Here is a 141542-nt window from a genome sequence, read left to right on the forward strand (position 1 = left end):
GAGGCTGAGCTCCAGGGACCTGTGTCATCTTGTCCCTGCATTATCCCCAGCACCTGGTCTAGTGCTGGGTGCACGTTGTGTCTAGTCTCTCGGTCACGTCCAGCTCCTTGCAACCCCTTGTAGCCTGCTGGGCTCCTCTGTCCATGGGATTCTCCAGGCCAAGAGTCCTGGAGTGGGTTACCATTTCCTCCTCCAGGGCATCTTCCCGACACAGGGATCGAACCTGCGTCTCCTGTATTGCAGGCGGGTTTCTCTACCGCTGAGCCTCCGGTGAAGCCCGCCTGGAGGTGCACAGTGGGTGTGTAATAAATGCCCCCTGAAAGGACAAACAAGTTGGAGTGAGCACAGAGTCTGGTGGAGTGGAGCCCCGTGCCATGAGGGAGACTGGCAGGAAAGGCAGGGGGCAGGCGGGCGGCCCCTGGGGCCCTAAGGACCCAGGCTGAGAGAGGGGGGCTGGCTGTCCCTTGTAAAGGCCTTGAGATGCTCTTGAGCTCAGAGCTGCTGCTCCCAGTCTCCTCTCTTGGAGTCGCACTGAGGTGAGCCCATGAAAGGCTCTGACAAGGCCTGCAGAGAGGAGACAGACCTCTCAGACTTGGTTTACCTCACCGTTTCCCAGACAGGCCTGACCACAGCGCCTCACTGGTCGAGCCACACCAGCGGCTGTCCCACGGGACAGGAGCGTGGCCTGGTAGCTCTGCATTTGCCAGAGGTCCCTCGCTGAGGGGAGAGGACCCCCTGGAGGCAGAGCTCTGAGCGGTGGTGGCCCCTGGGCTCAGGCTGGAGCAGCTGTGCCCGGCCTGTGGTGGTGACTAGGAGAGCACTGGGGTGGCAGCTGTGAGACACATCGGGAGGTGACACCAAAGGGACCAGCGGCTTGACCAGGGCAGAGACGGCGGGCGGGAGGGGGGCCCAGGCCTCTCCAGCTTGACGGGCGAACAGCTACTCAAACAGAAGAGCCAGGCCCAACCCGAACCGGAAGCCTGTTAGGACCCGGAGCATGAGGTTTTGGACATGCTCCAGGGACTGACCTTGGGGGCCACATGGGCTGGAGGTCTGCCCTGCAGGAAGTCAGGCCTGTGTGGCCAGCCCAGCCCCTGTGCCCCACCGGCTCTACACACCCTGCCCAAGGGCACCTGAGAGAGACTCCTGGGCTTCCTGGGCCCTCAGGGTCAGGGAGCGCTCCTCATACTCTGCTCCCGCGGAAACAGTGAGGGGCGGGGTGGGGTCAGAGGAGGGTCCCCAAGGACCCCAGGCCCGCGGGGTCCCAGAACAGGATTGAGCTGGGCAGTGAGCCCTGAGAAGGGTCGCCAAGTCAGGACAGGAACTGATGATCGTAGTGCTCTGTTCTCAGGGAAGGACCTGGTCCTGATGGAGTCCAGGCAGCCACTGAGGAGCTAGGCAGGCAGGGGACCACGCCTGGTGAGCCTCAGGATCTGGCCAAGCCAGTCCCATCCACCCACAGCCACGAGCTAGGGGGTGTGGCACCGAGCTATGGGTGTGGCCACGAGCTAGGGGGTGTGGCTACGAGCTAGGGGTGTGGCACCGAGCTATGGGTGTGGCCACGAGCTAGGGGGTGTGGCCACGAGCTAGGGGTGTTGCCACGAGCTAGAGGGTGTGGCCACGAGCTAGGGGATGTTCCCCCAAGATCTCAGCCAGCAATGGGGCCTGAGAAGGGTGATAACCACAGCAGGGAGGGTTCTCACTTGACCAGGGCAGACAGACTTGACCCCTGGCAGGGGTTGCACAAGCCCAACCGTGACTTAAGTCTCTGCCATCATGGGCCTGGGTCCCCACGTGTATAAAGCCACTTTAGCCCTGAGCACAACCAGGGCTTCCCCGGTGGCTCAGTTGGTAAAGAATCTGCCTGCAATGTAGGTTTGATCCCTGGGTTGCAAAGATCCCCCAGAGAAGGGAATGGTTACGCATTCCAGTACTCTGGCCCGGAGAATCCCATGGACAGAGAAGCCTGGCGGGTTACAGTCCATGGAGTCACAAAGAGACATGACTGAGCGACTTTCGTACATACATAGCCCTGAGCGCAACCGGAGAGCCGTGACCACTGGACCTGTGTCCGGAGCCCTGCCTCCCTGAGGGGCCCACAGAGCTCCTGGCCCCCGTGAGCCCCTGTTCCCCCACGTGCATGAGGTCTGTCGTTCAGTCAGTCGTGTCCGACCCTTTCAGCCCTGTGGACTGCAGCACACCAGGCTTCCTTGTCCATAAGCATCTCCTGGAGTTAACTCAAACGCATGTCCACTGAGTCGGTGATGCCATCCACTATGTCATCCTTTGTCGCCCCCTTCTCCTCCTGCCCTCAGTCTTTGCTAGCATCAGGGTGTTTTCCAGCAAGTCAGTTCTTGCATGAGGAAGCATGAGCTTGAAGGTCCCCGCTGTTTTTTCAGCTATGTGGAATGGGTTTCCCTCCTAGCTCAGTCAAGAATCCGCCTGCAGCGCAGGAGCTTGGTTCGATCCCTGGGTCAGGAAGATCCCCTGGAGGAGGACATGGCAACCTACTCCAGTACTGCCTGGAGAATCCTACCGACAGAGGAGCTTGGGGGCTTCCCGGGTGGCTCAGAATCTGGTGGTAAAGAATCTGCCTGCAATGCGGGAGACCTGGGTTCGATCCCCGGGTTGGGAAGATCCCCTGGAGAAGGGAATGGCTACCCGCTCTAGTATTCTGTCCTGGAGAATCCTATGGACAGAGGAGCCTGGCGGGCCACAGTCTACGGGGTCCCAAAGATTCAGACACGACTTAGTGACTAGATGACGACGTGGGATGGGCGAGGCCTGAGGTGTCCACCAGGTGGCGTCCCGAATCCAACAAATAGCGCAGGTCTGGCTGGGGAAGGGGGGTGGTCCTGCAGACGCTTGCCCCCCAAGCCCCCAACACCCGCTTCCTATCCCGGGCAGCCTGCAGGGTCCAGACCAAGGGAGGAGAAAGGCAGATGGGTTCTGCCTCAGGTCAACCGCCCCCGCAGAAGGCCAGGCCTCTTCTCCCCTCACACCTCCCGGGTGAATGTCTTGCTCCATTGGCCGTGGGGAGGTGGGGGACAGCCCCCCTTCCCGCCACCGGGAGGACAGCTGTGCCTGTGTCCAAGCCCTGGGCTGGGGTCCGACCCGGCGTCTGTCTGCCCTTGCCCCCAGCTCTGTCACGGGAGCCCACACTTCTGCTTCTCTGAGCCTCAGTTTCCCCATCTGCAAAACAGAGAAGAACCACGGCACCCCTTCCCCTCTGCCCCGGCCACCTGCTATGGGCCAGCATCTGCAAGTGGGGGGTCCCCAGCAGGGCAGCCCTCTAAAGTGGAGGGTGCCGCCTGTGCCAGGCCGCAGAAGGCTGCGTGGCCGAGGCCACGCGGTCACATGTAGCAGGGGTTAGGCTACAGAAGGCCCAAGATGAACGCCTTGCTGCCCACCACTTGCTTGGTGGGGTGGGGAGTGGTGGTCTCGTCTGATCCCACTACAGGAGCTGAGTCAGGTGTCCCATCCCTGTGCGTCACACGTGTTCGGGGTCACATGGCATGTCCCCTAAGGACAGGGGCCTTCCTCAACCCCCTCTGCACCCTGTGAGCCCAGTCACAGGGGTGGTGGACCGTCAACACTGTTTTATCAGCATGGTCCCTGCTCAGTGGCCCTGGGGCAGTCACCACCCTCCTGGATCCTCAGGGAGTCCCACCCCCAAGAGAGACCTGGGGGCGTCACTCAGCCACAGGGAGTTTCCCCGCCTAAAGCTCTGGGCTCACAGGACAGACTCCTGGCCAGGTGGGCAGGGAGCATGGAAACAGCGCTGACAAGTGGGCAGTTACCACCCCTGGGCTGTGGGCAGGCGCCACCCCTGGCAGCTGATAGGAGCCAGGTACACGTGGGCCTGGAAGCCACAGGCTCTTTAGTCTGGCTGACCCACAACCCAGTGAGAGACAGGCGGCCCAGCGAGTGAGATTGCCCCTTTGGCAGAGGACATGGGCAGCTGCTGGCCTGGCCCCAAGGGAGCAGGCTGGGAGTCGGGCCAGGCCCAGTGGGCTTGGCCATTTCAGTCAAGATTGGTGCTTAATGGGCAGCCTTGTCTGGGAGGCTATAGGCTGTGCAGCCTCACTGGCCTGAACAAGTTGGTCTTGAACAGGCGAAGGTCAGGCCACTGTCAAACCCAGCATAGGACCAGCCGCCCAGAGAGAGCAAACTGCTGGGGCCAGACATTGCCCAGTCCTTCCCTGCCTGGTTCACAGCCTTGTCTTGATCTCCCCCTGCTCTGGAAGGCTCACTCCCGGCAGGAGCAACCCTCCCCTGCCAGCCTGCCTCCAGCCACATGAGGCCACTGCCCCCCAGAGTGCACGGCACAGCCCTTCTCACGGTGGGCCTCGGCCTGGGATGCCCCTCCTGCTGCCGCTTGGCCCCATCACCTCCCTTGGGCCTCTGTCATGGCCCCCACCCCAGCTTCTGTTAATCACCAGCCGTGGATGCCTGGCACCGTCTTGTCATTTGACCCTCCTGTAGGTGTTACTTTTTTCCATCCATCTCAGTGAGAAGCCTGCCCGAGCCCCCCAGGGCCTGGAACACACCCATTCAGGAGCACCCCAGGCCCAGGCAGGCTTGCACAAACCCCGGCATGCCCAGCCTTGCCTCCACCAGCCAGTCCTGGAGGCAGGAGTCCAGCCTCTTTCCCCTCCAGGGAACCTTCCTGGCAGCCTCCACACCTGAACCAGGCATCCTCGAGCAGCTGTGGATAGCTGACGGTGGAGGGGGAGAGGTTCGGGGTCCAGGGCAGCTCCAGCTGCAGATCAGCCAGAACGGAGTGTGTGTCACCTTGAGGGACCCACCTGGGGGTACAGCCCTCCAAATTATCCTTCATTCAGTCCTTTCCAGCTGGGAGACAGGCTCGGAACAGGCACTGGCTGTGCTTGAGGATTAAAGGGACAATGCGGAGGGCCTTGGAGGCACAGGGAAGGAGGGAGGGCCACAGAGCAGAGGTGGGTCAGCGGGGGGACAGTTCACAGAGAGCTTCCTGGTTCAGATAATTCCTGAGTGGGGTTTTGTAGGATGAATAGGAGTTTGCCAGCTACAAAGTAGGGACAGGAATGAGAAGCCCCCTCGTTCACACTCTGACTGTGCAGTAATCTCCCATATGCAAACAAGTTCCGTTCTGAGTCCAGCTGGCTTGAAAGTCCAACAAAGTTAGCTTAGCTACCCCACTAACACAAGCAGGTGTACAGGACTGTGCCGTGTGTGAGCATGCTCAGTCACTCAGTCGTGTCCGACTCTTTGAGATCCCATGAGCTGTAGCCCGCCAGGCTCCTCCGTCCATGGGGTCATCCTGGCAAGAACACTGGAGTGAGCTGCCCTTTCATACTCCAGAATACTCTACTCAGAATACTCTACTGTAATAGGTTTATAATACTTTTCACACAAATTAGACAGAAAAACAAAATTTAAAAAGCTTTTAATCTCATAGTACAGTGCCCTGAAAAGTACAGTAGTCCAGCACAACAGCTGGCGTACAGGGACTGGCATCAAGTGAGCAGGCGAAAGGAGCTCCTGACCAGAGCAGGGAGAGGAGGTGGGAGACGGTGGAGCTGAAGGGCTGTTAGCAACAGGAGATGGAGGGTGAGCTGCCGTTTCCCTCACGCAGGACGGAAGTGTGTGCACAGACACATGTTCACAGTCGGAAGGTCCACGTGTAGGGGACTTGCTGTATATGTGTGCTGTGTGCTGTGGGGGCCTGTGGGAGTTGCCGTGTGATATACTGCTGGGGTGGAAGGGCCACAGACTCCCTGTGGGAGCCGGGGCCCCTCATGTCCAAAAGGGCAGGTCCTTTCTAGAGTCAGTCTCATAATTGATCTGGAAGATTTAGTTGCAGGTGACAGAAACCCACGCCAAACCAGCTTAGGCCTAGAGACGGACTTACTGCCTTATGTAAGGAAAAATCCAAGAACTGGACCAGCGCCAGGCAGGGCTGGTTCAAAGAGCATCCCCGGGGCTCGGCCCCCGTTTCTGCGGACTGCTTTCCTCCACGTGCCCCGCTCCTCCAGCTGGCTCCACCGCAAAGGCGGAGAAGGCCAGGCTTGCCCGCCCCACCCCTGCGCCATGGGAAGCTGCCCCCCCTTCCCCAGCAGTGAGTCACGGCTCAGCGAGCCCGGCTGTGTGTGCTCCCTGGCCGGGGTGGAGCCGGCCCTGTGGGGGTCGGGGGCGGCAGTGGCTTGGCGGGCAGAGCCGAGCTGCTGCTCCTGGGACCGACACTGAGATCAGTGCCGGGAGGACACGGGCTTCGTGAGGGCCCTTTCAGTGAGTGACCTTGACCTGCAGAGGATATGGGAACTTCCCGTCTGTGCCCCTGAGCCTGTCAGAGCGCTCAGCCCAGCGCGGTGGCCAGGGGCCAGGGAGCAGCGCCCTGGAGGCCAGGCCAGCGTGGTCCTGTCCATAACCTCCGGGAGGGCAGGGGAGGCACAGTGCTGGTTGTCCTGCTTCTCTCTGGCCACTTGGGGCTCCACAGGACCCCCAGGGCACCTCTGGCAGCCACCAGGTGGGCACTGCTCATGTCCACCCATTCTTCAGGCCAGGAACCGAGAGTCCTGCGGCCCATGGGGGCCTGGGGGCCTGGCGGCCTGTCTCACCCACAGCCTGAGCTGCCCTGCGTGACCTGGGCCCTGGGCCCGCCCCCCAGCCTGCTCCCAGCCAGGGCGAGCAGTTCACTGCAGATGGGCACCTTCACCAGGGTCCCCCAGGGACCCAGGGGCAGTGTGGCACAGCCACCCTCCAGGCCACGACTGAGTGAGTGCCCTGTCTGGTGAGGGGGGCAGGGTGGGCAGCAGAAGGTTCAGCCTTGATACACAAACCAGGCTGGGCAGAGGCCCAGGGGCGCCCACCTGCTCACCCCCCACGGGGTCCTCCCTGCAGCACGGCCTCCAGTCTCCCACAGAGCCACTCACTCACTCGGTGCTGAGGACTGGGAGCGAAGTAGCCAGTCCAGGCCGGCTGCCCCCAGCCACCCACGTATCCCTGACGGCTGTTTTTTCACCCCGAGCTGGCGCCATCCCCAAGACTCCTGACCGGGGCTTCCCTGGTGGCTCAGTGGTAACGAATCTGCCAGCCGATGCCGGAGACACGGGTTCGATTTGTAATCTGGGAAGGTCCCACGTGCTGCAGAGCGACTAGGCCCCACGACTTCCGAGCCCGGGAGCCGCAGCCGCTGAAGCCCACTCGCCCCAGCGCCTGTGATCCCCAGCTAGAGGAGCCCCTGCAACTAGAGAAAGGGCTGCCCAGCAATGAAGACCCAGCACAGCCAGCAATGAATAAAGAAAAATCATATTAAAAAATGAGAAGACTCCTGCCAGAGCCTGTCAGAGCTGGAAGGGCTCTTGGCCAGGCCGGGGGCTGGTGGTCAGCAACCGGAGGGGCCCTGGTGGTGGAGAGGTGCCCCCCGGCTCCTCCATCAGTGCAGGCAGAGGACAGGAGGTGCCCGCTCTCACACCCCGCTTTGTACGACTCGGCTCCGGTGCTAAATGCACAGACACGGCTCGGCTGAGAGCCAGTCAGCCCAGGTCAGCTCCCAAGGCAGTTGGGCAGCCCGGCCATGACCCAGGGCCTGGGAGCACGGGCAGGACCCAGGCGATCCGTGGGGCCTCTGAAGGGCGGTCTGCTAGGGAGGCTGGCGACCTTCCCAAGGGCAGACCGCCAGGCGGCCGCCGTATCGCCTGACTCCACATTCCCGCTGTCCCTGGAACCCCTCCTTGGGCTGGGCTTCTGACCGCCCAGCTGAGCTCCATGGGTGCTCAGGCCCCAGGCCTCCCTGTAGTTCTGGCTCTAATCTCAGACCCTTCTGTGGTCCCCAGTTTGCAGGCAGGAGACAGAAGCAGGGCAAGGTCAACCCAAGGTCACAGAGCTGGGGCTGGAAGCGTCTGCTGGCCCTGCCGACACTCCCATCACTCACACACCCCTGCTCCTACTGGGGGCACGGGGCCCTGTCTCACAGACCATCCCTGAGGTCTCGCCTTGATCAGGGAGGTCGGGTACAGGTCTGTGGGTGCAAAGGCGACATCCCCCACCTACACAGCCTCTCACTCAGGCTGCATATCCCATATCTGTCTCCATATCCCAGCCCACTCCCCTCACGAAGGGGGCTCCACCATCAAGGGTGAATCAAGGGCAAGGGCTGTGGGAGGCATGCGCTCCCCAGCGTGGGGGTCAGGAAGGCTTCCTGGGGGAGATGACGTGACCGCTAACCCAAGTCTTCGGGATGAGGAGGCAGGGACACCCCAACAAGGGAAGGGGTGGGCGCGGGGCTGGGGAGGGAAGTGTGCTGTTCACAGGGGAGGGAGCCCCTAGAGGGAGCAGAACCTGCAGGCAAGAAGTGGGTGGGTGGGCTGCAAAGGGCCTGGGGCATCCTTGGGTCCTCAAAGGCCACAGGGAGGCTTCGATGGTTTTAGTGGGTGAGTGGGTGAGGAAAGTGGGGGATGAAGGGGGAGATAGGAGAGAGCTCTCAGGAGCCTTGGCTGGAGAGAGTGATGGGTTGGAGGGGCGGTGGACCATGTGGTGTGCAGCCCAGCCCCGACAGCTGGCTTAGGCAGACTGGCTGTCCGGTAGCCCCATCGGTAAAGACGGGGACCATGGAGGGGGTCAGACTTCAAGGCAATTCGGGGGTTCCTGCAAGGCATCTGGGGGGCAGACCAGTTGGAGACAGACCGGGAGTCATTGCCTCCTGTGGGGTCCGTGGAGCCAGACAGCGGGATGGGATGAGGGTGGGATGGGGATGGGGTGGGAGGTGATCCACTGGGAGGAGGAGGGGGAGGACTGCCTGGGCAGAGCCGGGAGCAGCGGGGGACACATTTCGGGTGTGAGCCAGGCTGAGGAGGGCTGGAGGGGCTGCGGCATCGGAGAGGAGCAGGAGAGCCCAAGTGTGTCCCCAGCACACCGGTGGGCCATGGGCGGGGCTCCAGGGGCAGAATAGACGTCCTGGAGGCACTGGGGGGCCAGCAGGCACCCTGAGTGGCCGGCCACCCACATCGCCTGCCCAGCCTTCTCCCAGAAGCTGCTTCCGAATTCCCAGGCAGCCTGTGGGCCCCTGATAGGGCTCAGATCAGGGAAAGAAAAAATAAATTCTTTGTGCCGCAAAACTGCTGCCCTTTCCCACAGCTGTCACAATTCCGCCTTTGTTCCCCATGAAGCCAATGACTGAGAGACCAACCCTGTTCCTACGACGGTGGGGGTCTTAAACAGCAGCCCCCCAGAGCCTGGGGAGGGGTCCCCAGAGGCCAGCCTGGAGCAGGTGGGCACGTGCCAAGGAAGACGATGTTCCCCCAGGACGGGCGGCAGCTGGCCCTCGGATCGTGCTTGAAACCAAAATACATGGCAAGATGCCCTCAAGTGGGAGAGGTTGAGAAATAAGCAACGCAGCTGGTCAAAGGTGCTGGCAGTTCGGTCCTGGATCCTGGAAGCATCCTGCCCACGCCCCTGGCTTTGCTGAGCCCACGGCATGTAGGTGTCGGGCGGGGCCGGGCCTGCACCTTCCCCTGGACCTGTCTTGGTGTCCACCTTCATCGCTATGTCCAATCTCCACAGCCGTCTGAATCGCCCAAGGGAGAAAATGCAACACTCACATGTGTGTGCACACAGAGACACGAACACACAAAAACAGGCCCCACACGCAGAAGTGGATGCACACTCGTACACAGATGTGAGCACACAGACATGCCCATGCTCACCCGTGCAGGCACACACGCTCATAGGCAAGCATGCACACAGAGACCTGTGCGCCCAGATGCACACACGTACACGCACGAGCATGTACTCACGTTTGTACACAGGCGTGCATGCACACGTTCATTCATGTACCCTCTCAGGTGGCACGCAAAAGTGCACAGTTACACGTGTACACACACACAGACATGATTGCAAACCTGCTGGTGCGCACACCCATACACAAGCACATACACACACGTGCGCTTGGTCTTGCACATGTGTGTGAGCTCAAGATGGCAGGCGGGTGACTCCACGCCTCCAGTGACTCAGCTGTGCAGAGCCTGGGGGTGGGCACAGCCTCGCCTTTCTCCTTTGCTGGGTGGTGAGGAGGAGGTGTCCTGGGCTCGGGGCGGGGGCTGCCGGCGCTCCCCTGTGGGCAGAACATGCTCAGCTCAAGGTCGGATTCCCTCGCTCTGTGCAGCTCCGTGCTGTTCCCGACTTCCAAGGGTGGGTCCCGGGAGGGGTTCGGGGGAGGGGCTGAGGGGGAGGACTCTCACCCCGGGCTGGGAGCTGGCTGTGCTCCCCCCGGGCCAAGGGGAGGGATTCGCTGTCAAGGTCATGACCCCTTTATTGTTCTGAAATAAGTACCCTCTGCACTATATGTTCACAGAAAAATGGAGGCTTTGAGGGGGCCAGGGCCGAAATTCTGATTCCATCTCTTCTCCACCCCTCGGCCAATGGGTGATTCACGATCCAACAAGTGTAGGCTCAGCGCCCGCATCTTCCCAGGGGCTTGGGAGGACCTAACACGGAAGGAAGCTCAAGTCCTGTAATCCGGTTAAATGCAGGAAAAAGCCGTGTGTGGCCGTGGCGGCTGCCACCACCACCTCCCTGCCCTCCTGGCCCCTCCCAGGGCATGTCTGGGGGGCTTTAGAGTGTGTTTGGGGGGTTGCCACCGGAACTGCCCTTGGAGGGGGGCGATGGACAGATGGATGGTGAACTCAGTGAGCAGCCCCTCCTCAGTTACCTGGGCCGTGGCCAAGGAAGGTTCTGGAAACATGGCCACTGCCCACAGCCCTCTGCATTGCCAGAAGGGCTTGTGGAAACAGCGGTGGGACTGATGGTAGGACCATCACTGTCTTCTCTCTGCAGTTGTGGAAACTGAAGCGTGCAGAGGGGAAATGGCTTGTCCGAGGCCCCGGAGCCTGTCTGCTCCAGTGGCCACGCTGTCGAGCCCTGTGGGGACACAGTAACGCCCCTCTAGGATGGTCACGTCCTGATACCCGGAACCTGTGAACGTCTTCCTCTGTTTTCTTAAATTTTTTTTTTTTTTGTTCACGTATCCGGCTGCTCCGTGTCTTAGTCGCCGCACTAGGGAGCTTCAGTGGCAGCATGCGAACCGTCAGTTGAGGCGTGTGGGCTCTGCTTCCCTGACCAGGGGCTCGAATCTGGGCCCCCTGCACCAAGAGTGCAGAGTCTTAGTCACTGGACCACCAGGGAAATCCCGATATGCTGCCTTCTACAGCAAAAGGGACTGTGCGGACGGGATTAGTTAAGAATCTTGAGATGGGGAGATGGTCCTCGATTTCCCCCGAAGGTCCAACGTCATCACAAGGGTCAGGAGAGGAAGGAGGAGGTCGGAGTCAGAGGGAGACCAGGAGACGCGGAGCTGCTGGCTCGGACGTGGGAAAAGGGTCCATGGGCCAAGGCACGTGGGCGCCTCTGGAAGCCGGCAAAGGCCAGGAGATGGATTCTCTCTTGGAGCCTCCAGGGGAAGCTGAGCCCTGCCCACACCTGTCCTGAGCACCATGAGACCCACATGAGACGCTGACTTCAGGACCTGCAAGAAAAGAGACTTGAGTTGCTTTACTCATTTATTTCGATTTATTTGGCTGTGCCAGACCTTCGTGGCAGCGTGTGGGCTCCAGCTCCCTGACCAGGGATCGAACCCAGGCCCCCTGCACTGGGAGCATGGAACCTTAACCACTAGGCCTCCTGGAAGTCCCACTGGTGGTTTTTCAGCCATTACTCCTGTGGTCACTTGTTTCAGCGGCCACAGGACGCTTGTACGATGGCTGGGCTCTTGACCTCCACGGGCTTCTCTCGTCTCACTTAACGGTAGTTCATGAATTCTTCCCCACTTTCTTAGAGGCTTTGTCTATCCCCCTCCCAGTAGACCCAAAATCAGCCCTACCATGCCAGGAATGGGGAGGCTTTCTCTTCCATGGTCAGGGTCAAAGCTGCTGAAACTCCTTGTCCCGTGTGGCCTCCGGCAGGAGGGGAGAAAGGCTCAGAGACAGCCTGCCTGCGGGCCTGGAGGAGGCTCCCAGATGCCCCTGTCTTCCTGGCAGCGCCCCTTAGTGTTGTCTTCCTTCAGGTGTGTGTGCGGTGGAGAGGGCCTGATTTCCCCCGGGCTGAGCACACTCCTTCAAATGCCCTCTTGTCCCGGAAGAGCCGGGAGCCAAGCGGCACTAAAACCATGAGCCTTTAGGAGCGTTAATTTTATGGCATGTGAATTATACTGAGAAAAGCATTACATCAAAAAGAGAGAAAGGGAAGTGTACGTTTGTTGAATTCTGGGGGCAGTGGCAAAGAGTATCCACAAGGACTATTAAATTACACTCCTTCTTCCACCTGCTAGAGTTTCTTCACCGAGGGCGACGAAAATGACATTGCAAGAGACCGCTTGCAGAAGCAGACACGGTCCTGCTGTAGAGCGCAGGGCACTATATCCAATACCTTGTGATGAACCGTAATGGAAAAGAATGAACGGAATATGCATGTATATACATATAGCTGAATCATCTTGCTGTACAACAGAAACTAACACAGCATTATAAGTCAGCTATACTTAAATTTTTCGAAACTAGGAATCATCCCAAGAGACAAAGAAGACGACTTAAGAATCTAGCTACACCTTCTATTAAACCAGACATTAAGAAGATTTGAAAAAATGGTCTTCAAAATTTGGGGTTAAGGCTTTCAAAATTATAATCATTTTCACAAAAGTATTCTGTATGTTAAGATACGAAGGGCTTATTATCATTTTATATGAATTAATAAATACTTAAAAGTTTTTTTCAGTTGTATTTTCTAACACCAGAAATATTGACAAATATAGCCCTCAGAGACAAAATGTTTAGGGGGTTCTCAATAGCTTTTAAGAGGATGAAGGAATCATAAACCAAAATGTTTAAGAATCACTATCTTACACAACCACCGTACACTGATTAGAATCAGGAAGTCAGCACTATCTGTGGGACAGACCTCATTCTGATTTCACTATGCTCCCCAAATCTCCTCCACAGCAGCTAAAAATCCGGAATGAGAAGTGGGGAGCCGTCGGTGCATGGGATGACCAAAGTCTCAGTTTTGAAAGATGAGAAAGTTCTGGATGCTGGTGATGCGAGCCTACAGGGTGAACGTCCTTAGTGCCCGTGAACCATGCGCCTAAAAATGGAACACTGTGTGTCACGCGTGTATTTTTTAATATTAATTTCTTCGGCTGTGTGGGTCTTCGGTGCGGCATGTGGGATCTAATTTTCTGACCAGGGATTGAGCCCGGGCCCCCTGCGTTGGGAGCTCTGAGTCTTAGCCCCTGGACCACCGGGGAAATCCCTATGATATGCATTTTGTTGTTCAGTTGCTAAGTCATGTCTGACTCTTTTGCAACCCCATGCACTGCCAAGCTCCTCTGTCCATGGGATTTCCCAGGTAAGAATACTGGAGTGGGCTGTGCCACCTGGGAAGCCCATGCGATGTATATTTTATCACAATTAAAAACTACTATGTTAACAGGAAGTCATTTATTTAAACATAAGGAATATCATATGTGTTATAATAAAAACAAGCAAAATGATAAGACACGTGATAAACTTCACTGTAAAATAACTGCGGTATGAAAAAAAGCAATCACTAGTGAAATTTTTCTGCACAAAGTAGCTGGGCGTTGTTAAATCTGAACATGCACGATGTAAAATCTTTTTTAAAAGGAACTTTTTAAAAAAGTTAATCATTTCTGTCATGATGATTATTAGTAATCTCAGGTAAAATCCTAATCCTCAAGAAGCAAAGAGACTAGTATAACACAGAGAGATCGGCAGAGGTGGTGGGGCTAAGAGAGCTCAGCAGAGGAACACAGCCCAGAGAGGGGAGATCTGGGAGGTCTTCCTGGAAGAGGTGGTGCCAGGACAAACAGAAGGAAAAGGAGATGCCCTGCAGAAGCAGAAGCACATGGGACGTGGTGGATTGCAAGCAGAGAGGCTAGAGAAAGAGGTGGGAGTGTGACCTTGGCTGACCCCAAGTATCAGGCCTAAGGGCTCTGCCCAGGCCTGTCCGGCTGCAGCAGAGCAGGAATATGGGCTGGGGAGCAACTGTGCAGGCAGGGCGGAGCCTGGTGCTGGAGGGTAAGGGGAGTGAGACTTGAGGGCCAGGAGGAAAGGACGGGGCCAGCAGAGTTGGGGGCGGGGTCAGGGGCCGCCCTTCATTAGTCCGACCTTGACAGTGACCCTCCAAGGGCAGCCTTAAATCCCCCCCACAAGGAAACTGAGGAGCTGAGAGGTGAGGCAACTGGCCAAGTTCACCCAGCAGAGCTGGGATTAGCGCTCAGACTCTCTGCTTGGCTTTGCTCCCTGAACGAAATGGGTGGTGGAGACAGGGAGAGTCCCCTCGGGGGCCAGCCCCACGTCACCACCATGGCTGCCTGGGCCTCCCTCTCTGGGCCTGGCCCCGGCCCCAGGAGACTCAGCAAGGATTCCATGGGATCCTGCCCTGAAGGGACCCCCCGGTCCAGAAACTTCCAGGTGGACCTCTGGTCCCGCTGAGCGGCCCTGCCCCAGCCGGCTTCTGGGGCTCCCTTCCAAAGTGGGGCAGGAGCGATGGGGTGGGGAGCCCTGGGTCCTTCTGGGCAGCGGCCTCCTGTCTCCCTAGTGTGAGTGGAGGATGCACGGGGCAGCCAGCCCAGGTTCCTGCCGTCCTGAGAATTTCCCAAAGTGTGCCCCATCCCATAGCTTCTTCCTCTCGTTGACAGGATCTATCACTCCTACTGGGTTTTAACAAGAAGGCAGAGCGTATTTTTAGACTGAAGCAGCAGGCAGCAGAGGAGAAGTCCCTGGAAGAGGAAGCAGAAGCCCGGAGCGCGTCCCCTCCCTGGTGCGGCCTTGGGACGGGACTCGGCAAAGTCTGCCTGCTGGACATCTGCAGGAGCAGGGCTGCAGGACTTTCAGTGGCCCAGCCTTGGCCTGGAAGGTTCCAGCCTGGAGAAGCAGCTGATATCCCCCAGGCCGCAGACCAGGGAGGCTGGTCCCAAACGCCTTTCCAAAGCCCAGAGCACGAGTCACTGATCTCAATTCACGCAAGAGATCAGCTGGAAGAGTCATGTGTCTGCCTTTCCCCCAGTGAGGCAGGAAAAAACTCCTCCCTCGTGGGCCCTGGCAGCTGGCTCCTGGGGTATGTCGCGGTCACACCCCCTGAGCACGACGCAGAGTTTCAAGCTGGCAGGGGACGTCTGAGATCAGCCAGCCCGGCCTCTCAGTTTACGGTCGGGGAACAGACGCAGGGCGGTCGCGGCTGCCCAAGGTCACAGAGCCCGGGAGGGGAGGGGTAGGCACAGTGGAAACAGTGAGTACACGTGAGCCCGGCTGACAGGCACCATGCCCAGGCCTGCGGTTCCCAGGTATGAGGCTCAGAGAGGTGGGTGACCTCGCCAACGCCCTCTCCAGGCAATGGAGCCAGGAGGGAACTCCAGGCACCTGAAGTTACCCAACAGCTTTCCTTTGGACCAACAGCACCCTTCAGGGACATGCTCAAAAATTCCCGAATAGTTACCGCCTCCCCTGTGCCAGGTGAGCTGGGAACACGAGTGGCCCAAGGCCCAGTCTTCAAGCTGTTTAACAGATGAACCAGAAGATAAGCAAATTTCATCAAGGATTGAAACAGTGCTTTAAGCTTCTGTGTCTAGTAATGGCGGACCAGATTCTTTGCACTGACTCTCTCCGGAAGCAAGTAAACATTTTGGATAAAGGAGTTATTTTAAAATTATGTTACAGGCCCCTAAGTGTGGCCGAGGTAGCGGAGAACCACCAGAGGCTAAGTCTGGGGGCGCAGGGAGCAGGAACGGGGCGATGGCGCTGCAGCTGTTTTGCCCTGAGGGCCTTTGCCAATCTGGAAAGGCCAGGCCTTGACCTTGGGGTCGGGGGAGACACATGTAAGGACAGAAGTCAAGATCAGAGGTGTCTAACCGAGGGATTCTTCTCCGTTATAAGCTGGAGGCGGGGAGTCAGGAACAAGGGGGTACAGCCCGCCTTGCTTTCCTGGAGGAAGTCAGGGCTGGGATCCCTGGGTGGTGAAACTGGCATCACTCCTGGAAGGGGCCATCTCAGTCCTTAGCATGTACTTAGCGATCCCTGCAGGGAGGGACCATTTTGAAATTAAACTCAGCACTAACACTTGCCCGGAAAGTTGGTTTAATCTAATGTGCTTCAACTTAGAGAAAAGAAACGATGGGTCTACAGTCCCGTGTCTCTCCCGCCAGCCACCGAAGGGCCCCGTCTGCCAGGATGCTGGTCCCACGTTATCTGCGGCAGGCCCTCGGCACCTTCTAGAGTGTTCCAGAGTGTAGATTTCAGTTTCCCTGCTGCCTCCCATGAAAGTCGGGCCCTGCACACCTCAGGCTCCCAGGCAGAGGAAGCCCTCTTCCCCAGGTCTGTCCCCCACCAGAGGGTAGCAGGTGACAGGCCAGCTGGGGCCCGGAGTGGGTGTGACGCCGGCAGGCTCCTGAGGACACCGCCCACACTTCGCCAGAGATCAAAATCAGGCCCTCGTGTAGGATTTTATATTCCCGGCTGCAAGTCTCAACACAAGCCGAAGTGTTGACGGGAAAATAAGCAACAGAAGGCAGTCTGCAGGAGAGAGCCGGGCCAGAGGACGGGGCCAGGAGGCCTGCGCGGCGTGCTGCACGTTTATCGGCAAACAGAATGCGCTGGGCCCAGCCGGCGCGGACCTGGGGCTCACAGACCCACATTTTACCCGGTTTGGGGGACAGCCGTGGGGCCGTGGGGTCAAAACACAGCTATTATCAGTTATTATCAGCATCTTTTTAGTAAGAAAAGGCATTTTTGACAAAAAAAAAAAAACAAAAAACAAAAAACAGGGAAGTGTCAAGGATACACCCAGGGACAAAGAGGACTCTTCTTTAGATCAACTAGCTTTACAGAAAACTTGCCAAAAGCTCTTTTGTCCATTTTGCCACAGACTGGGAACATTTTGTTAAACATGGGCTGTCCCCTCAGGGGACTGGGGCCCAAGAGCTACTTGGTCATGTTAGTGAACACCGAGGCCTGGAGATGCTGGCTGCTCCTTGGCATGTTATGGGGGCTGGTGGGGGTGGGTTCCAGGCCCTGTGCACTCAGGGATGAAGACCTGGGTGAGGGCAGCTGGCAGCCGGGCTGGGAACCTGCAGGCCATTCAGGCTGGAGGTCACGCTGCCTTGACCGGCTGGCAGAACTCTTCTGTGAAAGGTGGGTGCGTGTTCAGCCACATCCAGGTTTTCACGACCCCAGGGACTGTAGCCCGCCAGGCTCCTCTGTCCATGGGACTTTCCAGGCAAGGATACTGGAATGGGTTACCATTTCCTTCTCCAGGGGGTCTTCCCAACCTAGGGATCGAACTAGAATCTCTTGCGTCTCTTGCATGGCAGGAGGATTCTTTACGACTGAGGCCCCCAGAAAGCCCTAAAGGTGGGCACCAGCATAGATCTGAGGGTCATGAGAGGGAACAAGGAACAGGTGCTTTGCCTGGTGTCAGGAAGTTTTAAGGACTCGATCGTGTCGGCCGTTCTGAGTGGCAAGGCAGGAAGGGGAGAGGCGCAGTAAAGACAGTGCTGAACTAGGCAAGCGCCGTGGGGGGGTGGTGCCAACACGGGGAAGAGGGTGGCTTTGCAGGTGGGATGGGCGCCAAGCAGGCTTCCTGAAGGAGGCGGCCCGTGGCAGAGCCCTCAGGCAGGTGGTTGCCAGGTCCCAAATGTGACCCACCTATCAGGCCCTGTCCCTGCACTTCCTCTACCCTGCTTCCTAATTCTCACCCCAGGACCCCTGGAGCTTGGCATTGCCACCCCATTTTCTCGAGGAAAAAGTTCAGATAGGAGTTCAAGCCATTTGTCTAGGATTATGCTATGAGTAAAAGGCAGAGCAAGGTTTTGAATCCAGGTCTGTTTGACTCCAAATCCCAGGTTCTGTCTATTAACTTCATGAGGGAACTGGGGGTGCCCCAGAGAGAGGCGATGATCCCCACATATATGTGAATCTATTTTGCATTTGTGGGTCAACTCACCTGTTTTATCTCTGCATCCCCTCCCCCCAGACCTTACCCACCTACAACAGTGCGTTTCACACTCAGGACCCCCCTCCCCAGGTCAGATAACTGAGAACTCCAGCAGGGCAGAATGTCCTTTACTGACCAATTCATCCATACATTGGGCCTCCCAGGTGGCTCAGTGGTAAAGAATCTGCCTGCCAATGCAGGAGCTGTGAGTTTGATCCCTGCATCAGGAAGATCCCCTGGAGAAGGAAATGGTATCCCACTCCAGTATTCTTGCCTGGAAATCCCATGGATAGAGGAGTCTGGCGAGCTACAGTCCTTAGGGTTGCAAAGAGTTTGACACGACTGAGCACAGGCTCATGGCATAGCATCTATCAGTTCAGTTCACTCCTCAGTTGTGTCCGACTCTCTGCGACCCCGTGGACTGCAGCACACCAGGCCTCCCTGTCCATCACCAGCTCCCGGAGTTGACTCAAACTTATGTCCATTGAGTTGGTGAGGCCATCCAACCATCTCATCCTCTGTCGTCCCCTTCTCCTCCCGCCTTCAATTTTTCCCAGCATCAGGGTCTTTTCCAGCGAGTTAGTTCTTCACATCAGGTGGCCAAAGTATTGGAGCTTCAGCTTCAGCATCAGTCCTTCCAATGAATATTCAGAACTGACTTCCTTTAGGTTGGACTGGTTGGATCTCCTTGCAGTCCAAGGGACTCTCAAGGGTCTTCTCCAACACCACAATGCAGAAGCATCAATTCTTCGGCGCTCAGCTTTCTGAGTACATCATACTTGACTGTGCTTTACATGTATGATGAGGTACACGATGTACTGTGCTCTATATAGGTGATGCTTTATACATCCTACAGCATCTATCCATCATACTTCACTGTGAGATTCTCCCCTTCCGGATCACTTAGGTTCTGAAGCTCCAAGCCCAAGCTCAGAACCCAGCAAACGACATCTGTGAGCCAGCCCGTCCCAAGGAGCTTAAGCCACCTGGGGCAGAGTCGTTCGTGATGATGAGGAGGGAATCTGACCCTAGGGAGGGATGGTGGGGGCTGGGGGAGCACGGCTGTGAGTGGGCTGCCTTGGGGTTCTCAGGAACAACAGAGACACAGATTGGAGACAGAGACCCACGCCCCGGTGGAGACTACGGGAAAGCCAGTCTGGGGACTTCGGCTGGGGACAGGTGAATAATCAAAGGGCCTGGCGTTTATGATGGACGCTGTTGTTGGACCTGCAGAAGGTTCCAGACCCTGCCGACCTCAAGCGGGTGCGGCGCTGTACCCACCCCACCGCCACTTCCATGATAACAACTGGTTAACATGTATCATTTGCAACTTGTTACTGGTGTGATAGAGTCAAGCTGACCTCCCACTCCCCACCAGGTCACAGGTCACTGCCCACCTCCGCCTGTCTGGTGCCCTGTCCACTCTCCCCTTGAACACGGCCTCTTTCTCCAGCCACAAGCTTGTGTGTGTGCTGTGGCCCCGCTGAAGCACTGGGACCAGACTGGTCCTTCACAGTCGGCTCCTGGGCCCGCCAGAGACAGCCAGGGGGTCGGGCCAGGAGAGCACAGACTTGGGGGCCAAGCAGCTGCACCCTGGGGTTACTCGAGGCTGGTGCCCTCTTCTGCACCCATAGTAGAGTGGGTTTGGACTTGGAGAGCCAGGTTCTCGGTCATTCTCGTAGCCCTCGGCCAAGGGCTGTCCACTCCCTTTGTCTCCACCTCTGCAGAATGAGATGAACCCAGCTGTTCTTTGGGACCTTTGTGAGTTCCAGCCTTCGGGTGACAAGACTTGGTTACCTGGACCCCTGAGGTTTCGCCATCACTACTAGGATAGCAGCCATGCACACGCTCAGCGTTGGTCCCCGCTGAGGTCCAGTCTGGACCACAGGGCGCCTCCGAACCGGCCAACAGTGAACTCGCCCTTTCTCAGCCAGTGTCCCTTGCCCCTGCTGACTTCCACCATCTCACCAGAGGTCACGCATCCAGGAGATCAGAGGCCACTGTCCTGGTTGATGACACCCCAGAAGCACAAACTCCGTCTCACTGGGAGGCTTTGCACATCAGCAACGGGCAAGCAAGTGACCCGCAGAGGCTTGGACAGTTCCCGGAAAAGGGCTTAGCTCGACTGCACAGCAAAGAGATAGACTGCTGTCTGGGGCCTGGACCCAACCCACGGTAGACGCCTCACCCCTGCAGGGGTCAGGGCCAGTTTCTGAACACAGGTGGTGACCTCACCTGCTTACACATCCAGGGTCTAACGTGCCACCTAGTATCTGGTGATGGGAGCCTCTGCCAGCTACTCCCTTCCTGTCCTCTGAACGTCCCCAGCTTCCTGATTTCTCCCCTGAGGCCATGGGAAACCCTTGTCTGCCCTTGTGGGATTAGGTCCATTCAGGTGTGGGCACCACAGACAGGCTTCCTATCCTGGGCTCTGCAACTGGTCAGTATGACCTGGTGGGGGATGTGTGTGTGCCTCAGTCCCCCTATTGTAAAGTGGGCACAAGAATACTTATTTCTCCAAACGTCTCCAAGATTAGAAAATGTGAAACAGGATCTGAAAGAGCATCAGCACCAATTAAATGGAAGCAATGAACGAAGACACACACAACCCCTACTGCTCCTGGTATTCACCAAGGCTGCAAAGAGGAGCTGAGGCAATGCTCAGAGGCGTATTTAGGAGAACTAAAGTGTCCCTCAAGCTGTAAGGTGCTGCTCTGTCCCAGTGTAGAAGGCTGTCTGTGTTGTGCTGCCCAAGCTTTGTCATCAACATAGAAGTTGGGGGGTGGAGGCAGGAGGGAGAGACTTCCAGGAGCTGGGGGCTGGGAGAGGGATGTCCTTTGTGACGGTATCTCCTATTCTGGCTGTGACGGGCTTTTCATGGCTAACAGAAGTCTGTTCAAGGTAAACAGGAACCTATGGTCCCCTGGGGGCTGCGTGTATGGAAACTCGCATGGCTACTCCCATGAGAAAAATCCTGAGCATCCTTATACTTTTTCCTGAGGAAGGGGAGGCAAGGGACTGGCTGAGAGCATTTGTTCAAATGTGATAGCTTTGATTACATTACATGCGTGGAAAACAAGCTTTCTCTCCCTAAAATCTTGGAAGCCCCAAGAAGATCATTTCTGTATGTCTGTGGGTGTACATACGACTCTGTTGACCCCTAGGCAGCTTCCTTCGCCCTTATTCAAAACAGTTTTTACCAGGTCTCTCCAGCTGCCTGGTTTAACTGGGTCTACAGTAGACAATCACGGGTGTGTCTGGGGAGAGGAGCAGACACCCTGCCATTCCAACTCTTCGGTTCTTGATCTGTGGTGTGTCAGGTGACATCTCCGAGCTTGGATGCCCTCATAAGGACAGGAGCCCAGTTATGGGCCCTCTAGCTCGGTACATAAACAATACTGTTGCCTGCTCAGCCTGTGAGATATCCAGGATGTAATGTACACGGATCACTTGGTAAACTCTGAAACGTAATACAAAAACTGCCTATCGCTATATAGCATGCGCAATAAAAGCTGGGCTTGTCCAGTGTGTGTTCGTGCGAAGGTATTGAGGGTGTCTGCTGGGTGGGGCAAAGGTCGCCACAGGTATGCAGCCAATCCACAAGGGTGAGCCTAAGACATCCGTATAAGGGGCCACGTTCGCCGGGTCTCCAGCGTCTGTGTGTCATGCGGGAATTTGCTTGGAGCTGTTTCCCGCCCCAGTAGGTCCTTCTGGGCGCTCGCCGCCACAAATAGAACAGTGGACGGAGTCGCGGGAGGGCAAGGAGCAGGGCCGACATAGCATACATTTCGTTCCCAAAGGAGGGGCGTCCCGATACGCTGGCACCTGGGGCTTTGTGCCTTCGGGCGCGGGGAGCTCGGGCGTCACCGCGCAAACAAAGCCGCTTTGCAGCTCTTGCTGCTCGCCATTGGCTCCCGGGCCGCGACCTCCCCTCCTGCGCTGGCAGAAGCCCAGCTCCTTGGCTAGGCACAGAGTCAGCCCCTCTCCCCCCATTCACTGGGGGAGGGTAGGCTCATCGGACAGCCGGGGGCCGGGGCCGGGGCCGGGGGCGGTGAGGGGCGGCTGGTCAGAGTCGATAGCGCCTCCGGGCACCTGGGCCCGGTGCCCTTCGCTAGTCTTCGTCCCCCGCCCGCCGCCCCCGGCAACTCCGCCACCTGTTGACGCGCCCTCCCAGCCAGCGTTCCCGTTCCCCCGCCTCTGCAATCCGGGGTCCCCGGGACAAGGTCTTTTCCCGCCTGTCCTTGGCCCTGCGCTCTCCCCAGACTCGAGGGCACCCCGCGCCTCGGTCCCGGGTCTAGACCAAGCTCCTCGAGCGGCCCGGGCAGAGCTGGGCTCCCGGAGGGAAGGCGGGGCCTCGCCAGCGTGGCCCGGGCCGCGGGCGGGAACCCCCACCCGGCCGGCAGTCTCGCGCCGCCCCTCCTAGACTTCGGCCCTCCCCCAGTGAGCGGGGCCGGACGCGCGCCCAGGTCCAGCCACACGCGGCGTGCTCTCACGCGCGCTGCGCCCACGCGGGTGACCTTGAACCTCCGCGCACCCCCGCCCCAGCCTCAGTTTCCCCGCTAACGCCGCTGCCGCGGGACAGGAGGTGGGCGCCCCCCCGCCGAGAGCGGTCCCACCCCCGCCCCCGCGGGCAGCCAATCGGGCCCCGCCGTCCGGGGGCTGTGTCCCCGCGCGGGGTGGGGCCGGGGGCGGGGCTTCCTGGAGGGGCCCCCTGCGGGAGCGGCCCGGCCTGGGGCGGGGGGCAGAGGGGCGGCGCGTGCCGCGGGGGCGCGGCTGGCACGGGAGTCGGGAGGCGGCGCCGGGCAGGGGCAGGGGACGCGACGGCCCCACGGTGGGGCAGCGGGCGGCACGGGCGGAGGCGGCCGCTAGCGCCCTGCCCGGCGCCGCCTCCCTCGGCGTGCTCGCCCGGCGGACCGGCAGGCGGCGGACCGCGCGGCCCCAGGTGCCAGGCGGCGGGCGGGCGGGCGCGCGCGGGGGTCCGGGGGCCGGGCTCTCCCCCGAGAGCGGCGGCGGACGGGGAGGGGCCGGGTGGCGCATGCGCGGGGCTCCGGGGCACGGGGTGAGGGCGCTCGCTGCTGGCTAGTACTGGGGATCCCGGGGCCCAGGGGGCCTCCCCTTGGTCGGCCTCCCTCCGAGCGCCCGGGGCCTGCCTGGAGCCCCGGCGTCCGCAGCTGTCGGTTGGGACTGGGGCCTGGGCAGGGGTCGAGGTCCGGTACCTCAGAGACACTAGGTGCTCAGGTTGTCCCCCACACCGGAGAGAAGGCCCGGCAGGCGGGGGCATCAGGCTCGCCCTTCTTTCTGCATGGTCGAGTTTGGTTGTCCCCGACTGGGGGCGTTTCCCGGACCTCCGAGGATCCCCTAGGCCAGGTGGCCCGAGGTCCGGCAGACTGACCCTCGTGTGCCGGGCGGCTGAGCTCGGATGGGAGAGACAAGCGCGGGTTAGTTCACCTTTGAGGAACTGCCCCCACTTTGCGCCTAAGCGCCATCGGGAGACCCGGACGGGCCGAGCCCAGGGCAGCCTCCGCGGGACTCCCCGGGTCCCCGGCTGCGCGCGGCCGTCCTGGCGGAAGTCCGGAGGGCTGGTTCTGCCCCTACGCGCTCCGCAGTCTAACCGGGAACAACGGCACACCCGTGCTCTCCTGCCTTTTGAAGTTTAAAGGCTGGTGGCTGCTTCGCAAACGTCAAGATTCTTTCTAAGAAAAGTCCGGGCTTGGATACTGCCTTGGATTTCGCGGAGCGCCCTGGGCCGTTCGCGGCCGCCGGCCCACCCCTAGTCCCTGCCGCCCCTCCCCAGACTCCGGAGTCCCCTCCTCCCCCAGGCTGCTTGGGAAGGGGTGCGTGGGGCGGGGAGGCGGGGCTGGGCTTTCCTGGGACGACCCTGCCACACCGTAGCGGTTGAAGACGCGGGGTCACGGTGACTTTCCTCTTTCAAGGTGGTGGAGAGTTGGGGAGAACCAGAGCACAGATCGTTTCCTCCTTTACCTTCTTGCCGCCAAGGCCGGAGGAGGAGGGCCCTGCCTCCTCTGGGAAGTAACAGTCTGTGGCCGGAGCAGCCCAGAACGAAGACGTTGTCATCACAGGTAAATAGAAGGTTTGATTTACTCATTTTTTTCCAGACTGAAATATTGAAGTCTTTACTTCCATTGCCCTACAGACTAGCGATTTGAGGGTTAATTACTACCTTGCAGATGCCATAGTTAGGTCTATTTTCATTTCTTTGAAAGTAAGATAAATGTGGGTAAGTTCTTTTAAGTTCTAAAAACTTGATCGTGTCAGTGTTCTTTAGGAACTTTCTTTCTTTATGGCAGGCTGGTTCCACGTAATTTAAAACTAGATAATATGACTGTGAGAAATGTTTTCACTTAACAGACACTTGAGTTACAGACGCTGACAAGTCAGGAGTCCTGCCACCTCTTAGCTGTTTTAATTCCAATTTGAATATCAAACAGATGCTTGCCAAGCTGGTAGGCCAGGTCTAGAACTGCCATCAGCCAGGACGGTGATACCCTGGAGGAGGTGGTTCAGGTTGAGTGGTTCACTGGTTACTGAGGGACCAGGCAGGGAGCCTGACAAACTTCTACACAACTTGGAAATAACAGCAAATTAATTGACCACAGAAAGCAATGTTTTCCCTCTTCTCACATCTTGGACGTGTGAAAGTTATTTCATAGTCATAAAGTAATTGTTGTTACTAGCTCATGTTTGTCCAACTTGTACCCAGATTTTTAAACATAGTGTGTGTATGTGGGAGAGAGCATGAGAGAGGGAAGAAAAAAAAATGTGTTTCTTCTATAGAAACTATTTTATAAGCTGCTTTATTAAGCGTTGGGTTATGGAAAATCTTTTCATGTGAATAAATGTGTTTGTGTCTATATCATATATTTCATCATGCTTAGAATAATTATTAAGCTGATTCTTTAATAGATGTACATTTTAAAATTCATATATTCTATAAATGTTTACTGAGTTTTTAGCTGCCCTGGGATATTGTGTTTAGTATTGGGGAAGGCAGCTGTGAATCTACTCATAAGCTGATTTTTATACCAGAATATAAAAAAGGAGCTGAAAGAAGATGAAACTGGGGTGCAGAAAGGGAATCTATTTTTGCCATATACCTTGTGGTTATGATTATATATGATATAATAAATCAAATCATATGTTATATGATATGTTATAAATGATTGTTAACCAGTGCTTTTTTTTTTGATGTGTTGTCTGTGAGCGTCTGTTTTTATAAGGATTAAGTAATCATCTTTAAAAACTTCTATTAAAGCATTTCTTTGCTCACTGTAAACATATTTTAAACATGCCACATTTCTCTATTTCCTCTTTTAGTCTTGTGTGAATGAATATATCCTTAACGGCAGAATGTCTTAACTTCCAAGGGACTGGCGTTGGGGGTGAATGTCTGTACTAATTTTGTTCCATTGCAGTTAGAGGATGTGGCTTGTTGGGAATTTGAGGGCCTCTGTTTTTGTTCCTGGTTTTCGTGGCTTGGTATAGACTTCATAGACACTTCAAGTAGCGCCACAGTTTCTGTTTGTAGGATAGACGTGGGCTGTCTGTCACTTCTGCCTTAGTAGTTTCATAGAACAGGCCAGCTCGCTTCTAAGGCCATGTGGTTGGGGAAAATTAGGCAAAGAATTTTCATTTCCGACTCGGTGGGAAGATAGTGTTAAGGTTAAGAACCAAACAGGGAAAGCCCTTGATGTCCCGGTGGGCCAGATTTGACAGAACTTGTTTTTTCTTCCCCGTGTTTCTCCCACTCACATGCAGTGACCTGTCCGGTGGGGAAGAGACCTCACCCAGTCTGATTGGCTTGCTGTTTGGAGCGGTGTTCATTCTTTGCTTCTGGAACATTTAACTGGCATCTTCTTGTCGCAGTATTGGGGAGGGGTTTATGCACCTCGGAAGATGGAGCATTTACTCCTTACGAGGTCCGACCTCGTATATAGTTATTTTGGTAGCTGAGCCGTGTTTGTTTTGCGGTCGCATCAGAGAAGCAGTCTGACAGAGCGGAGGAGGTGTTAGGTCATTGCGAGGTTTGATTTTTGTCCCTTCGGGGCTGCCCGCTGGGCCAGGGGACCTCTGCCCCCCTCTCTAGATGCTGATTTTTCATCACAAAATGGCTTTCCGCTCCGCTCCACCTCTTTGAAGGGTTTAGGAGGCTCAAACTTGGTGGCAGAGAGGTGCGGGTAAAGATTCTCGGGGGCACGTAAGAAGCCGGTCTCGCCCAGTTGGGGTCTGAGGGAGCACGCCTGTGCCACCTGCCCGGATCTGGTGCCTGTGTTATTTTGGCTCTGACCGTTGGATGATTTTTCAAAGGCTTTTGGAAAGAAGCACATCCCCCACCCTGCATATACACTTTTATTAAAACAATTTTTCCTTTACTTTTCTTATTCTTTTTTAAAATGTTTGTCTTTTATATATTCATCCCTGGCTGAGCTGGGTCTTAGTTGCTGTGAAGGCTTTTCTCTAGCTGCAGAGCGCGGGGGCTTCTCCTTCCGGGGGCTTTGGCGAAGCACACTCTTAAGTGTGTTGGCTTCAGCAGTTACGGCACGTGGGCTCAGTAGTTGCCCAACCAGGGGTCAAACCTGGGCCCCCTGCACTGGGGGCATGGAGTCTTAACCACTGGGTCACCAGGGACGTCCACATGCTCAGGTTTTGATGGTGATGTATTCTCCATTTGTCTTTCCTCTGGTATCCCCAGACCCTGAAAACAGTTGGTCCTCATCCTTGGAGGGTCTCTGGAAATGAAAGCTGAATGATGTCTTCTTCCACTGAGTCTAACTCGGTGAGACAGACAGTGTGTCAGGCAGTTTTGCCCGGCTCGCCCTGTATCCCGAGTAGGACCTCGACATCCACAGATTCTGTATCCCCAGATTCAACCAACCATGGATGGAAAATATTCGAGGGGAAAAAAGTTCCAGAAAGTTCCAAAAACCAAGACTTGAATTTGCCACCTGCCAATAGCTATACATTGTATCTGCAACTATTTACATTGCATGCAGGTGGTATTAAGTATTGCACGTAATCTCCAGGTGGTTTAAAGTCTATGAAGGATGTGTGTAGGTTGTATGCAAATACTAAACCATTTAAGGGACCTGAGCATGGTGGGCAGGTTTTGGTGCCCCCGAGGGGCCTGGGACCATCCTTGAGGATGCCGACGGGCGACTGTGCCTGGGCCCTGAACCACTAAAACATGAACAGAATTGAATTCAGCGAGTATTTGCCGATTTCTTTTACAGTGCTCAGATGTGGGTGGGAACTAGTCGGGGGGACTTAGAAGTCCAGCAGGGGCCTACCCACCCCTGCTGGAGGACTTCCCCTTGGCATTTTGCAGCTCCCCTCACACCCAGATGGCCAGAACCCCTCCTTCCGTCTGCACTAGATGGGTGTGCGGGACACATGGCTCCCACGCATAGGTGTTTAAAGGCGGCAGCCGCCGTTCAGATCACTCTGCTTATAATCCTCACTAGATCTGGAGTGTGTGTGCCAAGTTGCTTCAGCCGTGTCTGGCTCTTTGCGACTCTGTGGGCTGCAGCTCTCCAGGCTCCTCTGTCCTTGGGACTCTCCAGGCAAGAATACTGGAGTGGGGTGCCATTTCCTCCTCCAGGGGATCCTCCCGACCCAGGGATGGAACCCCCGTCTCTTGCATCCCCTGCATTGGCAGAAGGGCTCTTTACCACTAGTGCTACCTGGGAAGCCCAGATTTGGGGAATGTTAAGCATGAGATAGAGTTTCTACAAGGTGGCCTAAGCAGATGATTAAATAAATTGCTCTTTCTGCAAGATCATGTGTTCTAATTCCAAACAATTGACTCAGAAGGAAAGAGTTGTGTTCTAAATCTTCGTGAGTTGGAACGTGTGCTGTTATTTAACAGGGCAAGGGTCCTGTTGGCTCTCCAACTGTGAAGATAAGATACACACAGGAGAAATTAGAGAAAGCGTTGCAGAGGTTTGTCTTCTGTATTCAGATGCCACACTCATCGCTTGGCTTTTAATTTTTTAAAAATTTTTGTTGTAGTAGAGTTCATTTACAGGGTTGTGTTAATTTCTGCTGCACAGCAGAGCGACTCAGTCATAGATACATATATATGTTCTTTCTCGTATTCTTTTCCATCATAGTTTATCACAGGAGATTGAATATAGTTGACATCTGACTGCTTTTACTTTGCTTTATTTAAAGAGATTTGTGGAGCTTCCCAGGTGGCACAGTGGTTAAGAATCCACCTGCTAGTGCAGGAGACACAAGAGATGGGGGTTTGATCCCTAGATGGAGAAGATCTCTTGGGGGAGGCAATGGCAACCCACTCCAGTATTCTTGCCTGGAAAATTCCATGGGCAGTGGAGGCTGGGAGTGTGTAGTCCATGGAGCCACAAGGAGGAGTTTGAAAATCAAAGGCAGAATGAATTGTCTCAAAGGTTATGAAGCTTCACAGGAAAGGTTGGAGATATTAATACAGTTAAGTAAACAGTATACCGTGGTTCCTTACCCCCTCCCCCAAGTTTTAAGAGCAAGTGGGGCACCAAGTTCCCTGAGGCCATTTGCAGCTGCATACATCTGTGGTTATGTGATAACCACACCGAGGTGACAAGTTGCCAAGTTCTAGTAAAACAGACCAAGTCATCTAGAGGTTGACACGTGGCCATGTCTCTTTCGGAAATGTTCTAAGAAATTGTTAGCCTGACATGTATTTAAGGGCATATTTACAGTGCAGCAATGTGGCTAGTAAAACAGAGGACTCAAGTGACAATCAGATCTTGATGATCTGAAATCAAGTTTTCTTCTATTACCTGTATGTTAATGGGATTTTTTTTAACCAAAAAAATTTTTCAGAAGCATTTTCAGGCAGTGTTCCTCCTTGGAGAAGTTGACATCTATTAGGCTGCCAGCATGAAGAACGTATGTCCCCTCTGTCAAGGACTGTGAATCAATTTGATAAATTCTAATTGGTAATCTCATTTTGGCTCATTTTATGGGTCAGTTTGATAAGTGGGTTATTGTCTTATTTTATTCTCTATCCACTCACTTTATTTCCGATTTTCTATCTGTGTATTGGGGACGGGATTAACAGGAGTGATGTACAAAAGGAAAATGGTTCCGAGCAATTTGAAATTTGGTTTAAATAGAAGCATCTCTTGCTGTACTGAAGTTATTTATAGTCCAAACAAAAAGGCAGTATTGGATGTGTTAACAATATCCTTGGACTTTAGGACTTTTGGGGGTATATCTTGCTTGAATATTATGATCACCTGTTCTTCTCCACCTTGAAACCTGTTGCAGAATCTATCCCCACCTCTAGGCAAAGGGACTCCAGCCCCATCCCAGCAAGGTCCCCCTGACTGTTCACAGCAATCGGTCCAGAGCACACGCAGGTTCAGGAAAGAGCCTCTTTCTTCCTCTCTCCTTTCCTTCAAATTCTCACTTCTCAAGAGCTGTTTCCAGGAAGAAAGGCATTCCAGTGCGGTGCTTCTCAAGCCATGAAAGTGAAGCTCATCCGCCACCTTCAGGCGGGGGTCCCAACAGAGAGGAGCGGTTGAAAAAAACTCACAAAGTTCAGCTGTGCAAAAAGCCACGGCAGGAGCTTGTGGGGGGAGACACTCGACCACGAAGGCTTCAAAAAAGAAGAGGCGTGCGGAGAGAGGCATCAGAGTGTCCGCACGCAGACGTTGCTTGAGAGAAGAAAACAAACAGCCCAAACAGGGTTCCAAGAATGTGTTGGACAAGCCATGCCAGAAGGTCGAGGGGGTAGAAATACTGATGTCTGAGCCAGAGACGGAAGGTTCTGGACCTGGAGAAGGAGGAAAGGGCAGGGTGCCCGCATCCCTGGGGAGGGGAGAGGGAGGGCGGGTCTAGATGCTGGCTCTCCAGTGGTGGGGGGCTCTGCCAGCATCCACCCAAGCAGCCTGGAAACAGCGCAGGGGCAGGAAGACCCCTCCAGGGCTGGTGTGTTGGATGGAAAGAGGAAGGCCCCCATCCTGGCCGACGGTGACAGTGGCCGGTGGCGAGAGGAAGGGCTCCGGGAAGAGCGGGACTAAGTCTTTCCAAGTCTAGCTTTGTGTGTGTATGTCGGTATCTAGCAGAACACAGCACTGTCAGTCCATATTTCAGGAAAATAAATCTTTTAAACAAGCCTACTTAGCAGGTTATCAATATAAAAAAAAAATAGGGTATTTTCTTTCACTCTGGAAACCAAAAATTATCGACTTTTTTCCTACTGCTTTCTCTTTACTTAGAGGAAGGCAGCAAAGTTAGCTTTCAGTGTCTAGGTCAGAAGTCTAAGTGAAAGTGAATATTTAACCACATTCAAGGACGGCTGATGATCTTTAGTACTAAGGGAGGCACAGGACTTAAGAGAAAGAAAATTCTAGAAGGGAAAAAAAAAGTAGCCAGGAAAGCAGATAAACCCATGACTGGTTCACGGACTGGTGAAAGGGCACAAACCGAAGAAGGGCTCAGCAACTCTGTGCGGAACAGATGAGTTCAAACGTGGGCTTTCATAGCGGGAGAGGGCGTTTTCTAGAAGACATTTCAGAAAGCCCCATGGCCACTTGCGATGTCAGATCTGGTGTGGCCTCTTTGAGAATGAGACCTCCGAGAGACAAAAACTAGTAAATAAAATTTAGGAAAGGGACCACTTTAAGAGATGAGAAGATGGTATTCCAGCCGAAGAAGGTATCAGCACCTCCATCCAGCTGACGTCTTCATCTTTGTATTGTGTGTGTGTGTGTGTGTGTGTGCGCCCAGTCATGTCCTGCTCTTTTCAGACCCCAGGCCACACTCTTTGTAGCCCGCCAGGCTCCGCTGTCCATGGGATTTCCCGCCAAGAATACTGGAGCGGGTTGCCGTGCCCTCCGCCAGGGGATCTCCCCGACCCAGGGACTGAGCCCACAGCTCCTGCGCTGGCAGGCGGGTTCTTCAGCGCTCAGCCACCCGGGAAGCCCTCGTCTTCGCAGACATGAAGTTAGACTGAACTACGGCAGCGGAGGCTCAGCAGAGCAGCACTTTGCCATCGCTGTTGTGATGGGGCCCCCACGCTCCCCAGCCTGCCTCCCTGAGACTCAGACTCAGAGTGTTGGTTCTGAGCCCCCCGTGTTTCCCCTCCCTGACCCTGGTCTTCCTCTAGTCCAGTAAGTGGCCTCCCACTGCGGCCCTGGAGGCGGAGCAGCACCGAGAGCCAAGGGGCTCTTGGCCGGCCGCCGGCATCGCCTGTCCCCCGTTCCCCTAGTCTTCAGGTGGGGGATGCTAGTGCTCCGAGTGCAAGCCTCTCGCCTGGCGCGGAGGAAGAATGTCTTTTATTTTCATTATCGTTACTTTTGGCCACTCCTTGAAGCTTGTGGGGTCCAAGATCGTAGTTCCCTGTCCAGGGATCAAACCTGGACCCCCTGCAGCGAAAGTGGAGTCCTAACCCCTGGGCCACCAGGGAATTCCCAAGAAGGCTTTCCAAAAAATTTTACTTTATTCAAGAATTTGTTGTTGTTCAGTCTCCAAAGTCACGTCCAACTCTCTGTGACCCCATGGACTGCAGCACGCCAGGCTTCCCCGTCCTTCACCGACTCCTAGAGTTTGTTCACGCCCAAGTCCACTGAGTCGGTGATGCCATCCAGCCCACCCATCCTCTGCCTGCCTCTCCTCCTGCCCTCAGCCTTTCCCAGCATCAGGGCCTTTCCAGTGAGTCTGCTCTTCACATCGGGCGTCCAGAGTATTGGAGCTGTAGCATCAGCCCTTCCAATGAATTCATTCAGGGTTAGCTATGACAGACCTAAGGAGCGTATTAAAAAGCAGAGACATCTCTGTTCCAACGAAGGTCCATACACTCAAAGCTATGACTTTTCCAAGTGTAGTTATTTAGAGTGTTGTGTTAATTTCTGCTGTATAGGACGTAAGATTGTTACACACGCATACACATGTGTATTCATTTTCCTGTTCTTTCCCATTATGGTTTATCACGGGGCTACACAACAGGACCTTGTTGTTGGGGCTTCATTGTTTCCTGGCTTGTTATGAACTCTCTAGCTGTGACATGGACTTACTCGTCCTTGTTTGTCGGCTCCAGTGGTGACTGGAGGGCAGGGCCTTGACGCCCAGAGGCCCACGTGCTTCCTCTGTGGCCAGCTCCTCGTCTGTGCCAGAGAAGCTCGCTCACCCTGCTGCTCACCCTTCCTTTTTCCCTACCCCTACCCCAGAGATCTCAGTGAAAATCACTCTTGCGGAAGCCTACCAGGCCTGCCTGCCCGGGGCAGGTCTGTCTGGCGCAGCGTCCGGCGTGTTTGCCTGCGTGCTCGCCCGTCACGTGTTCATCGTGGCCTTTTGGTGCAAGCCGCCCTCCCCAGCTGAGTCGCAGACCCTCTGGGGCAGGAAACCACAGATGCCTCGCGCTCTAATCACCGGCACGTGCGCCAGCAGGGGCTGTAGGACAATCTGCGCGAGCTCCGGCTCGGCTGCCCCTCCGTTTGAGATTCCTTCCAGGCCTAATCAAATACCGCCTCCTTCCAGAAGCCTTCCTTGATTCCTACCCGAGAGAGAGGCAGGAATTTTGCCGCTCAGACACCCCACTGCGGTTTGCATCTCTCTGGTTGGACATGTTCTACCTTCACGTCTGCAGCTGTTTGTCGAGTACTTCAGTCGTTCATTCCTGAGCTCATTTGTTTATTCAACACACCTTTCCTGAGCCCCTGCTACGGGCCAGGCAGTGTTCCCAGCACTGGGGGCAGCAGCGGAAAAGGGCAGGCCGTGTTCCCTGCCGTCAGGAAGCGCTGCGTCCCATGGCAAGCGGGACCCCTGGGCTCAGGATTCAGGCAGGTACCCAAGCAAGGCGGTGCTGTGTGGGGACAGCCAGCCCAGGAGACCTGACGGGCGAGGCTGGACTTCTCCGAGCCTCCGGGGGGCCAGGGGGACAGCAACAATTTAATAGGGGTCTGCACACGTGCCTCGAGTAATATTTGTCTTTAACACGTCCTTTCAACTGGAGCAGCGGCCCCCAGCCTTTCTGACGCAGGGCAAGTTAGAAGACAGTTTCTGGGTTCGTGGAAGACAACTTTTCCACGGACCAGGGTGGGGCCGGGGGATGGTTTGGGGACGATTCGAGCACATTCAGTTTATTGTGTACTTCATTTCTGTCTTTATTACACTGTGATGTGTCCTGAGATAATTACAGAACTCACCGTAGTGCAAAGTCAGCGGGAGCCCTGGGCTTGTTCTCCTGCAGCTAGACGGCGGCGGGGTCCAGGGGGCGGGGGGTGCGTGGGAAGCAGCTGTAAATACAGATGAAGGCTTCACTTGCTTGCCCACTGCTCGCCTCCTCCTGTGGGGCTCACTCTCTAACAAGCCACAGGGCGGCGCGTGGCCGTGGCCAGGGCTCGGGGACTCCTGAACTACAGGAGCTGAGTTGGGAGAAAGGAAACGAGTGAACGCGAGAGACCCGAGCCCTTGTTGCACTCGTCTCAGTTCTTCTGATGGTTACCTTCTTATTTCTCTTGGCATCACGTGTTCAGCTGAAATCCTTCTGCCCCGCTCAGGTCAGCCAGATTTAAACCTTAGAGGCATAGAGACTCCCACCCCACACCTAGTGACCTGTCTCCAGGAAGCGCCGCACTTGACTTGCGGGGTCTGCTGCCTCTGTCGCCAATGGCTAGGCATGAGGCATGGAGAACCCTGCCGAGCAGTGATTCGGTCCTCATCGTGTGAGCGGGGTAGTTGCTTCCTGGAGGAGCCAGGTGTGAGGGATCGGGCGTGTCATCAGCCCGCCGTTGTTTGCTGCCACCGAAGCAAATGAGGCGAACTGTTCCTTAGACACACGCATGCCCCTTTCCTAGGACCATAGATGGGTGAGGTCTGTGCCTCCTGGCTGCTTGCTCTGTGGCTGAGGTGGTGGGGAGAGAGGCTGTACCCTGCCCAGGAGGTCAGGAGCTCGGTCACGGCAGGTGGGAGCAGGGCTGGCCCCTGGAGATGCTGGAGAGCCTCCGTGGTTGCCCTGCTCCAAGGGCGGGATGTGTGTCGGGTCAGCTTCTAACACCAGACTCACCTCTTTGTATTGCTGAGTCGCTCAGTTGTATCCGACTCTTCGAGACCCCATGGACTGTAGCCCACCAGGCTCCTCTGTCCATGGGATTTCCCAGGCAAGAACACTGGAGTGGGCTGCCATTTCCTCTTCCAGAGGATCTCCCTGGCCCAGGGATTGAACCTCTGTCTCATGTGTCTTCTGAAGTGGCAGGCAGATTCTTTACCACTGAGCCACCTGTCCCTAAAATCCAGACAGTGGAGGTGGGTTTCAGGTCTTTTTAAAGTCTAGTTTACTGAGGTATAATTTACATGTAATAAAATCCATCCTTTTTGGATGGACAGTTCGGTGCGTTCTGAACATCCTCCTTGCCTGTTTTCTCCCTGGTTGCCAACCAGAGGTGCCCACATTCCTTGGCTCATGGCCCCGTGTGGTTTCCCAAACCTGCTGTGTGGGTGTAGTCCTTATGCCCTGAACCTCTCCCACCTCCCCTCCTGCCTCATTTCAGCCAGAGAAGGTTCTCTGCTTTTTACAGGCTCAAAAGTGGGAATGTGGACACTGCTGCTATTTAGCACTCTAGAGGGGCAGGCAGAGGAGCTTAGTAAAAGTGACTTATCCACATGCTTGCGGAAAATGGTTGAAAGTACCACACAGGAAGTGAGCCTAGCCCTTTCCCCCATCACGTTAATAGAACTCTCTAAGATAGTTCACGACATTGAAAGTACAAAGGATAAAATGTTGGACCCAGATTCAAAGTTAGAAGGGAGGATTTTTCTGGGCTCCAAAATCACTGCAGGCTGTGACTGCAGCCTTGAAATTTGAAGACACTTGCTCCTTGGAAGGAGAGCTGTGACAAACCTAGACAGCGCATTAAAATGAGACATCACTTTGCTGACAAAGGTCTGTCTAGTCAAAGCTATGGTTTTTCCAGTAGTCGTGTATGGATGTGAGAGTTGGACCATAAAGAAGGCTGAGCACTGAAGAACTGATGCTTTCAAACTGTGGTGCTAGAGAAGACCCTTGAGAGTCCCTTGGACAGCAAGGAGATCAAACCAGTCCATCCTAAAGGAAATCAACCAACCTTCCTGAATAGTCACTGGAAGGACTGGTACTGAAGCTGAGGCTCCGACACTTTGGAGCAACTAGAGAAAGCCCTTGCAGCAATGAAGACCCAGCACAACCAAAAATTAATTAATTTTTTAAAATAACCTGGACATTTCTTTTAAAGTAATCGAACATCAACAAGCATGAAATGCTTCTGGATAAAATGCCTAAGATCTGAACAATGAAATCTACCAAACGTGGCTGAGAGGAATTTTGAAAAACCTGAATAAATGGCGAGTCACAGCATGCTCTCGCATTATCAGGCTCAGTATCATTAAGACGGCAGTTCTTCCCAAATGATCTACAGATTCAGTGATCAAAGTCAGATCTCAGCATGCCTGTTTGTGGAAGCTGACAAACTGATTCTAACATTATATGGAAATGCAATGGACCTGGAGTGGCTAAAACAACGTTGGAAAAGAAGAATGCAGAGGAAGCACTTGGACTATCTGGTTTCAAGAATGATAGAGCCACAGTCTCAAGACAATATAGTATCGATGTGAAAACAGAAAAACAGAGGAACGGCACAGAACAGCAAGTTCAGAAATAGACCCGACTGCGTGGCCAGCTGATTGTGAACAGGGTGACAGACCGTTTCCATGGGAGAAGACGCTTTTTTTCAACAATTCGTGCTGGAACGATTGGCTAGCCACATGCAAGAGAACAAATCCCAGCCCCCATATCACGTCATATTAAAAAGGAAGAACTTGAAGTGGGCCATAGACCTAAGCTAAAGAGCGGGAACTGCAGAAGCTTCTAGAAGAAACAGAGTCCATCTCAGTGATTCAGGGTTGGTGAAGATCATGATGAAAAAATACAAGCTGTATTGAAGAAATCTAATAAATTAGACTTCATCAAAATTATAAACTTTTGGGTTTCATTTGTGGCTCAGTGGTAAAGAGTCCACTTGCCAATCCAGGAGACACAAGTTCAATCCCTGGTCTGGGAAGATCCCACAGGCTGTGGAACAAGTAAGCCCGTGTGCCACAACTACTGAGGCTGTGCTCCACAACAAGAGAAGCCGCTGCAGTGAGAAACCCACCCACCATAATAAGAAGCACCCACAGCTTGCTACAACGAGAGAAAAGAACGCAGCAATGGAGACCCACCACAGCCATAAATAAATAAATAAAATTTTAAAAAGTATAATCTTTTTCTCATCAAAAGGCATTTAAGAAAGTAAAAGACAAGCCCCAGACTTGGAGAAAATATTTGCAAAACATGTGTCTGACAAAGAGCTTGTATCTGTAAAGAACTCTCACAATTCAGTAAGAAGACAACAAGCAACCCAGTTAAGAATGAAAGCGAAAATGGGCAAAATATTTGAACAGATTCTTCAGCAAAAGGTATTAGATGGCAAGTAAGCACATGAAAAGGTGTTCAACATCATTAGTCATTAGGAAAATGTAAATTAATAGCAGCAGATATTGCTGTTAGTAGTGAAGTGTTAGTCTCTCAGTTGTGACTGACTCTTTGTGATCCCGTGGACTGTAGCCCACCAGGCTCCTCTGTCCATGGAATTCTCTGGACAAGATTACTGGAGTGAGTTGCCATTCTCTTTTCCAGAGGTTCTTCCCAACCCAGGGATCAAACCCGGGTCTCCTGCTTTGCAGGCAGATTCTTTACTGTCCAAGCCAGCAGGGAAGCCTGTTAGTAGTAGAGAGATATTAAACTCCAGCCAGAATGGCTACATTAAGAAGACTGGCCAAGTGTCAAATCTGAGGACGTGGTCTGGCAGGAACTCATGCTGCTGATGGGACTGTAAACTGGTACTGCCTCTTTGTAAAACATTTTGGCAAGTGATATCACTGATGCTATTACCGAAAATATCATATACCTGAAGGACCCAAACTGAAGTCTACAGACTACATGATTCCAACTCTGTGACATTCTGGAAAAGGCAAACCTATGGAGACAGTTAGAAGATCAGTGGTTGCCCAGGGTTGGGTGGAGGAAAGGATGCGTCAGAGCGCAGAGGCCTTTTAGGTCAGTGAAGCTACCCTGTGTGACACTGTAATAGGCACTTGCTGTTGTTCAGTTGCTCAGTTGTATCCAACCCCTCCCCATGGACTGCAGCACGCCAGGCTTCCCTGTCCTTCACTATCTCCCAGAGTTTGCTCAGACTTATGTCCACTGAGTCAGTGATTCCACCATCCCTCTCATCCTCTGTCGTCCCCTTCTCCTCCCGCCCTCAATCTTTCCCAGCATCAGGGTCTTTTCAACTGAGTCAGTTCTTCACACCAAGTGGCCAAAATATTGGAGCTTCAGCCTCAGCATCAGCCCTTCCAATGAATGTTCTGGGTTGATTTCCTTTAGGATTGGCTGGTTGGATCTCCTTGCAGTCCAAGGGACTCTCAAGTGTCTTCGTTCAAAAGCATTAATGCTTTGACACTCAGCCTTCTTTATTGTCTCACATCTGTACGTGACCACTGGAAAAACCATAGCTTATTTACATCCTTATATGTTTGCACCACAGAGCGTGCAACAGCAAGAGCGCACCCGGTGTAAACTGTGGACTTTAATCAGCGCACTGACGTTGGCTCATCGGTGGTAATGACGCTACCAAGATGTTACTAATGGGAGAACAGGGAACTTTCTGTACTTTCTTCTAAGTTTTCCGGTAAACTTTGAACTACGCTAAATAGAACACACTGGTGGTGGCCAAGAAGGGAGGGGCTTGGGGGAGAGGTGGCGTGGAACATTGGGGTTAACAGATCTAAGCGTTTATATATCAGATAGATAAACAAGGAGGTCCTACTATACAGCACAGAGACCTATATTCAATGTTTTATGATAACCAGAATGGAAAAGAATGTTAAAAACAGGATGTATGTATGTGCATAACGGAATCTTGTGCTGTGCAGCAGAAATGAAGTCAGCATTATAAATCAACTGTACTTCAGTTCAAAGAATTGGAAAAAAGCTCTCTAATAAAATCCAGTCTATTAAGAATTAAATTAGACTGCATATGTCATGTACCTAAGAATAAACCTATTAAGGAAACAGGTATACAAGACCTCTACTCAGATAATTGACCCCACTGCTGACATTAACATGGATGCGTGCTTAGTCACTCTGTTGTGTCCGACTCTTTGGGAACCCAAGGACTGTAGCCCGCCAGGCTCCTCTGTCCATGGGACTCTCCAGGCAAGAACACTGGAGCGGGTCGCCATTTCCCTCTCCAGGGGATCTTCCCGACCCAGGCATCGAACCCGAGTGTTGGCACTAAATGTAGCCCAAATAAACAGATGGCTGTACAGTGTTTTGGGAAGGGGTCAGTTCTCTCTGGAAAGGCCTCATGTACCAAAATCAGGGCTGATTTCCTTTAGTGACCTGTAAGTTCACCACCAAGTTCACGTGGGCATCCCGACTGCGCTCAGCTGAATGGTGTGGACTCTGGAAACTGGTTACAGACCGTAATTGGCCCTGACACCCCCCATGCAGTGTTCCCCAGAACGTCTTCGAAGGTGCTTCAGGAACTTTGCCATCTTTTTTTCCCCTTAAATGGATCGCTCTGTTCTCTTACCTTTCTTGTCACTTGAAGTTGCATAAACCCCTGTTTCTTCAGAAGAGCACCTGCTCCATGCCCGGCCTCAGCCCTTTGACCCTTGGTTGTGTTCCCCACGTAAACTCCTTTCGCTGGTTCGTTGCTTGAAATGATATGAGGTGTTTTTGTAAGAAAGGGATCAATGTCCAGAGTGTAGCACTGATGTTAGGTTGAATCAGTCTGTATTTATTGAACACCTGCCTTTTGGGCTGTGAACACTGCCTTAAGGAGTCCCAGATCAGCTGGGCATTTAGACATCAATCACTTCAGTCGCTCAGTTATGTCTGACTCTTCAACCCCATGGACTGCAGCATGCCAGGACTCCTTGTCCATCACCAACTCTCAGGGCTTACTCAAACTCATATCCATCGAGTCGGTGATGTCATCCAACCATCTCATCTTCTGTCTTCCCCTTCTCCTGCCTTCAGTCTTTCCCAGCATCAGGGTCTTTTCCAATGAGTCAGTTCTGCACATCAGGTGGCCAAACTACAGACATCAATCTATTTCAATCAATTCCTGTGATGTGAAGGTTGGGGTCCTTCCATCTGATGAATCCAGGAAAGTTTCAGGGAGAAATTGTATTTGAGCTTCCCCTGACATGTATGGGAATGGGAGGCATTCCAGGCAGAGGAATAGGGTAAAGTATAGAGGCTAGAAATTAGGAGGTGGGTCTGGCAAGGCCCTGAATAGTTTATTTTGGAACACAGGGTTGCAAAGGGGAATGAAGAGACATTGGATCAGTTCAGGGTAAAACTCCTGCAAATGTTTATTAAGCTCCTTCTCTGTGCTAGGCATCATTCTTAAGCACTGGTTGAGGGATACATAAGGGAGCAAAAATCCACAAATCTCTTTTCTTGGAGAGCTGGCTCTCTGGTGGGGAGAGATGTACAATCAGCGCAGTGGACACATCCGAGCTTGGCTTGGTGTGTTCAGAGATGCTGTGTGTGGGCAGGTGGGCAAGCGTGCATGCAGGGAAGGGCCAGGGCGCTGGAAGGACGGCCAAGTGGCCTCACTGAGAAAATGATGTCTGAGAAAGGACTGGAAGGTGAGAGGCTCCACAGATTGCAGGGGTGGGTAGTGTCCCGGGGCCAAGGGCAGCCGGGGCCAGGCTCGCCAGGGGAGCACGCGGAGGGGGGACACGTGGCGCCGGACACGTGGCGCCGGCAGGGAGCTGGCAGCAGGTCCCCTGGAGGGCCCTGGGGCCACTGTGAGGCCTCTGGCTGTGTGCTCTGTGAACGCAGCGCCCCCGGGGCAGGGTCTGAGTCAGGGGCTGCCACACACCGCTCTTCAGCTGGTCCAGGCTCCCTCTGGCTGTCGTCTGGGTCTGGGGACAGAAGCAACAGGCCAGCCGTGAGGCTCTTGGGGCTCACTGAGGACCCGGCAGAGAGCAGCTCGGGCTGCCGGGCGGTGTGGACGCGGTCCCACTTGGAGCAGAGACGCTGACGGTTGAGCGGCCGTGTGGCCCTGGGTGATGCTTTCCCTGGGTCTGCTCATGCTCAGATGCTCAGTTGTGTCCAACTCTTTGCAGCCCCACGAACTGTAGCCCGGAGGCTCCTCTGTGTGTGGGGCTTTCCAGGCAAGAATACTGGAGTGGGCTGTCATTTCCTTCCTTACCTGTAAGTCCAGGTATTTGGAACCCATGCACCTCAGAGGGATGCGTAAAGCAGGGGTGGGGCCATCAGGGCGGGACTTCAGGATGCAACTGGCAGCGTCGCTGGTGACCCTCGGAGAGGGGAGCAGCTGGCTAGCTGGCCAGTTAGGAGGATGTTGCGGAAGTCCAAGTAGGGGAGGGGAGTGCTGCTGTGGGCTGGGCGGAGGCAGGATAGAGGCAAGGAACAATCTATCAAAACAAATAAGAAACAAGCAAACCAGACCCCAAAAGACGCTAGGCTGGAGCTCTGTCAGCCCTCAAAGACCAAGGTCACGTCAGGACATGCTGCTTAAGAGGCATGTGGACAGCTGTTCCCGCCCCCAGACCTCCTCTCCCCGGCAGCGTGGCCGAGCAGAGCCTCCTGCGTGTCAGTCCCCGCTCCCCTCCCAGATTTGGTGCAGTGGATGCGAATCGCCAGTTACCGCAGATACAGGACCATCTCCTTCTCATAAGCCCCGGCGCTGGCTGTTGTGAATGAACCCTTCATAGAGTTCCTGGTTCTCTCATTTTCATGCAGAGTCTGACTTGATAGCAGTAGACTCACTTTTCCCCCTTACACAGGTTGCTTCTGTTCCTTTCGGCTCCTTGTCGCTTTAAGTTGCATTCACCCTGGTTTCTTTAGAAAAGCAATTGATCTACAGCCTGCTCCGGAAGAGGGCCCTTGGTTGCTTGTTACCAACATTCGATAAATGTTGGAATTACAGAGCTGCTGAAAATCAGCGTTAGGTCAACCTCTTCTTGTTTGGGAATTTACAGAATAATTGTTTTCAGTTTTCTTTTATTTGTCGTGATGAATAAGAATGGAAGCTATGTGGCTCTGGGAACCTCTAGTTCCAAATAGGAAGGCCTGGGAAACATTGTCCAGCTGGCAAACGGACAAAAGTCGCTAGAGAGGCTGCGAGGCAGCTGAAGCACCCAGCTCTGGAAGGGCACCTGCGGCATCTCAAGGCAGAGGCTCTCCAGAAGCGCTGGCTCTTCTCCCCAGGTACCTACCGAAACGCAAGCTACTGTGTGCCTGTTACTCACTCAGAAGCGCCTGACTCTCTGCAACCCCATGGATGGTAGTCCACCAGGCTCCTCTGTCCATGAAATTCTTCAGGCAAGAATACTGGAGTGGGTTGCCATTCCCTTAAAGCAATGTCTACGTTCTATTTAAAAACAGTAGTAGAAATGGTGAGCCTTTAAAAAGTCACTTTCATGAAAAGACAAAAGCAGTGGAAGTATTTCACATTAAAAGAGAAATGACAACGAAATGCCGTAGGTCACCCCCACGCTAGACCCTGTACTGGAGGCAATAATGTCAAGGACATTATTGGGTCAACTGATAAAAATTTGACCTTGAATCATAAAGCCTTGTATCTCTATTCAGTTGGCTGAAATTGATGTGTCCTGTAGATAAACGTACTCTAGTGTATAAGAGAATATCCTGATTCTTAGAAAATAGGTACTTTGTTATTGAGGGAGATAGAGTCATGCTTCAGATACACACACACGCACATGCACACACACGCTGTATGGCTACCTACCTACAAAGACAGAGCAAGTGGGTAGAATGTTAATCACTAGTAAATATGATAAAGGGCACAGAGTTCACAATGTTCTTAATACTAGTCTGCGTGCGTGCGCAATTTTTCTGTAAGTGAAATTACTTCCAAGTGAAAAAACCAAAAAAGCAAGCAAACAAAAAAGGACAGGTTCTACCATCTATTACGTTTATTACCATGTTTACTTACCAAGCTGCAGATCAGAACTGTGAGTCTGAGCTCACCTGTTCTGAAAATATCACTCCTAATTTATCTCCCTTTTAGTACTTTTTTAAAATGAAAAAAATCTTTGAAATTTGACATAATTGTAGATTCACATGCAGTTGTAGGAAATAATTCAGAGATCTCCGTACTGTTTACACTGTTTCCCCCGTGGAAACACCTTATAAGACCACAGTGCCGCTTCACAGCCAGGATATAGTCATGTGTCCAGAACATTCTCAGTCATCTTCAGACCCACACCGATCTCTCAAACCCCAGCCTCTTCCTTACCCTGGTGGTCTGTTCTCCATTTCTGTCAATGTATCATTTTGAGAGTGGTGCATAATGAGTCCAATAGAAGGTTGAGCGCCGAAGAACTGATGCTTTCGAAATGTGGTGCTGGAGAAGACTCTTGAGAATCCCTTGGATAGCAAGATCCAGCCAGTCCATCCGAAAGGAGATCAACCCTGAATATTCATTGGAAGGACTGATGCTGAAGCTGAAGCTCCAATATTTTGACCACCTAAGGCAAAGAGCCTATTCATTGGAAAAGACCCTGATGCTGGGAAAGATTGAGGGCAGGAGGAGAGGAGGGGTGACAGAGGACGAGATGGTTGGATGGCATCACCGGCTCAATGGACATGAGTTTGAGCAAGCCCTGGGAGGTCTGCAATCCATGGGGTCACAGAAAGTCAGACAGGACTTAACGACTGAACAACGAACAGAAGTGGCATGTAACCTTTTGGTGCTAGCTTTTTCACACAGCGTAACTCTCAGGAGATTCATACAGGTTATTGGATATATTAATAGTTCATTCCTTTTTTTGCTGAGTTGTATTCTGTGGAACAGATATACCAAGTTTTTGGAACCATTCACCATCAGAAGACATATGGATTCTTTTCAGTTATGAGCTATCATGAATAAAGTTGCTCCGCAGGTTTTAAATAGCTCCATTGAGATGTCGTTTACATACCATACACTAGTATGTAACTGGTATGTTTAAACAATGGTTTAAAGTATACAATTCCATGGTTTCCATTATACTTATGGGGTTGTGCAACCATTGCCACAATCTAATTTTAGAACATCTTCATCACCCCCGGAAGAAACCACATACCCACTAACAATCGTGCCTCATTCCCTGCACACCCCACCCCGAGCCCTCAACAACCGCTCATCTGCTTTGTCTCTACAATTGGCCTGTCGTGGACAGTTGCATATCAATGGATTTACCCAGTACACGGTCTCTTGTGCCTGGCTTCTTTCACTCAGTACAGTGTTTTCAAGGGTCCTCCATGTCGTGTCACAAATCAATACTTCATTTCTTTTTGTCACCAAGAATATTGTATAGATAGATGCATTTTGGGGCTTCCCAGGTGGCGGTAGTGGTAAAGAACCGACCTGCCAGTGCAGCAGATGGGAGTTTGACCCCTGGGTCTGGAAGGTCCCCCTGGAGGAGGGCGTGGCAGCCCACGCCAGTGTTCTTGCCTGGAGAATCCCACGGACAGAGGAGCCTGGCGGGCTGCAGTCCGTGGGTTCGCAAGGAGCTGGGCGCACCTGAAGAAGCAGCGCACCCACGTGCCGGCCCGGTGCACTTTCTTTACCCAGTAATCAGTCCGTGGACGTGTGAGTGGCTCCACTTTCTGGCTGTGATGAACAATGCTGCTGTGAGCGCTGCGTGAACCAGTGTTTGTGGAGATGTATCTCTCCATTTCTCTAGAAGCGGAATTGCTGTGCCATGTGGTGACTCTATGTCTGACCCCTCTGAGGAACTGATAAGCTGTTTTCCAAAGGGCTCCATCATGTTATAGTCTCAGTGGCAATGTGCGAGGGTTCCAGGTCCCCCACATCTTCCCCAATACTTGCTGTTGTCTGTTTTTTGTGTTATAGTCATTCTAGTGGATGTGAAGTGGTATCTCACTGTGGCTTTGATTTGCTTTTCCCTAGCCAAAGACATCGAGCATCTTTTCATGCACCTGTTGGCCATTTGTATATCTCCTTTGGAGAAATGTCTACTTAAATCCTTTGCCCTTTTTTTAATTGGGTATCTTCCTTTTCGTTGTTGAGCTGTAAGAGTGCTTTGTATCTTCTGGATAGAAGTCTTGAGTCAGATATTTGATTTTCACACTTTTGTCCCATTTTGTGAGTTGTCTTCACTTTCTTGATGATAATGTTTATAGCGCACTTTTTTAAAAGAATTCAACGTCCGATTTGTTTTCCCTTTTGACGCTTGTGCCCTTGGTGTGCCTTCAGGTTTCTTTGTGAACCTGAGTTTTCGTGTCGCTGGCACACCCAAGAGTGCAATTGATGGGCCATATAACTTTATGTTACCGTTTCACATTTCACATTTAAAAGATTGAGAGAAAGTGGTTGTGACCTTGTGACCAACTTATTCTGTGTGTGTAAAAATGATTGGCTCCATTGTCTAAGATGGAACGGAGCTGATTTACTCTCCTGCCAGAGACAACCAGAAATCCAGACAAATGTATGAAACAATGTTTTCCATACATTGGACGTCAGGCAGTGAATGGCGCTGAAAACAAACAGGGTGAGAGGTGTGATGCGAGTGAGTTTCCAGGCTGCGGTGCCAGAAGGAGGCGCCGGGCAGAGCTCGGCAGGGTCTTTAAGCAGAGGAGATGGAGCTGAGAGTCTGCAGAGACCAAAGGGCCTAGTTTCCCAGGGCAGAGCACCAGAGGAGAAAGCTCCGAGCCTGCTACGTGCAGCCTGGTGCAGGCGTGTGAGTGAAGCTGCTTGAGGCCAGTGAAGGCGCCATCTGGGAGGACTGGAAGGGTCAGTGCCCAGCAGTCAAGCTGGGCCAGGAACAGTGCCTGGCACGCTAATGGGTCTGGGAACAGTGCCTGTTTCCACTTGCCAGTCTGGAAAACCTCACACTTCAAGAGGAATTGGACAGAGCACTCAGAAAGATCTTGCCCCAGTAGGGGGATATTTGCACTGGATTACATGCTGCTATGGTCCTGCCTGGCGATTCTCAAAATTAATATACAAAAGGATCTTTTCCAAGTAATTTAACTACATCCCAGAAGAAAGCTCAAGGATCTTTATAGGAATACAGAATTACTCAGTACTGAGTAAGGTAAAAAGTAAATTACAGTGTCTGACATCTAATCAAGGATTACTAGATAAGCTGAAAAACCAGAAAAGAGGATCCATAATGGGGGGAGGGGTGGGGATCAATGAGTTAAACTTACCCAGAACTGATATATACTGACGTGTATGTATGTTAGATTAAGCAGTAAAATAGTTATTGTGATTTTAAAAAATGAAAAGAGCCATCGCTATGTTGGTGAACAACAGCAGCCAATGTATGCATAATTGGAGACCCTAGGGAAAAAGTAGGGGGCAGAAAAAAAAAACATTTGAAGAAATAATGGGATCAGTTCTTTGGGAAGATTTACAGTTCTTTAAGTTTATGTATCTAATAACAGAGCTTTAAAATACATGAAGCAAAAACTGAGAGAACTGCAAGGAGAAACAGACAAATATAAAATTATAGTCAGATAATTTATTAGATATAGGTAATATCAACAAGGATATGGAAGACTTGAACAATATTGTCAGTTTGATCTGACATTTCTATATAGAACAACCTACCAAACAACAGCAGGCTGTGCATCACTGTCAGGTGCACACAGAACATGTACCAGACACAGTGTATTCTGGGCCATAAAACACATCACAGTAAACTTTAAAAGGTTTAAGTCATATGAAGCAGATTCTCTGACATAACGGAATTAAATTAGAAGTCACTAACAAAAACGTGAGTGAAAACTCACCAGATATTTGGAAATTACATAGCATGCTTCCAAATAAGCCATGTATCAAAAAAGAAATCAAAGAAGAAATTAGAAAGTATTTTGAAATGAATGAAAATTAAAAACAACATGTTGAAATTTGTGGACTCTGCTATAGCAGTACTTAGATGCAAATTTATAACACTGAGCACCTTACTGAAAAAGAAGAAAGATCTCCTTAAGAACAGAAAAAAGAAGAGCAAATTAAACCCGATATAAGTACAAAAAAGGACATAATAAAGATCAGGGAGAAATCAATGAATAGAAAGCCAAACATAACTGAGAAGACCAATGAAATAGTAATACAAAGCTGGTTCTTGTGAAAAGATAAATAATATTGATAAACTTCTAGCCTGTTTTATTCAGAAAAAGAAGAAAAGATGCAAGCTACTAATATCTGCAATGAGAGGGGTGACACCGCTACAGGCCCTACAGCTATCAAAGGATAGAAAGAACCATTATGAACTTTATGCCAATGAATCTGGCAACTCAGACAAAACGGCAAGTTACTTGACATGCGCATATTTCCAAAACTAAACTCGAGAATAAATCAACCATCTATCTAGCCCTACATCTATTAAATAAATAAAATTTGTAGTTTAAAAAAATCTTTCTACAAAGAAACCTCAGGCTTAAATGGCTTCACTGGTAGATTCTACCAAATATCTAAAGAATAAATAATACCATTCTATACAATATCTTCCCCAAAACTGAAGAAGTGGGAGTACATTCCATTTCATTCTATGAAGCTAGCATTTATCTGATACCAAAACTAGGCAAAAGCATTACAAGTAAAGAAAACTAAATACCAAAATCCCTTCTGGACATAGATACAAAAATTCTAATTTATAGTTTAGGACATTGAATCTATGATGTATAAAAAAATGTTATATCATAGCCAAATGGATTCAGCCCAGGAATGTAAGGATGGTTTAACAATCAAAAATTATCATAATTCACCAAATTAACAGAATGGAAAAAGACTACGCGATCATTTCAATAGATGTAGAAGAAGCTTTTGATGAAACTCCATGTTTGTTACTAAGAGAAATCAGTGTTTTTACAAAGGTACAATGGCAGTTCAGCAGAGAAAGGACAATCTTTTCAAAACTGTTTGTCCATGTGCCCAAACTGAACTTTGATCCATTCCTCACACCATATACAAAAATGAACTCAAAACGTATCATAGATCTAAATGTAAAATCTAAAGAAAGCAAGAATGAAGAATACCTGTGTGACCTTGGGTTGTTGCTGCTGCTAAGTCGCTTCCGTTGTGTCCAGCTCTGTGTGACCCCATAGACGGAAGCCCACCAGGAGGGCAACAGTTTCATAGTTATGACACCGATAGCACAATCCACAAAAGGAGAAAAACTGCTGAACTGGACTTAATCAAAATGAACTTTTGCTCTTCAAAAGTCAGCGCTGGGAAAATGGAAATGCAAACTACAGACTGAGACTAAATTTCTGTAAAGCATAAGCCGAAAAAGGACTTGTAACCAGAAAACAGGGAGACACTTAGGAAATTCACTCGGTAAGGAAATAACCCAGTTTTTAAATGGGCGAGAGATCCGAACTGACACATCACCAAAGAAGATGCATGGCAGCCAATAAGCTTGGGAAGGATGCCCCACGTCATCAGTTGCCAGGGCAATGCAAATTGCCTGCAATCCCTGTGCTTGGGTTTCACAGCTTTCACAGAGGTGACAAGGTGCTACTACAGACCCATTAGAAGAGCTGAAATTCGAAAGAGTGACCACACCAAATGTTGGCCATGTCACGGAGAAACTGGACCTCTCATACACTGCTGCTGCTGCTGCTGCTAAGTCGCTGCAGTCGTGTCCGACTCTGTGTGACCCCATAGACGGCAGCCCTCCAGGCTCCCCTGTCCCTGGGATTCTCCAGGCAAGAACACTGGAGTGGGTTGCCATTTCCTTCTCCAATGCATGAAAGTGAAAAGTGAAAGTGAAGTCGCTCAGTTGTGTCCAGCTCTTTGTGACCCCATGGACTGCAGCCCACCAGGCTCCTCCGCCCATGGGATTTTCCAGGCAAGAGTACTGGAGTGGGGTGCCGTTGCCTTCTCCGTCATACACTGCTAGTAGAGATGAAAAACGATGCAAACACTTTGGAAACCAGTTTGGTAATCTCTTAAAAAGTTAAACACCTACCATTTGATCCAGCAATCACACACCCAGGTATTTAGCCAAGAGGAAGAAAAGCACCTGTCCATATAGAGACTGATACATGGATGTTGGTAGCTGCTTTGTTTGTAATAACTCAACCTTGGAAACAGTCCAGATGTCCATCCACAGGTGGATGGAATATTACTTTGCAGTGAAGAGGACTGAACTCTGGATGTGTGCAACAACATGAATGGATCTCTGAGAAGTACGCTGAGTGAAAGGAAACAGACAGGAGTATACACTGAACGAGCCTGTTTATATAGAACTCGAGGAAATGCAGACAATGTGCAGTGACAGAAAGCAGATCAGTAGGCTGGGGGTCCAGAGGGGAGAGAGAGAGCAGATCAGTAGGCTGGGGGTCCAGAGGGGAGAGAGAGCAGATCAGTAGGCTGGGGGTCCAGGGGGCTGAGAGAGAGAGCAGATCAGTAGGCTGGGGGGTCCAGGGGGTGAGAGAGAGAGAGCAGACCAGTAGGCTGGGGGTCCAGGGGGTGAGAGAGAGAGCAGACCAGTAGGCTGGGGGTCCAGAGGGGAGAGAGAGAGCAGATCAGTAGGCTGGGGGTCCAGAGGGGAGAGAGAGAGCAGATCAGTAGGCTGGGGGTCCAGAGGGGAGAGAGAGCAGATCAGTAGGCTGGGGGTCCAGGGGGCTGAGAGAGAGAGCAGATCAGTAGGCTGGGGGTCCAGGGGGTGAGAGAGAGAGCAGACCAGTAGGCTGGGGGTCCAGGGGGTGAGAGAGAGAGCAGACCAGTAGGCTGGGGGTCCAGGGGGTGAGAGAGAGAGCAGACCAGTAGGCTGGGGGTTCAGGGGGTGAGAGAGAGAGAGCAGATCAGCAGGCTGGGGGTCCAGAGGGGAGAGAGAGAGCAGATCAGTAGGCTGGGGGTCCAGAGGGGAGAGAGAGAGCAGATCAGTAGGCTGGGGGTCCAGAGGGGAGAGAGAGCAGATCAGCAGGCTGGGGGTCCAGAGGGCTGAGAGAGAGGTTACAGATGGGGAGGAAGAAACTCTGGGGGCAACGGATATTTTTACTATCCTGATAGCGATGGTGGTTTCACAGGTGTGTGCAGATATCAAAACTTCTCAAAGTGTATACTTGATACACATACAGGGACTTCCCTGGTGGTCTAGTGGTTACACATCCGCCTTCTAATGCAGGGGACACGGATTCGATTCCCTGGTCAGGAATCTAAGGTCCCACGCACTGTAGGGTAACTAAGCCTGTGTGTTTTGACTAATGAGCGCCTTAGAGCCTGCGGGCAGCAACTAAGACTCGACACAGAAAAATAATTACTTTAAAATATATATATATAATACAAATTGAAAAAAAATGAATATGTACAGTTTATTGTATGCCAGTTATACATCAGCAAGACCGGTGTTTAAAAACAAAAAAATGATTCACTCATAATTGGTATTAAAACTGTAGGCTTGGCCCTAAAGTCATCAGCTAAGACTCACGCGGCCCAACTTAAAGACACTTGGAAAACCGATGCCATTGGCAAAGTTGAGTAGACAGTTCTCCACTTAATATGCAAACAGTGCATGAGAACTGGGCATTCCATTAATCATCTGGGTTTCATTTTGCCATGACTTTAAATCTCCAATCTCCACTTAATAAACAAACTGAAATGATGCTGGGTTTTTTTCTCAGCTCTAAACTTTACCAGACAGTCTAGTTAAGAATAACATTCCTGCAACAGTGTCTGCTCTTAACATAGACTAAACTGGGAAGGAAAAACAGCTTGTGGGTAATTCAGAAACTAGATGACAAACCTCAAAAATCATAGTAGTTGACCAGAAGGCTGTGAAACATGAGCCCTGGGAGATGTTACACCATGAACTCTACCAAGGATAGTAGTGTGGTGGGTTAGGAGCGGAAACTGGAGGCTGGCCCGCAAGGTCCAAACCCCACCTCCACTTGTGCTGAGACCCTGGGCCCAGGGCTGTAGCCTCTCTGTACTGCAGCTGCCTTACCTCTAAAGTAAGCATATTCACAGGACCTTCCTCGTGGGGTTGTTGCAAGGATGGAACGAGTTAACGCGTGCTTGGCACGTTATGAAGATTCAAGGAGCGTTAGCCTCCGTCATCCACTGCAACAGAATCTCTAAGTTAGAGCAGTGCTGTGTCTGCATGGTGGCCAGTGACGACGTCAGGCTGACGCATAAGAGCCTATAGACCCACAGCAGATGGGACGCGAGCAGCTTTCAACACCTCACTGCAGTTAGATGGCTAGAAGAGGTGCTTGAGTTGAATTTCATAACTCCACTTAAAAAACACATTCCCCCATCGTTGCCTGTGAGACGAGATAAGCACCAGGTTATCAGGGGAGGGAGGGGCTCTGGAGTCTCGGAGAGAGGCACAGTCACCGCACTGAAAGATCACACCAGTGCTTTCCTGCTTCCCCACCTGGTGGCCCGCTCACCTGGACGCTGAGCTGCGAGTGGGAGTCCCCCCTCTCCCCGCTGTAAGCGTGCCGTCCTGTCGCCTTCTGCTTCCAGTGCTGCTGCTGAGAAAGGCAAAAGCGTTCTGAAGCAGGGAGTCAAGGCGCCCACATATGAGCCTTCAAGCTGCAAACTTTCAAACATTTGAACATGTGTTTATGTGTCCAGCCGTGTCCGCTGGTTCAGGTATCTGGCGCACATTGCTGTGTGCGTGGGTCCTCTACACGTGGTTGTGCTTGTGAGTACGGTTGTACGGTGTCTCTGTTTCAAGCCGCGGATGTCCAGAAACATGTAAAAGCAGCGGTGATGCAGCTGGAACTGCCGCGAGCCCCGGGATGCCAGCTGTTGCCCTGCTGTTATTGCGCAGTCGCTTAGTCGTGTCCGCCTCTGCGACCCCGTGGACTGCAGCAGTCAGGCTCCCCTGTCCCTCACTATCCCCCAGAGCTCACTCAAACTCATACCCACTGAGTCGGTGATGCCATCCAACCATCTCATCCTCTGTCGTCCCCTTCTCCTCCTGCCCTCAGTCTTTCCCAGCATGAGGGTCTTTTCCAATGAGTCAGCTCTTCGCATCAGGTGGCCAAAGTATTGGAGCTTCAACTTCAGCATCAGTCCTTCCAATGAATATTCAGGACTGATTTCCTTTAGGATGGACAGGTTTGACCTTCTGGCAGTCCAAGGGACTCTCAAGAGTCTTCTCCAACACCACAGTTCAAAAGCATCAATTCTTCGGTGCTCAGCCTTCTTTATGGTCCAACTCTCACATCCATACATGACCACTGGAAAAACCATAGCTTTGACTAGACAGACCTTTGTTGGCAAAGTGGTGTCTCTGCTTTCTCACGTGCTGTCCAGGTTTGGCATAGCTTCCCTTCCAAGGAGCAAGCGCCTTTGAGTTTCACTCTGCAGTCACTACTGCACTTTTCAAGGCACTGTACTGCCAGGTTCAAAGTGCTTTCCTTGGTTTTTGCATCTGTTTGTTTTTAGGCATCACTTGTGTGAAAGTGTTACCACCCTGTTGTAGTGCAGTGCCAGAGAGCCCGGGCTCCCCAGGCGGCTCAGTGGTGAAGAGCCCGCCTGCCAGGGCAGGAGACGCAGGAGACCCGGGTCAGTCCCTGGGGCGGGAAGGTCCCTGGGGAAGGGAAGGGCAGCCCGCTCCAGCGTTCTTCCCTGGGAAATCCTGTGGATAGGAGCTCAGTGGGCTATAATCCAGGGGTCACAGAGAGTTGGGCACAACTTCGAGACTAAAACAACAAGTATATAGCCCATTGTGTTAGTTGGGTATCTCGGCTAACTTTGCTGGACGTACAGATGTGCTGTGGGGGTGGAGCTCATTCCTATGCAGGGTCTGGTGGCCTCTCTTGTCCCAGTGTGTTCCAGAATTTCCCCGTGCTCTGCCTTGATGGGGGCCTGCATTCACCCCCTGTCCTGGGGACCTGGGAACGCACAGCCTTCAGTTCTGAGGGCAGTTCTCACGGAGCGTTTCCTTCGCCCCGACTCCCCGCCTCCCTCCCACGGGACATCTCTGCTTGGATAAGTCTCACCCCTGGACTGCTCCTCTCACTTTCTCCTCTGTCTCCTCCCATTTCCATCTGCCTTTCCCCTTTGCTTTCTGGGAGATGACGGCCTTTATCCCCCTACCCTTAGGGACTTTGTAAGTCAGCTCCAGAGTTACACAACCCCTGCGCAGCTGTGGCAGTTCTGGTGACTCCAGAACTCACATTTCCTGATCTCTGGGCTAAGATTAAAGTCTGAATTTAAAAAAAGAAGTCCTGCAGATATCGTATATGAAGGCATGTGTATGGAATCTAGGAAGATGGTGCTGATGCACCTGTTTACAGGGCGGCAGTGGGAATGCAGACATGAAGAGCAGACTTGCGGACCCAGTGGGGAAGGAGCAGGCGCGACGGACTGAGGGGGCGGCATGGGGACGTGTACATTACCAGACGGAAATCGCTCTATGATGCAAGCAGCTCAAACCTGCTCTGTGACAACCTAGAGGGTGGGAGACTCAAGAGGGAGGGGACGTATGCGTACCTGTGGCTGACTCGTGTTGATGTATGGCAGACACCAACACAATACTGTAAAGCAATTATCCTCCAATTAAAAACAAATAAATTTTTAAAAAAGTGGTTTTGGGACTTCCCTGGTGGTTTATGGTTAAGACTCCACACTTCCACTGCTGGGGAACAGGTTTGGTCCCTGGTCAGGGAGCTAAGATTCCACAGGCTGAATGGCACCGTAAAAAAAGAAATCACAAAAAATAAAAACAATGAAGAAATAAAAAAAATTTGAACTTCTGCAAAGCTAAGCTCCCGTTTAATTGTTGAGTGTGGTAATTGGGTTTCCCCCTGAAGCTCTCCGTCTTCAGTGCTCAGTGCAGCTTGTGTCTGCTTTCCTGGGAGCTTGCTGGTCTGCATGGCCTTCCACCGTCCCCCGCGATTACTTGGAGCTCAGGAGTGGGAGTGCTGCCCTAGTCGGTGGTCTCCCCCGTATGCCTATCGCAGCCGCTCACAGACCCGTGAAGCTGAAGAGAAACCATCCCTTGGCGACTGTAGAAATAAAATTGTAATATTGTGTGTCAGTTGTCCAAATAGAACTGGGGAGAGATGAAGAGGACTTTTTCCCCAATCTCTTTATCCTCATGGAGGAGGATGAACCCAGTGACAACACTGTATTACTATCCCAGATTTTGGGTTTTTCCTTACTGTCGTCTCACCCGCTGCAGAGCAAAAGACCCTGAGAGTGAGCACGCATCACCGTTCAGTCGGGCGAGAGAGACGGCGGGCAGGCCCCTCTGAACACTGGACGCACCGGCTCGTCCTGTAGCTTAGCGCAGTTTTTGAAAATGTCCAAAAAGTGGTTCTCACCTCCCAGAAAGTGGGACCTTGTCCATGAAGGTGCTCCTCTGAGTGCGTTTATGGAAGGGCTGATGCTGAATTCCCAGATGGTTCTGCAGGCCAAGCTGGCTCTGGGCATTCAGAGCATTACTGGAGGGAGCTTGTCTCCCCAGAAACTTCTGGTATCTCCCATCTCTCCGAATGTTGTCACTAGAGGGAGGCCTGCTTTACTCTGAGTCCCCGTGTCTGACCCTCTGTGGTTCCGTGTCAGACCGGAAAAATGGGAGGATGCTCAGACCTTGCCCGCTGCGGCCCAATGTTGAATGCGATGCCTCTGACCTCATCCAGAACCGAAGCGGGAGTTAAAGGAGAGCGGTTTGGACACAGCCACATCTCTGCCATTTGCAGCAACAGACTGGACCTAGAGAGGATCACATTAAGGCAAGCGAGTCAGACGAAGACTTGGATTGTATGCTATCACCTGTGGAATCTTAAAGAGCATTATCAGTGAATTTACTAATGAATCAGAAACAGACTCACAGACCTAGAGAACAAATTTATGGTTTCCCGAGGGGGTGGTCCTGGGGAGGGATAAATTAGCAGGGATTAACAGATATGCGGGCTTCCCAGCTGGCTTAGTAGGTAAAGAATTCGCCTGCAATGCAGGAGATACCGACAGATGTGGGTTTGACGCCTGGGTCGGGAAGATCCCCTGGAGGAGAAAATGGCCACCCACTCCAGCATTCTTGCCTGGAGAATTCCGTGGACAGAGGAGCCTGGCGGGCTAGAGTTCATGGGGTCAGAAAGAGTCGGACATGCTTGAAGCGACTGAGCATGCACGCACAACAGATGCACGCTACTATGTATGAAAGATAGACAGCCGTGACCTGCTGTACAGCATGGGGAGCTACATGCGGTATCTCGTAACGACCTGTGATAGAAAAGAATCTGGGAAAGGACATACATGTGTATGTGAAGGTGAAGCTGCTCAGGCGTGTCCGACTCTTTGCGGCCCCGTGGACAGTAGCCCACCAGGCTTCTCCATCCATGGGGTTCTCCAGGCAGGAATATTGGAGTGGGTTGCCATTTCCTTCTCCAGGGGATCTTCCCGACCCAGGGATCGAACCCAGGTCTCCCGCATCGCAGGCAGACGCTTTACCCTCTGCGCCACCAGGGAAGCCCTATATATGTATATATGTGTATAACTGAACCGCCTTGCTGTACACCTGAAACTAACAGAACACTGGGAATTAACTACACTTTGATTTTTTTTTAATGGTTTTTTAAAAAAGAAAATATGGACACATCTGTTATCAAGTTTCTGAAATCATAAAGCCAAAATTAGCCTCCAAGATATACAACTACTGAAAGTAATTGTCTTTCTACTTGATTTCTCTTGGTTTAGAATGAACTTAGATTTCATTGAGTTGGCTTGGAGAAGTTAAAGATAAAGGGACTTTTCTCTTTCCCATAAAACCTTTATCTAGGCTCTCAGCACCGCAGGGCAGGCAGTGGAAATACATTCATGGGCTGACACCATCAGTCGGCCTTGAGTAATCTGCTTCCTACTGTCTCATTTTGTTTCAGCAACGTGAAGGCCTCATAGGTCTCCGACATTCTTCTTGGTACTTGTAGAATCTAATACAGATGTTGCCTCTTTTCCCCTTCCTCCTGGTGCTCAGCTCAGCCCAGCCAAGGGGTATTGTGAGCTGTATGTCTCCATCAGCTTGCTCTTGCCTTTGTTGTAGTTCAGTCGTTCAGTCGTGTCTGTCTTTTTGAAAACCCATGGACTGCAGCACACCAGGCTCCCCTGTCCTTCACCAGCTCCCAGAGTTTGCTCAAAGTCATGTCCATCGAGTCGGTGATGCCACCTAACATCTCATCCTCTGTCGTCCCCTTCTCCTCCTGCCTTCAGTCTTTCCCAGCATCAGGCTCTTTTCCAATGAGTCAGCGCTTCACATCAGGAGGCCAAAGTACCGGAGTTTCAGCTTCAGCATCAGTCTCTCCAATGAATATTCAGGACTGACTTCCTTTAGGATGGACTGGTTTGATCTCCTTGCCGTCCAAGGGACTCTCAAGAGCCTTCTCCAACTCCACAGTTCAAAAGCATCAATTCTTCGGCACTCAGCCTTCTTTAAGGTCCAGCCAGGCAGGAGGAAGGGCGTGATTAAGGGATAAAAGTGGGGGTAGGGCGGGGGGACCTGAGGAAGGAGGAGGGACAGTCGATCCACACACACTCGGGCCAGCCAGCGTGTGGATGTTAGTAACCCCATCACAGCTGTTGAGACTGCGTTTCAGGTATCCAAGGTCACCCAGAGCAGGATGGGGCTTCATCTGCCCGGCTGATGCTCCTGCTGCTAAGAGCTGTAGGAGGCGAACACTGGTAACATCCTTAGAACTTTCCAGAAGAGGAGGCATTGACAGAGGCTGAGCCTGCGCGTCCCGCAGACACCGCCACCACAGCCCGCCCCTGAATTCGCCACCCTCCCTCTCCACGACTCTCCACTCTGGGAACTGGCTCTTCTCTTCACGCTCCCGGTTTCATGGCGGCACCTCGTCTCCCAGTTACCTGAGCTGGAGAGGTGTAGCCCAGGCTCCGTCTGAGTTCCCTGCCCCACCCCTGCCCGCTGGCCATGTTAGGTCTTTGTCCCCTTCCCTCCCACCTCCCCAGATCAGCCCCCAGGGCGTGTCCTCTTACCGGGAGCAGTCACCGCATACTCTGGAGGAGTCCTGCTGCCTCTCACCTTGCCTGCTTTCCTCTAACTCTGGATTCCACCTGCTGCCAGAACAAGCCCAGTGCAGTTCCTCCCTGTCACCGTCCTGCCGTCACCCACCGTGGCTGCTTCCTGCTTGCAGGGTGGAGGCCACAGGCGGAGTCCTGAGCCGTGGGCGGTGACGTACCTGGACTGCACTGCAGCCTCTTCCCTGTGCAGGCCCCCACCCCCAACCCACGCCGCACCAAAAAGGGTCCCAGGTTCTGGGGCTCCCTCTCGGAGGCCAGGCTCATTTCCCCACCACTTGGATCTCAGCTCACCTCTGACTCGCTTTGACCTGCAGAAATTGGCCGAAGTGATGCAGTATTTACGAGTGAGGTCGCCAAGCTCCCACACTCCCTCTTGGAAGACGAAGGCACTTGCAGGAGCCCCGGGCTGGCCTCCTAGGATGGAGGCCACATGGTGAGAAGGGCCCAGCCTGCACCCAGCATCCGTCCCCACTGACCCCCCCAGCCACGGTGACCCGCTGACCAAGGAAGGCCCCGCCAGCCCAGCCCGAGTTGCCGACCCACAGGACTGTGAGCTAACACAGTGGATGGCGTTCAAGCCGCTGGGCTGTGGGGTTGCTTGCTGTGCGGCCATGGGTCGCGGGTCCAGCCCCTCAATGTGGGTGATCCTGACCTTCTCAGCTACTCAGTGGTATTTCAAGTCATCTCTGCACACAGGCTGTGCCCTTCTCTTAGAAACACCTCCTTACTCTTTTTCTTCCGCTGCACTTCTTTATGGCCACCTTCTAAGATTCTGCGTGGACATCCCCTCCTTGGTGGAGGCTCCCTGACCCTCAGGGTGTCCCCAGATGGCCCTCGTCACACTGCCTCTGCTGTCACTCGATCGCGTCTCTCTTCACGTCTCGGCTGCACAAGGCGTGCCCCTCTCTGAGCCTCTGGCCCCTCTGCCAGTGGGACCAGGGCTGCCTCCCCTGCCCCAGTGTGGACCCATAGAGAAAGCGCTGCAGTGACTGTTCCGGAGGGCCTGGTTCCAGGTGTGCCCCCTGCACCCCTCCCCGCCCCGTCTCGGCTCCCACACCCCTGCCCTGGAGCTGTGGGTCCCCCCAAGATGTCTCCAGGAGAAGTATGGTCACCAGCTCAGGGGAACGCACATGGTCCACCAAGCTCACGAAACACGGCTCCCATCCCAGCAGTGAGCCCCAGCTTGACTCGCGTCCTGGCGTCCGTGGGACGTTCCTCCCACGCCCACCAGGCCCTCCCTGCCTGGGGTGTCACCGTTCAGTTTTGTGACCATCAAGGCCCTTGATCCTTCACTGCTTGTCTGTCGTCTGAGCGGCAGAAGCTCAGTGTCCTCCCCGCTGCTTCATTGGGTCAAAGCGTTTGTGTCATAAATATGAGTTACATTTCCGTGGACTTTTGCTCACAACTTCTTACATTTATTTCTTAATTGAAGTCGAGTTGATTTACAATGCTGTGTTCATTTCTGCTGCAAAGTGCTTCAGTTATATGTGTATATACACACATACGGTGATGGTTTAGTTGCTCAGTCGTGTCCGACTCTGTGACCCCATGGACTGTAGCCCGCCAGGCTCCTCTCTCCATGGGACTTCCCAGGCAAGCATACTGGAGTGTGTTGCCATTCCCTTCTCCAGGGGATCTTCCCAACTCAGGAATCAAACTCGGCTCTCCTGCATTGCAGGCAGATTCTTTACTGACTGCGCTACGTAGTAGCCTTGTATATATATAAGCTATATGTGTATATATATATATACACACATACTTTTTCAGGACTTCCTTGGTGGCTCGGCTCAGACGATAAAGCGTCTGCCTACAATGCGGGAGACCCGGGTTCAGTCCCTGGGTTGGGAAGATCTCCTGGAGAAGGAAATGGCAACCCACTGCAGTATTCTTGCCTGGAAAATTCCATGGACAGAGAAGCCTGGCGGTCTGCAGTCCACGGGGTCGCACAGAGTCAGACACGCCTGAGCGACTTCACTTTACCTTCGCACGCACACTCTTTGATGTTCTCTTCCATCACGGCTTGTCACGGGGTATTGCATATAGTTCCCTGTACTACGCGGTAAGACCTTGTTGTCCATCCCTTCTACGTGTAATAGTTTTCATCTGCTAACCTCCAACTCCCAGACCATCCATCTCCAACCCCCGTCCCCCTTGGCAACCAGGAATCTGTCTCTCTCTGTGTGAGTCTGCTTCTGTCTCCCAAGTACGCTCCGCTGTGTCATGTCCTAGACTCCGCATACAAGCAACGTCATGTGGCGTTTGTCTCTCTCTGTGACCTGCTTCACTTAGCATGGTGATCGCTACGTCCGTCCGTGCTGCTGCCGCCGGCTTTGTCTTACTCTTTTTCGTGGCTGAGCAGTATTCCTCTGTCTGTCTTTGCCACTCCTTTATCCATTTGTCTGTCCATGGACGGGTAGGTTGTCTCCACGTCTCTGCTGTTGTAAATAGTGCTGCTGAGAACATAGGGATGCATGTATCCTTTTGCGTTGTAGTTTTGTCTGGCTATCCCTCCAGGAGTGGGATTGCTGGATCACATAACTCTATTTTTGGTGCTTTGAGGGACTCCATACTGTTTTCCATAGTGGCTGCATCCATTGACTTTGGTTCTCAGCTCACTCACATTCCATTGCAGCTGACACCAACGCGTGTCCAAAGTTGCCACTTGCCTGTGATTATTTTGGTATCACCATCCACAAAAGTAAGATTATATTTAAGAACGATAACTCCATTTTCAGGAATATGGGAAGGAGTGGGTTTGACGTGCTAGAACACCAACATGATAGAGTGTGACCTTTGCATAAAACTGGGGGGAGATTTCTTGGAAATGATCGGGAACATTCTCTTTGCACCTTTAAAGACAGAGGTGTAGAGGGTCACAACTGTCCTTTTGTCTCCCATTTCTGCCTGCCAGACTCTTGATTACAAAATTTCACGCCTTAAGCATTGTTGGAAAAGATCTAGAAAGCTCTAGTCAAACCTATTGTGCAGACTCTCCTAGTATGTTTGATTTAATTCATTAAAATGCACAGTCCTTTGTTTTCTTTCTATTATACTCTGGTACTTTTCTGTTTTAAATGCGTTTCCTAGGCCTTTTCTATACTTACCTTGTCAATCATTATACAGGTACTAATGATTAATCTATTTCAGTGAACTTCAGGTGCAAGGTGAAGGTGCAGAGGGCTTTTTAGCATTATTTTGTTTATTTTGAAATGTTGTTTCCAGTCCTAAACCAACAAGTTAAGCCAGAAGTCACCTCAATAGTTGTGTAATCTCCATGAAGTGTACAGGAAAGTACAAAGAAGCTGACAAGGTAGTAAATTAGAGTTGATGGAAAGTGGAAAAATTCCTTGTCTGAAAGCTGCTTGTCTGCCCCACAAATGGGACTCTTTTGACAAAAATCCCCTCTTTTACCTTTAATCACTCAATGAAGTCTAGTCAGACTTACCTGAGTGAAGACAGCTGTCAGCAGATTGCTCGGAGGCGGCATCACCAGGCCTGAGAAGGGACCGTCCCCCAGGGCTTTACGGCGCGGTAAGAGCGGAGCAGAGCGGGGTAGAGAGAAGCGCACTGAAAGACTGGCGTTTGCTCAGCTCTCTCGCTGGACCCTTCTGAGGCGAACATGAGTTCTGAGTGAGAGAACTCCAGCCTAATTCCACTTGCTCTTTTTCTTGAGTGTCAGATGCCACAGCATAGAAATATGTTTAGATGGTGAACTTTTATTTAGTACTTTATTTCGGAGAACGTTTACAAAAGGCCTTCTAGGTCCAAGGAGCTCTGCTAATAATGTGTGTGTAGCGGGGTACTCCCCTGGTGGTGCAGTGCCTAAGACTCCAGGCTCCCAATGCATGGGGGGAACTGGATCCCGCATGCCACCACTAAGGCCTTGGAAAGCCAAATAAATTAATTAAATAAATAAATACTTAAAAAAAAAAAAACTTAAAAAAGTAACGTAAGGGGACAAAGATGGTTGAGACACAGCAACACCCTCGGGAGACAACAGCCAAGTGAGTCCCCGCTTTGTCATTCCAATCAGATAATGAGGCTTCCTGACTCTCTGCAAAGCGCTGGTATGTGACTGAACGTCCTGAACGTTCTCCAGATTCTCTCTTTGCTGCTTCTCTGGTAGAGTCAGACCGGCGCTCTGTCCACGCCTTTCCTGAGCGGTCGGAGATGTGTGCCAGTCGGCTGCCCAGGCCGCGGGCACGGTCCCCGTCCTCAGGATAAAGGTGCACCACCCCCACCACCCACCTCCCCGTGAGAAGCCTGCCTTTTCCTGCCCACTTGGACTCTGTTGTTCACTGTGTTCACCGTGATGCAAAGAGCTGGACACGACTTAGCGGCTGAACAACAGCAAACAGCAGCGGTGCCTAGACTCGTGTGTGTTTGTCTCATCTCTCAGGCTTAGTTTCACGGTTATGATTCACTCTGTTAATTTCTCTTTTTTTCATTCGGTTTTGTTTTGAATCTTTTTTCACTGCACTGCTCAGCATGTGGGGTTATATAATTGTTCCCTGACCAGGGATCAAACCCACACCCCCTGCAAGGCTGAGTCATAACCACCGGATCATCAATATTTTGACGGATCAGTGTTCTACTAAAAGTAGAATTTTAGCAGTTTACATTTGAGTTTCCTATATATGGGATACAGTTCTAACACTTATGTTGGATGAGAAAGGGGAGGGAAAAAAAATGCCTTTAGAAGCCAGCGAGTCTCAGAATGGATTGTCCAGGAAGGGAGACGGCGTATGCATCCCCCACGTCTCTGTTGGAGCGCGGCTTTATCACCCGTCCTCAGCACCCGCCACTCCATCCTTCGCTTCTCCCTGCCTGGAAAACTGAGGCCTGTTTGACTTCCATTTGCACCATTTCCTGATGTCTTGCCTTTCGGCTACCCTGGAAGCTGCTGAGACATCATTGGTGGTGTCTTTTTCTCTCTCCTAAAGCCCCGGAGGACCTAGGACCCTGGGCCAGGGCGCGGTAACTGGCACCTAGCTGCCCGTCTTGGCGGACCAGGCGGTGGCTGCGTTCTGTGGGCTCCAGAGGCAGGGAATTGCCGTGATTTTCCTGATCCTGGAGCAGAGGTGACTGGTGTGGAGACAGTGTGTGCAGAGGCTGCCAGGAACCGTGGGCCCGCGGGGTAGGGCGTGTGCCATGCGGCCTCGACTTTACCTGCGGAAACGTCCAAAGGGCAGTGTCCCTTATCTGCTTAGGCTGGAAGCAGGCAGGGCCAGTGCATCCAGTAATGTGTGGCAGCCAGTCCTCTGGCCAGAGGTCATGGTGTTGCCTCACTCCCCAGGGATCTCGTTTCAGTTCAGTTCAGTCGCTCAGTCATGTGCGACTCTTTGCAACCCCATGGACTGCAGCACACCAGGCCTCCTTGTCCATCACCAACTCCCGGAGTTCACTCAAACTCACGTCCATTGAGTCGGTGATGCCATCCAACCATCTCACCTTCTGTCGTCCCCTTCTCCTCCCACCTTCAATCTTTCCCAGCATCAGGGTCTTTTCCAATGAGTCAGTTCTTCATACCAGGTGGCCAAAGTATTGAAGTTTCAGCTTCAGCATCAGTCTTTCCAATGAACACCCAGGACTGATCTCCTTTAGGATGGACTGGTTGGATCTCCTTGTAGTCCAAGAGACTCTCAAGAGTCTTCTCCAACACCACAGTTCAAAAGCATCCATTCTTCGGCGCTCAGCTTTCCTTATATAGTCCAACTCTCACATCCTTTAGCTCTTCATTAACAGAAACACTGACGTTTCTCTCCATAAATCTCAGGTACCCTTGGAAAGCAACTGAAAGGTAAAATGATAAGATGGCAGAGCATTGCAATGCCCTGTTGGAATGCCAGGGAGACTAACATCGTTTGTAGTCAGAGTTGAGTTCCTCCGGATCTGGGCGCTCCTGGTTGAAAGATAGGATGTCTGCGGGAATACAAGGCTGCCTCCATGTGTGTTTTCCTTGCAGCGCTTAGAATATGACAGCATAGAGGACGTGGTCGCCGCCCCGTTGATAACATGGCCTCTGCCTGGCTTTCGTATAGTTTTGAAGTTGAGCTTTATGGTAGAGGTAGTAAGTTAATGACTGCACTTTGGAACCTTTTGTTCATGGTGGAAAACACCTTTTTTTTTTTTAATAAAAATCTATTTTAGATGGGGACCATTTTTTAAGTCATTATTGAATTTGTAATATTGCTTCTGTTTTATGTTTGGGTTTTTTGGCCACAAGACGTGTGGGATTTTAGCTCCCCAACCAGGGATGGAACCTGCACCCCCTGTATTGAGGGTGAAGTCGTAATCACTGGACCACCAGGGACCTCCCGGAAAATACCTTAAGGAATCCCTTTATCTCACTTGCCATTTGAAGAAATACAGTTATGATGCAGAATAAAACATAATAAAAAAAGTGCAGATCACAGTCTGATGTACCCTGAAAGATGATGACATCTTCTCAGTCTTAGGGAAGTTTAATGCTCCCTTTTCTTTATCGCTGTGGCATTATCGCTGACTATGGTCATTTATTGTCAGAATCCTGGCACGAGATGTGACCCTTACAAAAGCATGTGGACTGGCCCCATTCTTCATTTCTAAAGGAAGCAGACCGTGCCTTCGTCTCTGCACTTGACGCTGCGGTTGACTCGCAGCCGGGCTGAGGTGGGACATGCTCTGGCCCGAGCACCTCCCACAGCTCTGCTTTTGGCAGCGTCCTCTCCCTTGGTCCCAAGAGCCCAGCCTTCTGAAGTCGTGGTGGCTCAGAGGGTAAAGTGTCTGCCCGCAACACGGGAGACCCAGTTTGATCCCTGGATTGGGGAGATCCCCTGGAGAAGGAAATGGCAACCCACTCCAGTACTCTTGCCTGGGAAATCCCATGGACAGAGGGCCCTGGTAGGCTATAGTCCATGAGGTCGCAAGGAGTTGGACACAACTGAGCGACTTCCCTTTCTTTCTTTCTTTTCTTTCCTTCCTTGGTCCCAAGAGCCCAGCCTTCCGAGGTCGTGGAGGGACCACAGCCCCCCGCCCACTGAGCCCCAGCCAGGACTGGTGGCACGCACCCCTCGGGTCCTGTCCTCAACGTGCGTGTGGGCCTCCCTGAGACCATTTCAGAAGCTGAATGTCGCCTCGGCCTTGTTGGCGAGGAGAGACCAGGCTGGGCTGGGGGGTGAACTTGGACGGGGCCTCGGGAAGGCAGGGGGCGAGGGAGGGTGGTTCAGGCGGGGGCCCAGGGCCGACGCTGGGGTTCTAGTTGGGGCGATGACCTGGTGCCACTGGTCTCGGGGGTATGGGGGCCGGTAACCAGGGCGAGGGGGGGAAGGTGTGTCACCAGGGCCCACGCTGTGCAGGAGGCCGGGCCCTGGTCTGAAGGTCGCAGGAAGTGGTTTCAGAGGTCCGGGCAGCAGCGTGAACCCAGCCAGCACGGGGAGGGCCTGTGCTCTGACCTTGGGCCTGTGCCCCGGCTGCCCTCAGGGCAGGCCACGGGCTGCGGCCCCCGACGGTGTTTGCTTCTCACCATCTGGGAGGCCCACAGGCCCAGATAGAAGTGTGGGCGGCTTTGGTTCCCCTCAAGGCCCTCTGCTCGGGCCACAGGGCCGCCGTCCACTGTGTGCTCACAGGCTGCCCCCCACCGAGTGTACACCCCCGTGTCTCTATGTGTGCGGATTTCCAGCAGCCAGACTGGATCAGGCCCCCCTCTGAAGACTCATCTTAATGCAATCACCCCTTTATTATGTCCAAATGCAGCCCCATGCTAGGGCCCGAGGGCTTCCCAGGTGGCTCAGTGGTAGAGAATCCACCTACCAGTCCAGGAGACACAGGAGACGTGGGTTCCATCCCTGGGCTGGGAAGGTCCCTGGAGGAGGGCATGGCTACCCACTCCAGTGTTCTTGCCTGGAGAGCCCCATGGACAGAGGAGCCTGGCGGGCTGCAGTCCACGGGGCCGCAAAGAGTCAGGCACGACTGAGCAAGCACGCGCCAGCATCAGGACTCCCGCACAGGAATCTGGGGGGCACGCTGCAGTCTGAAAGTGCCCACCTAGAGAGCGTTCTTCCGTGTGTGAGTTGAAGCAACCTAGCACTATCGGGGACTGACCCGTTTAGATTTTTGTAACACCGGATGTGTTCATTACAGAGTAGTCACTTTGGGAACACCTACCTGCATGGCGCGCCCCACGTGCACAGAGAACATGTCGTGCCCAGTGTGCCCGCCAGCTGCCTGCCCCTCCCACTCCCCCGGGACCCCCGCCGAGCCACACTGACCCGCTTGTGCCTGCAAGTACTCCTGCAGGCATCCTTCCTGGGGGCTGCACACTTGCCGCTCCTTTCACTGGAACATTCTCTCCAAGATGTCTGCACAGCTCTGCTGTGTTCCTGCTGGGGTCTGCACCCTTTTAAGTGAGGCCCTCCCTGGCCAGCTGTGTGGAGCCGTGCCCTCCCCATCCCCCTCCCGCATCCTTGTGTGCCCATCAGATAGTCCAGACATGTCCCCACCGGAGGGGCTGCCCTGGGGCAGCAGGGACTAAGCGTGTGTTGCTGCTATTTCCGTCTTCCTCCGATACACAGAGGGCACAGCAACACAGAGGGATTCCCGGCCGGGTCAGCTCTGGTTCCTGAGATGAGTTCTTGTTTAGAGATTTTTCATTTTGAGGGGAGTTCCCTGGTGGTCCAGTGGTTAGGATTTGGTTCTGTCACTGCCAAGGACCTGGGTTCAGTCCCTGGTCAGGGAACTGAGATCCTGCAAGCCGCTTGACCAAAATAAAAAAGTAATAATAATAAAAAATATGTTCCTTTTCTTACTGAGCTTATCAAGAGTCAAGCGGAAGAAGAATGGCTGACAATGTCACTCTTTGGATTATGAGTTCAGGTGTGTCTCCACTGGCCAGTGATGCTTCCGCTCAAGGGGAGCCAGTGGCCCTCCAGTCTCCCAGTGTTTTCACCGACGGCTTCTCTCTCCTCCCAGGAGATCGGAGCTGGGCAGTGGGACCAGCTCCTCCCGATGGAGATGGTGGACACAGAGAGCCCCATCGGTCCCCTTTCCCCACTGGAGGCTGATGACCTGGAAAGCCCACTCTCGGCAGACTTCCTACAAGAGATGGGAACCATTCAAGAGATTTCTCAGTCTATTGGGGAGGACAGTTCCGGGAGCTTCAGTTTTACAGAATACCAGTACTTAGGAAGTGGTCCAGGATCAGATGGCTCCGTTATTACAGGTAAGCGTACCACTTCCTGAAAAGCTTTACTCAGAAATGTTTTTTCTGCAGAGAACAGTGTTCGCTTCACCTGGAGGAGAAGTTGCGTTTTTCTGCCTTGAAATCGTCAGCCGTGAGAGCGTGACATTCTGTGCCCCCGGACTTTTGAGGCATCTCACAGTGTGTCCTCTTTATAAAAGCTGGACATGAGTCACATAATGCTTGAAATTCAGCTGGCAGCTGCCTTTTTTTTTTTTTTTTTTTAATGGTGTGAGTTTATGTTTCTCTAAAGCAGAGACTCCTACTGTAATAAAAATCACTGTCTTGTCTGGGCATGGACGTGAAGCACCTCCCGACTCTGTTGCAACCTTCTATGTGTGGGATGGATGGGCAGCGAAGCCCTGCCGCACAATGTGGAGAGCTGTATTGAGTCTGTTACTGTTGTCCAGGCGCTCGGGTGTGTCTTGACTCTTGGCGACCCCATGGGCTGCACCACGCCTGGCTCCTCTGTCCTCCACTCTCTTCCAGAGTTTGCTCAAATCCACGTCCATTGAGTTGATGATCTAACTATCTCATTCTCTGCCACCCTCTTCTCCCTTCGCCTTCAGTCTTTCCCAGCATCAGGGTCTTTTGCATATGATAAGCTGTAATGGAAAGGAATCTTTTGAAAAAGAATGTATATACGTATATGTGTACAGCTGAATCACTTTGCTGAACAGCAGAAATTAATACAACGTGGCATATGAACTATGCTTCAGTAAAAAAAAAATTAAAACTGTTAAAAAAAGGAATTTTAAGATGGTTATGGTAAAAAAAAAAAAAAAAAGGACTCCATCAAGCATCAGGCAAGGCAGATACAAAGCAGTAAAATGTGGGGTCTAGTCTGGTAGCCTCACTGGGAAGAGGAATTCACGGCCCTATCCATCTCTCAGGGCAACAGGTGAGCCGCCCCGGAGACTTCTCTGGCGGTCCAGTGGCTAGGATTCCAACGCCTCCACTGCAGGGGACATGGGTTCAGCCCCTGGTTGGAGAACTAAGATTCTTCAAGCCTCGCAGCATGCCCCCACCCCTGCAAAAAAGGCACCCTGGGATAATGTGGTGTAAACTGCACCCTCAATTTAAAGGAGGCTCCTTTGGAGGTGGACTTGACTCCGCTGTCCTTCTTGGGGTTGGGACTGGAGGAGTCAGGATTGAACCGGCCAGGAGGTGTGTGTACGGTTTTCCCCTCCAACCTGGGTTATCCTGGCTCCCTTGGGAGAACCGAGAAGGCTCTCCCGGCAGCCTCTGGTGGAGGCCTCTGTTCCTTCCACCCCACGGCTCCCCTTGTGTCCAGGGCTCGCTCCCCCACCATCCTCTCCCATGGCCCCACCCCAGGAAGGTGGTTTCTGAGACTGTGCACTGACCTTCAGTGATGGTGGGAGAGGGAGGCTGGAGGTTGGCTGGCAGCCGTGTTCACGGATAAACCCATGTCACGGAGAGCGTGGTTGAGAGTGCGTGACCCGCGAGCCTGCTGGGGTGGACGTTGCTTCACCTCACGCACAGGGGTCTGCACTGCGGTGGTGTTTGTGACAGCGTGTGCACCGTGGCAGAAAGGAAGCGAGGGGCGCTTACAGAAAGTGACCAGACACACGTCCTTGACTCTCGGCCGCTGGCCGCTAAGGAGGTGGGTGTGTGGCCATCCATTCTTACTTCCCTCCAGTTCTCTTTATCATGGTTAATTAAACCTTTTGATCATTTAGAATCATCTCATAATCCGTAAAGTCCTTGTCTCCTTGTTGGGTTTTTCATTGCTATCCTTACATCTGAGAGAGAGAATGACTTCTTATTTGTGAATCCGACTTTTCATTCTGTCTCTAACGGCTCCCTTGGTGATACTTCTAAGCTATGTAAATTGCAGACACGGGAGGGCCCTCTATAAAACCTGTTCACGGTCAGCTTTGCACCTAGGAGACTGGACGGCTGAGACTGTTTGCTCTGCCAGTGTGTGTTTCCCGCCCTACCCCCAATTTTTCTTAGCTAGCTTTATCGACATAAAAACTTCACATATCCAAACAGTGACATACACACGGAGACTTGTGCAGCCATCGGCACGATCAAATGGCAGCCCCGCCACCCGACACTCACTTGCGCCGCTTTTAATCCCTCTCCCACCACACCTCCCTCTCCCAGAGTAACCGCCGCTCTGCTTTCTCTCATCAGTCAGATTGTATCTCCTAGAATTTTATATAAATGGAATCATACAGCGTGTTCTCTTTTTAGTCTAACTCCTTTCACTCAGCCAAATTATGTTTAGATTCATCTGCATTGACAGTGTGTATCAACAGTTCATCTTTTAAGATTTCCTGTCTGGGTTTACCATGGTTTGTTTATCCACGTTGTTGATACACATCCGGTTGTCTCCAGGTCTTGGCTGTTACAGATACAGCTGCTGGGAAGGTTCACGTACACATCTCTGTGTGAACAGTGCTTCCACTTCTCTTGGGTAAACAGGAATGGGTCATGTTCTTCTGCTTCTTTGCATGGTTTTGTTTTTTTTTTTACAGTTTATTTTTAGATACCATACATTGTGGATTTTGTTGATGATGGATATTTTGTATTTACATAAATATTCTTAAGTCCTGTTCTGGGAGGCAGTTAAGTTTTAATGTGCAAAATGTTGATCCTTTCAGGCCCTGTGGTTAAGCTTTGTTAGATGGGACCAGAGCAGTGCTGATGCTAGAGGTAATTTGCCCCAGTTCTGAGGCAAAACCCTTTCAAGTGTTTTACCCAGGGTCCTAAGGATTCTGAGATACTCCATACTGTTCCCTCCAAGCATTTGAGGTTGCTCTTGGAGTATCTTTTCTTTATCTTCCTTTTTTTTTTGGCCACACCCCACGGCTTGCCAGATCTTAGTTTTCCCAACCAAAGATTGAACCTGAGCCCTTGGCAGTAAAAGCCTGGGGCCCTAACCACTGGACCACCAGGAAATTCCCTGGAGTATCTTTCCTTTTAGGCTCTCTCAGCTGATGGAGCAGACATATATGTGTACATACATACCCACATATGTACACGTCTGTATTTCTATATACAGCTGTCTGTCTCTATGTTAAGGTAATATAAATTCAAACAAATGTCTGTACCTCTAATCCACCACCTCATAGACCACTCTAGCCTCTTCTTACCTGTGAGCTCACGCTCCAACAGTATCCACCATCCATACAACATCCATCCATCCATCCACCATCCATCCATCCGTCCACCATCCATCCATCCACCATCCACCATCCATCCACCATCCATCCATCCATCCGCCAGCCATCCACCATCCATCCATCCACCATCCACCATCCATCCACCATCAAGTGAACATTTAGATTTAGTCTTTCATTTCCGGTGTAGTGCCTTCTACTTCTGCTTCACTGACTATGCTGAAGCCTCTGACTGTGTGGATCACAACAAACTCTGGAAAACTCTGGAAGAGATGGGAATACCAGACCACCTTACCTTCCTCCTGAGAAAGCTGCATGCAGATCAGGAAGCAGCAGTTAGAACTGGACATGGAACAACAGACTGGTTCCAGATAGGAAAAAGAGTATGTCAAGCCTGCTGTATATTGTCACCCTGCTTACTTAACTTATATGCAGAGTATATCATGCGAAATGCCGGGTTGGATGAAGCACAAGCTGGAATCAAGATTGGCAGGAGAAATATCAATAATCTCAGATATGCAGATGATACCACCCTTATGGTAGAAAGCAAAGAGGAACTAAAGAGCCTCTCGATGAAAGTGAAAGAGGAGAGTAAAAAAGCTGGCTTAAAACTCAACATTCAAAAAACTAAGAGCATAGCATCTGGTCCCATCACTTCATGGGAAATAGATGGGAAACAATGGAAACAGTGACAGACTTTATTTTCTTGGGCTCCAATATCACTGCAGATGGTGACTGCAGCCATGAAATTAAAACATGCTTGCTCCTTAGAAGAAAAGCTATGACAAAACTAGATAGCATATTTAAAAGCAGAGACATTACTTTGCCTACGTCAAAGTTATGGTTTTCTTCCAGTAGTCATGTATGGATGTGAGAGCTGGACAATAAAGACAGACTGAGCACTGAAGAATGGATGCTTTTGAACTGTGGTGTTGGAGAAGACTCTTGAGAGTCCCTTGGACTGCAGGGAGATCCAACCAGTCCATCCTAAAGGAAATCAGTCCTGACAATTCATTAGAAGGATTGATGGCTGAAGCTGAAACTTCAATACTTTGGCCACCCGATTCAAAGAACTGACTCACTGGAAAAGACCCTGATGCTGGGAAAGATTGAAGGCAGGAGAAGAAGGGGATGATAGAGGATGAGATGGTTGGGTGGCATCACCGACTCGATGGACATGAGTTTGGGCAAGCTCTGGGAATTGGCGATGGACATGGGGGCCTGGCGTGCTGCTGTCCATGGGGTCACAAAGATTCGGACACGACCGAGTGATAGACCAGCAAGAGTGGCGACCTCAGAACTGCTCCCCCAGGGCCCTGTGGGAAACCACCTTATCGGCTCAGGACAGTGACCAGGGGCAGTTCCCTTTTCCTCTGGACTCACAGACTCCATGCGTTTCCAAGGTCATGCAGGCGAGCATCTTCAAGCGTTCCTACAAATGCTTCCCACACTTGTGATATAAGTAAGGAAGTAAAGTCACTCAGTCGTGTCCAACTCTTTGTGACCCGAGGACTGCAGCCTACCAGGCTCCTCAGTCCATGGGATTCTCCAAGCAAGAAAGGTTGTATAATTGCATTCTGTGTGCCATTCTGGAACCCCTGGACCTCCTCAATTATTTTCGTTTATTTGCACACATTAAAGTTCCCTCTGAACGTAAAACTCTGTGGATTTTGATGAATAAATTAGGTCGTGTATTCACCGTTACAGTTTCATATGAATAGTTTCACCACCTTGAAAAAGCCACTGTGCTTCACCCATTCAGCCCTGCCTCCCTAACCCCACTCCAGCTGCTGATCTTTTCACCACCGATAGCTCTGCCTTTCCCCAAATGTCAGACATTAAGAGCCGCATATGTAGCCTTTCGGAACTGACCTCACCTATTGAGGGGCCTCTTGGCACTAAAGCGCTGTCCACAATAGCCAAGACGCGGAAACCTCCTAAACGTCCATCGACAGAGGAGTGGATAAAGAAGACATGGTGCATGTGTAGGCACAACAGAATATCACTCAGCCATGAAAAAAGAGAAGTGATTTTCCATTTTTCTCAGCCATTTGGAGCAACATGGGTGCAACTGGAGATTATCACACGAAGTCGTAAAGAGAGAAACCAATAGCTTATGACATCAGCTGTGTGTGGAATCTAAACCTGAAAAAGAAATGAGCACATTCACAAAACAGAGACACAGAGACAGCAGACTCGGGGTCCCCGAGGGGGAGGGAGCGGGAGGGTCGAGTCGGGAGCTGGAATTAGCAGAGGCCAGCTGGCGTATACGGGGTGGAGAAACAATGCGGCCCCACTGCACAGCACAGGGAGCTGTGTTCAGCACTCTGTGACGAGCCGTATGGGACAGAACACGCGTGTGTGGCTGAGCCACTGTTCCGTGTGGCAGCAACTAAACACAGCACTGACGCGGCGAAGCTTCAGAAACACGCCTGAGAAGAATAAGCTGCTGAGACACTCACATGTAGGTGTTTGTGTGGACACACGTTTTCAAATCACTTTTGTCAAGACTGGTATTGCCGTTCAGTCGCCAAGTCTGGTCCAACTCTTCACGACCCCATGGACGGCAGCACGCCAGGCCTCCCTGTCCATCGCCAAGTCCCGGAGCTTACTCAAACGCATGTCCATCACGTCGGTGATGCCATCCAACCATCTCATCCTCTGTCATCCCCTTCTCCTGCCTTCAGTCTTTCCCAGCATCAGGGTCTTTTCCAATGAGTCAGCTCTTCGCATCAGGTGGCCAAAGTGTTGGAGCTCCTGCTTCAGCGTCAGTCCTTCTGATGAGTATTCAGGGCTGATTTCCTTTAGGATGGACTGGTTGGATCTCCTTGCTGTGCAAGGGGCTCTCGAGAGTCTCCTCCAGCACCGCATGGCGACATCTAGCAGTGTAACTCTTTAAGACTGTTTGGCTTCATAGGAAACCGCCAAACTGTCTTTCGAAGTGGCTGCACCATTCTGCTTCCCTAGAATGAGAGCTTCTTTCCCTCCACCTGCTCCCCATCGTTTGATGGTGTCAGTTTTTTGGGTTTTAGCCGTTCCGATAGCTGCACGGTGACGTCTCGTTGTTTTAATTCAGGCTCTCAGTGACCGTTGATGGGCAGCATGTTCTCATGTTCTTGCTTGCTATCTGTGTGTCTTCTTCAGCCAGATCTCTATTTGGATCCTTTGCCTGTCTGTAATTGAGCTTTTAGTCTCGTTACTGTCGAGTTGTAAGACTCGTTCATGCATTTAGGATGCAGTTCTATTATTGGGTATGTGTTTTGCAAATCGCTTCTCCCAGTCTGTGGCTTGTCTTTTCATTTTCTTAACAGTGTCTTTTGCAGAGCAGGAGTTTTTAATTTTAAGAAAGCCCAACTTCTTTTTTTCTTGAGTTGTGCTTTTGGGTTGCCCACATGGATTTTTATTGTCTTTCTGGTGCAATTTACTGAGTTAACAAGTACAAAAGGGCTGGAAGGGAGGATGCAAAAAAAAAAAAAAAAAAAGCAACAAGTTCTGTGTGGGACACTTCAGTCTTTGGCAACGAAGAACAAAGCTGCTGTGAGCATTCGTGTGTATAGGCTGCTTAGGAAGTGGCCTCTTCTATGCGGCCATGATTTGGTCCATTTTGTTTTGATTTTTATGGGTTAAAGCATATAGTTTTTTTTTTTTAGTTGGGGGGTCCCTGGCTAGGGGAGCTTCCAGATGTCCCAGCCCTGGTCGCTGTGGGAGGGCTGGGCCAGGGCTGACACAGGAAGGGAGCCCTACCCACCAGCTGACGCCTCCCCAGTGAAAGCCCGGGGCGGTGGGGTGGGGGGAGTTGAGGGCGGGGGGTGGTTAGGCAGGGATCAGATCCTCAGAAAGCTGGTCTGGATGTTGGATGGTGAGAGCGTGGAAGTTCATAAGCTCTCCCCTTCTTTTCCTAGACACCCTGTCCCCAGCCTCGAGCCCCTCATCTGCCTCCTACCCCGCGGTCCCTGGCAGCGCCGAGGAGTCGTCCAGCATCGCCCTGAACATCGAGTGTAGGATCTGCGGGGACAAAGCCTCTGGCTACCACTACGGCGTCCACGCATGTGAGGGCTGCAAGGTACGAGGACCCTAGGTGTGGAGAAAGTGACCTTTCAGGGACCACGTGTGCGTCCCTTTATCTTACACACAAATGTTTGTTGTTAGTAAGAAAGGTCTGCTGAAGGGCGTCCCTGGTGGCTCAGTGGTAAAGAATCCGCCTGCAGTGCAGGAGCCGCAGAGACTCGGGCTAAATCCCTGGGCGGGGAAGATCCCCTGGAGAAGGGAATGGCAACCCACTCCAGTATTGTTGCCTGGAAAATCCCATGGACAAGAAGAGCCTGGCGGGCTACAGTCCATGGGGTGGCACAGAGTCAGACATGACGGAAGTGACTTAGTACAAGCACGTTAAAGCTGTTGATCAGAAACCGACCCCATTAACACGTTCATTTCTCTCTTTGGAAAGCCTGTGGCATATTGCTGGACTGCTCTTTATGCGTGATGCAGGAAGTGTGCCGTTTGAAGGAGAATGAACCACATTAAGGCTGCTCCCTTCACGGGGATGCAAGGTCAGAGGGCTTCCGCGCACCTTGTCTCTCCATCGTCCTCAGAAGGCCGTGGAGGGCAGTGGTCCTCACAAGCATCAGCACCGTCAGAGCCCGCAGCACGTGCCGGCCAACGGCCAGACCCCGGGCCGAGTCCTCCCTGGCCACTGCGGCACGCCCCAATGTGTCCTTTGTGCCAGGGGCCCGTCCACCCGAACCACGGGCTCCACAGTGAGTGCCTTGCTCCTCGCAAAGCTGTCTTTCCGCTGGGCCATGATTGAGTCACCTTTGTTTACTTTGGGGTTTTTTTTAAGTTGTTTCTCACTGGGTAAAGTTTAAGATGCTTTTATAAAGCAAGAAAGTTATTTACAACCAGCTGCTGCTGCTAAGTCACTTCAGTCGTGTCCGACTCTGTGCAAGCCCATAGACAGCAGCCTACCAGGCTCCCCCATCCCTGGGATTCCCCAGGCAAGAACACTGGAGTGGGCTGCCATTTCCTTCTCCAATGCATGAAAGTGAAAAGTGAAAGGGAAGTCGCTCAATTGTGTCGGACTCATAGCGACCCCATGGACTGCAGCCTACCAGGCTCCTCCATCCGTGGGATTTTCCAGGCAAGAGTACTGGAGTGGGTTGCCATTGCCTTCTCCATTTATAACCAGCTAGCTTCCCTTTATTATATAATCTTTATCTTTTAGAGAGTTTATGTTCTCCCACAAAAAATGCTTAGAACATTTTCATCACCCAAATGGACCTGCTCTCTAAGAAGAGAAAGTCACATTTGTAGAAATCTTAGCTGGGTGGAGTCACTCTTTGGGAGATTGTGTGTCTTCCCAGGTGAGGATGTATTGGTATTACTTTGAATTTTGCCTCATTTTCTTACTTTTCCATGTAAACCTGCTTCAATTATATTAGACTTTTTTTTTTTTTGTAAGAACTTTATTTATTTATTTGCCTGGGCTGTGCTGCACATGGGATCTAGTTCCCCAGCCAGGGATCAGACCTGTGCCCCCTGCACTGGGAGGGCAGTCTTAACCACGGGGCCACCAGGGAAGTGCCAACATCAGACTTTTTAGATGAACCATTTCTCTGCATTCAGTTCATCTTAAAAGAGACAGTAAGTGAACAACAAGAAGCGTGAATAAAGGAGGACATTGATTCATCAGTGGTCCTATTCTTTAACCCACCATGTGCTGACCCACAGGGCTTCTTTAGGAGAACCATTCGGCTGAAGCTGGTGTATGACAGATGTGACCGGAGCTGCAAGATCCAGAAAAAGAACCGGAATAAGTGCCAGTACTGTCGCTTCCACAAGTGCCTTTCCGTTGGGATGTCCCATAACGGTAGGTAAGGTTGGCTCTCGAACTTTACCCACCCATGGCTCCATCTGGGCGTCCCCGGTGGCTCAGAGGTTAAAACGTCTGCAGTGTGGGAGACCTGGGTTCGATCCCTGGGTCGGGAAGATCCCCTGGAGAAGGAAATGGCAACCCACTCCAGTATTCTTGCCTGGAGAATCCCATGGACGGAGGAGCCTGGTGGGCTGCCGTCCACAGGGTCGCACAGAGTCGGACACGGCTGAGCGACTTTGCTTTCACTTCCACTTTTCGTGCCTCCATCTGCCTCCCTTGTGGGCTCGGAACGTGCTGTACTTTGAGTGAATGTGCTGCAGCATTTAATATTCAGGTCATTTTGTAACACGAGAGCCTAAAAAGGAAGTCTCAAAGCGCAGAAATCCAGTAGAGCCCTTGGAATTATGGTTAGAAACTCCAAATGGTGAAACTTGGATATAAGATTTTGCAACCAATTGGAAATCACAGTGATAATGTTCAGATCATATATATGAAGTGTGTGCCGTTTCAAACATTTCACCATATTATAAGCTTAATTATATTCAGTCATACTCTTATTTTAATTATTACTATTATTTTTGGCCAAGCCATGTGGTATGTGGGATCCTTTCCCAACCAGGGATCAAACCCACGCCCCCTGCATTGGAAGCGTGGAGTCCTAACCACTGGGCCGCCAGGGAAGGCCCCCTACTTTTATTTTAAAACATGCCAATTACTACATGAAAGGAAGTTTAAAATCATGTCCATAAGAGTTGCGTGTCTACCTTCTGAGAAGGAAAAAGGCAATAGTTAACTCCTTCTAAGGCTCACTTTCATCTCCTTGATTGAAAGGGTCAATTATATACTTAATCACATGAAGTGACCTTGAGCCAGTCCTGTTGATGAAGTGAGTAATGGTGCTAATTTTTACTTTAACCTTTTGGTTTTAAAAGTCTAGGATATATGGGGTGTGAGTAGTATGCTCACCGCTCCACAGGGAGAAAGCTGAGTCGTGAAGTGTGTTCTAACTTCCTGCTAATGTTCGCCCACAGTTTGGCCCATAGTGTGAACTCTCCCTGCAGCTGTTAGTCATCACCCCCCATTATGTCCTTCGTTTCTCTGTTTCCCATGATTCCGTGTCTCCCCTCCGACCCCCAGCGATTCGTTTTGGACGAATGCCAAGATCTGAAAAAGCAAAATTGAAGGCAGAAATCCTTACGTGTGAACATGACCTAGAAGATTCCGAAACCGCAGATCTCAAGTCTCTGGCCAAGAGGATTTATGAGGCCTACTTGAAGAACTTCAACATGAACAAGGTCAAGGCCCGGGTCATCCTTGCCGGGAAGACCACCAACAATCCGGTGGGTGGCTCTGCTGTGTTTGTTACAGTCTGACAGGCTCCCTGGGCAACCCGTCAGCTAGACTCGTAGCAGAGGGTGGAGGAGGTATGTTCTGAATGTTGAGAAAATATTTATCCCCAAGGCCAACGACAGACAATGCAATGGAAACATTTTCGTTCAGAGACTATGAAACTCAGCCTGACAGCAATTCCCATCCATTTGATCCACCTCAAAGCTCCCAGCAACCAAGTTAGTATAATGACTGTGTAATTAATGTGCCCAAAACCTCTGTTTAATAGTTTACCAGATTCTAGAGCTGTATCAGTGATTTTTTTTAAAAATCTCAGAAAATGAAACCATTCCCTTCTGACTCAAAATGTGCCCTTATATCCTTGCTCCTAAAAAAATACTCTCTCCTCTCCAGTGTGCCCCCTTCCTACCCAGCCCTCATCTTCTTTTTCTCTAGTGAGAAGCAAATGACATCTCCGGGCTTAGAAGGGGTCCTTTTGTTTTCAGCAACTTTATTTTCACTGTCTTTTGGACAGTTCTGGACCTTCTTGGGAGCAACTGAGAATGCCCCTTGTGGGACACTTGCCTGCCCAGCCTAGCGCCACCCGGCCCCAACCCGGTCCCCACCCCACAGCGAGCCCAGCCTCTGTCTCCGTTACAGGACTGATCGCAGAGTGGCCTTCAAAGCGGGGCATGGCCCGAGGTGGGCAGATCAAGACGTTCTGCCTCTTCCCTATGAGCGTGGCGCAACAGGTTTAATTTGTACTACTGAGTAGCTTGAAGCCATCCCTATTGGGAATTACAAGCTGGAACTTTTAGTCACAGGAAAACAAAGGATTTCACAAGCTGCTTACTTTCATGAAGACACCCACCGTCTTCTACTGAGTCTTTTCATTCTTTGGTGATTTCTCCAGTGAAATCGGCTGAGGTACTTTAGAAGGGTTTGAGTGAACTCTCGTTAAATTGGTAAAGCTGCACCCATGCTGGGCCAGCACAGACTCAATCCTTCCCACATCACGGGGGTGAAAGCAAAGTAACCTTTCACCTTTGAATTTCTACCCTGGAAATGATTGGTATAGCCCCAAGTTGTTGTTGTTCAGTTGCTAAATCATGTCCGGCTCTTTGCAACCCCACAGACTTCAGCACACCAGGCTTCCCTGTCCTTCACCATCTCCCAGAGTTTGCTCACTCATGACCATTGAGTCGGTGACACCATCCAACCATCTCATCCTCCTCTTGCCTTCGATCTTTCCCAGCATCAGGGTCTTTGCCAGTGAGTCAGCTCTTCCCATCAGGTGGCCAAAGTATTATAACTTCAGCCTCAGCATCAAGTCCTTCCAGTGAATAGTCAGGGTTGATTTCCTTTCGGATTGACTGGTTTGATCTTGTAGTCCAAATTTTTTATCTCTTTGAATCTTTTGACATGTTGCTGAGATCTTCTACTTCTCCCTTGGGTTTCCAGAATGTAAAGCAAACTTATAAGTCATCTTTACTCTGAGCCAAGCACTCTTCTTTAATACTAACTTGGTTTCCGCAGAGTATCTTTCCCGTATCCCACTGAGGTCCATGCACTCCAAGGAGGAGCCCGTCACCCAAGGCCAGTGGGAACCTGGACAGTTGAGGACTGTCACACAGTGACTTGGGGAGAGGAATCTGTGTTTTGGCCTTAAGGAAATAAATAGTAGACAAGTAGTCTAGGATTAGGTCTCACTGGATGGGAAAAATGGAGTGCAGGATATGGCTAAGGGTCCGTCGCTTGCTTCTGCACCCACCTCCAAACCGCAGCATCACGGGTACCAGTTTGAAAGGGAGTGTCCAGGGAACAGTGACTGCCTTTGATGACCCTGTTTGCTCCCAGGTGGGCTCACTTCCCGCCCCATGCCCCGCATACATGGAGATGTGGCCCTTCCTGTCTCCCTGGCCTGCCCAGGGCACGCCAGAGCTTAGAGCATCCAGCTCAGGGCCACGGTCTCCGCTGCTCCATCTGTGCTCAGACAGAGGCAGAGCTGCCCCGGCACGGCGGGTCTCGGCCTGACAAGCCCTCCCACCACACCCTGGGGTCTGGCCTGCTGTGCTACGTTGAAATTTTATACCTATAACTTCAGTTGTCAGTAGGCTGAAAAACATACTGTTTTATTTCGAGAAATATGTAGTAAAACCTCATCAAGAGCTTATTAGATAATGTCATCCAAAGCAATTCTACCAAATAACTCACAATTAAATTTCTCCTAAAAGATGGTGCTGCCTAAGTTTTCACAGAAAATGCTCTTTGAATGTGTTTCAGAAATGAACTCTTATAAGGAATATCAATAACACACTTAGAACACTTCAGGTGGCAAAAAAAAAAAAAAAGTATCTGTGAGGGGAGCCTTCTGGACTTGGCCCAGAGAGATCTGTGGGGGAGCTTCCCAGGCGGCACTAGTGGGAGCCGCCCGCCCGTGCGGGAGACCTAACGAGACAAGGGCTTGACCCCTGGGTCAGGAAGGTCTTCTGGAGGAGGGCATGGCAACCCACTCCAGGATTCTAGCCTGGAGAGTTCCTTGGACAGAGGAGCCTGGCAGGGTACAGTCCATGGCATCGCAAAGAGTCGGACATGACTGAAGGGACTTAGCACGCACGCACGCACAGTTCTGAGGGGAAAGTGGGCAGCTTTCTGCCTTGAACTGTTTAAACGTTTTATGATGTGCTTCATCGATTTGAAACGACCACTTGTAACATCAGATATATTCATATTCAAGCTTGAATAGAAAGGCACATTCCGAAGTTAAATGAAAGCTTCCAGGACTTCTAAAATAGCCTAACGGAGAATGTTTCTCAATAAAGTCTGGCAAACCATCAAGGGTCTCGCTCTACAACTTCTCTTGGGCTGTAATAAACATGATTTTAAGCGTTTGCACTTGTTTTGAATCCAAATGGTTTCTAATTTTGCCTGTTAATGAGGCCTGCCTTCTAAAACCCAACTGATAATTTTATAAAAATGAAATACTCGTTACGATCGAAGTCTTCACTTGTGAGAGAATGTTTCACGTAAACTAGTCCAGGGCTGGCGTCCTGGGTGTGCGTCCTGCCACACACCGCCCCCACTTAGTGGGCCCTGCGCTGGCGTTTCATGCTCTGTCACCATCTTGAAAGCCTTAATCGCTTCTGAGTAAGTGACTGGCATGTTGCACTGGGCCCTGAAAATTATGTAGCCAGTCTGTGCTAGTCCTGTGGAATGTCCTACCAGTAATAATAGGCATTCTGCAGTCAAACAGTTCTTTTTTTTCCTTAATAAATTTTTTAGCAGGTGATTTCTGTTTTAAAAAATATTTATTTGGCTGCATCAAGTCTTAGTTGTGATGTGAGATCTTTCGCTGTGGGTCACAGACTCTCTAGTTTGGGCTCAGTGGCGTGGGATGTGGGATCGTAGTTTCCTGGCCAGGGATTGAACTGGCGTCCCCTGCATTGCAAGGCCTTAACCATTGGACCACCAGGGAAGTCCCTAACCCCATTCTTAAAAGATAGACGGTGTACACTCATTATGTTAAAGACGCTGGCAAGACCTAACTTCATTTAGCTCAGTGTTTTTCCAGTTGTTTTTTTTTTTAACAACAAAACTCATATTTAAAAAAATTCATTGAACATTTTTATTTCTGCTGAATGTGCCTTTAAAAAGCCAGTGATCTGCATAGAGTCAAGGTGGACTCATATTGTATTTTCTGCAGTTGAGGAAACACTGCCGTGTATTCTTTGAAAATGTTTTTCTAGTCCACTTTACATCTGAGCTCTAACTTCATAGAAACTGCCCCCAAACTTTCCTCCCAAAATGGTCAACCTGGCCTGCTTGTAAAGTCTTTGGAAAAAGATAGTTTTAGTCTTTCTCCATCAAGCCTGAGATTGCTAGAAATTTGGCTTTAAGTTTTGTATTCAGGATGCTTGCAGCCCTTCACAGATAATTTAAAAAATACTTCCTTGTCTCAGATGTGAAGTCAGATCTCTTTTTTTTTTTTTTTTGTCCAAGACTATCTTGCGAATTCTAATTCTGTTTAGACATTTCAAAGAGTGCGTCAGATTACCCCGGCACCTCCGCCTCTGTGCCAGGTACACCCCACAGGTGCCCTGCGAGTGGCTCCCGATGCTCGTGAGCCCAGAAAGGGCACACGTTATGCCGTGGGGCCCGGAGGCTCTGTCAGTGATGTGATCTGCCCACTTGCAGAGTGGTTCTTAAAATCACTGGGCTGCTCGTCCACTCAGCGTTTGTCCAGCGGGGACTGAACATAACGCCTCAGCCTGCTTCATCGCCGGCCTGTGGAAGGTCAGCGAGCTCCCCCGGAGGCTGCCGTTTCTCCTGTCTGCAGAAAGATCTGGCTGCATTTCAGCTGCAGGGTTTATCTGTGCCCGTTTTCCCGAGCCCCACCAGATACACCATCTCTTCTGCACACACTGGCTCCGAATCCACGGCCCACCATCTCGTCTGTCCTCCACTGTGCTAGTCGCTGTCGTGTCCGACTCTTTGTAACCCCTTGGACTGTAGCCAGCCAGACTCCTCTGCCCATGGGATTTTCCAGGCAAGAACAGTGGAGTGGGTTGCCATTCCCTTTTCCAGGGGATCTTCCCGGCCCAGGGATCGAACCTGGGTGTCCTGCATTCAAGGCAGTTTCCTTACCATCTGAGCCACCGGGGAAGCCCACTAGATCTTTATAAAATGATAGGACGGGTGGGTTTAGATGCACATGGTGAGGCCACGTTTAGGGAGCTGCCACAAGCATTTGGAGATTGTGGAGACTGTCTCAGAATGTGGAGCAGTGGTGGGGAGATTTCAGTCTCCTGCACCAGGAAAGGGGGTCCTGTGAGGCTTTCCGGTTTATCCCCAGAGAGCAAGGGTTTAACAGTGCTTGTCCATTTACTTCAACACAGATGCCAACTTTCTGAGTTACATGTATTTACATGCAAAATTTATTCATTCAATAGTGTTGGATAAGGATGGTTATCTCTAACGTCCATAAAATGGAAAAACTAAGAATTACTGTATGAATAATTTCCCTGGAGGAGGGCATGGCAACCCACTCCAGTATTCTTGCCTGGAGAATCCCATGGACAAGAGGAGCCTGGCGGGGCTATGGTCCATGGGGTCGCAAAGAGTCGGATACGGCTGAAGCAACTTAGCACGCATGCACGTAATGAATAATTTACCAAGTGAAAATGAAGTTGCTCAGTCGTGTCCAACTCTTTGCAATCCTATAGACTGTAGCCCGCCAAGTTCCTCCATCTGTGGGATTTTACAGGCCAGAATACTGGAGTAGGTTGCCATTTCCCTCTCCAGGGCATCTTCCTGACCCAGGAATCAAACCTGGGTTTCCTGCATTGCACGGAGATTCTTTACTCTCTGAACCACCAGGAAATCCCAACTTACCAAAAGTTCATTGTTAAAATAGAACATATTCCCCAATGATCAGTGACTATGATCATTTCATTTGTTTTATCACTTTTCATTGATTTAAATATGACTTTGCCAAAATAAATACTAGGATTTGATTTTTTTAGTCTCTCTGAAATAAATGAACCATTATTGTTTATAGCTCAGGGCTCGAATTATAGCTCAGGGCTCGAATTATAGCTCAGGGCTCGAAGCCCTTGTAGCTCAGGGCTTCCCTTGTAGCATAGTCGGTAAAGAATCTGCCTGCAATGTAGGAGACTCAGGTTCGATTCCTGGGTGGGAAGATCCCCTGGAGAAGGAAATGACTACCCACTCCAGTATTCTTGCCTTGAGAATCCCACAGACAGAGGAGCCTGGCGGGCTACAGTCCATGGGCTCGCAAGAGTTGGACACAACTTAGCAACTAAACCACCACCATCATTGTTTATAGAAAAAAAAAGAATTATTCTAATGATTGGCTATTGCAGTAGTATTTGGGAATCCAGAGAAAATTATCAAATATTTAGAGTGGTTTGCTAATATTCTCTTTCCTGTGAGCTTTATTGCCAAAATCAGTACTTTACTTTGTTGCTGTTGGCCGTGCTGCAAGGCATGCAGGATCTTAGTTCCCTGACCAGGGACTGAACCCGGGCCCAAAGCTGTGGAATCGCAGAATCCTAACCACTGGACCGCCAGGGAGGTCCTTCACCTCCTTAGCAATGAAATCCCCCCCAGTTCCAGGCGATGATGATGACTGTCTTTCTGATGTATATTGTCCGCAACTGAATGTCTTTTCACCCCCCAGCCGATTCTGAGGCTGTCTAAGGGCGGGGACTGTGTCGTGCACATACTTTGCTTCTCAGGCGGCTGAACTTCAGGGGCTACCCATCAGTTTCACGACAATTAAGAAGACAGCTTGTCAGCAGGCGTCCAACTCATTCCAGTGTCTTGGTTTCCAGCCCTTCGTCATCCACGACATGGAGACGCTGTGCACGGCCGAGAAGACCCTGGTGGCCAAGCTGGTGGCCAACGGCGTCCAGAACAAGGAGGCGGAGGTCCGCATCTTCCACTGCTGCCAGTGCACGTCTGTGGAGACCGTCACCGAGCTCACGGAGTTCGCCAAGTCCATCCCAGGGTTTGCAAGCTTGGACTTGAACGACCAGGTCACCCTGCTGAAGTATGGCGTTTACGAAGCCATATTTGCGATGCTGTCTTCTGTGATGAACAAAGACGGGATGTTGGTAGCCTACGGGAATGGCTTCATAACCCGTGAGTTCCTTAAAAGCCTAAGAAAACCCTTCTGTGATATCATGGAGCCCAAGTTCGACTTTGCAATGAAGTTCAATGCACTGGAGCTGGACGACAGTGATATTTCCCTCTTTGTGGCTGCTATCATTTGCTGCGGAGGTAAGTCGCTGATTTCGCGTCGGTGCCAGGGCACTTACGGCCTCCCGTCTTGAGAACCCAGCAGCGGTGAATCCGACGTGAGTGGCACGGAGCCACCGCTGGGGGCAGGTGGGGAGGGCGTCCGAGCGCCCACAGTGACACTAACCAGGATTCAGTGAGAATGAGATCCATGTTGGATCATATTGTAGCAAAGGTAATTTTTCCTGTCTCAGAGCTTTAACTTTTTAACAATTCTTATTTTACACTGGAGTATAGTTGGTTTATAGTCTTGTTAGTTTCAGGTGTGAGGCGAAGTGATTCAGATACCCATACACATACGTCTGTTCTTTTTCAGATTACTTTCCTATTTAGGTGGTTACAGGATAAGAGTCCCCTGTGCTGCACAGGAGGTCTCTCTTGATTATTTTATATATGGCAGTGTCTTCATGTTACTTTATATAAAACACATTATCCGCCTACCAAACAGGAGATGTGGGTTCAATCCGTGGGTCAGGAAGGTCCCACAGAGAAGGAAATGGCAACCCAGCAGAGCCTCTTGGGCCACAGCTCATGGGGTCCCAGAAGAGCTGGGCACGACCGAGTGGCTGAGTGACAAGATGGCGACACACTTGTGCCACAGTGCCATGTCCCACCTGTAACTGCGTGAATGATAGTTGGTCTGTAACAGGGTGCGGTATGTCAGGCTTCCCTGGTGGCTCAGACAGTAAGGAATCCGCCGGCAGTGCAGGAGACCTGGGCTTGACCCCTGGGTCAGGAAGATCCCCTGGAGGGGGGAATGGCAGCCCACTCCAGTAATAAAGTATATTAGGGGCATTCTCCTGGTGGCTCAGCTGTAAAGAATCCATTTGTCAATGCAGGAGATGCAGGTTTGATCCCTGGGTTGGGAAGATTCCCTGGAGAAGGAAATGGCAACCCACTCCAGTACTCTTGCCTGGGAAATCCCATGGACAGAGGAGCCTGGTGGGCTACAGTCCACGGGGTTGCGAAGAGTTGGGCATGACTGAGTGACTAAACAACAGCAAAATATATTAGGGATCATTAGTAATTAATATTTAGTGATATCTCTTATTATCATGGGCTTCCCTTGTGGCTCAGCTGGTAAAGAATCTGCCTGCAATGTGGGAGACCTGGGTTTTATCCCTGGGTTGGGAAGATCCCCTGGAGAAGGGAAAGGCCACCCACTCCAGTATCCCGGCCTGGAAAATTCCATGGACTGTAGAGTCCATGGGGTAAGGAGTCGGACACAACTAAATGACTTTCACTTTCATTATTATCATATCCACTATTATATATCAGATATAATCGTAGTAATATTACAATGTCTATGTTATAATAACACCATCATATTCAGTCAGCCCTCCATACTTGTCAGTTCTGCACCTGCAGAGTCAACTGTGGATGGAAAACATGCAGAAAAAAAACTCCAGAAGGTTCCAAAAAACAAAACTTCAATTTGCCACACACTGGCAACTGTTCACATACTGTTTACACTGCCTGAGGCATTACAGGTGGTCTAGAGGTGATGCAATATGTTTGGGAGGATGTGCACGGGTTATGTGCTGTTTTATGTAAGGGGTTTGAGCTTTCATGGATTTGGGTGTTGTAGTTCAGTTCAGTTCGACCTCTCAGTCGTGTCCAGCTCTTTGTGACCCCATGAACTGCAGCATGCCAGGCCTCCCTGTCCATCACCAACTCCCAGAGCTTGCTCAAACTCACGTCCATTGAGTCGGTGATGCCATCCAGCCATCTCATCCTCTGTCGTCCCCTTCTCCTCCTGCCCTCAATCCCTCCCAGCATCAGAGTCTTTTCCAATGAGTCAGCTCTTTGCCTCAGGTGGCCAAAGTACTAGAGCTTCAGCCTCAGCATCAGTCCTTCCAATGAACACCCATCTCCTTCAGGATGGACTGGTTGGATCTCCTTGCAGTCCAAGGGGCTCTGAAGGGGCCCTGGAACAATGCACGCAGACACCGTGGGACGACCGTGTCCTAACTGTTCTTACCACCCTGTGCCCATCTGGCAGACAGTGTTCTATACAGTGCCCCACGGTCGTTAGTGCACTTGCTGTCTGTGTCGGCGTGCTTGTGCGGTTTCATAATGGAAAGCTTCAGTAGCTAGCTAACAGGCATGGCTGCACAGCGTGCTTTGCCAGGGGAAACGGATTCCAGTGAAGGAAAACCTGGGCCTCTGTGCGGGGAGCTGGCTCTGCAGAATTTTGGCTCAGCCTTATGTTCCTTTAAATAGCCGTCCTGGGTCTAAGAAGGTCAGCCCTCTACTGTAAACTTAGCTGACCCAACCCAGCCATGAGAGAGAGCCACGGGGCCACTGCTGCCTGAAGCTGTAGTGCCCCGTGAGTCCCTCGCTCGCGGAACTGAGGCTGGCCGCAGCAGCCCCAAGTCCGGACACGGAGCTGGGTGAGGGTGGCCCAGCTCCGCGAGGTCTGTCCCTCTGGCCATCCAGCTGGGCACAGTTAGGTGGAGGTAAAAAGCAGAGTGGCAAGGCAGCCGTGCGTAATCCGCCACTGTCCTTTGCACGCTCAAGAAGCAGTGTGGAGGGGAAAGTGATGCATGACTGTCTATATAAGTAGTGTGACCACAGTTTTATAAAAGAAATTATAATCAGATCAGAAAAATATCTGGTGAGACATACATGAAATCTGTATGATGGGGCTACAATTATGAAGTGGGACTCACTTATTACTTTTTTAAAACTTCTCTCTTTAAAAACCTAATATTTATTTTACAATCCCCCCCCAAAGAACGACAAGTCCACATTGCGAGCAACACTTCTGAAACCCTAGTGATGTGTGGGACTCTAAAGAGAGCACCGCCTGTTGAATATGCATGGTGAGGGCTGATCTTTCTGGGTCAAGGGCAGGATGCATGGTCTGAGCTGCCCCAGGTGCCTGGTGCCCATGTCTGAGCCACCTGGGGAGGCCACCTGGTGTCCACCTCACTTTTCTTGGTGCAAGCCTCACATGTCCCCACTCCAGGTGTCCTCAGCCCCTCTCCAGCCTGTATGCATCCCCTCATTCCTTTCTGGCTCCGCCTTCTGTCTGTCTGATTCATATTAGAAGGTGGGCTTCCCAGATGGCACAGTGGTAAAGAATTTGCCTGCCAATGCAAGAAACATAAGACACGGGTTCAAGCCGTAGGTCAGGAACACCCCCTGGGGAAGGAAATGGTAGCCCACGCCAGTATTCTTGCCTGGGAAATCCCATGGACAGAGGAGCCTGGCGGGCTACAGTCCACGGGGTCACAGAGTTGGACGCGACTGAGCGACTGGGCGCACATACCCACACACGTTAGACGGTCCCTGTAGCGGTGCTTTATACCACATTAAACCTGTGTCGGACATAACCACACTGCTTAAATACTGTTGAAGCGGAGTACCTAAGAAGATGTAGGAAGAAGGATATCATTTTCCATATTAGGAACAAGTAGGCACAAGTAGGTTCACTTTCATGCACTGGAGAAGGAAATGGCAACCCACTCCAGTATTCTTGCCTGGAGAATCCCAGGGACGGGGGAGCCTGGTGGGCTGCCGTCTGTGGGGTTGCACCGAGTCGGTCACGACTGAAGCGACCTAGCAGCAGCAGCAGGTTGTATGTATAGCTTCTACTCCTAATGTTTTGGGAGTTTTCCCCTGACAGGTGGTCATCAGATAAACTCTAAATGAAGCAGCCACTCCGTAAGGTAGCTGTGGTTTTAAGGTCATAGAAGTACTGAGAGGGACTTCCTTTGTGGTCCAGCAGCTAAGGCTCCTCGAGGCCAGTGGAGAGGGCCCAGGATCGAGCCCTGATCAGGGAACTAGGTCCCACATGCCCCAGTGAAGATGGAAGATCCCATGAGCTGCAGCCACGACCTGGTGCAACCAAATAAGTAAAATACATTTAAAAAAAGAAAAGAAATATTTAGGAACGATATTTCTCCTGTCTGTCCCAGGCCCAGCGATTTGGGGAAAATGCAGCTCTGTCTTCTAGGCAAGTGGCCCGTGTGTAAAGGTGGCTGAGCTTTGGGTAAGAAAGGCAGAGTCCAGTCAGGATGTCTGGTTTCTCAGACTGGAAGACTGTTCTCGGCATTACCGTGCTGGTTACCCCACTCACCTTCTCTCCTCTCTCCTGAGGGCAGATCGGCCCGGCCTCCTAAACGTAGGACACATTGAGAAAATGCAGGAGGGGATTGTGCACGTGCTCAAACTCCATCTCCAGAACAACCATCCTGACGACGCCTTCCTCTTCCCCAAACTCCTGCAGAAGATGGCAGACCTGCGGCAGCTGGTCACGGAGCACGCACAGCTGGTGCAGGTGATCAAGAAGACGGAGTCGGACGCCGCCCTGCACCCGCTGCTGCAGGAGATCTACAGAGACATGTACTGACGGCCCGGGCGCGCGCGCGGGGAGGGGCTTCTCCCGGGCGCGCGCGCGGGGAGGGGCTTCTCGCGGGTTTTCAGAGGCGGCGGCGCTACAGAGGAGAGACGGGAGCAACGCAGCTTTGCACAAATGTCCCCCATGGAAACCTTGGAACAACGGGAGGTTTCCTGCCTAGGTAACCGGAAGGCTACTCCACGTTTCTTCTTTGTAACCACTTCTGAGAGCAGTGCAGTCTTGAAATGCTGGTGAGAAGCAGCTACTAGTCAGGACTTGGGAAATGAGGGGGAATGGTGTTCAGCGGTCTGATTTTTAATGTGCCTGATGTGAATCAATGCAGATTTCTTTATATCGTGTTAGGAATTTACCAGTGAATTAACCTCAAAATACGTGGTCTCTCTTCCCTTTTTACCCCTTTTTGACTGTTGTGCTCTTTTTTAATTTTGAAAACTAATCAGCACTTTTTAATTTTTATAATCCTGTAAACATAGATGTCTCCAAAGGTTAAGTATTTTAAAAGCAGCGAAATATTTATTTGGAAGACTTCGGTTCTGTTTCCTGAATTCGAAGAAAGACAACGTGCTATTTTTGAATCACAGGATTTAGAATGTCAAAGAATGATTTCAATAAGCTTATCGAAATGCACCAGGTGTTTCGTTTCAGTTTGCTGTTTTTGTGGTTGTAAGTAGTATGTGGAAAAGTCTGTTCCCAGGTGTGTGTAGAAGATTCCAGAAAGCCATGTCTCAAGGCCCCTCTGGACTTGATCCCCTCCCTGTTTTAAGCTAGCACCTGTGGTCAGCAGGAACAAGAGGGACTGAAGTGTAGTCCACTTCTCATTCCTCTCGGCTCGATTCCCTATCAAATCCGAATCCACCGAGCCGAGCTGTTTGGGGGCCAGGGTCGCGTCTCCATGGGCAAACTGACAAGTTATTTGTAGATCTTGCTCCAAGCCCCCTCTGTCAAGGCAGCTCCTTGGTCTTTTTCTGTGTTGCTTTTCTAAATATGCAGCTTTGTTTCTTTTAACCCCTATTGGTGGCAGCTGCTCCCTGGGGTGGAGAGGACAAAGTTCCTGTGACTGTATAGCGTGGGGGTGGGGCCGGGGGTCTCGCCTGGAGAATGGGCCAGGGCGGGCCAGGGTGGGGGGATGAAATGGCTTCATTTGGTCTCAGGATTCACAACAGGCTGGTGGTTTTCGCAAGGATTTCAAGAGTTGTTTCCTTTTCCAGCTACATATATAAGGTGGTTTTACCAAAATCTAAAATGTCTGATTCAGCCTTAAAGGTCAAGTTCTCAACCTCAGTCCAGTCTGGAGGCAGGGTGGATTATGGGTTTTGTCTAGAGCACATGGTCCTGTCCACCACTTGGATTAACTGTCCCGTCAGAGAGCTGTCAGAGTGCCTCCCCATCCCCTGGCTGGTTCAGCCCCTAGACGCCTCCTGGGCCGGCAGCGTTTTTTGACCCTTGACGCCCCTCCCCTGTCTTTGGGACATTTGGTTCTATAAGGTCTTTATTACCTGCTGTTAAAGAATGGCTAGGACTGAGTTTGAAAGTCTCCACGATCAGCATTATGATACAGAAAACTGAGACTTCAGCTTAAGAAACAGCAAGCCTCACAATTAGGACGGCTTTGTCCATATTACACGTTCGGTGATGCTTTTATCTTTTTTTTTAAGATGCAATCAAAGGGCCTGCTGGAGACAAATGACAGCATTTCTGCTTTAGAACTGACGCTAGTCAGGGGTCACCCTAAGTCAGAAAGGAGGTAAGCTGAGTCACAGGTGCGCCCGTGTCCCCGCTCTTCCCTAAGATGGGCACTCCCTGGGCTGGCGAGCCTGGAGGCCCGGCTCGTGCGAGGTCTGGGGTCTCGGGTTGGATCCTGTGCGTGCCGCCTCTCGCTCTAGTGTTTCGGGACAGGTCTACTCACACAGACACGGCTTTGGAAAGTGAGGCCCAAGACTCAGGCTTTCGGAAGACTTGTTGGTCCTGTTTAGATTCTCTTAGGATCTATCTGAAACAGCTCCTAGCTCATGCTTGCCATTGAACAAGCTGACTGCCGGCCCAGGCTCTGCATCCACGGTGTCAGCGAGCATCTGGTCCTCTTGGGGCCGGCCAGACCACCAGGGAAGCCCATGGTGAAGCCGCAGAGGACCTTGGCCTTAAAGCAACCTGACATTGTTCACTTGCTAATAAGAAGAAATTCACTTGAAATAACAGAGCCACTCATTGCCACTCAGAGTATCTGGGGTCACACTATCAGAGATTTCTCCAAGCACTGATAGTCAAATTATGGATGAATTATTCACCAGTTTAGTATATGGTAGTGTTTCAAACAGGAGCTATGGAAGGAGCACGCTTCTTGCTTGTGATATTTTAGCAGACATCAGCATAAGGTCCAGTGGAAGCGGGTTCCAGAAACTTCAGACAAGTGTAGAGCCAGCCGCCCATGGTCCTGGATGCAGGTCATGGCGAGACCTCTTTTACCACCTTGATCCGCTCTTAAGCCATCGTTTAAACCTGGTTCTTCATTCCCGCACTCACCACCAATTGCCAAACTCCCCAGAGGCCACAGACTACTGGGGACCTTTGTCTGGACAGGTGGACCATGGGGCTCCTCCAGGCTGCCTTGCTGCCCCCCAGTGGCCCTCCTCTCTGCCTCCTGGGCATTTCCGGTTGGGGGTCCCACGGGCTCACTTCTGCCCCTGCCACACTGCAAGAAGTCTGAGGGCTGCATGCCTGGACGCCACCTCCCTGACGTCCAGTGTCAGAGGAGCAGTTTGGTGACAGCCCTGCCCACTGCCTGCCTGGCCCCCGGGAACCCTGTGACCTCTACACAGCTCTCTGGGAAAAGGGGCTCAAACCATCTTCCCAAAGAGGATACACACATAGGTGTCAACAGTGACTGTGAATCAAAGGCAAAGAATTCCAGAATGCCTGAGAGCTGGCCCTGGTAAAGCAAGCCCTTCCTTCCACTTGAAGAGCATAGAACACGGCAGCCTACGATCTGAACAGAAGCTCCAGGCACAGGTAGGGCCCTTGGTTAGATGATGGATGATGAGAAAGCTATTAATTGAGCAGCTACTGTTTCCCCAAATCTGCAGCTGGACAGCCACGTCAATAGGGCTGTCACGTGCCTCTGTTAAATCTAAGATCCACGGAGCACTGGGGCCTTCGGCGCGTCCCTAGTCAGACCGTCTGTGATCAGGGCTCAGAGACTGTGTACCCACCGCTGCTGTGTGCACCCTGAGACACGGAAGCCTATGTGGATTTTTAAAGGAAATTTCATCGTTTAAAGGGAGCCTTGGAAATTCCCCGGTGGTCCAGGGGTTAGGACTCTGTGCCTTCGCTGCCAAGGGCCCAGGTGACCGGCCCACGCAGGGCCTCCCTCCTCTGCAGCTTCACCTGCTAGCCGAGGAGGAGCCTGCTCACAGGGAGATTCTGGCAGGCAAGGGCAGAGAGAGGCATCTCTATGCAAGCCTTCGTCAGCTCGGCTCCCCGCGGCCTCCACCCCGAGTCGCACCTGAGCCCCTCTGTGCCTGGCTCCTTTCCAGCCACTGTGACACCGGGCACATTTTGACGGCTCGCGGCCAGATGCACGACAGAGGGCTTTTTTTGTCTTGACCCAATGACCACACTCGTCTCTGGAATGTCTTAAAAAGTCCTGTTTAAATATAAGTCCATTGTTTCACTAGGGAGTCAGGTGCTTCCAGCTAAGACCAACTTGGCCACTGGCCTGGCCTTCAGTAGGGGCTTCCAGGGACCCTGGAGAACCAGCAAGTGCCTCTTCAACCCGCATGGCTTCCAAAACGCGGATCCTGCGAGGGAGACGTGCAGGTGCTCCCGGCTCCCCACCTGCAGCGTCAGTGCAGGCTCTGGCGTCACCTCCAGGCCTCAGACCCTTGAGGGGGTCGGACTGTGTCATCCCACCTTCGAGTGGAAACACCGGGCTCGGAAGGACTGCCTGGACGTGTGGATTGGGCCCCAGGGGTGGCTTGCTTCCACTCTCCCGCCCCTGCATCTAAGGTGGGTGAGGGTGCTTCAGAGTGGTCCCTGTGGTTGAGTCTGATCCCCTGGCTGCACATGTTCCTGGAGGGGTCGCTTCCTCCTTAAGCTCACAGCAGCCGTGTCAATTCAAGAGAGGCAAGGAAACCATACTGTCCCTAGATGCCACAAACTAAGACCGATGCCACCAACTGAGGGCTTAACTATCAAGAGGTGTCCAGGGAGGGTTTTCACAGCGCTGTTGCTGCAGGCACTGGACTGTATCTGTATTTGTTCTTAAGTCTTGGTCCAAGCGGGCTTATGGGGCTCCCCTGGGATGACAGATTCTCGGCAACGAAATCTCTGCCTGGAGTGGTAGCTAAGGGGACTCCTGCCTTAGCTCTCTAGACGGCACGGCCCGGTTGCAGCAGGGAGGCTCTGCAGACAGCCCCGCTGGGAGGAGCGGACCAAGGGCCGTGGCGGGGAATGCCGACCAGCCGGCCTGAGTGCTGGCGACTGCGCGCCACCGCCTGCGCATGCTCCCCCTTCCCAGGGCTGACTTTACCGGGGCACGCTTTCCTCTGGGAACTTCTCTCCAGGAAGATCCAACATTAGGCTCCAAAGGTTGAGGTCTGAGTGTTGGCTGAGATTTACATCTATTTTTAGGCACCATTTTTTAGCACAATTAGGAAAATGGTTCTCAACCTCCAGCCAGGGACGCACACCAGAGTGAAAACAAGGGCAGCAACTTGGTCTGACTGGGAATACAGGAGGCCCTCCTGCTTCTCCGGGAACTGCCAACGAACTAAACTGTGGTACTGGGAGTGCTCTAAGGGGAAAAAAAAAAAGACCACGCGTCTTCAAATTCATCTGAAGAGTTACATGATGATTTCCATGATGCTGTCCGTGTGGGGTGTGGCAGGTTCCTACTTTACTCCCGCTTAGAACAGAGTCCCCTGCCTGAGGCTCACTTCCACATGCCTTTTCCTGGCTTGAGGCACCCAGACTCCTCAGATCCAGACTGTCTGCTTCTTAGAATTTCAGTGAGGCAGGAAAAGTATAACCCCCTGGGGAAGAGGGGGCCACGTGATGTGGTTCAGCTGGAAGACATGGAGCCACATGCTTCTGGAATCCTCTGCACAGGACAGACCACACTGTATCCACGCCAAGGTCACATCTCGACTGAGCAACTCATAACACCGAGGACCTCGGGGGCCCTGTGGCTGTTAAATGCATTATTTGGGAAAAAAAAAAAAAAAAGCGAAGAAATAGCAATTTTTTTACATCGCAAAACAGCAAACTGAGACCTGGGTCAGGTTTTTTCATTTGAAAATGTGTTTGCTAGTTTGGGTCAAATGTGAACAGCTTCCCTGTTTCCCCCAGAGAAGGCAGCACAGCCGCCGCCTCTCTTGCCTCCCCCACCACCGCCACCCCCAGCGGTGTGGCCAGCACAGCGTCGTGCCAGCCGGAGTGCAGACCAGACCCCACCACCAGCCCTGCCTCCTGGGACGGAAGGTGGGGGCCACGGGCAGACAGGCCCTGGAGACGAGTAGCTGATCTTTTCCAGGAAAAATCATTCAGTTTGGGGAAGTTTCTTTTTAAAGGCACAGATGGTCTGGTCCTTTCATCAGGCCTAAAAAAACAACGTACCTCACATGAGATGGACACCACTCACTGCCCTACAGTTACAGTATTTGTATTCGAGAATCACTTTTTTTCCCCTACATTGTATGGTAAAAGGAACTATGTTAATAGCTATATCTTAAATACTGTGATTTGAGGTTGTTTTTTTTTTTAATCATATTTTACTAACCTACAATCATGCATCTGACAACAAACATTGGGATTCTTTTGGAGATCCGTGTGAACTGATGTATACTGTTTAGTAGCTTGGCTCTTGGACCTGCTGGAAACACACAAAAAAGCTGAAATGTCACAACAGAACTACAACTGCATGCGCACGCAGGCCCGCCCCTCCCCGGACACCACGCACGCACGCACGCACGCACACACGTCTGAACTCTCCTTCTCTCCTGAGCCATCTGGAACTTATCTCCCTGTAAATCCGTTCTCTTCATCATTTCGCATCTGAGCAGCACAGGCACGCCTGTCTGTCGATCAGCAAGGCAGACCCAGGTTAGAAGCCAACTTCACGCAAGCAGGGTCGGTCCCACCGGAGACTCGGAGCTTCTCCTCTGGAGTAAGCAGCTGTCTGCTCTTCAGGGAATTACTACCTGGGGGCTGTTACCAAAGAGCTCTGCAATCTGAGAGATGCTGAGACAGGGACTCTCACTGGCTGCTCCTCTGGCAGCCTCCAGTGGAAGCCACAGACCCCGTGAATCTCCCGGGCAACTTGTTCCAAACCTGGGTGGGCTTCTTCCTGATGTGTGTCTGTGCCTGGGGCACACAGGCACAGAGGAAGCCTTTGCCAGACATGCGGCAGAGCCACGCAGCTTCCAAAGCCAGGACTGAGCGTGACTCCTTGGTGTGTGTCGGTCCGTTACTGTTCTTGGTGCCTTAATGTTCTCAAAGCATTTAGGGGCTGACAGACCCCTTGTATTTCATACTAAACAGGAGCAATTCCAAAGCAGAGCTTTTCTGGGTAGGCTCCAAATGACCTCTGTGGCTCAGCCCCCTGGGTGTGATCGGTGGGGCACCTGGGGTCAGGGAAGCCGGGGTATGCAGAGGACAGCAAGTGGGATCTCCTTGGTCACTTTCCTGGTGGTCGTGCCAGGCAATTAGAAAATGGCTATAAAATAACGTTAATTAAAAAAAAAAATTGGATCTTATTCATTTTCCCTTAAGGAGACTGAACTGATCATGTATGTTAATTTCTATCCTGAACTGATGGGAACTTACATGTTTGGAATGTCCTACTGTAAGACTGATGAATGTAAAGAGTTAATTTCAGGGTACAGTATTGCCTTAATGGTTTTAAAAAATAAACTATTTTAAAAAATTATTTGGGGAGTTTTGAGTGATGCTGTGAGATTAACTGCCTGGCTGGAAAAACAAGTACCAACTATAGGTCTGCCCTGAACCCAAGCCTGAGGTTGTCTCCGCCTGTCAGGGTCCAGTAACAGAGTGGACCTGGGACAGTGCGACCCAGAAGACAAAACCCAGCACCAACATCGTCAGTAAAAGTTCTTTATTCGTCCCCTCATCAGACATGTCTCTATCACCCCCAGGCAGTGTGCGCTGGCCCTGCAGAAATTATACAATCGGACGGAGCAGTTCTACCCACTAAGGACTGGGGCCACACGGCGAGCCCACGTCAGCATCTCACCAGTTGCTAAGGTGGGGGCTGTGAGGGTGGGAGGCTGCAGTCCCTGAGCGCGGGCATCTGGGGTCTGCCTGTGGGCGCCGTCTCGGCCAGCACCTGACCCTGGTGTTGCTGCAGGCAGACCTCAGCCCCCCTGGGCTCCAGACATAGCTCCCACGGCCCAGAGAGAAGGCCGGCACAGCGGCTCCAACTTGGCCCCGTCTCTGACTTGGGCCATGGAAGCCCGCGTGGCCACGAGCCCTGGGTGGGCACTGCTGCGGCCCTGGTACCAGACTGCACTCATGGCTGAGAACTGCGCTGGCTGGCAGGCCTCATGGAGGGGACTTTCCTTTTCTCCAAGTCTTGCTGAATTTCCTGAGGGAAAGCATCCACGTTGTCCTGGACACAGGGGAGGCAAAATCTCTTCGAGTAGAATAAACTGCATTCCTGAAAGAAGGGAGGGGAGTGCTGAGTGCCACAAGAAGCCCAGTGCAACATCTCCCAGAGGGCAGCCCTTCACTGCAGGCAGGGCAGCGGGGTGAGGCAAGGCCCCCAGATACACACATCAGAGAGGAGCTGGGGGGTGTGGCCAGAGCCAGACAGCGAGAGGGAGAGTGGGGCGCAGGGGCCTGGCTGCCCACCTCCAGGAGGGTGGTCCTCATCTAAGAGAAGAGCCAGTGGGCTTCTGAGAGGGCAGTGGGGGCAAAAGAGCCAGGGCCGGAGCCCGCAGGCCGTGGGACCGGTTGGGTGAGACCCGTGAAGGCGGCCAGGAGAGATGGTGCAGCCCGGCTTCTGTAGGGCAGGGCTCCACTGTGGGCCAAGGATGAGCACAAGCCAGGCCCAACGGGCTGGAAACCCGAGGTCCCTCCCTCTCCTGGCTATCACGGCGGTGAGACGGGCTCGATGACACCGGTGCTAGGAGCAGCCGGAGATGGGAGGGACGGCCCACAGAGCCGGAGACCACAGCCGAGTGGCTGGTCCGGGCAGGAGGTCAGAACTGCTCCACCACGTACAGTGGCGAGCGTGGCACCCACTAACGCTGCACTGATTTCCGTCCGGGGCAGGGCCCGGGCCTGCCTCCCAGCTGCCCTGCAGCCAGGTGTGGCCACGTGGCTGCGTCTGCTCAGCGGTGTCACCACAGCTGTGTGCCACCTCCTGGTCAAGCTCTCTGAAGGAACAGGCGTGTGCGCTCCTGTCCCTTCCCACCAACGGGGATGTAGATGTGATGGTGGGAGCTGTGACTTCTGCAGGGGACCCAACAGGTCCTGCGCTGAGGACCACAGCTGTGCCCCCCCAGCCAGCGCCACTGGGCCGGGCTGTTTGTCTCATCTGTCCCGTGTATCGGGGCCCCTTCCTTCCAGGAACTTAGGCTCTGCCTCAACCAAGACAACCGTGGAGATCTGACGCCACACGGGGCCCCATCCCCTCTGTCACCAAGTGCGGCCCGAACTCCCAGGGCGGCAGTCCTGGCTTCCCCTGCCTGGCCCCACTCCCGACTCCCGCTGTGTCGCGTCCACACAGGGCCTCCGCGGCGCCAGCTGCCCGTCTCCTCACATGGCCCCACAGTGGAGCGGCTTCCTCTGGGCCTTTGCCTGAGCTGAGGCTTCCTCCCACCTGCCAGTCTCATCACCTTGACTTCTGATGGATGGAGACTGGCTGTCCCAATCTGCTCTGTGACACAGTCCCCCTGCCCCTCCGCTGCTGGCCCTCAGCCCCCAGCCAGAATACTCAGGGATGCTTGGGCTGCAGAGTCACTTGGGGTAACGGTCTACACAGCTGCACTTCCATCCATCCTCGGGTTTTCACACAACAGGCTCAGCTAGCCCAGTGAACTGGGCAAACTCCACCTCTCCAAATCTCAGTCTCCTCACCTGTAAAATGGGTGCAGCACTGCTCTGCCTAAGTAGGGCTGGGATAGGAATAAAGAAGGCATTGCTGGCAACACACGTCCCAAGCACAGGGTCTAGCACACAACAAATGCTCCAGAAAAAAACGCCCCTTCCTCTGGAGGGGCCCTGGAGGACAATTAGAAAGAAGGCCACAGTCCCACAGAGGGAAGAGCACAATGCCAGCTGCACTTGGTGGGGGAGGGGAGGCGATTAGGGGCTAAGGGGTTGGTGGGGGCGGTGCAGAGCCTCCAAGAATCTCTCCTCAACGCCCACTGAGACCCTCAAACTGACCCCAGCCTGCCTGTCCCCAAGCCCTCTGTTGGCTGCAGGGACCCACCCATGATGAGGCAGAGCAGCTGCCCCCGCCAAGTGACGTGAGGGGCCCAGGGACACCAAGGCCAGGAAAGGCTGCCGCTCACACTGCCCCGGGAAAGGCACAAAGGTCACCTCTCCCGAGACCACTCACGTGAGGTCCCAGCCACGGGGTAAAGAGAGAAGGGCCCCAGGCACACGTGGCTTACCCACCGGGCCCACACACACCAGCCTGCCGCACATGCTGCACCTCGAGCCGACGATCAGGAATCTGCCCTTGTCGGGGGTGAAGGGGTCCCTCATCACGTAGCTCTCCTCCAGGAGGCTGCAGGACAGGAAGTGGGGGCGGAAAGGCCCGGCCTCTGCTGACAGGAACCGGGCGGCTGCACAGACCTCCCTGGCGGCCGCCCGCTGTGGGCGCTCATTGCGGGAGGGGCTGGGGCTGGGGCTGGGGCTGGGGCTGGGCCCCCACTGCCTCCAAGTAGTAGCAGAGTGGAACAAAGGGGCCAGCCTGGGACTGAAACAAGACCTGCTCCAGGCTCCGCGACTGTCGCCGAGAGAGCGCCGCTCCTCCTCCGCCCAGAGAAGGGCTGCGGCAACTCCACCCCAGACCCCGCCTGACTCAACAGCATGGGGCTGGGGGCAGTCCTCTCCCCACCCCTACAATGACACCCACTCCCAAACGGCTTCTGCGCAGGGAGCACGTGGAGGCTGCTGGTGGGTGCCCTGCTGGCCTCCGGTGCATCAGAAAGGAGACCAAGAGAGTCCTGAGGTGACACCCCCAGGATCCCCGCGGCCGGAGGGAAGAGGCCTGACCCAGCACCCGTCCCACGTAATGGACTGGTCAGATCCTCACCAGGTGGCGTCTGATGAATGACAAGCTGAAGGTCAAGAATCAAGGCCTGGGACCCACTGGCTCCACTGCAGGCCTTCCCTGGGCAGATGCTGGCCCTCAGGGCTCACTCCTACCAGAACAGGAGCCACAGGCAGCAAAGTCCACCCGAGGCTGGACCCTGGGCCGAACACGGAGGGAGGGACTGGGAGGTTCCAGAAGAGCCAGATGACCCTTGAACCCTTCAGGTGTGGGTCACACTTCAAGCACCCAGAGCCTGGGCAGGGTGGGCCCAGACGCAACACCCAAGCTCTGTGTCAGATTCAGGCCAGCGAGCTCTGGGAAGGCTCCTGGGCTGGGACCCTGGTACTCACACGACAGACTGGCTGTCAGGGGGCTGCTGCCCCTGGTAGCTGTACGGAGCTGTTAAGGCACAGAGCTGGCACTTGAACACACCCAGGGGGTTTCGCTCTGTCTCACACGCCATCTGCAAGGCCAAGAGATGGGGTACATCACCCACAGAACCAAGCAGCACCCACATCTCAAAGTCCCCACTGCCTGCTTCTTGCCCACGGGGAGACGGGCACCGCACAGACGAGGAGTCTCCAGTTCAGTCGCCCACAAGGCCTGCCCACGGCCACACACGCTCGTCAGGTGTCCATCAATTCAGGGCCCCCACAAGGCCTGCCCACGGCCACACATTCTTGTCAAGTGTGCATGAGGTAACCACCAAGATAAGACTACAGGCTAGGCCAAAAAATGAGCCTCAAACTTTAAAAGCCTGAAATCATAAAGTACCTTCTCTAACCCCTAAATAAGTCAATTAAAGTCAGTAACAAAGAGATACATGGAAAATCTCCAAATATTTGGAAATTAAATGATATATTTCTGCATAAATCATGATTCACAGAAGAAATCCCAAGAGAAATTAGAAAATAGCCTGAACTAAATGAAAACTAAAATATCAAAATATACACAACGCTGTTTAGGCTGATTTTAGAGAAATTCACAGCTTTAAATGCCTAAACTGGAAATGAAGATTTAAAATAAGTCATCTAACTTTCTACCTTAAGAAGCTAGGAAAAGGCAAATTAAGCACAAACTACACAGAAAAAAGGAAATAATAAAGAATAGAAATCAAAGAAATAGAAAATGGACAAACAATAGGAAAAAAAATCAATAAAACCAAAGCTGGTTACTTCAAAACATCAGTAAAGTTGATAACCTCTAGGTAGACTGATCAATAAAGACAGAAAATGATACAAATTACCATAAAGAAAATGATACAAATTACCATAACGAGGAACAAAATAGGGGACATCACCAAGACCACAGATATTAAGAGGGTAAGGGAGTGCAGTGACATTTTCACCAAATGAACTCAACAGTTTAGATGAAATAGACACATTTCTTGGGAAAAAAAAAACAAACACCAATTATCAAAAGTGACTCAAAATGGAGAACCTGAAAAGACCTATATTTATTAAGAAAAGTGAATCTGTAATTTTAAATTTTACTTTAAGATGAAACAGAGCACCAGCAAAACTTCCTGCCCAGATGGCTTTACCAGCAAAGTGTCAAGCATTTACAGAAGTAACAACAACCTACAGGAACGTTCAGAATTACAGAGCAGGGGGGCTTTCCTGGTGGCTCAGTAGTATGGAAGCCACCCACCAATGCAGGACACAGAGGATGGGTCCCTGATACCGGGAAGACCCCCATGTGGAGGAGCAACTGAGCCCACGCACCAGAGAGCGCGGGAGCCGCGAGCGCTGAAGCCCACGCACCAGAGCCCGCGCTCTGCAGCGAGCAGACCGCCGCAACGGGGAGCCCGCACGCCACCAGCAGAGAGCAGCCCAGAAGACCCGCGCGCAGCAAAGACCCGGTGCAGCCAGACGCAGATGCACGGATCACAGGAAAAGGAAAGCAGAGAGAGGAAGACTGCCAAAGAAATTCTGAGGCCAGTATCACATGAACAACCAAACTGCCAGGAGTACCCTGATACCATTAACTGGACTAGACTATTAGCTGATACCTGATTAACTGATACCCAACAGCATCAACTGGAAAGACCAGAGATCTCTTCAAAAAATCAGATACCAAGGGAACGTTTCATGCAAAGATGGGCTCAATAAAGGACAGAAATGGTGGACCTAACAGAAGCAGAAGATATTAAGAAGAGATTACACAGAAGAACTGTACAAAAAAGATCTTCACGACCCAGATAAGCACGATGGTGTGATCACCCACCTAGAGCCAGACATTCTATAATTCGAAGTTAAGTGGGCCTTAGGAAGCATCACTACTGACAAAGCTAGTGGAGGTGATGGAATTCCAGCTGAGCTATTTCAAATCCTTAAAGATGATGCTGTGAAACTGCTGCACTGAATATGCCAAGAAATTTGGAAAACTCAGCAGTGGTCATAGGATTGGAAAAGGTCAGTTTTCACTCCAATCCCAAAGATGGGTGATGCCAAAGAATATTCAAATTACTGCACAACTGCACTCATCTCACACAGTACTAAAGTAATGTTCAAAATTCTCCAAACCAGACTTCAACAGTACATGAACTATGAACTTCCAGATGTACAAGCTGGATTTAGAAAAGGCAGAAGAACCAGAGATCAAACTGCTAACATCCGCTGGATCACAGAAAAAGCAAGAGAGTTCCAGAAAAATATCTACTTCTGCCTTATTGATTATGCCAAAGCCTTTGACTGTGTGGATCACAACAAACTGTGGAAAATTCTTCAAGAGACGGGAATACCACACCATCTCACCTGCCTCCTGAGAAATCTATATGCAGGTCAAGAAGCCAACAATTAGAACTGGACAGGGAACAACGGACTAGTTCCAAATTGGGAAAGGAGTACGTCAAGGCTGTATATTGCATACACTTAACTTATATGCAGAGTATATCAGGTGAAATGCGGGGTAGATGAAGCACAGGTGGAATCAAGCTTGTTGGGACAAATAACAACCTCAGATACACAGATGATACCACCCTTATGGCAGAGAGTGAAGAGGAACTGAAGAGCCTCTTGATGAAAGTGAAAGAGGAAAGTGAAAAACTGGCTTAAAACTCAACATTCAAAAAATTAAGGTCCTATCACTTCATAGCAAATAGATGGGGAAACAATGGAAACATTGACAGCCTTTATTTTCTTGGGCTCCATAATCACTGCAGAAGGTGATTGCAGCCATTAAATTAAAAGACACTTGCTCCTGGGAAGAAAAGTTATGACCAATCTAGACAGCATATTAAAAAGCAGAGACATTACTTTGTTGACAAAGGTCTATCTAGTCAAAGCTATGGATGTGAGAGTTCTACTATAAAGAACACTGAGCACTGAAGAATTGATGCTTCTGAACTATGGTGTGGAGAAGACTCTTGAGAGTCCCTGGGACTGAAAGGGGATCCAACCAGTCCATCCTAAAGGAAATCAGTCCTGAATATTCATTGGAAGGAGTGATGCTGAGGCTGAAACTCCAATATTTTGGCCACCTGATGAGAACTGACTCCTTCGAAAAGACCCTGATGCTGGGAAAGATTGAAGACAGGAAAAGGGGACAACTGAAGATGAGATGGTTGGACAGCATCACCGACTCAATGGACATGAGCTTGAGCAAGTTCCAGGAGTTGGTGATGGACTGGGAAGCCTGGTGTGTGGCAGTCCACAGGGTTGCAAAGAGTCAGACACAACTCAGAGACTGAACTGAACTGATTATAGGAAAACTACAAAGCTATGACAAACCTAGACAGTGTTATTAAAAAGCAGAGACATCACTTTGCTGACAAAGGTCCGTATAGTCAAAGCTATGGTCTTTCCAGTAGTCATGTAGGGATGTGAGAGATGGACCATAAAGAAGGCTAAGCGCCAAAGAATTGATGCGTTCAAACTGTGGTGCTGGAGAAGACTCTTGAGAATCCCGTGGACTGCAAGATCAAACCAGTCCATCCAAAAGGAAATCAACCTTGAATGTCCATTGGAAGGACTGATGCTGAAGCTGAAGATCCAATACTTTAGCCACATGATGTGAAGAGCCAACTCCCTGGAAAAGACCCTGATGCTGGGAAAGATTGAGGGCAGGAGGAGAAGGGGGTGACAGAAGATGAAATGGTTGGATGGCACCACAGACTCAACAGACATGAGTTTGCGCAAACTCCCAGAGATAGTGAAGGTCAGGGAAGCCCAGCGTGCTGCAGTCCATGGGGTCACAAAGAATTCGACACAACTAAGTGACTCCGGGATGGTAATGGACAGGGAGGCCTGGCGTGCTGCAATTCACGGGGTCACAAAGAATTGGACACAACTAAGTGACTCCGGGAGCTGGTAATGGACAGGGAGGCCCGGCGTGGTGCAATTCACGGGGTCACAAAGAACGGGACACAACTAAGTGACTCCGGGAGCTGGTAATGGACAGGGAGGCCCGGCGTGCTGCAATTCACGGGGTCGCAAAGAACTGGACACAACTAAGTGACTCCGGGAGCTGGTAATGGACAGGGAGGCCTGGCGTGCTGCAATTCACGGCGTCGAGTAGGACACGACTGAGCGACTGACCTGAACTGAAGCCACCAACTAACAAAACAGAGCAATATCCTTCACAAGCAGAATTCTTCAGCAAAATAGTAGCAAACGGAATCCAATAATACATAAGAAGCTGAGAGCATCAGGGCAGACTGGATTCCACCCAGGAATGCAGACTTAGTTCAGCATTCGAAACCCAGTGAACGCCAACTCAGGAGAGTAACAATACAGGAAGAAACGGCACCATCACTTCAGGAGACGCATAAATTACAAGCATGAGAATTCAACAGGATTTCACAAAATTCAAGGCTCCGAGTGCTGTTTCAAACCTTCCTGGGCACGTGAGGCCTCTTTAACTCAGGAATTATCTTTTCCCAGACTCCGCCGTCCACCGTCCATACAGCAGGCTGCGCTGCGTTTCGGCTTCCCTCACGCGTCCCCTGCGCTCTCCCACCTCCCGGCCTCGTTCCTGGCCTTCCTGCCGCCTGGAGGGCCTCCCTCGCGTCTCCACCTAGGGGCCTTCCCTCCGGCTGCCCTGAAGTTTCTCTCTTCACCTTCGGCTTCCAGCGGTTTGAATATATATCTACTTCCCCGCCCCTCCCCCCTTTTCAACCTACTTATCCTGCATTAAGCAGTTTGACCTGTAGTTTAGGAAAATCCTTAACCACTGTCACTTCATGGATTTCTTCCTCAGCCCCCTTCTCTCTCGCCTCCCACGGACATCTCAACCGCAAGTACGGTGAGCTCGGATGGTGTCCCCGCGGGTCTCGGGACCTCTGGGGTCCCTCTCTTTCTGCCGCCCTGCCGTCAAGTCCACTGACTTTTCCCCCTCGGTTCTGCCCAGTCAGCCGACCGGCCCTCGGACGGCTCCCGGGCCCGCAGCCCCGCGCAGCGCGCGAACGAGCTGGGCGCAAGTTCCGCGGCCTGGCCCCACGGCGCCTGCCTCTGCCTTCAGAACCCCCGAGTTCTCCGCGGAGGAACCCAGGCCCGGCCAGGCCAGCGGGAGACGCCGAGAGGCGACCGGCGCGCGGCCGCACGCGTTCCCTCAGTGCCCGCCAGGCCGCCAGGCCGCCAGGCCGCGCCACTCACCTCCGCTGCCTCCGCGGCGGCGAAGCCCAGGCCTGGGCGTGTGCGCGGCCCTGACCCACGGCCGCCGTCTGCCCTGGGCGCCTGCGCGGCGGGAGCGGGGCTGCGCGGCGGGGCGGGGCTCCGTGGCGGACTTCCTCTTCGCCTTCCGCTTGGCCTCCGCGGTGACTCAGAAGGTGACGACTCCGCCGGAGATGTGGGAGACCCGGGTTCGATCCCTGGGTTGGGAAGATTGCCCTGGAGGAGGCCATGGCAACCCACTCCGGTATTCTTGCCTAGAGAATCCACATGGACAGAGGAGCCTGGTGGGGCTACAGTCTTTGGGGTCGCAAAGAGACACGACTGAATGCCTTTCATTTTCGCTTCACCCAAGATCTGCTGTCTGGCAGGGGCTGGGCAGCCCTTGGCGCGCTTTGACTCGTTCACCTTGGCCTGACGTCCTGGCTGCGCGGAGTCTCTCAGCTTCCTTCTCGAGCTTCGGTGCTGCCAGTGTGCAGCCCCACAGACCGCCCATCCCCTGAGGTTTGTAGCCCCAGGCAGTTTCGCTCACCCTGTGCTTCCGAGAGAAATGCGCCGATCTTAGTTCTCCCGTTACCCGTCTCCTCACTAGGACGGAAGCCCGGGTTCTGGGCGAGCCCTGCCCGCAGTGGTTAGTGTGTCCTCTGAGACAACAGATAAAAGGGGTTCAAAATCGGTCCTGTCCCTTCCTGCTGTCCTTAAAAGCTGTGTGCGCCTGGGACTTGCCACTGTGCTCCTCCAAAGCCTTGAAGTGACCTAAGTGGCCTGCAGTGCCCTTCGTCATCTGGGCAGATTCAAAAATGAAAACCAATGCTATATAATCCTTGAATTAACCCAAAGAATGCTCCTGTCCTGAGTCTCAGGAATTAGCAATCACTTTTATTATACTACTAGAACATGACCTCGACGTGTGCTTACAGCAATGGCATTTTTGGGGTCAATTCAACGATTATATACTGTTGGTTTTTATTTCTGAGTCTGGCCATAGATAGACCATCTTGAAGCATTTCCAATTTGACCTAAATCCACTCTCATATATATGACAGCTTATCCCATGAATGCTGTCAAAGCCACTAGTGTGGACAAGTTCCTAGCTGCACTGAAAGTTAAGTGAAATAATATTCAAAGAGCAAGTCATGTGGTCTTAGGCAGAAAATAATGTTAATTTTGATTTGAGCTGTCCACAGTTATTGATTGTACTCATTTCACATGCTAGCAAGTAATGCTTAAAATCCTTCAAGCTAGGCTTGAAGTACAACAGTACATGAACAGAAAATTTCCAGATGTTCAAGCTGGATTTAGAAAAGGCAGAAGAACCAGAGATCAAATTGCCAACATCCACTGGATCATAGGAAAAGCAAGGGAATTCCAGAGAAACATCTACTTCTGCTTCATTAACTATGTTAAAACCTTTGACTGTGTGAACCACAACAAACTGTGGGAAATTCTTCAAGAGATGGGAATACCAGACTACCTTATTTGCCTCCTGAGAAAACTATGCCCATGAAGAAGCATCACATGGGACAATGGACTGGTTCCAAATTAGGAAAAGAGTATGTCAAGGCTGTATATTGTCACCCTGCTTATTTAACTTATATACAGAGTACATCATGCGAAATGCCAGGCTGGATGAAGCACAGGGTGGAATCAAGATTGCCGGGAGAAATATCAATAACCTCAGCTATGCAGATGACACCACCCTTACGGCAGAAAGCAAAGAGGAACTACAAGAGCCTCTTGAGGAAAGTGAAAGGAGAGTAAAAACCTGGCTTAAAACTCAACATTCAAGAAACTAAGATCATGGCATCTGGTCCCATCACTTCATGGCAAAACAATGGAAACAGTGACACACTTTATTTTCTCGGGCTCCAAAATCACTGCAGATGGTGACTACAGCCATGAAATTAAAAGATGCTTGCTCCTTGGAAGAAAAGCTATGACAAACTTAGTGTATTAAACAGCAGAGACATCAGTTTGCTAACAAAGGTCCGTATAGTCAAAGCTATGGTTTTTCCACAATCATGTATGGATGTGATAGCTGGAGGCTGAGCACCAAAGAATTGATGCGTTCAAACTGTGGTGCTGGAGAAGACTATTGAGAGTCCCTTGGACAGCAAGGACATCAAACCATTCAATCCTAAAGGAAATCAACCCTGAATATTCATTGGAAGGACTGATGCTGAAGCTAAAGCGCCAATACTTTGGTCACCTGATGTGAACAGCCAACTTATTGGCAAAAACCCTGATGCTGGGAAAGACTGAGGGCAGGAGGAGAAGAGGGCAACAGAGAATTAGATGATTGGGTGGCATCATTGACTCAACGGTCATGAGTTTGAGCAATCTCCAGAAGATAGTGAAGGACAGGGAGGCCTGGTGTACTGCAGTCCGTGGGGTTGCAAAATGTCAGACTGAACAACAACAGTTACTGATAAATGAAAAAGTTTACAAAAAATCCAAAAGGATTTAAAATATCTAATAAAGCTTTAAAAAAAATCGTTTCCCAAAAGAAACTGCATGTGAAATAGGCATTAAATCAAGAGAATGAAAAGACAAGCCATGTATGCACCCTGAGAAAACCATATTTCAAAAGGACACACATGCCCTAACATTCATTGAAGCACCATTTACAACAGCTAGGACATTGAAGCAACCTATATGTCCATCAACAGAGGAATGGGTAAAGAAGTGGTACATGTATACAATGGAATATTACTCAGGTATAAAAAGGAATGAATTTGACTCAGTTCTAGTGAGGTGGGTGAACTTAGAGCCTGTTACACAGAGTGAAGTTAAGTCAGAAAAAGAAAAATATTGTATATTAATGTATATACATGGAATCTAGAAAAATGGTACTGATGAACCTATTTGCAAGGCTGGAGGAGAGATGCAGACACAGAGAATAGACTTGAGGACCCAGTGAGGGAAGGAGGGGTGGGAGGAACTGAGAGAGCACCACTGAAAGATATATGCTACCATATATAAAACGGCGAGTGGGAAGTTGCTATATAGGACAGGGAGCTCAACCCAGTGTGCTCTGACAACCTAGAGGGGTGGGGGGGTTGGAGGGTGGGAGGCAGGTTCAGTAGGGAGGGGACTTATGTATACTTATGTTGTATGGCAGAAACCAATATGACATTGTAAAGCAATTAGCCTCCAATTAAAAAATTAAAAAGGCAAGCCATAGAATAAGAGAAAGTATTTGCAAAAGACATAAATGATAAAGGACTATTATCCAAAATATACAAAGAACTCTTATTAAAGCTCAACAATAAAAACAACCCAGTGAAGGATGGGCCAAAGACTTTAAATAGATGCCTCACCAAAGAAGATACACAATGGCAAGTAAGCATATGAAAAGATGTCCCACATCCTATATCATCAGGGAAATGCAAATGAAAACAATAATAAGATACCACTGCACAGCTATTAGAATCGCCAAAATCTGGAACACTGACAACACCATATGCTGCTGCGGATGTAGAGAGCAGGAACTCATTCATGGCTGGCAGGGACGCAGAATGGTGCTGCCACTTTGGAAGTTAGTTCTGCAGTTTCTTACAAAAATAGACATACTCTTACCATATCATCCATCAGTTGTGCTCCTTGGTATTCAACAAAGGAATTGAACTTAGGTCCATATAAAAACCTGCACACAGACGTTTATTACAGCTTTATTCATATTCATAATTGCCTAAACTTGGAAGCAACCAACATGTCCTTCAGTAGGTCGCTGGATAAATAAACTATGGACAAAGGAATTTTATTCAGCACTAAAAAGAAATGAGCTATCAAGCCATGGTAAGACATGGAGGACATGTGAGGGCATATAACTAAGTGAAAGAATCCAATATGTAAAGGTTACATAGTGTATGATTCCAATTCTATGACATTCCGGGAAAAGGCAGAACATTGTAAATACTATTGATATTATACATTTTGAGTTAAGTGAAGACTGAGAAAGATTTGAAAATTGAAAAATAAGAAATTGCAGATTAGAATCTAAAGCAAAGCACTGCTAGTAGCAACAAAAGGGGGTGTTCTGGAGGATTCATTCTTTATGCACTTCATCTCACTTAAGTACAGCCTTGCTCATTCCTTTCTCCATTTCTTCCAGTAAAATTAAGCTCCAAAGATGAGCAATTTTGCTTTTAGTGCTGAACGAAATGCCAGAAGCAGGCTTTAGTTTTTTAAGTAAACTCTTAAAAGTATAACATACATACAGAAAAATACGTACTTCCTAAGTGTGCAGCAAGGTGAAATCTCACAAAGTAAATACAACAGTGTATCCAGCACCCAGGTGAAGTCTTCCACCATGCAAGACACTAGAGGTTTCTTCTGGCTCAAAGGAAAGGCTGGCCCTCTGTAGGGTGGTGGAGGGAGGATGCATTTAGAGAACTGAATTTATGGCCAAGAGACAAAATGCCTTTAACTGTTGTATAGTTTTTAAGTAAATATTTAAGAGTATCAAAAAGACATCTTTTGGGGGGTGTTAGTTCTATAAGGTCTTGTAGGTCTTCACAGAACTGTTCAACTTCAGCTTCTTCAGCGTTACTGGTCAGGGCATAGACTTGGATTACCGTGATATTGAATGGTTTGCCTCGGAAATGAACAGAGATCATTCTGTCATTTTTGAGACTGCATCCGAGTACTGCATTTCAGACTCTTGTTGACCATGATGGCTATTCCATTTCTTCTAAGGGATTCCTGCCCACAATAGTAGATATAATGGTCATCTCTGAGTTAAATTCACCCATTCCGGTCCATCTTGGTTCGCTGATTCCTAGAATGTCGATGTTCACTCTTGTCATCGCCTGTTTGCCTTGATTCATGGACCTAACATTTCAGGTTGCTATGCAACATTGCTCTTTACAGCATCGGACCTTGCTTCTATCGACAGTCCCATCCACAGCTGGGTGTTGTTCTTGCTTTGGCTGCATCCCTTCATTCTTTCTGGAGTTATTTCTCCACTGACCTCCAGTAGCATATTGGGCACCTACCGACCTGGGGAGTTCAGCAGAGTACATGATGAGAAACGCTGGGCTGGAGGAAGCACAGGCTGGAATCAATAACCTCAGATGTGCAGATGACACCACCGTTATGGCAGAAATTGAAGAAGAACTAAAGAGCCTCTTGATGAAGGTGAAAGAAGAGAGTGAAAAAGTTGGCTTGAAGCTCAACATTCAGAAAACTAAGATCATGGTGTCTGGTCCCATCATTTCATGGCAAATAGATGGGGAAACAGTGGAAACAGTGGCTGACTTTATTTTTCTGGGCTCCAAAATCACTGCAGATGGTGATTGCAGCCATGAAATTAAAAGACGCTTACTCCTTGGAAGGAAAGTTATGACCAACCTAGACAGCATATTGAAAAGCAGAGACATTACTTTGTCAACAAAGGTCCATCTAGTCAAGGTTATGGTTTTTCCAGTGGTCATGTATGGATGTGAGAGTTGGACTCTAAAGAAAGCTGAGCACAGAAGAATTGATGCTTTTGAACTGTGGTGTTGGAGAAGACTCTTGAGAGTCCCTTGGACTGCAAGGAGATCCATCCAGTCCATCCTAAAGGAAATCAGTCCTGAATATTCATTGGAAGGACTGATGCTGAAGCTGAAACTCCAAAACTTTGGCCACCTGGTGCGAAGAGCTGACTCATTTGAAAAGACCCAGATGCTGGGAAGGATTGAGGGCAGGAGAAGGGGATGACAGAGGATAAGATGGTTGGATGGCATCGCTGACTCAATGGATATGGGTTTGGGTAAACTCCGGGAGTTGGTGTTGGACAGGGAGGTCTGGTGTGCTGCGGTTCATGGGGTCGCAAAGAGTTGGACACAACTGAGCGACTGAACTGAACTGGAGTATAATATACACACAGAAGCAGGCTTTACAAATGCAAGTCTTCTTAATTAACACAACACTTTGAGGTAGATGAAGGACATGTAGCTTCAGACGGTGCCACCTCTCTGCATACAAAGCTTGTTCCACTCCTCTGAGTGAAAAACAAATCCAAGAACATCTATCTTGTTTTCCTGGGCAATGCACACTCTGGAGGCATGAATAACTGTTTCCAACTTGTTCTAAAAAATGCCTGCCCTGTGCCTGAAAACGTGGTAAGAATAAAGGCATCTTAAAAGACTCCTTTAGAAATTGATGCGATGTTCCAGGAAAATGACCTTCTAAAGAAACCTGAATTTATAGTTTTCTCATTACTTTGTTTTCCTGATGTTAACCTAAAACAATAAAACAGCCCGTTATTTTTACCAGAAAAAAATGGATTCATTCAGGAGCAGCAATGAATTGCAGTTTGGGACAAGTAAGTCTGGTAGAACAAAGAAAAGAGAAGTCTTTAATAGAGAAGGGGTAGCTGAGAGGGGCTGTTATGATAGCTTTTCACTGGCTAAGCTGTGACAGCCTCTCATTGGCTACGTAGTTGCCAGGCAAGGAGAAAATCTTTCTTCCTCCTGCATCACTTCCTGCCAGTACCTCTTTTCCAGTTGAGATCTGTGTTGACCAGAGTGGGGTATGCATGAGACCCCACATCTGGCCTCCCGACTTCATTTTAGTGAGGTTTCCCTTTATTAATTCCCACGCTGACAATGTTATAATAGGCATCTCTGAGATTTCTAAACTATAAGAATACATGTCATTGCTCTCTGACACTGGAAGGCCCCTGGCACTCCCTTTGTTCCCAGTACACATGGGAACAGCCCTGCGAATCTGCTAGACTTCTCACTGAAGCCACAAGTGGAGAGTCATGTCTCCCCGGGGCATTCAGCTGCTGTCCCTGGTCCTGTCTCAGATGGCTTCCCATCCCCAGCCTTGTTCCTGGACTGCCCACTTGGGTGGTCCCTTTCTGACTCTGTCACACCTCTGAATCATGAGATGCAGTGCTGACCTGGGGGCTTATTTCCAGGGAAGGGAGCCCAAATAGTGTGACCCTGGACCTCCCACACCATCAGAAGGGCTGGAGACTTGAGCTGATGCCTAATTTGGGAAGAATGTCTGGGCGCTCCCCACCCTCTCCCAAAGAGCACCTGAGACTGCCTTATCTGCCATGGGTCTTCCCAGCCTCTAAGGGGGCCTGGCCCACAGTTCCTGCACATTGTCAGGGCTTACACTCTACAGTTCTGTGTTCCATGGGTGAGTGCACCTGACCGGAACCCAATCTAAAGTGTTAGCCCCAGTTTTCTACTCTCTCAACCAGTTAATAAGTCGTGTGCTAATTGAAGGTGCTAACCATGAACATGAAGTTCACTTGGAACAGCGGATCAGAACCTGGGCACACCTGGGACTTCCCGCCAGGGCAGATAGAAAACCCAGAACTGTGCTTCTGACTCTTAACTCTTGGGTAGCCTTGGGCAAGTCACAAAGCTTCTTCATTTACTTACCTGATGAAAAAGAGTGCCCCCACAATGGGGAGGAAGGGATGGAAGGCCGATAGCTGTGCATGTACCCAGACCTGCCAAGGTGTGAGGTGCCACGGGCACGCAGTGCAGATCAGCACCTCCAGGGTGCCAAAGTGAAATTGAAAGTGTTAGTCAGTTGTATGCAACTCTGTGTGACCCTGTGGTCTGTAGCCTGCCGGGCTCCTGTCCACGGAATTCCCCAGGCCTGAATACTGGAGTGGGTAGCCATTCCGTTCTCCAGGGGTGATGAGTGACAAACACCTGGGAAAAAGCAGCCACCACCTGTGGGTTGTTCCCCTGTGCTGGCACTGGTTGTGGAGGGCAGGCGCCATCTGTGTACCCACCCCTATCACAGAAATCACCGCAGGCCTCAAGAAAAAAATCATACATTTAATTCACATCAAGCTTAAAGTGGCATCTACGTAAAGGAACATGCTTTAGGGTGAAAATACAGGAGCTGCTATATCATTTCCTTAACTAATGTGTTATAAACAATCCACCAGGCCAACAATAACCAAAAGCCCACATCCTAGAAGTATATATGGTAACATACGTTACATGGAATATTTACAACCTTTCAGTGTGAACCACTCAGCATAAACACGTAACTTGTTGTTTCAGAAAAGACATGTTTCATGGACAGAAACATGTTACTATATTGTACATCTATAACTTGCAGTGGCCTTAAGAGCAGATGGGAAGCTTCAGATTGCTGCACCCTGGTCCACATCCCTCCATTTCCAGGCACAAGGGCCACTCCTGGGACCCCTCACGAGGCCCCTCCAGCCCTGCCCAGCTGGAGTGTGTGTGGTGGGAGTAAGGACGCGGGGAGGCTCTGCAGCCCCATCAGCAAAGGGAAGGGCCAGCACGGCCGAGGGACCTGGGCTCTGCCCTGAACCACTAGCCCTGGCCTCCCAGCCTCGGGGGGAGAGGGACCGGGACAGCAGGAGCATTCACCTGCTGCTTCTGACAAGCTGAGATGAGGTTGGGGGTCCTTTCAGCTCCCTCCCCCAAATCTAGGTCTCTAACCCTCTAAATTGCAGTCGGTGCCAAAGACAGCAACTTCGAAGAAAAAGGGAAATGAACCGGGACTCACAGATGGTCACCCTCCTCTCTCCGCAGAGGCCACACTGCCCTTGACCCTCCTTTTAAGTCCCAATCGTGGAGGCCCCCACTGCAGACGCATCCAGACGCGGGGTGCACTGTGAAAAACAATACGGGTGGGAAACACACTGAGCCGCGAAACGCCCCTCGACCCCAGGAACCGGGCCTTTGGAGAAACCTGCCTGTGGGCCTCAACATTGCCACGGATCACACAACGAGGTAAACCATTTTCTTCCCATTGATGTTTCTGGTCTTCAGCCCCAGGTAGCGGCGGCTCTTCTTCTCCGGCTGCCCGTACACCATGTTGATGAAGAACCTGGGCTCATCTTCCGCCCTGGGTTTGAGGCACAGGCAGCAAAAAACAGATCTTAGCCAGTGACACAGATAAGTCATGGCTTCCGCCTCTTCTGAGGGCTCCTCATACACGGGCTGCTTCATTTCCTCGTAGGCAGACAGAATCACAGCACGAAATAAGTTGATCAATATACAGATCATCACCAGCAAGAAAGATGAGAGGAAGAGGACCCCGAGAACCCGGTTATTGAAAAATTCCGTGTTCTCAAAAGCTGAGACACAGTAGGAAAATATGGTCTGGGTGGCGTGGATCATGTCACTGTAGTTCCACTCATGCTGCCCGAACACCAAGTACCCAAATGCCATGAAGACAAAGAAATACACGGACACCACCAATGCCATGTGGCAGATGCCAGGAAGGGCAATCTGGATGGCCCTCTGAGCCAGACGCACATCGTAAAAGACCCTGGAATACCGGAGCGTCTTCAGGATCGTCAGAAACACCAGGAAACCCAGAATCACCCTCATGGTGTAATCCACTTGAGCCACTGCGTGAAAGGGAATGAAATCCTCGGGATTTGACAGGTAAGCCCGAACTACACCGATGGCCAAGAAGTACTTCCTGAAAAAGAGCACGATCCACAAGGTAAGGAAGAATTTAAGAGTAAAGCTGAGCCAATTATATACACTTTTCACATAGGCAGTCCATTCATCCGTGATGACGTTGACTTCATCGACAATATAGGCAAGAAAGAAAAGGTAGATGGCCACATACAAGTAGATTTCTTCTGAGTATTTTCTGTTGAAATGAGTGAGCGAGAAGGAGTGTGCATGCAGGCTCGTGTTCACAACACCTAACTGAGAGACCTCGAAGAGGACCGAGACGCTGCAGAGGAGACTGATGTCTGGATTGAAGGTGGTCAGTTCCACTATCACAGACCAGGTCTTCTCATCCAGCCAGTGGCCTTTCTGGAGCTCGCTGAGCCTCAGTGTGGAATTAAACTGCTGCTCTGCTGGAAAAAAATAGAAGGCGTATCCTCCTGAGCCATAGGTGTGCAGCAGCCCATAGGAAGAGTACGCCCACCTCTTCTCTGGAGGCCTGTAAGTAAACCCTCCGGCCGTCTGGTCAGTGTCCCGCTTACTAACTCTATTCCATGACCCAGAGTAGTTTTTTGTGTCTTCTGGGTCAATGCCATATTCGGGGTGACAGCGAATCTCTCCTTTGAGGCTGCCCTCCACAAATTTCTTGGCCGGCATACACGTTCTCTCTCCAGGTTGTGCCCTCACCTGCCTCATCAGTGGCAGGCCAAGGATTTTAGAGGAGCTGTCAGGGAAAAATGTGGGATTCGGGTCATTGTGGAGCAGAGGCAACAGCACCCTGTTCAGCCACTGATAGATGTCTTCCAGCCTGGCCACGCCTGCCAGATCCACAGAGAACTGGTCGTGAATAAACTGATTATAGTAAAAGCTGTCAGTGGGGCGCAGGACGGCGACTAGGCTCAGCAAGAGAGCCAGAAAGATGAAGTGAGTGAGGATGTAAATAAGGAACAGGAAAGCTCTTCGCTTGACCCTCTTCTTTCTTTTGAATATCATGATTTCATCTTGGGTGAGAGGCTGGTACATCCTTGAGTTTCGGAGCTCCATGACAAACTGGTGGCGTCTGTCCATTTCTTCCGGGTCCTTCCAGAGGTTTTGCAACTTGATCTCAGTGAAGTGATAGTTGCTGATCCATGAAAGGTTCTTTGAATACTTGGATGTACTTGTTCTGTAGCTTGACATAAGTATGACTTTCGATGGCTGCACTAGGAAGACTGACAGAGAGAACGCACAGAACGATGCAAACAGCCATGCTGTTGACTTTTCGAGGCCGTAAGTCAGTCCATAAAATATGATGAAGAAGGAGGATACTGCACAGGTAAGGAAAACCAAGAGCCAGGCCACACTAACACAGCACGGCGGCAGGACCATCCTGGGCTTCTCTTTGAGGGCTCGCGAACCTGGCTGGGGAGGCAGATCCTCGGAAGAAATGCTTTGATTGTCTTCAACATTTGGGTTGTTGGTGTTTTTATTATTTTCCTGGCCTTTAGAGATTTTTCTTTGGGTGCTGGGGGCTTTTCTTGGGGTGTCGGCAACCTTTCTTGGGGTGCTGGAGACCTTTCTTTGTGAGCTGGAGACATCTCTTTGGGGCCTGGAGACCTTGCTTTTGGTGCCTGATATCTTCTTTGGGGAGCCAGAGACCTTGCTTTCTGCTTGCTTGGGTGGGGGCTGTCCTTTAGAGGTGACCTTGACAGAAGACTTGTGTTTTGCAGGATGTATATTAGACTTCTCAGGCTGCTGGGAGCTTGCCTTGTCAATTTCGTAAACGTGCCACTTTCCCAGCCGTTCTTCCCAGTGTTCATTTGCAGCTGGCTTCAAAGGATGCTTCCGAGGAGTGACCTCATCTAGAGATACAAGAGGTCTCCTCTGGGAATAGATGAACAAATATGTGATCACTAGTTGTACAGGGAGCGTAATAAAGGCACTTTGCAATCCGATCACCATCGACCTGATGTACCTCCGCTCTTGTGGCTCTGCTTCGATCTCCTTCTCTAGACTAAAGAACATAATATTACAGAGAAGCGTGGACAACAACATGGCTAAGCAACAGGACAGCCTCTGGAGCCTGTTGAACGGTGTAGAAATGACACCAGAAAAAACGGAGAACCACAAGTGGTTTTTCCCTAGGTTATAATTTAAATCTATGAGGAAAAAGTCCATTTTCTTGAGAGGCTTATCTGGGGGGGTAACTTGAAAGGTTCGGTCCAAAGAGGATTCGATAGAAAGCCATTCTCGGCACATGAAGAGCCAGATGTGTCTGGTGAACAGATTCTCCACTTTGATTCTACTTAAATACCATTCAGGGGACCTGCCCTCATTGTTGTGCCACACGCGGAGGGAATGGATGTCGCCCAAGTCCTTTTGCGTCGCTAGGAGGAAACTGCAGATGCTTCCTCGGTAGAGAGTTGTAAATTGTGGATGGCTTAAACAGTGCACATCGCTGCTACCTTCGGTTCCATGCAGTTGGATAAAGACATTGGCCCTGGTGCCAGAACCACAACGGCTTCCTGTAATAACAGTGACTAGGTAACACACATTATCATAAGGATCGTTATCAAGGAGAACTATCACATGCTCCCTAAGATACTGGTCCGTTTCATCTCTGTGCAAGGCCCAGAACGCAAGGATCAAGTACAACAACATAATGAGAAGTACCGTGAAGAGAGTCACAGGGTTTTGGGTGATGTTCTTGATGACCTCCAGTTGTAAATCCACAGGGTTAGGGACCACGATCACCTTGGCCGTCAAATAGTGGGTACGCAGGCGAAGGTTGGCCTGTTTGATTATATCCAGCTGCCGTTTGGCCCGCCGTGGGTTCTTGCACATACAGTGCACTCTTTGCCAGGTGGTCTTCTCTCCCACATCGCAGGTGTCTTCTCTCCAGTCGCTCTGGATCCCAAACATATTCAAGCACATGATGCTGAAAACAGAAATTCTCACCAACTTGTTATTGGGGTTTAGGACGAAACGAGGTGCCTGTAGAACCACAGCGACGGTGCACTCAGAGGAATCGGTTCGCTGAGCTATGACCTGCACCAGGGCCGCCGGGAGGCAGACCACTCGGGCCTCCTTCACCGGACACTCCGGGTCAAACAGGTCACTCTCGTTGGCGATTGGAGGGATTTTATGGGACACCAGGTAGCTGGTCATAAAAGAGTTGGGTGTGATCTCACGGCCCGCGTACACAGACACCGTGAACAAGACGGACACGTCTGTCAGGATGTGGATCAACACGTCCCTCCCTGCTGCACTGTCCACAACAAAGCTGAACGCCCCTGTCGTCTTTGCCGATGACTCATCCACTGCGTAAGGCTCTGAGCTGGGTCCCACCGTGAGATTGAAAGTTCCAAAGCTCAGGTTTTTCCTGATGAGGTACACTTCCACTGCATCAGGTGGCATCTCAATCACGTCACCCGTGACCTCGACTCCTGTCATTCGGAATCCAACCACCTGGGTCAAAATGTTTTCCCCATGATTTAGCCAAGGGAAAGGGTCATCCGCAAATTCACAGAACATCGTGGAGATGGGAGCGTTGGCAGGCAGACTAGCAACGCTGTTCACATTCAGGGTGGGATAAAAACAATTCTGACAGTGCTTCTGGGTGCTGAAGAACTTGGTAACATTCCACTTTTCGGTTTTCTTGACATGCATTTTAAAGTTGGAGGTCCTCAAGGCAGTGGTCTCGTTCTCTGGCACCTTCACAGCCAGTACTGTGTCTGCTAGAGATTCAACCACGTGGAAAGGCTCCTCGAACACTTCATAATGAACCAGCAGCTTCAGGATGTTAGACAAGGTTGTTAATATTCCAGTGCACACACTTTCTATTTGCTCAGAAGAAATGCTCTTATCTCTCTGATGACTGTCTTGGAGGGCTTGGCTTGCTTGCCAAGTCCTCACTGTGGCCAGTTTCTGAGAAAATGCGCTGATCTCAGAGGTTTTTTCTGTTAATTTAGTAACAGCCATAACCACTTGGCTAATATTCGCCAAAGTGTTTATAGGAAGAATGAGTGTCTGATTGAAAAGGTGTTCTCGGAGTTTAATTTTGTCAGCTTGCAGACTTGCGTCAGTTTTCATGCTATTCATGACAGAAGCTACTACGTATATTAAATAACTTGCATTTAGAAAATCCTGCTGTTGAAGCAAAGTGGACAGGGAGGAATTTGGTCCCGTGGTGAAGTTGGATAACTCCTCCAGCACAGTCGTTGATGACTTTACGTCAGTGGGAGGCCGCACAGTGGCATACAAGTTCACCTGGGAAAAAGCTCCCAGAGAGGTATTATATGCCTGGGCAATTATTTTCAAGGCATAATGACTGTCCAACACACCAACAGGGAGAAAGGAAGGGGGCGATGTGGAATTCTTCCCCAAATACAGGATGGATCCAAAGTTATTCTCTTTCAAAGAACTGATTTCACCAAAACCATGTACATCAGGAACTATTATTTTATATGTAAGAACAATGTTCTTATGCTTGAAATGAGTACAAATAACAAGAAACTGAGTAATGAAGGAAATTCCTTTTTCTGGAACAATTTTGCAGTCTGTGGTTATAGGGACATGGTGAATAATGAAAGGATACCTTAAGACCAACGTGACTCCACTCCAAGTTGCTGCATTTAGAGAAATCCAAAACTTATCTTCCTTGAAACTCCAGAAAGCAAAAGCTTTTATAGACACATAAGCACCATGCCGTCCTGTTGAAGTTTGCCCCGTCCAGTCAAATGGCACCTCCTGACCTGAAGACGTCAGAATGGACCACCGATAGACATCTCGGCCTGCTGTACAACCTGTGCAATCCAGAGACAACGAGAATCTCTCTGATAAAACCAGAACCTGGTCACAATTTTCAATGCATGAGATGCTTGCAACTGGGTCTCCTTGAAGCACGCGCAGCGTTGCATCAGCAAATGCTGACCTGCCTGTCTTCTGGATCACCAGTCTGAAAAAATATACACGGCCACCTTGAAGTGTTTCTGGAGAAAGGGTGAGGATAGGACCAGAGGCCCATGTCCACTTGAGGTCAACCTGCTCCGGGAGACACACTTCCTTGCTTATCACTGTTATTTTCCGTCCATCATAGTCTCTCGGGTTCGTGGTACAGTACCAGAGAAACTTAAGCCTCTCTTTCTCTAGAGGGTCTGTTTCCTCTGGATCAGAAGACTTATTTCCATTGAGAGTCACCCCATCTGTGAAATTAATTGTGATGTTGGAAGGCCCTGAAATAACAGCATTCAGGGGACGTCTAAAAATGATGACATAGATTCTGTCTGAGTCCTTCTGCCTTGGAATCCCAGGTTCCCGCGTTGTGACAACCACCGAGAAATTAAACAGATACACCCCCCAAGTGAAAGAATATGGGAATATAGTCAACACTGTTGCACCTCTCTCTGCCTTGACCGGTGGCTTTCTTATAGGTTTAGTCCAGTCAGGCACGGCCCCTACATAAGGCACAGGATAGATATACCAAATCCGCAGATAGTACTCTGGGATTGGACAGAAGAGGATGACTGTTGCATTGAAGGTGTCTCCCATGTCCCTGGTCAGTCGCACCGGTTTATCATCGTTCCTATTTATCCGCACGCGGTCCAATTTACAGGGCATCGGTCGGGATACCTGACAGGACACGGAGGACTCAGTGGGTTCTGAGCTGTTCGGGCCGACAGCTTCTAAGAAGACCGGGGTGGGCCCGTCCGTGGGACACTCGGTTCGGGCCACAAATCCCGGGTAGGAGCGCCGGCCGCGGGGCAGAGCCCGTCGGGGCAACGCGCGGCTCTGGGCGGCCGCGGGCCCGAGCAGCCCGAGGCGGAAGGTCCACTCCAGAGGCCCGAGCGAGCGCGGCAGGCGGGACAGCCAGCGCAGGGAGAGCCGCCCGCCGGGCGCGGACAGCTGCAGGTCCACCGGCGCGGGCGCGGCGTTAGCGGCGGCGCGGCGGGCGCGCACCTGGACGTGCGCGCGGAGGCAGCGCGGCGCGAGGCTCGGGGGCCGCCCGGCCGGCAGGCAGAGGCCGCGGCGGCCGCTCAGGAAGATGCCGCCGCCCGGGGCCGCGCGGGCCCGGAGGCTGACGCGGGCGCGGCCGGCTCCAAGGCCGCCAAAGCCTAAGCCCCGCTCCCCGGGGGCCCGGGGGGCCGTGACCGAGCGGAGCGCGGCCTCCGGGCGCCGCGCCTGGACGAGGGCCCGGGTGTCGGACGGGGCACGCCGGGCCGAGGCGGGCGTCGCGACGGGGAGGCCTCGGGCCGGCGAGCCGGGCGCCTGCGCGGGAGCCGGGGGCGGAGGCCGGGGGCCGGGCCCACAGCCCAGGCCCAGGCCCAGGCCCAGGAGCAGGAGAGCCGGCCCGGGCCCCATGGCCGCGCCCGGTGCGAGCTGCGTCGGAGGCGCAGGGCGGAGGCCCAACGGACACGGCGTGTAGGGCGCGGGGCGGCCGGGGCGCGGGCGGCCGGGCGGGGGGCGGGGCGCGGGGCGGCCGGGGCGCGGGCGGCCGGGGCGCGGGCCGGGGTCACGGCGGGCGTGGTTCGGGGGCCACTGTGGCCTGGGTTCAGCGTGGTCAGTGGGGTTCCTGCGGCCCAGGAAGTCAGTCGTTTCATCGCCCCTGTTTGGGTCTGACTTCTGAATTCAAGTTACACTTTCACTTGCAGAGTCTTAGCGTTTCCGTAAAAATCCTCGCAGTTATTGATTTGTAATTCCGTTTGTTACGGTCACAGAATGTTCCGTGCGATCCTTTACCTTTCTGAACGAGTTGAGCTTGTGTAAGTCTACCGTGTGGTCTGTCTTGCGTCCATTGTGCGTTCCATGTCACGTGAAAAGAATGTGTATTCTGCTGTTGTTGGGGCTCTGTCCTCTGGGAGTCAAGTCAAGAGGGTGGTGCTCCTTAGATCTATATCTTTTCTGCAGTTTTTTCTAGTTCTAGCAATTGCTGAGAAAAGATGATAATCTCTCCTCCAGTAACCGTGGAATTGTCTATTTCATTCTCTAATTCTGTTTACTTATTTTTCCTATATTTTGGAGGTCTATTTATTAGGTAGACACACAATTGTGGTTTGTGTGTCTGTTGAATTGCCGTTATTGTCGTTATGAAATGTGTTTATTTTTGTGACAACCTTTGAATTCTCTTTTGCCTGGTTAAAAAAAATAGCCATATTATATGTCAATTAGATCACAATATACAATAACCTCAGATATGCAGATGACACCACCTTTACGGCAGAAAGTGAAGAGGAACTAAAATCCTCTCAATGAAAATGAAATAGGAGAGTGAAAAAGTTGGCTTAAAGCTCAACATTCAGAAAATGAAGATCATGGCATCCGGTCCCATCACTTCATGGGAAATAGATGGGGAAACGGTGGAAACAGTGTCAGACTTTATTTTGGGGGGCTCCAAAATCACTGCAGATGGTGACTGCAGCCATGAAATTAAAAGACGCTTACTCCTTGGAAGAAAAGTTGTGACCAACCTAGATAGCATGTTCAAAAGCAGAGACATTACTTTGCCAACTATGGTCCGTCTAGTCAAGGCTATGGTTTTTCCAGTAGTCATGTATGGATGTGAGAGTTGGACTGTGAAGAAGGCTGAGCGCTGAAGAATTGATGCTTTTGAACTGTGGTGTTGAAGAAGACTCTTGAGGGTCCCTTGGACTGCAAGGAGATCCAACCAGTCCCATTCTGAAGGAGATCAGCCCTGGGATTTCTTTGGAAGGAGTGATGCTAAAGCTGAAACTCCAGTCCTTTGGCCACCTCATGCGAAGAGTTGACTCATTGGAAAAGACTCTGATGCTGGGAGGGATTGGGGGCAGGAGGAGAAGGGGACGACAGAGGATGAGATGGCTGGATGGCATCACTGACTCAATGGATGTGAGTCTGAGTGAACTCCAGGAGTTGGTGATGGTCAGGGAGGCCTGGTGTGCTGCGATTCACGGGGTCACAAAGAGTTGGACACGACAGAGCGACTGAGCGACTGAACTGAACTGATACATAGGTAAAGGCAATGGAATGAAGGATAATAAGATTGCAACACTGGCCTTCTCAAGCTTATTGTCTATGTGGCATGCCGGGGTCCAGCCCCAGTGGATCCAGGGTGATTCGAAGGGGAGACGGATAGGTGAGGAAAACTTTGTTATTTAGAAATACAAGATTAGATTAGGATGAAATAGTATAGTAGGAAATTTAGGTGGAGAAAAAGATGCTGAATAACTTGGTTTACAGGGAAAACCAATAAAACTCGAGACGAGGTTTGCACCATCTACGTTAGGCCACCGGCGCCCACTTGAATATCAAAGGGTGCCCCACCTTAGGCTCCCTTTTGCGTGGGTCTTAGAAGCCAGGGGAAGTAAGTAGACGTGGTGAGCCTCCCCGCTCCAGATGGGAATTCAGCCGAAAAAGGGTAGAAAAGAACGACATGGGGAGCCCAGCATCGGTTCAAGACTCAAGACTTAATTTCAAAATCAGCTTATATACCCCAAGTTGTACATAAAGAAATAATGGAATATGCAGAGTTATGCAGGGGCAGCAGTCCTGACCCTCATTGAGACCAGGCTTTCTTTTCGCATATCTTCCCGTATACAAAAGGTCTCAGGTGGTTTACGTTATCTTCTGGCCAAGAGGCCTGTTAACATTTTTATGGCTCTCTTCCTGGATAATGGTCTATCAACCAGAAAACTCCTTTTCCCTAGAAGTGATTTTTCTTCACTCTGCATCACCCTCAAATACTAAATAAAGTTACATTCCTAAAGGTGCAATGGGTTATAACAAAGAAAGTACTTAACTCAAAGATCTAATGTTGCTAATACCAGGTCTACTACCTGTTTTTCTATATACCAACTATATCTACAAATAAAAGATATGAAAATTTGGCAGCAAGTATTAGCTCAACAAATGAAACCTTTAATCAGTCCTATTCTAATGATTTTGACTCCTCGGAAGCCCCTACATTCCTAGGATGTTTTAAGCTTCCTATGCTTCCCGCGGGAGGCCACAAACAATCACATGTGCAGCTGTAAGAGTCCTGCAGGCAGGCTAGAAAGTCATCAGAGGGGTTTTTGGATTGAAACACCCTTTCAAATGCAGAAGACTAAAGCCCTGAGTTAACTTTTTCCAGAGTGTGTCAGAAGAGTGGAAAAGTACAAGGCAGGCAGATTCTTATTTTGGGGGTACATGCTCTGGAAATACCAGGGGGAAAACCTGAGGCTTGACTCGCCTTGCCCATCAGGCCTCTGCCACATGACCTTGTCACGGGTGGGATTCCTCACGCTGGCTCCCGGCAGTGGCATTTTTTTTCCCATTCATTTCAGCTCAGTTCAGTTCAGTTCAGTCTCTCAGTACTGTGTGACTCTTTGCGACCCCATGAACACCTGCACACCAGGCCTCCCTGTCCATCAGCAACTGCCGGAGTCTACCCAAACCCATGTCCATTGAGTCGGTGATGCCATCCAACTGTCTCATCCTCTGTGGTCCCCTTCTCCTCCTGCCCCCAATCCCTCCCAGCATCAGGGTCTTTGCCAGTGAGTCAGCTCTTTGCCTCAGGTGGCCAAAGTATTGGAGTTTCAGCTTCAACATCAGTCCTTCCAATGTACACCCAGGACTGACCTCCTTTAGGATGGACTAGTTTGATCTCCTTGCAGTCCAGGGGATTCTCAAGAGTCTTCTCCAATGTCATAGTTCAAAAGCACCAATTAGTCAGCGCTCAGCTTTCTCTATAGTCCAACTCTCACATCCATACATGACTATTGGAAAAACCATAGCCTTGACTAGACTGATCTTTGTTGGCAAAGTAATGTCTCTGCTTTTGAATATGCAGTGATTTTGGAGCCTCCAAAAAGTCAGCGATTGTTTCTACTGTTTCCCCATCTACTTGCCATGAAGTGTTGGGACCAGATGCCATGATCTTCGTTTTCTGAATGTTGAGCTGTAAGCCAACTTTTTCACTCTCTTCTTTCACCTTCATCAAGAGGCTCTTTGGTTCTTCTTCACTTTCTGCCGTAAGGGTGGTGTCATCTGCATATCTGAATTTATTGATATTTCTCCCAGCAATCTTGATTCCAGCTTGTGCTTCTTCCAGCCCAGAGTTTCTCATTATGTACTCTGCATATAAGTTAAATAAGCAGGGTGACAATATACAGCCTTGATGTACTCTGTTTCCTATTTGGAACCAGTCTGTTGTTCCATGTCCAGTTCTAACTGTTGCTTCCTGACCTGCATACAGGTTTTTCAAGAGGCAGGTCAGGTGGTCTGGTGTTCCCATCTTTTTCAGAATTTTCCACAGTTTATTGTGATCCACACAGTCAAAGGCTTTGGCATAGTCAATAAAGCAGAAATAGATGTTTTTCTGGAACTCTCTTGCTTTTTCAATGATCCAGCGGATGTTGGCAATTTGATCTCTGGTTCCTCTGCTTTTTCTAAAACAACCTAAAACCTGCCTTTTCATTCATTTACTTTCAACTTATGTCTTCCCATTTATAGTGGTCTTTTACAGGCAACATATCATAGAATGTTACTCTTTTATCCACTCAGTCAATCCCTGGCTTTTAATTGAGTTATTTACACCATCAACTCAATGTTCTTTCGAAGGACTGATCCTGAAGCTCCACTACTTGGAACCTGATGAGAAGAGCCAATTCATTGGAAGAAACCCTGATGCTGGGAAAGATTGAAGGCAAAAGGAGAAGGGCAGGCAGAGGATGAGATGGTAAGATAGTTTCACCAACTCAATGAATATGAATTTGAGCAAACTCTGGGAGATGGTGGACAACAGAGGAGCCTGGCAAGGTGCACTCCATGTCTTGGCAAATAATAAACTGGACCTAGCAACTGAAAAAGCAACCAAAGACCGTTTACAGTTAAAGTGATTACTCTCAGCACTTCATATAATGACTGATATGTTTGGTTTAGATCTGTCATCTAATTGTTTGTTACTTATTATCTCTGATTATCCCTTCTGATCTCTGATTTTTTGCTTTTCATTCCCAATTAATTCATTTAACATTAGTCATTTCACACAGCGTTCTCTAGCACCTACTATATACTAGGCACTTTTCTAGGCTTCATCACTAAGCCTAGTTCCCATGGAGCTTCCATTATAATAGGAGTGAGTGACAATCAAAATTAACCCAAGCATGATACACTATGTGGGATTTTGAGTGTGATAAGTGATAAGATGAAAAATAAGGCAGTTAAAGAGATAAAAATGAGGATGAGATGGGGAATCAAGGAAGGCCTCTTCGAGGAGGTGCCCTCTGAGCCAGCAGTTCAGCATGAAATGAGGGAGCATGCCTCACAACGAGCTAGGGAAGGGCATGACTAGGACAGGGAGCTGTAAGCACAGATGCAGGGAGGCAGGAAGGAGAGAGGAGGTTAGTAGTGGGGCTTGAGGAAGCAGAGAGGAGAGGAAGTGGTAGAAGGTGTCATTGGAGAGACGGCCAGTGACCAGAGCAAGCTGGGCCTCCGAGACCATGGCCATGTATTTGAATTTTAACTCAAGTGGGTTGGGAAGTATTTGAGGGTTTTGAGCAGGGAAGGGCCTGATCTGATTTCCAGGTTGGAAGCATCGTCCTGCTGTGAGGGAGATATAGATTGTAGGTGGACAGGATTGAAAGGATGGGGGCCTCTTAGGCGGGGTGCAGGGAAACCAAAGGCACAGGCCTGCCTGCTGCAAGAACACTGGGTATGTGAGTGAGCTGGTCCTGACTCAGTTTGGGGTTAGTGGCCGTGGAGGTGGTGAGCTGTGGGGAATTCAGAGAAGATGCACGTGCTGATGCATGGGCTGTCAGAGGACCGACTGCGTGATTTTCAGGGCCCTGTGCAAAACCAAAATGTAGGCACCTTGTTCAAAGATGGTCACGAGTGTCGAGATGACCACAGCAGAGCTTTAAAGCGAGCACGGGGTCCTTCTAAGTGTGAGGCCCTGTGCAACTGTCCAGGCCACACCCAGGACAGAGGCACCCAGGCTTGGGGCCCTTACAGCACGCCCCCTGGTCCCACTTGTCCAAAGGGACCGCTGCCCCAGGGCTCCTCTGCCTCCCAGGGGACTCTGCAGTCACCTCTCAGAGGGTCCCCATGGAGAGGGACTCCCTCGTCCCACCAAACCCGCAAGCCCGCCCTCTGCCCCTGCTGCCCCTGCTGCCCCTGGCTCCTGTCTGATCGGGTAGGTGGGGCTCACACTAAAGCTGCCAGCCTGGGGTGGCCCTGGGTTTCCCGGGCCTGTAGGGTAACCCTCCTGGCGCGGTGGGTGTGTCGGAAGCAGGTAGTGGGCGGGGACCGCCCCGCCCCCAGCCCCGCCCCCGAGGCTCGACACCCCGCCCCCACGCGGAAGGTGGCAGCGAAGCGCAGAGCCCGGACCATGGATGCGCGCCACGCGCTCACCATGGCGGCCCCCACACCAATGCGCGACTGTCAGGTACCCGGAGGCCATCCTGGGCAGAGCGCCCGCCGACCCGCATCCCTGGGGTTGCCTGGAGCGTGGCTGGCAGCACCATCCGACCTTCCTGGGGACCAGAGGGGGCGAGGTCCCGAAGAGATGAGTGCGGGCCCTGGGCACACGGAAGGGACAGGTGGACTCTCCGAGGCAGCCAGGCCCCAAGAAATATGGGGCGTGTCCTGGCCGCTCAGAGATCACAGATCGTCCTAAGAAGTTTAGCTTCTTATATACAATAGAAGTTTTATTTCAGCAGGCTGGCTCCCTGACCTGGCGTGGGGCCTGATGGCCAGGCCTTCTCTTGTGTACCACGACCACCAGAGGGAGCCGCAGCCAAGGGCACAGAGCTGGGTGGGCTGCTAAGTGCTTCCCGCAGGCCTGGCCCCTCCCTCTGGGCTGGGGCTCATTGGCTGGCCGCTACCCTGGACTCACCCTGGACAGCCTGGCTTGCAGGCCCCAGGGCCTCGGCTTCTCTGACTCAGAGGGCCCTCCTCCAGCGCATCCCCTCCCAGGAGTAGAGACTGAGGCCCAGGGAGGGACCACCATGTACCGGGAGTGAAGGCCACTCCTGGGCCTGGCTCAGGGTGGCCCTCACTTGGACGTGCCCGGTCCATCTGTTGGATGCATGCCATGAGGCATTGAGCCCTTCATCACTCAGAGGAGGGCAGCCGGGCTCTGGGAGGCCAAGGCCAAGGCCGCCCAGCCCACAGAAGGCAGCGCCAGGCTCCCCCAGGCTGCCTGAGCACCATCTGTGCTGCCTGGACAGACCTGCTGCCCAGCTCCCAGCAGGGCTCTTCCCCCAGATGTTGCCCTGGAGGGCTCCCAGCACCCTCCCCCTCCCCAGGGGGCAGCGGTGCCCTCCTGGGGCCACAGGGCACATGGGTCTCTGCAGACCTCTGGGCTCACATATAGAGGCGGGACTTGACAGGAGGTGACAGGGTCTGTGATGCAGTCCCGAGTCAGGGCTTTGAGGGGGGGACACAGGGGACTTCATGGTACTCTTGGCTCTGTGCTGGGGGATCCGGTGTCACCTCCCAGGGGGCCAGCTGCAGGAAGGTCCCCTGGACACCTTGGCATTGGGCCCTCCTGCTGGGTGCCATCTGTGTGGGCACTTGTGGATGGCAGGATGGTTCAGGAAGTCAGAGGGTGACCTAAAGGTGAAGGGTCACAACCACAGGAGCAGGAAGGGGTGATGTGGGGGAACAGACAGTCCCCTACAGACAGTTACTGGGCAAGGCTATAGTCATAGGAAATTAGGGATTGAAGTTGGGAGATAATGAGAGGTGCTACCCAGGAACATGAGGTGGAGCATCATTTTGGACCATCATTTCATGGCAGTAGATGGGGAAACAATGGAAGCAGTGACAGACTTTATTTTCTTGGGCTCCAAAATCACTGCAGATGGTGACTGCAGCCATGAAAGTAAAAGATGGTTACTCCTTGGAAGAAAAGCTATGAAAAACCTAGATAGCATATTGAAAAGCAGAGACTTTGCTGATAAAGGTCCATCTAGTCAAAGCTATGGTTTTTCCAGTCATCATGTATGGATGTGAGAGTTGGACCATAAAGAAGGTTGAGTGCCAAAAACTGATGCTTTTGGACTGTGGTGCTGGAGAAGACTGTTGAGAGTCCTTTGGACTGCAAGGAGATCCAACCAGTCTATCCTAATGAAGATCAGTCCTGAATATTCATTGGAAGGACTGTCACTGAAGCTGAAGCTCAGTAGTTTGACCATGTGATGCGAAGAGGTGACTCATTAGCAAGACCCCGATGCTGGGAAAGACTGAGGACAGGAGAAGGAGATGACAGAGGATGAGATGGTTGGATGGCATCACCAAGTCAATGACATGAGTTTGAACAAGCTCTGGGAGATGGTAAAGGACAGGGAAGCCAGGTGTGCTATCGTCCATGGGCGTGCAAAGCATCAGACGCAACTGACCAATTGAACAACAATAAGAGCAGTACTCCTGGAGCATGCACTTCACTAAGAACCAGTGGGCCAGAACCTCGCCACACCCGCGAATTCCCACCAGGGGAACTGAGCTTCTGACCATAACAGTTTGGGTGGTTTGGGGCAAGGCACAAAGCCTCTTCGTTATCTAAGCCGGCAAGCAAGATCACCACCGCCCCAGGGACAAAGGGATGGAAGGCTCCTACACGCGCACGTGCCCGTCCCTGCAAAGGTGCGCGGTGTGACGACAGTTCCAGTGCAGCTGGGAACCGTCACTGTGTCAAGCGAGTGACAAACACCTGGTATGTACCATCACCACCTGCAGGTGGTCCCCCTTTGCTGGCACTGGATTTGCAGAGCAGGCACCATTTCTGTACCCACCCCCGTCACAGAAATCACTGCAGGCCTCAGGGAAGAAATCGCACGTTTAATTCTGATCAAGCTTAAAGTGGCATCTACGTAAAGAAACATGCTTTGGGGTGAAAATACAAGAGCTGTTAGCCTATTTTCTTAAACAATGTATTCTAAATAATCCACCAGGCCAACAATAACCAAAAGCCCAAATCCTAGAAGTATATATGCCAAAACAGTACATGGAATATTACTGCTTTCCAGTGTAAACCCCACAGCGTGTGTGTGTGTGTGTTACACACATCCCTTTGTTTAACAAAAGTCATGTCTCGTGGTCAGAAACGTTACTATATGATACATCCATAACTTGCAGTGGCCTTAAGAGCACATGAGAAGCTTCAATTTGCTGCACCCTGGTCCACATCCCTCCATTTCCAGGCACAAGGGCCACTCCTGCGACCCCTCACGAGGCCCCTCCAGCCCTGCCCAGCTGGAGTGCGTGTGGTGGGAGTAAGGACGCGGGGAGGCTCTGCAGCCCCATCAGCAAAGGGAAGGGCCAGCACGGCCGAGGGACCTGGGCTCTGCCCTCAACCAGCCCTGGCCTCCCAGCCTCGGGGGGAGAGGGACCGGGACAGCAGGAGCGTTCACCTGCTGCTTCTGACAAGCTGAGATGAGGCTGGGGGTCCTTTCAGCTCCCTCCCCCAAATCTAGGTCTCTAACCCTCTAAACTGCAGTCGCTGCCAAAGACAGCAACTTCGAAGAAAAAGGGAAATGAACCGGGACTCACAGATGGTCGCCCTCCTCTCTCCGCAGAAGCCACACTGCCCTTGACCCTCCTTTCAAGTCCCACGCGTGGAGGCCCCCACCGCAGACGTGTCCAGACTTGGGCTGCACTGTGAACAATACGGGTGGGAAACACACTGAGCCGCGAAACGCCCCTCGACCCCAGAAACCGGGCCTTTGGAGAAACCTGTCTGTGGGCCTCGACACTGCCATGGATCACACGACGAGGTAAACCATTTTCTTCCCATTGATGTTTCTGGTCTTCAGCCCCAGGTAGCGGCGGCTCTTCTTCTCCGGCTGCCCGTACACCATGTTGATGAAGAACCTGGGCTCGTCTTCCGCCCTGGGTTTGAGGCACAGGCAGCAAAAAGCAGATCTTACCCGGTGACACAGATAAGTCATGGCTTCCGCCTCTTCTGAGGGCTCCTCATACACGGGCTGCTTCATTTCCTCGTAGGCAGACAGAATCACAGCACGAAATAAGTTGATCAATATGCATATCATCACCAGCAAGAAAGATGAGAGGAAGAGGACCCCGAGAACCCGGTTATTGAAAAATTCCGTGTTCTCAAAAGCTGAGACACAGTAGGAAAATATGGTCTGGGTGGCGTGGATCATGTCACTGTAGTTCCACTCATGCTGCCCGAACACCAAGTACCCGAATGCCATGAAGACAAAGAAATACACGGACACCACCAATGCCATGTGGCAGATGCCAGGAAGGGCAATCTGGATGGCCCTCTGAGCCAGACGCACATTGTAAAAGACCCTGGAATACCGGAGCGTCTTCAGGATCGTCAGAAACACCAGGAAACCCAGAATCACCCTCATGGTGTAATCCACTTGAGCCACTGCGTGAAAGGGAATGAAATCCTCGGGATTTGACAGGTAAGCCCGAACTACACCGATGGCCAAGAAGTGCTTCCTGAAAAAGAGCACGATCCACAAGGTAAAGATGCATTTTAGAGCAAAGTTGAGCAAATTATATACACTTTGCACGTAGGCAGTCCTTTCTTGTGTGATTACATAAACCTCGTCAACAGTGTAGGCAAGGAAGAAAATGAAGATGGCCAAGTACAGGTAGTTTTCTGCTGAGTCGGCTGAGTATTTTCTGTTGAAATGAGCGAGCGAGAAGGAGTGTGCATGCAGGCTCGTGTTCACAACACCTAACTGAGAGACCTCGAAGAGGACCGAGACGCTGCAGAGGAGACTGATGTCTGCATTGAAGGTGGTCAGTTCCACTATCACAGACCAGGTCTTCTCATCCAGCCAGTGGCCTTTCTGGAGCTCGCTGAGCCTCAGTGTGGAATTAAACTGCTGCTCTGCTGGAAAAAAATAGAAGGCGTATCCTCCTGAGCCATAGGTGTGCAGCAGCCCATAGGAAGAGTACGCCCACCTCTTCTCTGGAGGCCTGTAAGTAAACCCTCCGGCCGTCTGGTCAGTGTCCCGCTTACTAACTCTATTCCATGACCCAGAGTAGTTTTTTGTGTCTTCTGGGTCAATGCCATATTCGGGGTGACAGCGAATCTCTCCTTTGAGGCTGCCCTCCACAAATTTCTTGGCCGGCATACACGTTCTCTCTCCCGGTTGTGCCCTCACCTGCCTCATCAGTGGCAGGCCAAGGATTTTAGAGGAGCTGTCAGGGAAAAATGTGGGATTCGGGTCATTGTGGAGCAGAGGCAACAGCACCCTGTTCAGCCACTGGTAGATGTCTTCCAGCCTGGCCACGCCTGCCAGATCCACAGAGAACTGGTCGCGAATAAACTGATTATAGTAAAAGCTGTCAGTGGGGCGCAGGATGGCGACTAGGCTCAGCAAGAGAGCCAGAAAGATGAAGTGAGTGAGGATGTAAATAAGGAACAGGAAAGCTCTTCGCTTGACCCTCTTCTTTCTTTTGAATATTGTGATTTCGTCTTGAGTGAGAGGCTGGTACATTCTCGAGTTTCGGAGCTCCATGACATTTGCATGGGTCCTTTGCATTTTTTCTGGACCCTTCCAGGTGTTACGCAGCTTGATCTCAGTGAAGCGGTAGTTGCCGATCCACGGAAGGTTTTTACCGTACTTGGCCTTACTTGTTCTATAGGCTGAGATCAATATAATTTTAGACATTTGCACTAGAAAGACTGACAGAAAGAATGCACAAAATGATGCAAACAGCCATGCTATTGACTTTTCGTAGCTGTAACTGAGTCCATAAAATATGATGAAGAAGGAGGATATACTGCAGATGAGAAAAACCAATACCCAGGCTATGCAAACACACCATCGAGGCAGGACAATCCTGGTCTGCGAAGGCTGCTTCTCCACAGAAACATCTGTATCATCTTCAATATTTGGGTTATTAGTGTTTATATTTTTTTCCTGGGTGTGGGAGACCTGGTGGTGTTTTCCGGAAACCTTGCTTTGAGCTCTGGAGACCTTGCTTTGAGTTCTGGAGACTTTGCTTTGGGTACGGGAGACCTTGCTTTGGGTTCGGGAGACCTTGCTTTTGATGGGAGACCCCTGGCTTTCTGCTTGCTTGGCCGGGGGCTGTCTTTTAGAGGTGACGTTGACAGAAGCCTTGGGCTTTGCACGATGTCTCTTAGACACAGGCTCCTGGGAGCTTGCCTTGGCAGTTTCATAGGCATGCCAGTTTCCCAATCGTTCTTCCCAGTGCTCACTTGCTGGCGGTTGCAAAGGATGTTTCTGAGGAGTGACCTCACTTAGAGTCACCCGAGGTCTCCTCTGGGAATAGATGAACAAAGATTTGATCACTAGATGCACAGGGAGGGTAATAAAGGCACTTCCCAATCCGATCAAAATCAACTCGGTGAACCTCCACTCTTGTGTCTCTCCTTCATTCTCCTTCTCCAGGTTGAAGAACATAATATTACAGAGAAGCATGGACAGCAACATGGCTAAGCAACAGGACAGCCTCTGGAGCCTGTTGAACGGTGTAGAAATGACACCAGAAAAAACGGAGAACCACAAGTGGCTTCTCCCCAGCTTGTAACTAAAATCTATGAGGAAAAAGTCCATTTTCTTGAGAGGCTTATCTGGGGGGGTAACTTGAAATGTTCGATCCAGAGATGTGTCAATAGAAAGCCATTCTCGGCACATGAAGAGCCAGATGTGTCTGGTGAACAGATTCTCCACTTTGATTCTACTTAAATACCATTCAGGGGACCTGCCCTCATTGTTGTGCCACACGCGGAGGGAATGGATGTCGCCCAAGTCCTTTTGCGTCGCTAGGAGGAAAGTGCAGATGCTTCCTCGGTAGAGAGTTGTAAATTGTGGATGGCTTAAACAGTGCACATCGCTGCTACCTTCGGTTCCATGCAGTTGGATAAAGACATTGGCCCTGGTGCCAGAACCACAACGGCTTCCTGTAAAAACAGTGACTAGGTAACACACATTATCATAAGGATCGTTATCAAGGAGAACTATCACATGCTCCCTAAGATACTGGTCCGTTTCATCTCTGTGCAAGGCCCAGAACGCAAGGATCAAGTACAACAACATAATGAGAAGTACCGTGAAGAGAGTCACAGGGTTTTGGGTGACGTTCTTGACGGCCTCCACTCGTAAATCCACAGGGTTAGGGACCACGATCACCTTGGCCGTCAAATAGTGGGTACGCAGGCGAAGGTTGGCCTGTTTGATTATATCCAGCTGCCGTTTGGCCCGCCGTGGGTTCTTGCACATACAGTGCACTCTTTGCCAGGTGGTCTTCTCTCCCACAACGCAGGTGGCTTCTCTCCAGTCGCTCTGGATCCCAAACATGTCCAAACATTCAGTGCTGAAAACAGAAATTCTCACCAACTTGTTATTGGGGTTTAGGACGAAACGAGGTGCCTGTAGAACCACAGCGACGGTGCACTCAGAGGAATCGGTTCGCTGAGCTATGACCTGCACCAGGGCCGCGGGGAGGCAGACCACTCGGGCCTCCTTCACCGGACACTCCGGGTCAAACAGGTCACTCTCGTTGGCAATTGGAGGGATTTTATGGGACACCAGGTAGCTGGTCATAAAAGAGTTGGGTGTGATCTCACGGCCCGCGTACACAGACACCGTGAACAAGACGGACACGTCTGTCAGGATGTGGATCAACACGTCCCTCCCTGCTGCACTGTCCACAACAAAGCTGAACGCCCCTGTCGTCTTTGCCGATGACTCATCCACTGCGTAAGGCTCTGAGCTGGGTCCCACCGTGAGATTGAAAGTTCCAAAGCTCAGGTTTTTCCTGATGAGGTACACTTCCACTGCATCAGGTGGCATCTCAATCACGTCACCCGTGACCTCGACTCCTGTCATTCGGAATCCAACCACCTGGGTCAAAATGTTTTCCCCATGATTTAGCCAAGGGAAAGGGTCATCCGCAAATTCACAGAACATCGTGGAGATGGGAGCGTTGGCAGGCAGACTAGCAACGCTGTTCACATTTAGGGTGGGATAAAAACAATTCTGACAGTGCTTCTGGGTGCTGAAGAACTTGGTAACATTCCACTTTTCGGTTTTCTTGACATGCATTTTAAAGTTGGAGGTCCTCAAGGCAGTGGTCTCGTTCTCTGGCACCTTCACAGCCAGTACTGTGTCTGCTAGAGATTCAACCACGTGGAAAGGCTCCTCGAACACTTCATAATGAACCAGCAGCTTCAGGATGTTAGACAAGGTTGTTAATATTCCAGTGCACACACTTTCTATTTGCTCAGAAGAAATGCTCTTATCTCTCTGATGACTATCTTGGAGGGCTTGGCTTGCTTGCCAAGTCCTCACTGTGGCCAGTTTCTGAGAGAATGCACTGATCTCAGAGGTTTTTTCTGTTAATTTAGTAACAGCCATAACCACTTGGCTAATATTCGCCAAAGTGTTTATAGGAAGAATGAGTGTCTGATTGAAAAGGTGTTCTCGGAGTTTAACTTTGTCAGCTTGCAGACTTGCATCAGTTTTCATGCTATTCATGACAGAAGCTACTACGTATATTATATAACTTGCATTTAGAAAATCCTGCTGTTGAAGCAAAGTGGACAGGGAGGAATTTGGTCCCGTGGTGAAGTTGGATAACTCCTCCAGCACAGTCGTTGATGACTTTACGTCAGTGGGAGGCCGCACAGTGGCATACAAGTTCACCTGGGAAAAAGCTCCCAGAGAGGTATTATATGCCTGGGCAATTATTTTCAAGGCATAATGACTGTCCAACACACCAACAGGGAGAAAGGAAGGGGGCGATGTGGAATTCTTCCCCAAATACAGGATGGATCCAAAGTTATTCTCTTTCAAAGAACTGATTTCACCAAAACCATGTACATCAGGAACTATTATTTTATATGTAAGAACAATGTTCTTATGCTTGAAATGAGTACAAATGACAACAAACTGAGTAATGAAGGAAATTCCTTTTTCTGGAACAATTTGTGCAGTCTATGGTTATAGGGACATGGTGAATAATGAAAGGATACCTTAAGACCAACGTGACTCCACTCCAAGTTGCTGCATTTAGAGAAATCCAAAACTTATCTTCCTTGAAACTCCAGAAAGCAAAAGCTTTTATAGACACATAAGCACCATGCCGTCCTGTTGAAGTTTGCCCCGTCCAGTCAAATGGCACCTCCTGACCTGAAGACGTCAGAATGGACCACCGATAGACATCTCGGCCTGCTGTACAACCTGTGCAATCCAGAGACAACGAGAATCTCTCTGATAAAACCAGAACCTGGTCACAATTTTCAATGCATGAGATGCTTGCAACTGGGTCTCCTTGAAGCACGCGCAGCGTTGCATCAGCAAATGCTGACCTGCCTGTCTTCTGGATCACCAGTCTGAAAAAATATACACGGCCACCTTGAAGTGTTTCTGGAGAAAGGGTGAGGATAGGACCAGAGGCCCATGTCCACTTGAGGTCAACCTGCTCCGGGAGACACACTTCCTTGCTTATCACTGTTATTTTTTGTCCATCATAGTCTCTCGGGTTCGTGGTACAGTACCAGAGAAACTTAAGCCTCTCTTTCTCTAGAGGGTCTGTTTCCTCTGGATCAGAAGACGTATTTCCATTGAGAGTCACCCCATCTGTGAAGTTACTTGTGATGTTGGAAGGCCCTGAAATAACAGCATTCAGGGGACGTCTAAAAATGACGACATAGATGCTGTCTGAGTCCTTCTGCCCTGGAACCCGGGGATCCCGCGTTCTGACAACTACCGAGAAATTAAACAGATACACCCCCCAAGTGAAAGAATATGGGAATATAGTCAACACTGTTGCACCTCTATCTGCCTTGACCGGTGCGTTTGGTATAGGTTTAGTCCAGTCAGGCACGGCCCCTACATAAGGCACAGGATAGATATACCAAATCCGCAGATAGTACTGTTGGAGTGGACAGAAGAGGATGACTGTTGCATTGAAGGTGTCTCCCATGTCCCTGGTCAGTCGCACCGGTTTATCATCGTTCCTATTTATCCGCACGGGGTCCAATTTACAGGTCATCGGTCCGGATACCTGACAGGACACGGAGGACTCAGTGGGTTCTGAGCTGTTCGGGCCGACAGCTTCTAAGAAGACCGGGGTGGGCCCGTCCGTGGGACACTCGGTTCGGGCCACGAATCCCGGGTAGGAGCGCCGGCCGCGGGGCAGAGCCCGTCGGGGCAACGCGCGGCTCTGGGCGGCCGCGGGCCCGAGCAGCCCGAGGCGGAAGGTCCACTCCAGAGGCCCGAGCGAGCGCGGCAGGCGGGACAGCCAGCGCAGGGAGAGCCGCCCGCCGGGCGCGGACAGCTGCAGGTCCACCGGCGCGGGCGCGGCGTTAGCGGCGGCGCGGCGGGCGCGCACCTGGACGTGCGCGCGGAGGCAGCGCGGCGCGAGGCTCGGGGGCCGCCCGGCCGGCAGGCAGAGGCCGCGGCGGCCGCTCAGGAAGATGCCGCCGCCCGGGGCCGCGCGGGCCCGGAGGCTGACGCGGGCGCGGCCGGCTCCAAGGCCGCCAAAGCCTAAGCCCCGCTCCCCGGGGGCCCGGGGGCCGTGACCGAGCGGAGCGCGGCCTCCGGGCGCCGCGCCTGGACGAGGGCCCGGGTGTCGGACGGGGCACGCCGGGCCGAGGCGGGCGTCGCGACGGGGAGGCCTCGGGCCGGCGAGCCGGGCGCCTGCGCGGGAGCCGGGGGCGGAGGCCGGGGGCCGGGCCCACAGCCCAGGCCCAGGCCCAGGCCCAGGAGCAGGAGAGCCGGCCCGGGCCCCATGGCCGCGCCCGGTGCGAGCTGCGTCGGAGGCGCAGGGCGGAGGCCCAACGGACACGGCGTGTAGGGCGCGGGGCGGCCGGGGCGCGGGCCGGGGTCACGGCGGGCGTGGTTCGGGGGCCACTGTGGCCTGGGGTCAGCGTGGTCAGTGGGGTTCCTGCGGCCCAGGAAGTCAGTCGTTTCATCGCCCCTGTTTGGGTCTGACTTCTGAATTAAAGTTACACTTTCACTTGCAGAGTCTTAGCGTTTCCGTAAAAATCCTCGCAGTTATTGATTTGTAATTCGTTTGTTACGGTCACAGAATGTTCCGTGCGATCCTTTACCTTTCTGAACGAGTTGAGCTTGTGTAAGTCTACCGTGTGGTCTGTCTTGAGTCCATTGTGCGTTCCATGTCACGTGAAAAGAATGTGTATTCTGCTGTTGTTGGGGCTCTGTCCTCTGGGAGTCAAGTCAGAGGGTGGTGCTCCTTAGATCTATATCTTTTCTGCAGTTTTTTCTAGTTCTAGCAATTGCTGAGAGAAGATGATAATCTCTCCTCCAGTAACCGTGGAATTGTCTATTTCATTCTCTAATTCTGTTAACTTATGTTTCCTATATTTTGGAGGTCTAATTGTTAGTCAGATACACAATTGTGGTTATGTTTTTTTGCTGAATTGTCTCTGTTATCATTCAGTTTAGTCGGTCCCTCATGTCTGACTGTTTGTGATCCCATGGACTGCAGCATGCCAGGCTTCCCTTTCCATCACCAACTCTAGGAGCTTCCTCAAATTCATGTCCATAGCGTCAGTGATGCTATTCCACCATCTCATCCTATTATCATTATGATGTGTTTATCTTTTGTGACTGTCTTTGATTTGAGTTTCTCCTTTGCCTGTTAAAAAAATTGCCACATTATATGTCAATTATATCTCAATAAAACAGGGCGGTGGGGGGGATTCACGTAAAATAAAATGACCACACTTGCCTTCTCATGCATGTTGTCCGTGTGGCATTTGTCTTTTTCATTCATTTACTTTCAACTTATTTATGTCTTTATGTTTATCAGTAGTGTTTTACAGGCCACATTTAATAGAGTTTTACTCTTTTATCCACTCATTCAGTCTCTGCCTTTTAGTTGAGTTATTTAGACCATCAACCCTGTATATTCTTTGGATGGACTAGTGCTGCAACTCCAATACTTGGTCACCTGATGAGAAGAGCCAGCTCCTTGGAAAAGACCCCGATGCTGGGGAAGATTGAAGTCAAAAGGGCAGAGGATGACACGGTTAGACTGCATCACTGACTCAATGTGTATGAATTTGAACAAACTCTGGTAACAGTCTAGGACAGAGGAGCCTGGCGAGGTGCTGCCTGTGGGGTGGCAAAGAATAGTACAGGACTCAGCCAGTGAATGACAACAACAAAAGACCATTTTCATTTGGTGTAGTTGCTCTCAGCGTTTCGTGTAATTACTCTCGTTATTTCAGTGTATATACTTTCTCAAAGTCCAGTTGATTTAGAGTGTTTCAGGTGCACAGCAGCATGACTCGGGTATACACATACGAAAATAGTATTTTTGAAATTATTTCCCATAGTTCATTATAAGATATTGACTAAAGTTCCCTATGCTATACAGTAAACCTTTGTTGCTTGTTGCTTATCTATTTTTAATTAGAAATCTAGCATTCTATTCCTGCTAAGTGAAACAAGTGAAATAAAAATGTGATAATTTTTTTATTAGGCAAATTTATTCATTAGGTACAAACTTTCTTAATCAAAGCTTGTAAGTTTTCCAAAATATATGTTCAGTTTTGTTCAGTTCAGTTGCTCAGTCATGGCCGGATCTGCGACCCCATGAATCGCAGCACGCCAGGCCTCCCTGTCCATCACCAACTCCCAAAGTTCACCCTAACTCATGTCCATCGAGTCAGTGATGCCATCCAGCCATCTCATCCTCGGTCGTCCCCTTCTCCTCCTGCCCCCAATCCCTCCCAGCATCAGGGTCTTTTCCAGTGAGTCACCTCTTTGCGTGAGGTGGCCAAAGTATTGGAGTTTCAGCTTCAACATTAGTCCTTCCAAAGAACACCCAGGACTGATCTTTAGAATGGACTGGTTGGATCTCCTTGCAGTCCAAGGGACTCTCAAGAGTCTTCTCTAACACTACAGTTCAAAAGCATCAATTCTTCAGTGCTCAGCTTTCTTCATACGTAATTTTATATATATATATATATATATATATATATATATATATATATATATATATATTCGTACCCTGGTGTCTCAGACAGTAAAGTGTCTGTCTACAATGCGGGAGACCCGGTTCGAGCCCTGGGTTGGGAAGATCCCCTGGAGAAGGAAATGGCAATCCACTCCAGTACTATTGCCTGGAAAATCCCATGGACAGAGGAGCCTGGTAGGCTGCAGTCTATGGGGTCACTAAGAGTCAGACACGACTGAGGGACTTCACTTTCACTTTTCACTTTCATGCATTGGAGAAGGAAATGGCAACCCACTCCAGTGTTCTTGCCTGGAGAATCCCAGGGACGACGGAGCCCGGTGGGCTGCCGTCTATGGGGCTGCACAGAGTTGGACATGACTGAAGCGACTTAGCAGCAGCTATATAATCACAACTGTAAAAGATGTTTATCAGTTTTCACAATCAATAGCTAGACCAAAAAAAAAAAAGATAATTATAATTGCAATCCATAATGGGAACATTATTAAGTTAACCATATAAAATAATTAGATACAATTTGTGGGTGGGTCAAGCAGTGTGATGTGGTAAGTGGAAGTACATACAGGAACATGTTTCACCCACAGCCACTCTATGTCTTTTGGTTGTTGCATTTAATCCATTTACATTTAAGGTAATTATCAATATGTATGACCCTATACAAGGCCAAAGGCAAGTTTGGCCTCGGAGTACAAAATGAAGCAGGGCAAAGGCTAACAGAGTTTTGCCAAGAGAATGTACCGGTCACAGCAAACACACTCTTCCAACAACAGAGGAGACATCTACACATGGACATCAGCAGATGGTCAACATAGAAATTAGACTGATAATATTCTCTGCAGCCAAAGATGGAGAAGCTGTATACAGTCAACAGAAACAAGACAGGAGCTGTTCATGATTCATATCATGAACTCCTTATTGCCAAATTCAGACTTAAATTGAAGAAAGTGGGGAAAAACACTAGACCATTCAGATATGACCTAAATCAAATTCCTTATGATTATACAGTGGAAGTGATGAATAGATTCAAAGGATTAGATCTGATAGATGAGTGCCTGAAGAAATATGGACGGAGGTTCGTGACATTATACAGGAGGCAGTGATCAAGACCATCTCCAAGAAAAAGAAATGCAAAAAGGAACAATGATGGTCTGAGGAGGCTTTACAAATAGCTGTGAAAAGAAAAGAAGTGAAAGGCAAAGGAGAAAAGGAAAAATATACCCATTTGAATGCAGAGTTCCAAAGAATAGCAAGGAGAGCAAAGAAAGCTTTCCTCACTGATCAATGCAAAAAAATGGAGGAAAACAATAGAATGGGAAAGACTAGAGATCTCTTCAAGAAAATTAGATATACCAAGGGGATATTTCATGCAAAGATGGGCACAATAAAAGACAGAAATGGTATGGACCTAACAGAAGCAAAAGATATTAAGAAGAGGTGGCAAGAATACACAGAAGAACTATACAAAAAAGATCTTCACGACCCAGATTATCACGATGGTGTGATCACTCACCTAGAGCCAGACATCCTGGAATGTGAAGTCAAGTGGGCCTTAGGAAGCATCACTACGAACGAAGTTAGCAGCGGTGATGGAATTCCAGCTGAGTTAAAGTGCTGCACTCAATATGCCAGCAAATTTGGAAAACTCAGCAGTGGCCACAGGACTGGAAATAGTTTTCACTCCAATCCCAAAGAAGGACAATGCCAAAGAATGCTCAAACTATTGCACAATCGCACTCATCTCACATGTTAGCAAAGTCATGCTCAAAATTCTCCAAGCCAGGCTCCAACAGTATGTGAACCGAGAATGTCCAGATGGTCAAGCTGGATTCAGACAAAGAGGAACCAGAGATCAAATTGCCAACATTCGTTGGATCACAGAAAAACCAAGAGAGTTCCAGAAAAGCATCTATTGACTACGCCAAAGCCTTTGACTGTGTAGATCACAACAAACTGTGGAAAATTCTGAAAGAGATGGAAATACCAAACCACCTGACCTGCCTCCTGAGAAATCTGTATGCAGGTCAAGAAGCAACAGTTAGAACCGGACATGGGACAACAGATTGATTCCAAATTGAGAGAGGAGTACATCAAGGCTGTATATTGTCACCCTGCTTATTTGACTTATATGCAAAGTACATCATGTGAAATGCTGGGCTGGATAAAGCACAAGGTGGAATCAAGATTGCCAGGAGAAATATCAATAACCTCAGATATGCAGATGACACCACCCTTAAGGCAGAAAGTGAAGAGGAACTGAAGAGCCTCTTGATGAAAGTGAAAGAGGAGAGGAGAAAAGATGGCTTAAAACTCAACATTCAGAAAACTAAGATCATGGCATCCAGTCCTATGACTTCATGGCAAACCGATGGGGTAACAATGGAAACAGTGACAGCCTTTATTCTCTTGGGCTCCAAAATCACTGCAGATATTGACTGCAGCCATGAAATTAAAAGACAGTTGCTCCTTGGAAGAAAAGCTATGACCAACCTAGACAACATATTAAAAAGCAGAGACATTACTTTGCCAACAAAGGTCCACCTAGTCAAAGCTATGGTTTTCTCAATAGTCATGTATGAATGTGAGAGTTGGACTATAAAGAAAGCTGAGCACTGAAGAATGGATGCTTTTGAACTGTGGTGTTGGAGAAGACTCATGAGAGTCCCTTGGATAGCAAGGAGGTCCAACCAGTCCATCCTAAAGGAAATCAGTCCTGAATATTTATTGGAAGAACTGATACTGAAGCTGAAACTCCAACATTTTGGCCACCTGATGCGAAGAACTGACTCATTGGAAAAGACCCTGATGCTGGGAAAGATCCAAGGCGGGAGGAGAAGGGGACAACAGAGACGAGATGGTTGGATGGCAATACCGACTCAATGGACATGTGTTTGAGTAAGCTCCGGGAGTTGGTGATGGACAGGGAGGTCTGCGTGCTGCAATCCATGGGGTTGCAAGGAGTCGGACATGACTGAGTGATGAACTGAACTGAAGTGATGACCCTGTTACCATTTTGTTAATTGTTTTGGGTTTATTTTTTGTAGTGCTTTTCCTTCTCTTGTGTTTCCTGCCTAGAGAAGTTCCTTTAGCATTTGTTGTAATGCTGGTTTGGTGGTGCTAAATTCTCTTAACTTTTGCTCATGTGGAAAGTTTTGATTTCTCCATCATATGTAAAGCAGAGTCTTGCTGGCTAGAGTATTCTTGGTTGCAGGTTCTTCCCTCTCATCACTGTAATATATCATGATTTTCCCTTCTGACTTGTAGAGTTTCTGTTGAGAAATCAGTGGATAGCCTGGTGGGAGCTCCCTTGTATGTTGCCATTTCTCACTTGTTGCTTTAAGTATTTTATCTCTGTCTTTAATTTTTATCAGTTTGATTACTATGTGTCTCAGTGTGTTCCTCCTTGGCTCTATTCTGCCTCAGACTCTGTGCTTCCTGGACTTGGTTGATTATTTCCTTTCCAATGTTAGGGAAGTTTTCAGCTATTATCTCTTAAAATATATCCTCAAGTTCTTTCTCTCTCTCTTCTCCCTGTGGGACCCCTATAATGTGAATGTTGTTGCATTTAATGTTGTCCCAGACATCTCTTAGGCTATCTTCATTTCTTTTCATTCTTTTTTTCTATATGCTGTACCGTGGCAGTGATTTCCACCATTCTGGTCTCCAGGTCATTTATCCGTCCTTCCGCTTCAGTTATTCTGCTGCTGATTTCATCTAGTGTATTATTCATCTCTCTTAATTCTTTAGTTCTTCTAGGTCTTTGGTAAACATTGGTAAAATCGTCTCAATCTCTGTCTCCATTCTGTTCCCAAGATCCTGGATCATCGTGAATATCATTATTCTGAATTCTTTTACAGGAAGGTTGCCTGTCTCTCCTTCATTTCGTTGTTTTTCTGGGGTTTTACCTTGTCCCTTCATATGGGGCATAACTTGCCACTTTTTCATCACGAGTGAAAGTGAAAGTTGCTCAGTCATATCCGACTCTGTGTGACCCCATAGACTCTCAGTTCAGTTCAGTCGCTCAGTCGTGTCCAACTCTTTGCAACCCCATGGACGGCAGCACGCCAAGCCTCCCTGTCCATCACCAACTCCTGGAGCTTACTCAAACTCATGTCCGTTGAGTCGGTGATGCCATCCAACCATCTCATCCTCTGTCATCCCCGTCTCCTCTGACCTTCAATCTTTCCCAGCATCAGGGTCTTTTCCAATGAGTCAGTTCTTCGCATCAGGTGGCCAAAATATTGGAGTTTCAGCTTCAACATCAGTCTTTCCAATGAGTATTCAGGACTGATTTCCTTTAGGGTGGACTGTTTGGATCTCCTTCCTGTCCAAGGAACTCTCAAGAGTCTTCTCCAATATTGCAGTTCAAAAAAGCATCAATTCTTTGGTGCTTAGCATTCTTTATGGTCCAGCTCTCACATCCATACATGACTACCGGAAAAACCATAGTTTGACTATGACTATACAGTCCGTGGAATTCTCCAGGCCAGAATACTAGAGTGGGTAGCCTTTCCCTTCTCCAGGGGATCTTCCCAATCCAGGTATCGAACCCAGGTCTCTCACATTGCAGG

The 141542-nt window shown here is 50.9% G+C and overlaps 3 protein-coding genes, 1 long non-coding RNA gene and 1 pseudogene across 9 annotated transcripts; 1 reads left to right on the plus strand and 4 right to left on the minus strand.

Annotated features, from left to right (window-relative positions):
* Positions 22798-93713, plus strand: PPARA (peroxisome proliferator activated receptor alpha). 4 transcript variants are annotated; one of them, XM_018048906.1, is made up of 8 exons: positions 22798-22924; positions 23916-24062; positions 64989-65238; positions 72308-72468; positions 74133-74271; positions 75415-75617; positions 81960-82407; positions 86660-93713. In XM_018048906.1, the coding sequence occupies exons 3-8, from the start codon at positions 65025-65027 to the stop codon at positions 86953-86955; spliced, it is 1461 nt and encodes a 486-aa protein (XP_017904395.1). In that variant the 5' UTR covers positions 22798-22924; positions 23916-24062; positions 64989-65024; the 3' UTR covers positions 86956-93713. The 4 variants fall into 4 exon arrangements, with proteins under 4 accessions (XP_017904395.1, XP_017904396.1, XP_017904393.1 ...); XM_018048907.1 differs by lacking the exon at positions 22798-22924 and adding an exon at positions 23343-23420; XM_018048904.1 differs by lacking the exons at positions 22798-22924; positions 23916-24062 and having other exon boundaries at positions 64783-65238.
* LOC108636077 lies at positions 52742-57069 on the minus strand. The gene is made up of 2 exons (XR_001918138.1): positions 55995-57069; positions 52742-53717 (listed from the first exon to the last, which is right to left on the minus strand). It is a non-coding gene; the product is annotated as an uncharacterized LOC108636077 (long non-coding RNA).
* Positions 93885-102763, minus strand: CDPF1 (cysteine rich DPF motif domain containing 1). Of its 3 annotated transcripts, none has more exons than XM_018048908.1 (4): positions 102665-102763; positions 97421-97533; positions 96428-96539; positions 93885-94460 (listed from the first exon to the last, which is right to left on the minus strand). In XM_018048908.1, exons 2-4 carry the CDS (start codon positions 97531-97533, stop codon positions 94314-94316), a joined length of 372 nt encoding a protein of 123 aa, XP_017904397.1. In that variant the 5' UTR covers positions 102665-102763; the 3' UTR covers positions 93885-94313. The 3 variants fall into 3 exon arrangements, with proteins under 3 accessions (XP_017904397.1, XP_017904399.1, XP_017904398.1); XM_018048910.1 differs by lacking the exon at positions 102665-102763 and adding an exon at positions 102217-102648; XM_018048909.1 differs by lacking the exon at positions 102665-102763 and adding an exon at positions 102193-102214.
* LOC106501921 (polycystic kidney disease and receptor for egg jelly-related protein-like) lies at positions 111114-118419 on the minus strand. Its single transcript, XM_018049075.1, has 2 exons — positions 113656-118419; positions 111114-113556 (listed from the first exon to the last, which is right to left on the minus strand). Exons 1-2 carry the CDS (start codon positions 118417-118419, stop codon positions 111394-111396), a joined length of 6927 nt encoding a protein of 2308 aa, XP_017904564.1. The 3' UTR covers positions 111114-111393.
* On the minus strand, positions 127768-134944 carry LOC102176206 (annotated as a pseudogene).

Source organism: Capra hircus, chromosome 5 (assembly GCF_001704415.2).
Source record: "Capra hircus breed San Clemente chromosome 5, ASM170441v1, whole genome shotgun sequence".
In the NCBI taxonomy this organism is placed as follows: domain Eukaryota; kingdom Metazoa; phylum Chordata; class Mammalia; order Artiodactyla; family Bovidae; genus Capra; species Capra hircus.

What these genes read in the sequence shown, in the direction of transcription:
- PPARA (XM_018048904.1), top strand. Translation starts at nt 64,914, where the DNA reads ATGCTTCCGCTCAAGGGGAGCCAGTGGCCCTCCAGTCTCCCAGTGTTT. An exon ending in CGTTGGGATGTCCCATAACG is followed by an intron (nt 74,272 to 75,414) that starts GTAGGTAAGGTT and finishes TCCGACCCCCAG; the next exon opens with CGATTCGTTTTGGACGAATG. An exon ending in GGAAGACCACCAACAATCCG is followed by an intron (nt 75,618 to 81,959) that starts GTGGGTGGCTCT and finishes CTTGGTTTCCAG; the next exon opens with CCCTTCGTCATCCACGACAT.
- CDPF1 (XM_018048908.1), bottom strand. Translation starts at nt 97,533, where the DNA reads ATGGCGTGTGAGACAGAGCGAAACCCCCTGGGTGTGTTCAAGTGCCAG. An exon ending in CCTGACAGCCAGTCTGTCGT is followed by an intron (nt 96,540 to 97,420) that starts GTGAGTACCAGG and finishes CCTGTCCTGCAG; the next exon opens with CCTCCTGGAGGAGAGCTACG. An exon ending in GGCTGGTGTGTGTGGGCCCG is followed by an intron (nt 94,461 to 96,427) that starts GTGGGTAAGCCA and finishes CCCTTCTTTCAG; the next exon opens with GAATGCAGTTTATTCTACTC.
- LOC106501921 (XM_018049075.1), bottom strand. Translation starts at nt 118,419, where the DNA reads ATGGGGCCCGGGCCGGCTCTCCTGCTCCTGGGCCTGGGCCTGGGCCTG. An exon ending in TCTCCAGGCCCCAAAGAGAT is followed by an intron (nt 113,557 to 113,655) that starts GTCTCCAGCTCA and finishes TCTAAAGGCCAG; the next exon opens with GAAAATAATAAAAACACCAA.